Below are 144,179 nucleotides of genomic sequence, written 5' to 3' on the forward strand. Positions count from 1 at the left end.
AGGTGTGATTGAGATACGTTTGCCTTTGTATGTTACTTGGCCTTTTTTCTTTGATCCTCTGAATATTTTTTCTTTATTCTGTATGTTTGGGGTTCTTACTATTATGTGGCAAGGGGACTTCCTTTTGTGATTCACTCTATTTGGTGGTCTATAGGCTTCTTGCACTTTCATTGGCACATCTTTCTTTAGGTTGGGAAAGTTTTCTTCTATGATTTTGTTGAATCATTTCATTTAGTTGGGTTTCTTCACCTTCTATATCTATTATTCTTTGATTTGACCTTTTCATGGTGTCCCATATTTCCTGGATATTTTGTGTAAGGATTTTTTGGATTTAAGATTTTCTGTGGTTGATGAATCGATTTTTCCTAGTGAAAAATATATTGGCCTGAGATTCTCTCTTCTAAGTCCTGTATTCTGTTGGTTATGCTTGCATCTGTAGTTTCAGATAATTTCCTCACCTTTCCTAACTCCGGCATTCCTTCTGACTGTGTTTTTCTTTTAATTGTCTGTATTTCAGCTTTCAAACCTTTCCCTGTTTCATTTTTTTCTTGTAATTTTTGTTTGTCTTTGTTTCCATTTCTTTAAAAGATTTTCTCATTTCTTATTTTAAGGTCTCTGTCATCTTCATGAAGTTGTTTTTAAGTCCATTCTCTTCTGTTTCATCGGGGTTGTGATGTTCAAATCTTGCTGGTGTCAATTCCATAGACTCTGGTGGCATCATATTGTTTTTCTGTCATTGAATTTGTTCTTGTATTGTCATCTTCCAATCCCTTCTTTCAGTGGGGACAGGTGGGGTCTCCTGATTTCCTGGTGAGTATGGGTCCAAGGTTCTCTTCTGGTGGATGCTGACATGTCCAATTCACTGATGGGTGTCATGGTGGGTGCAGGTGGGTCTCAGGCACTCCCTGACCTAGTAGGTGGTAGCTCTGCCCTCTGCAGTTTGCACTCTGCCCTCCAGCCTCTACCCTCTGCCCTCTGCCCTGAGTGGGGGTAGGGGTAGGCAGGCTCTCTCATCAGGCTTCTGGTTGCTTGGTCCTCGGGGGGCAAGTCAAGCTTGCTGCAGTTCCCAGTCAGGAGATCCCAGATAGTGCTTTTATTTTTTTTATTTAATAAATGCTGTGTATGACAAACCCACAGGCAACTTTAGTATAAATGGAGAAGTCCTTGAAGCAATCCTATTAAAAACAGAAACAAGACAGAGTTGCCCACTAACTCCACTACTTTTCAGTACAGTGCTGGAAGCCTAGACAAAGTGATAAGGCAAGTAAATGAGAGGAATAAAAATAGTAAAAGAGCAAGTCAAATCATTTGAATTTGCAGTTGCTATATTATATACAAGAGATCCCCAATGGCTTGGAGAGATGATGGCTTAGTCATTAAAGGATGGCCAACTGGTCTTTATAATATAATAGATCCCCCAAATTTACCAGAAAACTTCTAGAAACCATCAATAATTTCAGCAAAGTGGAAGAATACAAAATCTGGTTTCAAAATTCAGTGACCTTTCTACACATCAACAGCAGACACACTGAGTAGATGATCATGGGCACAATAATATCAAAGATAATAACATATCTTGCAATAAACCTATCTATAATGGTGCAAAACATCTACAAAGGACACTTAAGTCTACAGAAAAAAGGGATTGAAAAAGACAATAGAAAATGGAAACACATGTGTGTTCATAGGTAAGTAGAATTAATGTTATGAAAATTGCCATTCTACAAAAATCAATTTATAGTTTCAATGCAATCCCAATAAAATACCCACAATATATTTCACAGGAAAAAAACACCTACAGAATCAGAGAGCACATTTAGTAGCCAAAGCAATCTTGTACAAGAAGAATGTGGCAGGATTGCTATTCCTAATCTAACAATATGTTATAGAACTACAATAGTGAAAGCAACATGGCATTGTCATGAACACAGCCATGTAAGCCAGTGGAACAAAACTGTGACACAAACAACAGTACTTGTAACCTCAGTAACCTGCTCAAAGAGGAAAAAAAACACTCTGGAGGGAAGACAGCCTCTTCAGCAAATGGTGCTGGGAAAACTTGATGCCCACATGCAGAAGAGTGAAATAAAACCCACATCTATCACTCTGCACAGAAATTAGATCTAAGTGGATCAAAGACCTAAATATGAAGGCTGAACACTAAATTGTTAGAAGGTAACATAGACACTACACTACAAAATATATACCAAGAAAATACTTTCTGAACAAGACTTTATTCACTCATGAGTGAAGGCCAATAACTGACAACTCGAACCATATAATTCTGAAAAGCTTCTGAAAAACTAAGGAAACAACTAAAAAGGAAAAGAAAAAAAGAGCTAAGGAATAAATGACCCAATCAAAGAGAATATTGATTCTAAAGTTAGAGCTGTTTCTTAGATACTTTGCCTCTTTATAGCTATTTTTGAAGCAATATTGATGTACAGTAAACTGGATTAATAAAAACTATAACTCTTTTTCACCTATTGACTTGCCTTGTCCAGTCTCAATTTGTGGGCTTCTGCCTTGTCTTATTGTAACTTGTTTTGTTCTGTTGTCTCTTGAAGCTCTGCACATTTCTGAAAAGAAACAGGAATGGAAGTGGATATGAGGGAGAAGAAGGCAAGTCAGGAAGGGGAGCTGAGAAGAGGAATTGAGTGATGTATCATATGAGAGAATAATGAATTTTCAATTTAAAAAAGCTAAGCACATGTGCAAAACTGGAGTTCTTTACAAAATGAAAGGTAAGAAATATATTGCTCAAATGCAGAATTCTATTGTACTTTGTATTATGGATTTCTTCCTCTTCCAACCTATTCAGCCAAGGACTTGTCATCTTTCTGATTGGCAATATTAGTACATGGGTCATACATTATCTTTTCATGTCATATTTCTCCAATGTAGCATACCTTTACAGGACAACTATACAGTTGGGTGCATCAATAGGCTGCTTATTAAAGCAATGGAGTAATAGCCTATTGTATGGATATCCCTTCATTATTCTTGCCATTCATCTGTTCATAGGCATTTGAGTTCTTCATTTGAACTGAAGGGACCAGCCCCGTTTTAGCAGCCATGACAGGGTAACATGTGCTCTCATGAACTTGCTGCTCCTGTCCTGGTCACTAGGAGGTCAAACACCCTTCTCGTGGCAAGGAACCAATCAAAAGTTAGCTGATGGTGCTGTGTTTTACATCTCTAGTTGTGTTTTAAGGGAAAGTGTACAACAGTGACATGCAGAGCATAGCAACCATCCTGGGAGAGCCTATAGGCCATAACAACCAGTTGACCAATCAGAACAGGGCAGGCCATCCAAGCCTGGAAGCACACCAATCCTGAGACTCTTGCGTAGCCCTAGACACTCCCCTTACGCTGCCCTTTAAGATCCCCACCTCGGGGCTTTTTGGGGTCTTTCTCCAGCCACCTGCTGCAGTGAATGGATGAAAGGCACTAGCTAATGGAGTTAGCTTGTTAAGTAACTACAATAAGAGACTCTTTGCTTTTGCATCAAAATTGGCCTCTTGGTGATTTTGGTGTTCATAATTTGGGCACAACAGAACCTGGAAAAAAGACATTGTTTTACTTTTTCATTTTTATACCACAATTTTTGTATGGCAAAATTTTTTGATGTCACCCAACTTATTGTTTTTGTCCTTTGTGCTCCTGTGATTATTTCAGATTTCTTTCCAAAACGAAGGTGATCCTGTACTCCTTACCAATGTAATTTTGTCATTAAGTATAGGTCTATTATTTGTTACTTGTTAATTTTTGTACATCACATGAGATAATAATTTATGTCAGTCAGAGGGTTATTTTATATAGTTTTTCACACTGTTAAAAATCTCAGGCTTTACCCATTCAATTCATTTGGTACCTTTATTATAGATCAATTCTTGTGTGTGTGTGTGAGTGTTTGTATTTTTGTGTGTGTGTACGCAGCTTAGATCTTCTTCAATTACTTCTCTACCTTTCTTTCTGAGGCAGAGTCTCTCACTAAATCTAGAACTTAACAATCATCTCTATTGATTGATTGATAAACTGAACATATCTTCCTAGCTCTGATATTCATGTACGCAATATCATGCTGGAATTTATAGAGACTCACATGAGTGCCAGAGGTCTGAAATAGGTCCTATGTGTTTAAATGTAAAATTTTCATTCCCTATGTTTGGCTACTTAAAGGATTCTGTTACTGTCTTTATTTTTTAATGATTTCCAAAAGTTAGAAAGATTCAACCTAGGGTACTAACCCCAAATGTAGAATTAATAACCTGCCTAATCATATATAGAGGGCAGCCAGACCCAGAAAACTTGAAAAATCTTTCAAACTTACACAAGTTGGGAATCTCAGAAAGTTACAGGATTTGTAATTGCCCACCAAAGTTTATGTAAGTGATGAAGTATTGCTAGGGAGAGCTGAACTTGGGTGGAATTGTCTCTTGGATCTCTTCTCTCTAGATCAGCAACATTTTGCACTACAAATCTTAGTTATAGTGTACACTAAAATTATCAAATGCCTCTCCTGAAGTATTTTCCAAGCTCCATTCTGACTTTCTTCATTTGATTTACAGCCTAGACACTCTCTGCATCATCACTGTTTCTTCCTTTTCTCCTGAGGATCCCTGTCTTAACACTCCTATGCTCTGATACCTCTCATGAAGGATTTTACCAGTTCCAATCTGGCTTGACTTCCATGATCCAATGAGATGGGTAATATTCAAGATGATATGGTAATAGATACCTTGCCTGACATTTGAAAAACATTCCCGTATTGTTCATATGTTTTTATTTATTTCATGTGGTAAATCTGGTCCTCATTTATTCCCATGACTAAAAGTATTAGCTGACTCTTTAGATGTTCTAATTCACTGCTTTCTTGACTTTATTAAGATATATGACAATGTGCCCAAATAAGGTGGCTTTTATCAGATATCTTATTGCTTAAAATTTGAACAAATCTGTTTTATAAGTTGGACAGACCATGATGAGTCGTGGTTAGTGATTCACTGTTGAAACTGATTGTAAAGTTAATAATCAAAATAACAATTATAGTATTAAAATTGGAAGCAAACAAAATTTATATTAGTTGGAATTTCTATATTACATTGTTTGGGTTGGATTACATGAATTCTCGAGGCAATGTAGCTCCAAATAGTCATGTTAGTAAGTGTTATCCCATGATTTTAAATGAGATAACTGTGAATATCTAAACAAAAATGTAAGAAAATTGCTTGCAGAAAATAAGACATCCTTTAATATTTTTTCTAGCTCTAACAATTTATAAAATTGCCACACAAGACTAATATTTCCTTAAATTTAAAAGAAACACTAAGCCAGATGTGGATACACATGCCAGTAATATCAACAACTGGGAGGTAGAGGGAGCAGGATTTCGAGGCTGTCTATAGCTTTGCAAATTCAAGGCTACCAGTGCCCTATGAGACCCAGGCTCAAAATAACAAAATAAAATAAACAAAAAATCAAGTGAAATAAAACAAATAATAATGATGTTTGGTTGCTATTGTTGCCAATTGATTCTTGTCACTCTATTACTCCTTCTTAGTTTTTGAGTGATACCTTGGATTTTACAGTCAGGAGGTTTGAGAAGCAACAACCCTCCATTTGGTGCTATAACTATGCTTTAGATTAAGTAAATGACTTCGACCCAGTGATGGGACATGAAACACATAAAATCTTTCCAGGAACACTCACTCTAGGACGGTATTTGAGTTGTTTGAGATAGAGCTTATGTCTGATTCTCCACTAGGCATAACTTATACTTATGCACTTTGGATAAGTACTGTGATAAAAAGTACAGGATTTCTTGATAAGCAAATATCGTGAGCCTACAATGATAGACAGAGTTAAAATCTACCACTTGCAATGTTTGAAGAACTCTCAATGTGTACATATCATGACCTAAATACTTCCTTGGTGAAGTCTGTCCTTACTTGCCTATATCTAATGTCACCAAATGACTTCTTGTGAGTTCTAAGCCTGGGAGACACATAATAAGCTCTGTCTCTAAAGAGACTCAAGTGCCTCCTTGTTTGAATAATTTCTTATTAGCAAATGAAAATTCAGGAACTAGAGCTGCAGAGATGGTTTCAAGAGCGAAGAGCACGTGCCGCTCCTGCTGACCAGCCTGGGTTCAGTTACCAGCACACACATGTTGACTCACAACTTCTGTAAATCCAGTTTTGGGGGACCCAAATACCTCTTTGACTTCTCCAAGAACAAGGCTCACACGTTGTGCACATACATTCAGGCAAATATTCACATCCACAAAATAAATATTTCTTTAAAGAGAATTTTGTTTTTATAAACCTGACATAGTAGCAATAGAAAAATATCCCTGTAACTCATTGATGTGGGTTGGTTCTGTCATAGGAAAAACATCCACAACCTACTTCAACAAAATGAATCCTCCCCTTCTCTAAGGTGAGGGAACTGAGAAAGTGGCCTTTGTACTTCTCTCGTTGATAAAATAATGAAGTGGAAGAGGTTATCTCAGAGGACACTTTTAGAAAGTAGGAGTTAGCACTATCCAGTTTGGAATATAAATATGACTTTGCCTAGGAAGAACATAGAACTCATTGGGTTTGGAAAGATTCTGTATAAGCTGACTTCTAATTTTAAATGTCCTTAGACTATTTGTGAGACTTTGTCTTCATGATGGCCATGTTTGGATGGAGAGTTTCACTTTTTCACTTTGCCAAACTATTCCAAAAGCTCTCTTGTTCAAGCCCACTGTGGTAGCAACACCTATTATTCAGAGTCATTTAGCTTTAAATTACTTTAGTAATTTTCTCTAGACATTGAGTAAAATAACTCTAAAAGGTAAAACAAATATTAGCTTCTCTGATTCCTAACAGAATTGGAGCTACCGATGAAGAACTTTCTAGATTTTATGTTTCTTTGCATTATTGATTTGATTGTTTGGAAATCTGTAGCCTTGTGCTCACAACATATATATCCAATTTTCATGGTCTGACTAATGTCAGGAAAAGCAAGATAAGGCAGGTATTAATATCATGACACAAATACAAAAATGTTTAAATTAGGGATTTTTTCTTAGAAATATTTAGAAATAAGAACTGTAGGTCTATCTTTCTCCAATACATTTGTACTTAGAAAGGAAATTATTTTGACTCGTAAGAATTGTCTTATTTTTATTGTTGTTTTGAACAAATACAATGTTGAGTGCTTAGCTTGAAAGAAACACAAAATTCTTTTTTCTCTTATTTTCTTTCTTGCTTAGATATTACTAGCTAGGATAATAAATGTCTTTTTTTTGTTTTTGTTTTGTTTTCAAACTGATATTGTAGAACCACCTGGCTCTTAAAAATGTAAATGGCGGGGGGGGGAGAATGAGCTGGTACAGATGTTCTTGAGTCAAGTAGATGGGCTTTTGCTATCGTAGTGTCTCTTAAAGTTCACAGGTTTTGGAGGATGTTCTCTCCCCTATAGTAAATTTAGAACCTGTTTAGAACCCATTTGGAGTCGTCTCATTGACTTCTGTATGCTGAGGAATTTATTTCAGAAAGATATTGTTGACAGCTGAAAAGCTTTTGATAAAATGGTAAAGCAAATGGTGGAGGAAATTTAGAAAAGGCTACCCATGATTTTAGAAAACTTAACTTTTTACTTCATATTTTAATTGTTTGGAAATACAAGTAGCATTTACAGTGGCACAGAATTTCAACTATTTAGCAGAAATAGGGGAAATTTGAGGTGGTGGCTGATAGGATTTGTTAGATAGAACTGTAAGATCTTGGTGACTGTGCTTGTTGATATAATCAAGGTTATTAATTCTGATTCATGTGATAGATATGTAACACACTTTGCATAAACATTTAAGTATATGAAAGAATAAATGCCAAAAATGTAAACTTAATTAAGTAAAAGTACACTGTGGAAATTTTAATTGTTTTATTGTAGAGGAATGTAAAATATTACTAGGATTTCCTATCACCCTAAGGATTTTTATGTGTTTTCATGAAATTAAAAATTTGTACTTAGAATAAATCCTACAGTTAAAGTTTGTTGTTTAATATGGTACTTTGAAATCCCCCAAGGAATTCTTTTGTTTTTCCCTTCAGCAGAGCAAAAATGTTACAAATTTTGAAGCTCATATTTTATCTCTATAAATACTACAAAATTAGGTCTTGAATGAATGATCATGAACCAAATGGATTATTTCAGTTTTTGAAAACTACTATATTACTCATAAGATTCATGATAAGATGAATCAGGAGCTCTCATTTGTTGGTTGGTTGACAGTTGTTATTTTAACTTGTTTTGTTCTTTTCATATGGGGGTCTTTTATAGTACAAGTTGGTGTTAAATTCACTATGTAGGTAAAGATGATCTTTAGATTCTGATTCTCCTTCCTCTAAATCTCAGTTGTCTTCCCCATCAGTTACTGTCCCAATTTTGCCACAGGGATTGTATTTTTGTGAGGTTTTGCATTAGGTCCAGAGATGAAGACATGTGGCATGCGTATCACAAAACAGGAAAGGGTAGAAATGATGAAGCTATAAAATTTTGAATAAAATCATAGAAAGAATGAGTTTCTCTTTGACACATTTGATACAATGCTTCCAAAGGTTTGGTATATTTAGCTAGCAAAGAATTTCTTAAAAGTCTCTAAATCTCTTCATTTTGTGTTATCAGTGACAGCACATGACTGGGATGACAGCACTCTGCACACCTACCACTTCAATTACAAGTTGGCTCTGACTATCAGTGGATTTAAAACATTCTTAGTTCCATGATGCCCTGAAAAAATAACCTTAAAGTACTAAAAGATGGCATTCAAGTCTGCTTCTCGTTTCTGGAGTTAGTGATTACAATTTATCACAGTAAAACCCTTTTCTGTTTTAATCCGCACCAACCTCTGCTTCTTTCACTGTTGGCAGAATTATGGTCTATATTCAGTACGGCTCATGAAGAGGGAATAACTGCGCTGAAGTTAAGCCAAACTGGGAAATATATTCTAATTTAACTTTGGATTAGTGTGTGCTCATACACAGAGTGCCTGGAATAAAGTTAATGGTGCAGAAAAGACAAAGTTCAGTTTATCTAAAGTATCTATAATTACAGCATAAGCTCTGTTGAGTACAAGGGGGATGTAAGGGTGTGTGTGTGTATGTGTGTAATTGTAAATATGTTTATTTGTGCTTACAAAATCATGTATCATAGAAAGAAGAAAGATAGTTATCTGTTTTAGGTTGTCTTTGAGAAAACATTATTCATAAAAATCGTAATCCATAGAATAATCTATTTTTCCCTCAATCTATGTTTTTATTTAAACTACAGACATGAATGTTTCACATGTCAGTCCCAGATCCCTCTCCCACCCCTCCTCCCTGGCCCCTACACCAGCCCTCCCCAACCCTCCCCCCAGTCCCTACATCCTTCCTCAGGGAGGGTGAGGCCCTCTTCTCCAAAATTTACGAAGAACTCAAGAAGCAAGTCTCCAAAACACCAAAAAACTGGGGGACTGAACTAAATAGGGAATAATCCATTTCTATTCATTCATTTCCTGTTTAAAAATTTGGAAGGAATCTCATATAACTCAGGCAAGTATCCCAGGATGCCCTTGAACTCTTGATTGTCTAGTCTCTATATCCAGAATGTTGGGATTACATAAGTGCACTGCTATACCGGTCCTAGGCTATTCTCACATTACCCTTATTGTTGTAAAACTAACTTCCAGTGTTTCTCAAATAAGAACTTTACCCAAAAAGCACACTGGATATACTTTTATCTGGATTCACTACTTTAACAATCTGTCAGAACGCTTTGCCATGGAACACTCACTTATAAAACTGTAGCTCCAAAAAGCAATCATTTGCCACTGGATGACTTCAGTGTGGTTGCCATAGTGCAGGTCTATAAGTTTCTATCAGCTGGTTTTGTGTGTCAACTTGACATAAGCTAGAGTCATTAGGGAAGTAAGAGCCTTAGTTGAAGAAATGCCTCCAGGAGATGCAGCTGTAGGGAATTTTCTTTATTAGTGATCAATGGGGGAGGGCCCTGCCCATGGTGGGTTGTATCATCCCTGCGTTTACGGTACTGTGTTCTATAAGACAGAAGGCTGAGCAAGTCAGGGGAAACAAGCCAGGAAGCAGTTCCCCTCCATGGCCACTCCATTAACTCTTGTTTCCAGGTTCCAGCCCTGTTTGAGTTCCTGTCCTGGCTTCATTTGACAGTGGACAGTGATGTGGAAGCATAATGAACCCTTTCCTCCCCAACTTGTTTTTGGTCATGGTATTTCATTACAGCAATAGAAACCCTAAAGAAGACAATGTTTAAAACAAACTTAAAGTTTCTAGCTCAAGCTCCAAATTGATCTTATTGTTCTGTCTTTTTGCTAAGAGTTGTGTGGAATACTCTGCCATGAGTGCCAATCATGCAGATATGCAGGGTTTCAGTGGGTTACTTGCGCTCAACCACAAATTACCTATGGAGCCTGTGCAAACCATCCCTCCTCTTTAATATTCCCACTGCTCTCACTGCAAATTGGAGTAAAAATAGCATGCTTTCATCAACTTATTAGCTATGAATAATTTATTACCTGTGATTCACCCATATCTTTTTGTGGTTTTGAGACAGGATTTCTCTGTGTACATCTGGCTATCCTAGAACTCACTCTGTAGATCAGGCTGGCCTTAAACTCAAAGGCTCACCAGTGTCTGCCTCCCGAGTGCTGGAATTAAAGGCATGCACTACAACCCCAGCTGATTCACCCATATGTTGACCTACTCAATGTAGAGAGTATGTGAATATGGTTATAACTCATGATATATGTGGATGATATTATCAAAAATAATTATTTTATTAATTAAATTTTCTCATTTATTTTATGTCCTGACCACATATTTCCTCACTCTACCTCCCCTCTGCTTCCTATATCCAATCCACCCCTCCTTCACCTCTGTTCAGAAGGGGGCAGGCTTCCAATTGGTGCCACCAAAGCATGGCTTATTAAGTTGAGATAGGACTAATCTCCCCTTATATTAAGGCTGGGCAAGGCAACTCAGGATTAGGAACAGTCTCTCAGAAGTCAGCAAAAGCATTAGGAACAGGACCTGCTCCCATTACCAGGAGTCCCACAAGTATAACAAGGCATACAACTGTTACACACATGCAGAGGGCCTAGTCATCTCTCCATAGCCTGTGAGCTCCAATGAAAAGGCCAATTGCTTTTGTGGGTTCCCTTGTAATGGCCCTGACAACTCCTGGCTTCCTCCATCTTCTCAACAGTATTGCTCAGGCTTGTCCCAGTACTTGACCATGGATCACCACATCTGTTTCTATCTGTGACTGGATAAAGGCTCTCTGATGACAATTGTAGTTTCCAACATGATTTCTGGAGATGGGCAGGCAGTTCAGGCTACCTGTTCACTGTTGCTAGGACTCAGCTGGAGCCATTCTTGCAGATTCACAGAAGTTTCCCTTGTATCAGGTTTCTACCTGACACAAAAATGCCCCCCCATCATGATATCTTTTTCAGTTCTGTTCTCCCTCCACCCACCCATCAACTCAATCCTTCATGTTACAATTCCCAGCCATTCCCAGTCTACCCAGGAGATCTCTTTTATTTTCCCTTCCCAGGGAGATCCATGTGTCCCTTCTTGGGCCCTCTTTCTTACCTGGCCTTAACTATAGAGGCATCTACGTTGTTTCCAGATTCTGCCTCTTAGAAATTACACTGCTATGAACAGTATCTTTGAGTTTCCTTTAGGTATATGCCAAAGAATGGTGTGGCTGGGTCTTGAGGCAGATGGATTCTAATTTTTCTGAGAAACTGTCATATTAATTTCCAAATTGGCTATACAAGTTTGTTCTCCCACTAGCAGCAGAGGAGTGTTTCCCTTGCTCCTCATCCTCTCCAGAATGAACTGTCACTTGTGTTTTAGATCTTAGCCATTCTGGTAGGTGTAACATGGAATCTCAGTCATTTTGATTTGCTTTTCCCTGATAACTAAGGATGTTAAATAATTCTTTAAGTGTGTCTTAAGCATTTGAGATTATTTTATTGAGAATTCTCTGTTTAGATCTGCATCCCACTTTTCAATCGGATAATTTGTTTTTTTCATGTCTAGTTTCTTGAGCTTTTTAATACATTTTGGAGATCAACCCTCTGTCAGATGTGGAGTTGAAGATTTTTTCCCATTCTGTATACTGTAAATGGCAGTTTGTCTTATCGACAATGCCATTTGCCATACAGAAGCTTTTCAGTTTCATGATGTCCCATTTATTAATTGTTGATCTCAGTGTCTGTGCTTCTGGTGTTATATTTAGGAAGTCACCTCCCATGCTAATGCATTCAAGGCTGTTTCCCACTTTCTCTTCTATCAGACTCAGTGGAACTGGGCTTATGTTTAGATATTTTATCCACATGAACTTGAGTTTTGTTCAGGGAGATAGATATAATCTATTTGTACTCTTCGTGCCAACATCCAGTTATGCCAGCACTACTTATTGAAAATGTTCTCTTTTATCCATGTATAATCTTGGTTTCTCAAAGAATAAATTTTAAAATATTATATTTAAAAGAGAATTGCACTTCTAAGAAAGCTTGAATTGTTTTTGGGAAAAATATTTTGTAGTCTCATAAGCATTTACAGTGAGTCTTCCTCTGGAGCACCAAGCAATCCCAGCCTTAGCTCCTTGCTTGGGAAAAGGGGTCAGGGCAGGTTCACCTTTGTCTCCTCGCATTGCTCCTGATTAAGGCTACCCTAGGATCTCCTTCCTTTGGTTCTTTCTTGTTTTGGGACCCAAGTTCCCAGTATGAGTTGGAACCTACTGCTTTCCCTGGTACACACTCATTGGTGTGATTCAAACTACTTAACAAATAAAGGCTTTCAAAGGTCTTGGTGGCTTACAAGTTTTAAATGTATGATGTCAGGAGATGGCCCTTATATTTCTATTTTGAGAAATCTCTACCATCCATCCTCAGGAATGTGTTCATGGGCCATTTTGTATATAAACAGGGGTGTTGTGGAAAGGAAAGCAAGAATTACCTCTGAAATATAATTAATTATGGACAACATTTTAGCCATCAAACTAAATGTCTCTTGGTTCCATTAACACTGTTTTTTCCTTAGAAATCATAGTGAAAGTGTGCCATAATGAACAGGATAATTTGAAGGAATGAAAATATCCATGAAAGGATGCTTATTTTGTAAAAAAAGAAAAAGGGGGGCACGGGAAAGTATTGGAAAATAAACCTCCCAGTCTCTAAACTTCTAATATACACAGCATACTAGTTCTTGCATTTAGGGTTTTTAACATTTAAATAGTCAAAGGATGATGGGGATGTCTTTTCTACATATATTTCTCTTATTGGTTAATGAATAAAGCACTGTTTGACTAGTGGCCAGGAAGAAAGGATAGGTGGGGCTACCAGATGAGGAGAATTCTGGGAAGTGTAGGTAGAGACTAGTTTCAATGTGAGTCTGGGAAGAGAGGACACATCAGGTGTTCTCCAGTAAGCCAAGATCATGTAGAAATACATAGATTAGCACTTATGGGTTAATAATTAAGTCAGAACCACTCAACGAGAATTCCAAGCTGCAGGCCAACAGTTTCATAACTAATATAAGTCTTTGTGTGTTTATTTGGAACTGACAGGGCTGTGGGTCCAGACTGGTGGAAAAGAGTACACATTACAAAAGGAGAAATCATCTACCAGTGAGCCAAGTTTTAATGTGTCTTTTACATATCTGTGAGATATAGTCTGTTAGTAGCTCCATGAGTCCTTGTTACAGAGAATTCACATTGAACTCTAGTAATCTAAGCACATTGGATGCTGTGGTGTTTTGAATGAGAATAGCCCCCATATATTTCAATACTTGGACTCTTGTTGGTGGGACTATTTAAGAAGGATTAGGAGGTGTATTCTATCTGTTACTGAGGAGAGCTTTATGTTTTCAAATACTTGAGGCATCCCCAATGTGTTCTGTGAAGTTCTCTCCCTTTCTATTTGATACTTATGGATCAAGATGTAAGCTCTGCATCATTTCTACCGCCATGCCATAGATCTGTTATCATGGACTATAATCCACTGAAACAATAATCCCAAATTAAGCAATTTATAAAAAATATGTTGCTTTGGTCATGCTGTTTTATCACAACAGCAGAAAAGTAACCAGGATATCTGCCATCTGTTTTAATGTTAATAACTGAAAGGTGTCACAACTGGATATGAACACACATATCAGTGTCGAAACAGTACGGGATCCAAGGTCCTCAAGTCACGTGTGGTGGTCAAGCACTGCTACCAGGAAAGCATGACAGGTTTGTGCAACCGTAGTTCCCTAGTTCTTCCTGCAAACTAAATGTTTATTTCACCCTCTTCTACTAAAATTCATTCTGGGGAAATAAAGGTGAATGAAAATAGCAATTCTTGTTGCTTTCCATTCAATCTCAATGTGTGTGTGTAAAATGGACTCAACTTCCAAGTCAGGAGTATTTATAGTTCTCAAATAAAAAAGTTCTCAGTCCGAGTATATCTGAGATTTAAAAGACAATAAAATAATTAAAATGCTCTATATCTTCATAAACTTACAATTATTCTTTGCAAGAGACAGGAACAGGATTTGTGATGCTGAAGACTTTAAAAACTCTACCTAGTGAATACCTCTAATAAAGATCTTGAAAAATATAAGTTGATTGTTCTGGTAACTCCCCCCACACACAAGAAACTTAGCTCCCTGTATTTAAAAAAATCACGATTTAAAATATAATTCCAAACCAATGGTCACACAGATGGCCCTGGTGCAACTTATGGGCCCCAAAACAAAACCAAAAGTCATGATTCTAGGGAAAAATAACCTGATAGTGATTTGGGAATGGGAATTGTTGACAAATATTAAGGAAATAAGAGAAGAGATAGCAGGGGCAATAATAAGAATGCATTGTATACATGTATAAAATTGTCAGCTAAAATATTTAATGAATAAAGAAAACAGGAAAAATCAAGGCTTGTTGAATTTCAACATCATTAAGATAAGTAAACAGAATTCTACATATTATATTTCACTGAGCTTGTCTAATTAAACTGTAAAACCACTGGCTATACTATGGTCAATTTTATTTGAATTAAATTATAAAACAATGGCTTCACTAATTATTTGAAAATGAGCAAATAAACCAATTCTATAATTGCAGTTCAGATAAGTTCCAAATAATAGCACAAGCTTAATGCAACTTAGAATAACAAAATATGGTTGTGTACTACATTTTGAAATAGTTTATTTAGAAAAGTACATTTAACTTGTAGTCAACCCTCAATTATCATAATTTTGCAGTGAGAAGATGTAATCCAGCTTGTTAAATAGATCTCTGAGTGACACTGATGAGGGAACAAGGAGAAGGAAACAAAATTTACCCCTTGAGAATCTCCACAGATTTCACAGTTTCTTGGGCTTTGATATGACTGACACATATGTATTCATTAGGTATTACAGTGTATTCTGTGTGCATAGGCTACAGAGTTCTTGGAGCAGATGTGTGTATTAGTGGCTACTGCATACTGTTAGCAAGTAGTGAACAGCCCCCAAACAAACCACTCTTTCCAAAAACATTGCATATAGTAACTGATCATTTAGAGATGCTTCAGGGTAGGTCGGAAAAAAATAGCCTCTTCACTAGCCTCAGTTTAAACACTTGCTTGATTTCACAACTCTCCATTGAATCTGTCCTCAGCTAATGCTTAGTTGTAACTTCCTTCTGATTCAGAGTCTTCTGTCTCCAGAAGCTTCTTTCAGGAGAGATGATCTCCCAGAGTTTGTTCACAGGGAAACGGATTTGTGACCAGTCCTCAGCAAAGCCTGTGACCAGTCTAAGTGGAGATGTTCTGAGAACGACTTCCAGTATTGTACACACAATGATAATTAGTACTGACAGCTACTGACATCACCTCTGCAATCCCTGAACTTCAGCGGGGCTTCTATTGCACAACTTGCTCTACTGTATATCTTATTTTCTGATCTGTACACATACATAAATAAAACTGGTGTCCTCTTTCTCCACCCCATCTCTCAGTATGCCACACAGTCACAAAAGCATCAAATACAAACTCTTTTCTGATGGATGACATGAGTCTTTCCCACAAGACTAATGAGATCCTGGTGAACATCCATGAACTCCCAGGACTCAGAGGTGGCAAATTGCCAGTGTCACTGAGATGAACTTCAGTAGCTGGTCACCATTGTTCCAAATGCTTGTTCTGAGGCGCACCTTAGCATTCATGCTTTTGGGATGCCATGTACTTAAATCCTGTCATAGGCACACTCTAGATTTCAAGTTAATGATCTCCTCCTGCAATTTTTATGGCAAATAATTATTCTTGACTGGAAATGTGGGATATGGTACCTTTGATTGCATAATTAGAAGCATTGCCCCTGAACATCTTTGTTTGTATTTCTTTCCATCTTTCTGGAGACTTTAAGAGTCGTCTGGCCTCCCTATGTGTGTCTATCAAGCCCTGTTGATTGTTATTCAGTGTGCAGCTGAGATGACTGATAAAATAAATGAGTAGAGAAAAACAGCAGAATTAGTTTTTAATTTCCTTTCTCTGCTGATTGCTCACAGTGTGTGTTTGCAAAAGCACAAAATTATGACACCCTTTTTTATCAGAAAGACCAGGGCTCCTTCAGCTCTCAGTGACAAAAGTGATTTTCAAGACTTGTCACAATGAAGGTAAATGAAAGAAAATGATTTTGAGAAGAAAAGGAAGCATGACTTCTCTCTTGATTTTTAAATGTTTTTTATTTTTAAATTTAAATTTAAATTAGATACAAGGTTGCTTCACATGTCCATTCCAGGTCCCTCTCCCTTTCCCTTCCCTCCTCCCGTGCCCTCCCACCAACCCCCTGAATATTCCCTCATTTCCCCAAGGAGGGTGAGGCCCTCCATGGGGGTGACCATAGTCTGTCATTTCATCCAGGGCAGGGCCTAGACCATCCCCCAAGAGTTCAGGGTGAGAGTGCATCTCTCATTGTTGGATGGGAGCCCGAAGTCCATTTGTATACCTGGGATAAATACTGATCTACTCCTCAAGGCTCAATAGATTAGCTAGGTCTCCTCACTGACACCCACATTCAGGGGGTCTTGATCAGGCCCATGCTGGAATCTCAGGCATCAGTCTGGGACTCAAGAGCTTACCCTTGTCAGGTCAGCTGTTTCTGGGGATTAAATCAGCAACCCTCTACCGTGCAATAGTCCTGTGTTTTCTCTAAAGAAGCATTTCTAGTGACAGGTGAGATTTGAAGTCTTCTAAGCTTGGCCATTCCTCTTTGCCCATGCATTCTTCCTCTCTTTTGGTTTGTCTTCTTCTTCAACATCCATCTTTTTTCCTTCTTAGTTTTATACAGCATTTGAGAACTAACAATTAGTCCAGATTAATATTGAAGGGATTTGTGCAGTTATATTTTCAGGAATGATGACATTGCTTTTCCAGGCTCCTTGCATTTCCAGTCCACACTTACCTCAAATCATTCACAGTATGTCAGTGCCACAATCAGTACATACTCTTTTCTAGCTCTTTGATCAGACTTTTTCCTGTTCAAATAACAGAAAATGTTATAAGCTATGCATCCTGGGAAAGCCATACACCTCCATTAAGTATCAGTGCACACTGGGAGCTAAGTGTTTTGATGAACTCTAAGAATAAGATGGTTAACAAACTGGCATCACATTGCCACAGAGATTCATGGTGGAGAGTGAACTACCCAAGAATACAATGAAGGGGGTAACATATGAGACTCCGGTGATTTCAAGGGACATTAAGGAACTCACTGTTAGTATAACCGGGAAACCTTTGAGAGGTTTTTATGCACAAGAATGGAATGGTCAGATATCCGTATTGCACAAAGATTAAATTTGAGTTAGTATACAAGTACATGGCCAGTGAGGAGGTCTGGCAAGAGATGATGTAGGATGAAGGCATTGGTGCTGTTGTAAAAAACAAAAACAAAAGGAAATTAGCAAATTGAGGTAACATCAATGAGAAGGAGAATTCAGAGTAGCCTCTGATGGGTACACTGTATTCCACTCATTGAGATGTAAAAGAACAAATGAAAACTATGCTGAATAGGAAGATGGATATAGTTCTCATCATGGTGAACTTGACAGAGGATTTCAGCATTCTGAATAAGGAAATTGGTTTAAGGTACAAAAGAAAGTTTTAGAGATAGAAACTAGGAAGCTGATGCCTGAACAGAGGCGACGCTATTGTGGAAAAGAGTCCTGCAGTAAACAGAGAAGAGCAGCACAGGAACAGGATGCAATGTCGACCTCATTTTAGAATTAATAATAACTAGTGAACATGTCAATAAAGCACTTTGAAATAAAGCAAATCTATTGAATTTAGCTAGCAAGCCATTGATTGGTATTAATTAATGGCATCTACTTATTACTTAATAAACTAATGGAATAAATGGATTGAATAACCAGATAAAAATGAATGGCATTCAAGGTTAAAGAGCTGCTGTGATCATCCATTTGAATCCAGAAGAAATAGCTAGAAAAGGAATGTGTGTGTGTGTGTGTGTGTGTGTGTGTGTGTGTGTTGGATTTCTAGAGCTATAAGATGACTGAAAGTACAATTTAAAAAAATGATAAAGCATAGAACACATATCTGTTACTTAAAAGATGAATAAAATGGACATTTTGATATTGGAATATGGAGAAGTCTAAAGAAGCATAAAAGCAGTGATTGGACACAGAGGATGTGACTCTTCCCTCTAATAAGAAGAAATGCATAGGAGACAGATGGATTAAGATGGGGAAACATTGCAGGTGGATTGGCTTGAGAGGTGGGTGCATAGAAACTTGGGGAGTTTCTAGTTAAACCATATTGTTTTGTTCTTTAAGTTTTCACCCTCTTATCTCTGTGTGAGAGAGAGGGGGGGGAAAGGTGGGAAGGGTGAAAGAGAGACAAAGGAGAGAGACAGAGACAGACAGATTTACCAACAGATATAGAGATTGTGAATTTATGTATGAATTAATTAAGAGGTTGTTCATTAAAGAGAATAGATAATGATGAGATATGAACATATTTCTAAAGAAACTCAGCGAATGTTCAACTAGGAAAAATATTAGAACATAAAAAGTTTTGGAAAACTACAAATTTTTTCTCAATATGTTTTTATTTAAATTATAAACGGGAATGTTTCACATGTCAGTCCCAGCTCCCTCTCCCATCCCTCCTCCCTTTTTCCTCCACCAGCACCCCAGCTCCCAACCCATCCCCACATCATTCCTCAGGGAGGGTGAGGCCCTCCTTGGGGGATCCCCAAAATCTGTCATTTCATTCAGGGCAGGCCCTTTCCCATGTGCTCAGACTGAGAGAGCATCCCTCTATTTGGAATAGGCTCCCAAAGCTCATTCATAAGCCATGCTACACACTGATTTACTACCCAAGGCTCCAGTGATTTCTGTGGCCTTCTCCCTGGCACTACATTCAAAACTACAAATTTTGTTGACAAAATTACAGAAAATTTAATCTATCTTGTCCTGAAGTAATATTTGACTGTCGAGATCCAAGAACAGAGAAATAAAAATCTAATAGAAGTAAGATATACCATGGATTGGCTTATTTCTAAAAGTAGTAGAGGAAAGTAAAACCTAAGTTTGATATAATTTTGGAAAAAAATGTGAGATGGAAGGTTAGGGGGGAAATGCTGGGTTCTTTGGGAGACTGGGTGAAGATGTAGATTGGAGACACAATGTGTTCCACAGGACTCTGGATGACAATAGTAAATGAGGATACCCTTGGCGGAAAGGAAAGCTTTGGGAATAGTTATGAGTATGATGTGGAAGGAGAAGTTGTTGGGCATGGAAAGACCACCAGGTAGATATTTGAGTTGACATTAAAACCACCTAAAATGATTTCTGAGTTGATTATGTGGACTGTAATTGCAAGACCTTCATAGAAGAAACTTGCAATGTTAATACTAATAAAAATCAACAGCAAAATGAAAACAATGATGTCTACTGAATGTATTTTGTCTGATAATAATTAACGGATATATATCCATTGTTGTAATTAAGCTTATAATAAAACAAAGAAAGGAGTGTTACTATCTCAGGTTCTGTACAGTACAAAGTAAAATCCCAAGGAATATCAATCAAAGGGATTTTCTGGATAGAGAATACAATTTTAGCTATTATTTTATGATACTTATTCAAAATCATGATTCATATGAATTTTATATGAAAATATGAAAAATGAGTTTATTATAATACAAGCATAACAATGTAAGACACTGTTGGTGTCTTGAGTATTTCTTAGCTTCTACAAGACAAATAGTCTCACTTGAATACTTAAGTAAGTAAACCAATGCTTGTGAAATTAAAGTTATGGCCCATTTTTAGTTTCCAAGTTAAAATATGAGCTTTGATTAATGTAGGTAGGTCACGTGCATCTATCACAGTGTCAAAAATGTCTCCTATTGGGCCTCACCCTCCCTGGGGGAATGAGGGGATAACAGGGGGGTTGGGGGAGGGCACGGGAGGAGGGGAGGGAATGGGAGAGGGACCTGGAACTGACTTGTGAAGCAACCTCGTTTCTTATCTAAATTTAAACTGGAAAAAAAATTAAAAAATAAAAATAAATAAAAAATGTCTCCTATTTCATACCATGAATATGTCCATAAGTCTCATTTATTCACTGGTCCCCTTTTTGGTGTTTCAAAGCTGATAAAAATTTAACACAGTCTGATTCTAAAAAAACATCCTCCCTTCTAATAGAACTAACTTGGAAGGCAAATAAAACTCCCACAAGAAATGCAAAACAGTGATGTACACACTACAGGCTCCCAGGCTGCAGGTGCCTTTGTGTGGAGAGAAGGTGGGGAGGGGGAGAAGAAGGAAAAGCTTCTTGGTACAATCGATCTGACACTGGGTCTTGAGTGGTGAGAAGAATTTAGATGAACCTCGAGAAGCACAAAGGCATCTTTGGGTCAGGGACATGTGGCTGTGTCTGTCTCCCGGGCATCTCAAGTATATTCTTACTGATTTCTACCACAAACACTGATATTATAGGCTTTATATATGATCTAGACCACCAGACAGGCTACACTTACTTGTATCTATCTTATCATATATGAGGGGAAATACATCTCATAATATTCCTGAATTTCTTAGAGAAAGAGAAACATGCATTCTCAGCAACTCGCTTGTGCTGTTGTAGTGAGTGAGCTGATTAAGGTGAATTTGTCACCTGGACTGTGTAAGAAGAGAGCTACTCACTGTGGCATGCCATTATTCTTTACTGAAATAGCCTTTTACTGTACGCAGAGCAAGACCACTGGTGATGCATGTTTGCGGCATTACGGCGGCAATTATGCAAGCATTTCCATTAAGGCAGTCATTTTTCAGGTTTCCACCCTGAAGTCAGAACCTACCACTGGAAAATAATGAGACAGAATCTCAGCTGAGGGGATTTGACTTTACAACGCTGATACAAATTCAGGCACCTGGTGCTTTTGTGTCCCCCACACAAAAAACACAACACACAGATACAAAACCCTTGTGGACAGCTGAGTTAATTCTTGAGGGTACCACAGCTTTAAAAAGAACATAAAGTAAAAGTGAAATCCTCAGGTTTAATGATGATAGCTGTAGAAATGATGGCAGCATTTGCAATGTAATCTTTCAGAAGTTTTATCATTTGGCTACTGTAACAGTATGCTCTCTGACCTATTATTTCATTGAAATTTGCAGCATGGCTCTCACAAGAACTGTTCCTTCTCCCATGAAGCTAGCACAACCCCAACTAGCTGCAACGGGAAGAATCACTCTTGACAATTCAGGAGACAGTAGATAAATAAGCATGCGCACACCATCCTTGATTAACCCGTGATAGATCTCCCAAAGCCTTCAGAGTCCAAGGGATCAATAATCCATTACAGCGCATACTAGTGACTAAATGACCTTGGGGGTTGGTGCTGGCATCTGAAATTTTTCGCCCTTAAGCCACGGCTTGTAATAAATTCAGAGTTGGTCTCTGGAATCAACATGTGATTGCAATAAGGGATGCTTTATTCAGCTCCTGAGGATGGAATGAGAAACCAGAGAAATCAAAAGCAATGAATGGAAGGATGAACAACAGCCTCCTAAGTTTCCTATTCTTTACCTAGTGCTCCCTCATGCCACCAAGATTCTTCATATATGGAGCCTATTTGGTTCTGATACTATGTTGTCCCCTTTGATCTCCAAATTGGACTGGTAATATTTATTTTCCTTCTTACTTAGTTCTCATTACTCCTAGGTTTACATACCTATTGTCATTGGATCTGCCAATTAAAGTGTGTGTGTGTGTGTGTGTGTGTGTGTGTGTGTGTATGTTTACAAGACTTTAAGGATGTGTTCATTTTTATTACTTTGGTGAAATCTAAAATCTGTGAAGGGTCTCAATTTAAGGGAAGACATATTATTTGTCTAATGATTTCTGAGGTTTCCAAAGTTACATGGCTGCAATGTTTTCAGCCTGAGACTAAGATGTGGCAGACATGCTGGAGTATGGTTGCTCATCTCATGTTGGGTAGAAGTAGAGAGAGAAAGGTGCTGAGATGGAATGATGCTTTCCAAGGTCATTCCACAAGAGACCTCATTCCTCCAAAAAGACCGACTTCCTAAATGCCCATTCAGTGTGATCTTACCTAATGGTTACTGTGCTGTAGTAAATCTGTTCAAGATTCCATATCCTCTTAAAAGGCCTTTAGATTTCTAGTTATTGGGTTGTTGCTCTTTCTAAAAGAAGGGACAGAGGACAGACAAGTGTCCAAGTGTCTGACATGCCTGTGCATGAACAGTTTTTATGATGCTTAATAAGTAAGTGAAAGACTAGAAACAGAAATGACAAATCTGGCAAGTTTAGAATATCTACATTAGGTACAGTCCTAAATTCCTAATTATAGTATTCACTAAACCTCTACAGGAATACTAAAATATGTGTACTGCCTCAATTTTTGAAGATAATAAAATTTATAAAAGAGTTCAGTAATATTCACTGGGCATTACCTCATACATCTATGACCTAGAAGACTACATTCTACACTGTGTCTTGCCATTGCTGCTGATCTGTTTTATGTTTGCTCTCAATGTTTTCAATTCTAAACTTGGAACAGTTCTCACTGATGGGAGGAGACCATGCTTGATCTGTAGCTGACTCTGCTCATTATTTCTGATAATATACATGAATATTAAGCTACATTGACAATGTATTTATGTTTAGAAATGCAGCTCCATCACTTTACACTTATATAGTACTATTTGCAACACTGACAATCAAATCCATGGCCTCATGCATAGTAGAGAAGTGCCACTCCCCAAAAACATGTGAGCTCCCAAAGCACTTACAAGTGTGTTTGATGATTATGACACTTTGTGTCAAAGCTATAAAGGGACAGGTTTAAACACCTGTTAAAGGGACAGGTGAGGGTACCTTATCAAATTCACATGGAATACGAGAATAGATGTTTTTCTAAGTAGGACTATTCACCAAAGAGCAGTCACTTTAGGCTCAACAGTGAGAGACCAATGTGCCTAATTTTGCATCACTGTACCATGTTCTTATTGATTCTTAATCTGATGACATTCTTAGTAGTCATGTGGCTAAGATGAATCAATTGGTGGATTTGGTTCTGGCAGAAGCTAGGGAGACTAAGTAGCAAATAGTTGATGGATCTGATGGGCCAGTATCAATGGCGAAGCTGCACATTCTCTTGGACTGGAAGTCATCAATCACACACACAGAAGATGGCCTCCAATAGTTTACTTGGGAATTGTAGTTTTCTTTGCCAGTGTCCCTGCCCATGGTATATTCACTATGCCATAAACAACAAAATAAAATCATCTAGTAGGTGCAGATTTATTACACCAAATTATGCGTGATTATAAAGCTTTTTCTTCACTTTTCCCTTGAAGCAAATTTTGAAGATTTGGTCACAGATCAGGTAGTGTCAATGCTTTGCAGGATCTAGAGCAGAAACACAATATGCTGAAGCACTCTCAAATGTACCTGTTTCTCTCAAATCCCAAGTATAAGGATCTAGGAAACAAGACTAAACAATGGGAAAGATTATTTTCCTAACCATTCATCAACTATCCAGTGAGTATTTTATTTTTGTTTCCCTGTTGTCAGAAGGTATATTATGAATAGAATCATTACACCCTAGGGCAAAAAAACCCACAACATTTTCTTAATTTAAATTATAAACAAGCTTGTTTTACATGTCAATTCCAGTTCCCTCTTCTACCCCATCTTCCCCGCACCCCACCACTCCCTGTCCCATGCCCTTTCTGTTCCCCAGGGAGGATGAGGCCTTCCATGGCAGATAGTCGAAGTCTGTCATATTATTTGGACCAGGGCTTAGGCCCTCCCCATTGTGTCTAAACTGAGCAAGTATCCCTCTATGTGGAATGGGCTCTCAAAGTCCATTCATATACAAGGGATAAATACTGATCCACTGCCAGAGGCCCCGTTGATTGCCCAGGCCTCCTAACTGACACCCACGTTCAGGGTGTCAGCGTAGGTCCTATGCTGATTTTCCAGCTATAAATCTGGGGTTCATGAGCTGCCTCTTGTTCAGGCCAGCTAATTCTGTGGTTTCTTCAGCCTGGTCTTGACTCCTTTGCTCATCACTCCTTCCTGTCAAATCTGCATTCCAGGAGTTCAGTTCAGTGTTTAGCTGTGGGTGTCTGTTTATGCTTCCATCAGCTACTGGATGAAGGCTCTAGGATTGCATATAAGGAAGTCATCAATCTCATTATCAGGGAACAGCATAAAGTAGCCTCTCCACTATTGCTTAGATGGTTAGGAGGGGTCATCCTTGTAGATCTCTGGACATTTTCCTAGTGGTAGATTTGTCTTTAAACCTATAATGGCTCCCTTTATTATGGTATCTCTTTTTTTGCTCTCCTCTATTTTTCCACTTACTCAACCTTTCTGCTCCCTCATGTACTCCTCTCCCCTACTTGTCTCCCTTTCTCTTTCTCCTAACTCACTCTTCCCTAGCCCCATACTCCCAGTTAGCTCAGGAGATCTTGTCCCCTTCCCCTTCTCTGGGGGACCATGAATGAGGGTCCTCCTTGTATCATAGCTTCTCTGGTGGTGTGGATTGCAGACTGGTAATCCTTTGCTCTATGTAGAAAATCCATATATAAGTGAGTAAATACAATGTTTGTCTTTTTGTGATTGGGTTACTTTGTTCAAGATGGCTTCATCTAGTTCCATCTATTATCCTGTGAATTTCTAGATTCCACTGTTTTTTTTTCCACTGAGTAGTACTCTATTGTGTAAATATATCACATTTTCTTTATCTATTCTTCAGTTGAGGTGCATCTAGGTGGCTTCCAGGTTCTGGCTGGATGCTACTATGAATATAGATGTCCTTGTATGAATGCGCATCTATTGGATATATGCCTAAGAGTGGAATTTCTGGATTTGTGGTAGACTGATTCCCATTTTCCTGAGGAAACTTGGTACCTATTTCCAAAGTTTGCACTCCCATCAGCAGTGGAGGAGTGTTCCCCTTTCTCCATATCTTCTCCAGCATAAACTGTCCTTGTTGTTTTGATTTTAACCATTCTGACAGGAGTAGGATGGTATCTCAGAGTTGTTTTGACTTCCTTTTCCATGATGGCTAAGGATGTTGAGCATTTTCTTAATTGCCTTTCAGCATTTTTAGTATCCTCTATTGAGAATTTCTAATTAGTTCTGTACCTCAGTTTTTATTTCAATTATTTGGTGTTTTGGTGACTACATTCATGAGTTCTTTGTATATATTGGAAATCAGCCCACTATCTGATGTGTGGTTGGTGAATATCTTTTCCCATTCTGTGGACTCCCGTTTTGTCTTATTGACTGTGTCAAATGCCTTACAGAAGCTTCTCAATTTTAGGATGACCCATTTATTAATTGTCGATATCAGTGTCTGTACTACTAGTGTTATGTTCATGAATTGGTCTCCTGTACCAATTCATTCAATGGTACTTCCCACTTTCTCTTCTAAGAGGTTCAGTGTGGCTGGATTTATATTGAGGTTTTTGATCCATTTGGACTTAAGTTTTGTGCATGGAAATAAATATGATCTATCTGCAGTCCTCTACATGCCAGCATCCAGTTATTCCAGCATCATTTTTGTGAAGATGCTTTCCTTTTTCCATTGTATAATTTTAGCCTCTTTGTCAAAAATTATGTGTTCATATGTGTGTGGGCTAATATTAGGGTCTCCAATTTGGTTCCTTTGGTCTACCTGTCTATTTTTGTGCCAATACCAAGCTTTTGTAATTACTATTGCTCTATAATAGAGCTTGAAGTCAGGGATGGTGTTGCCTCCAGAAGTTGCTTTATTGTATATGGTTGTTTAAGCTATCCTGGGTCTTTTGTTTTTCCATATATATTTAGAAACAGCTTTTTGTATTTTTTTCAGTAGCTTCTCTGCCAAGATCCCTTCAATTATTGGTTTTGTAGATTGTGGACCACTGATGGCTGCTTCCTAGGGACTCTTAATGTCTGCATTGCCTTTGTTGACAACATTTTGGAACATTCCAGTTTCCTACTAAGAGATAAAAATCCATGGAGATGCTTGTGACTTTCTTCCTCAGCATTTTACTGACCCTGCAAGTCCCCAATTTACCACATTAGACACTTCCTAATAAAATACATAGAATACCTTCCATTTTCTGCCTAAGTCTATATTTGGAATTTATATTATGAACACATTCCTAGCAAGAGAACAAAGTATAGTGATACTCGATACTCTATAGGGAAAACAATATATTTATTTACCAGAGAGAGAGAGAGAGTCGCACAAGCTGGGAGTCAGAAGCGTGGCTGGCTTCCAGCAGAAAAAAGGGAAGCCTCTTTTCCTTTCATTTCCTTTTATCTCTACCTTGACCCCGCCCTGTTGGGCGGGTAGCTTTGTGGCATTGACTCCTACAACAAAGGAGGATAGTAATCTATGGAAACTGTTGTGAGATGGTATAGTTAATGTCTTAGGAGAAGGAACACATGCTTAAGTCATAAAAAGAAGCCTTGTCTAGTAAATGAAAGTGTAAACAAATGTCTATATCTTGGGCACGGCAAAGTCTTTGGTTATATAAAAGTCTTCAGCTATACTAAATCTTGATCATAGACAGGTGTAAGCACTCTTATTTCTTGGGATTGGCACATAATATCACGATGGGAAACTGAAATGTAGATGGTCTTTCATGTGACATGTAGTTACATACTAGTAAAGCCCTTGGGAGAGGAAACCATCAGCACTTAATATTTATGTCCTCTCGAAGTCAGAGCATAGTCATATACTGTGGTGTAACCTGTGATCTACTCCACTCATCATATGGCCAACTTGGTGTTGAATCATAGACCAGAATCACAGGAAAATCATGTCACACATCACAGGATACAAGATAGTCAATGTTCACATATCGAAGCCTTATTTCTATTCAGTTATAATTCAGGGACATTGTAGAAATCCTGTATCTCACTCAAGTCTACTAAACTGTGATATTTCTGTCTTTCAGCATTCTACAAGCATCCTTGGCATTGGCTATATGTCCTTTACTAATGAGGAAGATGGTGATTGTATCTACTAGTGGGATTTGTTTACTCACTGAACAAAAGTATGCTGGGCATTTAGTGTATGTCAGTCCCAGGAAAGAACAAATCATAAAAATATGCATAACAGATTTCCATGCATTCATTCTTACTCTTGGGTCATGGACACAGGCAATAATGGATTCTTCCTTATAAAAAGGAAGAACAAGGAGTGTTATGAAATCTCAGCCCTAGGAATACTTGGGGAAGACCTAGGAGCTACTGTTCAAAACCCATGGAACAAAGGGCCAAAATCTTATGGAGGTATGAGGACTGAGTAAGCACCATCAATGTCTGGCTCGCGCAGACACAATAGGACCAGATCATAGTGTCATCTCTTCCCATGACTCATCTCAGATATTCTCCTCCTACTGCATTATCTGCTGTGTGTACTCAGGGAGGCAGTATCGGCAGTGCTGCTCTCAAGCTGAAATAAACTGTGTAGTTTGCCTGCTTCCTTGTATAGAGCTTAAGTTTATACAGAATACTTAAGATCTTTGTGGAAGAGCTTGGGCAGCCCTCATCTTTATAAATACTCAGTCCTATTCTAGAATGTGTAAAGAAAATTAAACCATAAGATTGAATTATGTGAAATTACTGATATTTAATTATTTCAACTTTGGAAATGACATTCTACACCATCATTACCTAATACAGAGATGATTCAATTCTGGCTTCTTATTTATTTTAGCTCCTTTTGCAAACACAAGAAGAATCTCAACAAAAATAAAAATAATTTCCATTTAAACAAAGTACCAGCCCTGTATAACCACCAACTTTGGATTCACACACGAGAGTTTGAAGGCTACATTATCACCATGGATAGAAAGTACTTTAAAAGTTGTCTAATTACAAATTGACTTGACCAGGTCAATAAACTGAGAAATAAAGAAGTTCTGCAGGAAATAATTGACCGTTCTGGTTGAATCAATACCATATTGACTTAAAAGTCTAAATTATACTGAGGACCATGGTGACACTCAGAAACAAACTTTATAAATGTAAATTGCTTGAAAGTTTAAAATGAGCCATTGCCATTGTAATAGTGGAAAAATACCTGAAACAAGTAAATATTTCCATTCCTAGTGTTTGGCACTAAGGGGTATTTACAAACAAACTACTAAAAGTTTAAGGTTACATGGAAAAACTATGTAACTGCTTCCAAATATCATGTGTGGTGGTGTATGGGCAACCTGGTCTCTGCTTGCATCATCTGGTTAAGCTTGAGAGGATTTAAGTAACACACAAATCAAAGATGCTTGCAATCTATTATCAATAGGGTAACAGCTCATGAAAAAGGGGTGACAGATTGGTGGGCTGGGGGACAATAATTACCTTATTGTGTAAAGCTCAGATGTAGATAACATATGAATGAGTGGGTGGGGATGTGTTGGAGGTGTCAGTGGGGGGGGAATGGGGGGAGAGAGAATGGGGGGATTGATATGTAAAATAAGATTGTTTCTAAATAAAAGAAACTAAAAACAACAACAACAACAAAAAGAATCAATGAATGAGACCCACTGTGCCACTACCATGAGCAAATATGTGTTAGAAAAATGGGAGAGAAGGAAAAGCAGAACTGTCCAGGTACTGTGGAGAGAAACATAGCCAACTGACAATGCGTTGGTGGTGGTGAGGGCCAGGCTGATGGGAGTGGCCTGTGCTGGCATTTGAGAATGTCTGGCCCTACTCCAGCCAGAGGTCTGTGGCCTGTTTTACCACTGAAGGCCTTGTGAATGTTCTATAGCCGTGCTGCAGAGAGCATCTGAGAGGACTGTACTGCCACCTAAGGTCATAATAATGTCTGAGCCTGAGCTACAGCCAGGGTCCATATCTGGGTCTGTGGTCCTATAACAGCCAGGGTCTGTGTTGAAGTTTGTGGACCATACTACCACCAAAGGCCATGCAGATGTCTATAGTCTAGTCTGCTGCCTAAAGCCATGTTGATGTTCAAGGACCTTGCTAAGCAAGCCCCACCCCTCATTGGACCTTAGGGTTTAGGCCCCACCATTCATGGGAGAGTTGGCCCCAGGCACCAAACAAGTGCAAGCCCAGGCCTGGGAGAATTGGTCCTGCTACTCACCTGCGGTGGGGGATTCTGCCAGAGTCCTGGGCTGATCAACTTAGCTGCCACTAATGTATGTACATATACTAGATTGTCTATAGCAGTGTTGTAATTAGAATGAATAATTAAAATAAGCTCAACTTTCAAGTAATTATGATTAAATTAAATATAATACATATATAAAATTAAAAAATATAAAACACAACAAATATTGAAGGAATTTGTCTGCATGCAATGTATTCATTAAGTCTACAACCTTAAAAGTTAACTGCTCTTAACACTTTTTGAAAAATATATACTGACATCTATGCCCAGATGAAGATTGACCACAAGGACTTAAAATTTGCTTGGGTATAATCATTGCATTAGAACCTCCTCAACACAGGACTATTTACAGTAGCCTACTTAAGGAGTCAATTGAGGAATATGAGAACAGATGAATGGAAGAAGAAACTATATATACGCTGAAGAATAAACCCAGACCCTATGCAAGAACATGTGTAGAAAGGAGATGCTTATACTACCTAAATAAAAAGGACATAAAAAGTACTTCATGCTTTTTCCTCAAATGTGGAATCTAGATTAAAAACAAAAGTTGGCATATGCCTTTAATCCTGGCACTTGGAAGGCAGAGGCAGGAGGATCTCTGTGAGTTCCAGGACAGCCTGGTCTACAAAACTACACTGAGAAAGCCTGTCTAGAAAAAAAATCAATCAATCAATCAATCAATTAAACAAACAAAAAAGGTACACAGAAATGGAAGGATGACTGTTAGGGAAGATGAAGAGAACCAGAAGAGAAATGTACATAAAATGATGAAAGCATGTAATGGATGTGTGTGAAAATACAAGGATAAAGTCTTGGAGACCTGGTGACTGAACAAACCATCCAGTCTCTACCATCATTAGAGTCTTGGTCCCGCACCCACAGGAAAAGGTGAGTACTAGGCATTCTCCTGCCCACCTTCCCCCATTGGAGTTCCCTGACTTGGGAACATGGCAGCTGATCAAATCGTTTGGAATCTGCCCACAGAGCCTTGGACCAACACCCACCAGGAGAGGGAGATACCCCAACTACAGTCACTGGAAGAAGGGATAGGAAGGTGAAAGTATAGGAACACATTTAACAACATAAAGACTAATATGATTCTACCAGAGTCTAGGGATTCTACATCAGCAAGATCTGAAAATGCCAATGCAGATTAAGCAAAAGAGATGACCTTAAAAACAACTTTATGACGATGATAAAGGTCTTCAACGAGGAAATGAGAAGGTTGCTTAAAGAAATGGAAAAAATACAAACAAAAAGGAAGAAATGGAGGAAAAGACAAACAAAAAATGCAAGAAATAAATCTCTCTTGAAGAAAGCAAGGGAAGCCAAGACAAAAAAAAAGGTGACGGAAGAAATTCAAACAGTTCAAGACTTGAAGAGACAATAAAGAAAACACAAACTGAGGGAATGTGAACTCCAAAATCAGACACTACAGATGCAAGCATAACCAACAGACTACAAGAGATGGATGAGAGACTGTCAGATATTGAAGATACATTAGAGGAAATAGATTCATCAACCAAAGAAATCTTAAGTTCAAAAAATCCTTAAGACAAAATATCCAGGAAATATGGGACACCATGAAAAGACGAAACCTAAGAATAATAGGTATAGTAGAAAGTGAAGAAACACAGCTTAAAGGTGAACAAACCACATTCAACAAAATCATAAAAGTAAACTTTCCCAACCTAAAAAGGACAGGCCTATGAAAGTACAAGAAGTTATAGAGCACAAAATAGACTGGACCAAAAAAAATTCCCCTCCCTACTTAATCAAAATACCAAACATACAGAATAAAGAAAGAATATTAAAAACAGCAAAGGAAAAAATCCAAGTAACATATAAAGGCAGACCTATCAGAATTACACCTGACTTCTCAATGGAAACTGAAAGCCAGAAGGTCCTGGATAGGTGTTCTACCAACACTAAGAGACCACGGATGCCAGCCCAGGCTACGATACTCAGCAAAGGTTTCAATCACAATAAATGGAGAAGACAAGATATTCCATGACAAAACCAGATGTAAACAATACATATCCACCAAAAAAAAAGCACAGGGTCAAATGGTTTCAGTGCAGACTTCAACCAGAAATTCAAAGAAGAACTAATCCCAATACTCCTCAAAGTGTTCCACACAATAGAAGCACAAGGATAATTGCCAAAAACTTTTTACTAGGCAATAATTACCAACTAAGCAAGAGAATTACAGACCAATCTCCCTCATGAACACTAATGCAAAAATACTCAATAACTTACTGGCAAACTGAATCCAAGAACATATCAGAAAAATTATCCACCCATGATCAAGAAGGCTTCATCCCAGAGGTGCCGGGAAGCTTCAACGTACAAAAATCTGTCAATGCAACCCATCATATAAACAAACTCAAAAGGCACATGATCATCTCACTAGATAACGAGAAAGCCTTTCAGAAAATCCAACAACCCTTCATAATAAAGGTCATGGAGAGATCAGAGGTAACAGCACACGCCTAACACACAACATTGGAACAGCCAACATCAACCTAAAGGGAGAGAAACTCAATGCAGTTCCTCTAAAATCAAGAACAAGACAAGGTTGTCCACTTTATCCAGATCTCTTCAATATTACACTTGAAGTTCCAGCTAGAGCAATAGGACAACAAAAGGAGATCAAGAGAATATAAATAGGAAAGAAAGAAGTCAAACTATCCCATTCACACATGATTTGATAGTTTAGATCAGTGACTGAAGATTTTGTCAGGGAACTCCTATAGATGATAATATCTTCAGCAAAGTGGCAGGATACAAGATTATCACATACACAGAAATAGTAGCCCTTCTATATATAGACAATAAATGGGCTGAGAAATAAATCAGGGAAACATAACCCTTCCTGATAACCACAAAGTACATAAATTATCTTGGGGTAAGTCTAACCAAACAAGTGAAAGACCTGTATGACAAGAATTTCAAGACTTTAAAGAAAAATTAAAGAAGATATCAGAAAATGGAAAGATCTCCCATTTTCTTGGATAGGTGGAATCAACATAGTAAAAATGACAATCATACCAAAAGCAATCTACAGATTCAGTGCAATCCCCATCAAAATCCCAGAACAATTCTTCACAGACCTTGAAAAAACAACTTAATATGTAAAAGTAACAACAACAACAAATAATCCAGGATAGTCAAAATCACCCTGTACAGTAAAGGAACTTCCGGAAGCATCACCACCCCTGACTTCAAGCTCTACTGTAGAGCTATAGTAATGAAAACAGCTTGGTATTGGCACAAAAACAGACAGGTAGACCTATGGAATTGAATTGAAGACCCGGATATTAACCCCCACACATATGAACACCTGATTTTTGACAAAGAGGCTAAAATTATGCAATGGAAAAAGAAAGCTTCTTCAAAAAATGGTTCTGGCATAACTGGATGCTGCTATGTAGAAGACTGCAGATAGATTCAATTCAATCACCATGCACAAAACTTAAATTCAAATGGATCAAAGACCTCAACATAAATCCAGCCACACTGAAACCCTTAGGAGATAAAATGGAAAGCACCATTGAATGGATTGGTACAGGAGACCACTTCCTGAACATAACACCAGTAGCACAGACACTGAGATAGACAAATAATAAATGGGACCTCATGAAATTGAGAAGCTTCTGTAAGGCAAAAGCACAGTCAACAAGACAAACTAGCAGTCCACAGAATGGGAAAATATCTTCACCATCCCCACGTCTGACAGAGGGCTGATCTCAAAAATATACAAAGAATTCAAGAAACTAGTCACCAAAACACCAAATAGTCCAATTAAAATTTGAGGTAGAGAACTAAATAGTAATTCTCAATAGAGGAGTCTAAAATGACTTAACGACACTTAAGAAATTGCTCAACATCCTTAGCCATCAGAGAAATTCAAATCAAAACAACTCTGAGGTAACATCTTACACCTGTTAGAATGGCTAAAATAAAAAACACCGAGAAGTCTATTCTGGAGAGGATGTTGCTTCCAAGAGTGTAAAATTTTACAGCTACTTTGGAAATCAGTATGGAGACTCCTCAGGAGAATGGGAATCAGTCTACTACAAGATCCAGCAATTTCACTCTTAGACATATACCCAAAGGATGTACACTCACAACACAAGGACATCTGTTCAACTATGTTTTTAACAGCGTTATTTGTAATAGCCAGAACCTGGAAGTAACATAGATGCCCCTATCTAAAAAATGAATAAAGAAAACGTGGTACATTTACACAATGGAGTACTACTCAGTGCAATAAAACAATGAAATCTTGAAATTTGGAGGCAAATGGATGGAACTAGAGGAAAACATCCTGAATGAAATAACCCACAGACAAAAAAAATGGTATTCACTCACTCATAAGTGGATATTCCACATAGAGCAAAGGATACCCAGCCTACAATCTACAACCCCAGAGAAGCTAGACAACAAGAGAACCCTAAGAGAGACATACATATGCCTCTGGAGAAAGGGAAAGGGCAAAGATCTCCTGAGCAGATTCGGAGCATAAGGGTTGGGGGGAGGGAGGTAGGAGAAAATGAAGGAAAGAAGGGGAAGAGGGAGGAGAACATGAAGGATCAGGAAGTTCAAGTTGTGGGTAGAACAGAGGAGAGCAAGAAAAGAAATATCGTAATAGAGGGAGCCATTATAGGTTTAAAGAGAAATCTGGCACTAGGGAATAGTGGAGAGGATATCTTAAACGCCCTCCCCTATAAGAAGATTGATGACTACCTTAAATGCCATCATAGAGCCTTCATCCAGTAGTTGATAGAAGCAGAGATTTACAGTCAAGAACTGAGCTGATCTGGAATGCAGTTTTGAGAGTGAGGAGTGAAGAGCAAAGGACTCAAGACTATGCTGGGGAAACCCACAGATACAGCTTACCTGAGTAAGTGGGAGTTCATGGATGCCAATCTGACAGCTGGGGAACCAGCATACCACCAAACCAGGCCCCTCTGAAAGTGGATGTCAGTTGGGACGCCTGTGCAGTCTATGGGGACTCTGTCAGTGGAACCAGTATTTGTCCCTAGCACAGGAAACGGCTTTGGGAGCCCATTCCCTATGGAGGCATTCTTTCTCAGCCTAGATATGTGGTGGAGGATCTAGGTCCCGCCCCAAATTACATGACAGAGTTTGATGATATCCTATGGGAGGCCTCATCCTTCTTGGGAGTGGACGAGTGGTGGAATAGGGAGTTGGTTGGGTGCATAGAAGAATGGCAAGGAGAGGGATGTGTGATTGGTATGTAATATAATTTTTTAATTTTAAATAATAATTTATTTAAAAATAAAGTTCTAATTTTGTACATATTCCTATACAATAATGAAAATAAAAAGCAGATGTGTGAAGCACTTTGCAATTCACTTGGCACTGAAATGAATAAATACAGATTCACTTTTCTCTTTTTTTATATGGACTGTAGAGCAACTTTGCCAGATGCAACTACCTCCACGAGACTTACCTAGTTTACTCTTTTTAAACCTTTCTGGGAAGGATTTCAGAGCTGCATTTGACATCTAACTAGAGGTCAGTACTATATTCAGGTTTGACTGTTGTATATTTTGTCTCAAATCCAAACATTTTCCTCATCCAGAAACCCACCAACTTGTATATGTTGTGATACAGATATATATAGTATATATATATATATATCACAAGATTTAAATTCTCAATATTCATTTCCTTTGTTATAAATAATAATTACTGAGTTGTACTGTCCTCATTATTTACCTTCTCACTCATGTATTTTATTGAGGTGAACAATAATGTCTTGACCTTAACCCTTTAGTAGTCCAATTTCTTTTTTTTATATATATATATTTTATTTTCCAGTTTAAATTTAGATAAGAAACGAGGTTGCTTCACAAGTCAGTTCCAGGTCCCTCTCCCATTCCCTCCCCTCCTCCCGTGCCCTCCCCCAAACCCTCCCCCCCATTATCCCCTCATTCCCCCAGGGAGGGTGAGGCCCTCCATGGGGGTGTCCATAGTCTGTCATTTCATATAGGGCAGGGCCTAGAACCTTCCCCAAGAGTTCAGGGTGAGAGTGCACCTCACATGGTTCTATGGGAGTCCAAAGTCCGTGTGTATACTTGGGATGGGTACTGATCTGCTGCCCAAGGCTCAATAGATTCCCTAGGCCTCCTCACTGACACCCAGATTCAGGGGGTCTTGATCAGTCCCATGCTGGATTCCCAGGCTGATGCCTGGGATTCAAGAGTTAACCTTTGTCTGGTCAGCTGTTTCTGGGGGTTAAACCAGCCCGGTCTTAATCCCTTTGATCATCAGTCCTCCCTCTCTGTTACTGGCTTTCTTGAGTTCAGCTCAGAACTTAAGCAAGTGAGTCTGACTCTTCTTCGATCAGCCACTAAATGAAGTTTCTGTTTCCCAGACTCTCTGGCCATAGGATTGTAGGCTGGCACTCCCCAGATCTATGTCTAAAATCCATATATGAGAGAGTACATGCCATGTTTCTCTTTTTGTGACTGGGTTACCTCACTCAGGATGGTTTCTTCTAGTGTCATCCAATTGCCTGCGAATCTCATGATTCCATTATTTTTTTCTGCTGAATAATACACCATTGTGTAGATTTACCACATTTTCTCTATCCACTCTTCGGGTGAGGGACATCTAGGTTGCTTCCAAGTTCTGGCTATTACAAATAAAGCTGCTATGAACATAGTGGAAGAGCCATCTTTGTTGTATGAATGGGCATCTTTTGGATATATGCCTAAGAGTGGAGCTGCTGGGTCTTGTGGTAGGTTTATTCCCATTTTTCTGAGGAATCTCCATACTGATTTCCAAAGTGGCTGAACCAGTTGACACTCCCACCAGCAATGGAGGAGTGTCCACCTTTCACCACATCCTCTCCAGCATAAATTGTCATTGGTGTTTTTGATTTTAGCCATTCTGACAGGAGTGAGATGGTATCTCAGAGTTGTTTTGATTTGCATTTCCCGGATGGCTAAGGATGTTGAGCACTTTCTCAAGTGCCTTTCAGCCATTTTAGAATCCTCTATTGAAAAGTCTCTATTTAGTTTGGCAGCCCACTTTTTAATAGGGTCCTTTGGTGTTTTGGAGACTTGCTTCTTGAGTTCTTTGTAAATTTTGGAGATCAACCCTCTGTCAGATGTGGGATTAGTGAATATTTTTTCCCATTCTGTGGGCTGCCTTTTTGTCTTGCTGACTGTGTCCTTTGCCTTACAGAAGCTTCTCAGTTTCAGGAGGTCCCATTTATTAATTGTTGATCTCACTGTCTGTGCTAGAGATGTTATGTTCAGGAAACTGTCTCCTGTACCAATTCGATCAATGGTACCACCCACTTTCTCTTCTAAGAAGTTCAGTGTGGCTGGATTTATGTTGAGGTCTTTGATCCATTTGGACTTAAGTTTTGTGCATGGTGATAAACATGGACCGATCTGCATTCTTCTACATGACAGGAATTGCATTGAGTTTCTGTCCATTTAGTTTGATGTTGGCTGTTGGGTTACTGTATATAGCTTTTATTATGTTTAAGTATGTCCCTGTTATCCCAGATCTCTCCAAGACCTTTATCATGAAGGGGTGTTGGATTTTGTCAAAGACTTTTTCAGCATCTAGTGAGATGATCATGTGATTTTTGTTTTTCAGCTTGTTTATATGGTGGATTACGTTGATAGATATTCGTATGTTGAACCATCCCTGCATCCCTGGGATGCAACCTACTTGATCGTGGTGAATGATTGTTTTGATGTGTTCTTGGATCCGATTTGCCAGTATTTTATTGAGTATTTTTGCATCAATGTCCATGAGGGATATTGGTCTGAAGTTCTCTTTCTTAGTATCTTTGTGTGGCTTGGGGATCAAGGTTATTGAAGCCTCATAGAAGGAGTTTGGCAAAGACCCTTCTGCTTCTATTGTGTGGAACACTTTGAGAAGAATTGGTATAAGCTGTTCTTTGAATTTCTGGTAGAATTCTGCACTGAGGCCATCTGGACCTGGACTTTTTTTGGTTGGGAGACTTTTGACGACAGTTTCTATTTCCATAGGGGTTATAGGTCTATTTAAATTGCTTATCTGTTCTTGATTTAGTTTTGACAAATGATAGCTGTCCAGGAAGTCATCCATTTCCTGTAAATTTTTGAATTTTGTGGAGTACAGGTTTTCAAAGTATGACCTAATGATTCTCTGGATTTCCTCAGAGTCTGTTGTTATGTCCCCCTTTTCATTTCTGATATTGTTAATTTGCGTGTTCACTCTCCGCTGTTTGGTAAGTTAGGACAAAGGTTTGTCTATCTTGTTGATTTTCTCAAAGAACCAACTCTTCGTTGCATTGATTCTTTGAATTGTTTTCCTGGTTTCTACTTTATTGATTTCAGCCCTCAATTTGATTATTTCCTGGCGTCTACTCCTCCTGGGGGAGTTTGCTTCTTTGTATTCTAGAGCTTTCAGTTCTGATGTTAATTCTCTGGTATAACTGTTCTCCTGTTTCTTCATGTGAGCACTTAGTGCTATGAAAGTCCCCCGTAGCACTGCTTTCAAAGTGTCCCATAGGTTTGGGTATGCTGTGTCTTCATTCTCATTGAATTCGAGGAAGTCTTTAATTTCTTTTTTTATTTCCTCTTTGACCCAGGGATGGTGCAGTTGAGCATTATTCAATTTCCATGAGTTTGTAGGTTTTCTGCAATTTGTGTTGTTGTTGAATTCTAATTTTAAAGCATGGTGGTCTGATAAGATGCATGGAGTTATTCCAATTTTTTTGTAGCTGCTGAGGTTTGATATGTTGCCAAGTATGTGGTCGATTTTTGAGAAGGTTCCATGTGGTGGTGAGAAGAAGGTATATTCTTTTTTATGTGGATGAAATGTTCTATAGATATCTGTTAATCCCAGGTGGGTCATTACTTCTATTAGACCCTTTGCTTCTTTGTTGAGTTTCTGTCTGGTATTCCTGTCTAGTGGTGAGAGTGGTGTGTTGAAATCTCCCACTATAACTGTGTGGGGCTTTAGATGAGATTTAAGTTCTAATAATGTTTCTTTAACGAATGTGGATGCCTTTGTATTTGGGGCATAGATGTTCAGGATAGACACTTCATCTTGGTGGGTTTCACCTGTGATGAGTATGTAATGACCTCCTTCATCTCTTTTGATTGATTTTATTTTAAAGTCTAATTTGTTAGATATTAGGATTGCTACCCCTGCTTGTTTCTTGGGTCCATTTGATTGAAAAATTTTTTCCCAACCTTTAACTCTCAGGTAATGTCTGTCTTTGAGGGTGAGGTGTGTTTCTTGTATGCAGCAGAAGGAAGGGTTCTGTCTTCGAATCCATTCTGCTAGTCTGTGTCTTTTTATGGGTGAGTTAAGGCCATTAATATTGAGGGATTTTAATGACCATTGATTTCTCATCCTTCTTTGATTTGCGATGGTTGTTGTTGGTGGAATTACGTGTGGAATTTCACCCCTTTGTTCTTTTGGCTATTGGTAGAGAGGGATTCTCTAATGCTTATGTTTTTCTGGTTGTAGTTAGCTTCCTTGGGTTGGAGTTTTCCTTCCAAAATTTTCTGTAGGGCTGGGTTAGTGGACAAATATTGCTTGAATCTAGTTTTGTCATGGAATATCTTGTTTTCTCCATCTATAGTGATTGAGAGCTTTGCCGGGTATAGTAGTCTGGGCTAGCATCCATGGTCTCTTAGTGTAGGTAGAATATCTATCCAGGACCTTCTGGCTTTCAGAGTTTCCATGGAGAAATCAGGTGTAATTCTGATAGGTCTGCCTTTATATGTTACTTGACCTTTTTCCTTAGCTGCTCTTAATATTCTTTGTTTATTCTGTATGTTTGGGGTCTTGATTATTATGTGGCGAGGTGATTTTTTTTTTGTGGTCCACTCTATTTGGTGTTCTGTAGGCTTCTTGTACCTTCATTGGCATGTCTTTCTTAAGGTTGGGAAAGTTTTCTTCTATGATTTTGTTGAATATGCCTTCTGCCCCTTTGAGTTGGATTTCTTCTCCTTCTTCTATACCTATTATTCTTAGGTTTGGTCTTTTCATGTTGTCCCATATTTCCTGGATGTTTTGTGTTAAGGATTTGTTGGATTTAAGATTTTCTTTGGTTGATAAATCCATTTCTCCTAGTGTATCTTCAACACTTGAGATTCTCTCTTCCATCTCTTCTATTCTGTTGGTAATGCTTGTATTGGTAGTGCCTGTGTGTCCAGCTTTTCTATTTTCTGCCTTTCTTCAGATTATGTTTTTTTAATGTCTCTATTTCAGTTTTCAACCCTTGCAGTGTTTGCATTGCTTCTTTCAATTTTCTGTTCATCTTTTCGTCTGTTTGTTGCCTTTTATGAATTTTTTGGTTTGTTCTTTCTTCCATTTCTTGCATTTTTTGGTTTGCTTTTTGTTCCATTTCTAGCATTTTGTGCGTTGTTTCTTCTTCCATTTCCTGCCTTTTTTGGTTTGTTTCTTCTTCCATTTTTTTCATTTTTTGCTTTGTTTTTTCTACCATTTCTTGCATTTTTTGCTTTGTTTCTTCTTCCATTTCCTGCCTTTTTTGGTATGTTTCTTCTTCCAATTCTTGCATTTTTTGCTTCATTTCTTCTTCCATTTCTTGCATTTTTTTGCTTCATTTCTTCTTCCATTTCCTGCCTTTTTTGGTTTGTTTTTTCTTCCAATTTTTGCATTTTTTGGTTTGTTTTTTCTCCCATTTCTTGCATTTTTTGGTTTGTTTTTTCTTCCATTTCTTTGAGGGATTTTCCTATATCCTCTTTTAGGGCCTCTATCATTTTCATGAAAGTGCTTTTAAGGTCGTTCTCTTCTGCTTCGTTCACATTGGAATGTTGGGGTCTTGCTGGTGTGGAGTCTGTAGAATCTGGTCTTGTCATATTTGTTTTTCTGTTGCTGACTGTGTTTTTGTATTGTCTCTTTCCCATCTCTTCTTCTAGTGGGTGCAGAAAGAGCCCCTTACTGGTCTGGGGACCAGAGTTCCCTTTTGGTGGGTGCTAGCAAGTCCAATAATCTGGTGGTTCTTCTATTCCTTATCCAAATGCTGGTCCCGTGGGTGGAGAAGAAGAACAGGAATCTGGGGCACTTAGCCTCCTACCTGGTCCCCTGGACCCTATGCTGGGTCCTGTTGTACCTGATCTGGAACAGCTACTCCCCTGGTCTCCCTGGCTCCTCTGGGTTCCTGGTCTCGTTGGTGGGAGAGAAGATCTGGAGTCTGTGGTGCTTTGCTCCCGCCGGGATTGGGAGCTCTGTGCAGTTCCCAGGTGATCTGCAGTCACTGGAATGCAGGCCATGATGCCGGCCTGTTTTCCTGATGCTGCCGGAGGGACAGCTGCTTCCCTGGACTCCCAGCCTCCCAATACTTATAGATAGAAAATTTGTCAGTAAATGAACACATATGATTATAATGCAAGTTTTTTCTTTTATTTTTACTTTACTTTTAATGGGAAATAGATTTTTCCTCTGTTCCTCTCTGCTGTCTCTCACTCTCTATCTTCTAGTTTGTTATGTTGTTTTAGTATCAATACCTTTTATAGCATTATAATATAAGATTGAGTATTGTCTTTATTCCTACTTTAAATGGATAGTAATTCCCCTTCTTTCTCTTAGAAATTTTCTAGTTTGCTATGCTGTTTTATTAACCCATATATGTTATTATCTTCATGTCAGAGAATCTTAAAGAGACACAGCTGTTAAAATAGTATATGTCTGGTGTCTGATCTTGTTGGTATTCTCATCTGATAGAGCATTCCCTTAAGCATAGACATTTAAATAGGTTTTAACCTAATAATTTGTAATGAAATGCAAGTCACTAATTTAAACAGAAAAAATTCCAAAATCAAGCATCAAAATACAATTTAATTCAAACATTTGTTAAATTGATATTTACATGTAGAGAGATGTTGATTAGGAAATTATTAAAGAGCTTTATTTTCCTAATAGAACTACTCTGTCATCATTACAAATTATGATGATAATTGTCTAGTATGCCTCATATTTCTCTCTTTGAGTTAAAAGACGGTGTGACATGGTAATCATTAATATACAGTGTAGGTTTTTGAGGTGCTGTTTCAAAACTTGGTTAGACTTATATCCATATTTGAAAATTTCTCAGCGATGTGGTTTTCTGTATTTCATCAGTCATATCGGGTAAACAGTCTGGGAAAATAGGTCTCAGTAAGAGATATATTTTAGAAATTACTTAAATCTTATTTCAGTTGCAAAGTGAAACTGTTTAGTTTCTTTCACCAGCAACTTCCATTACAGTTTTCTGTATGCTTTTCTTGTAAAATGTATCACTCTTTGGGTTGTTTTCTTTTTTTTTCAATTTAAAATCCTCTTCCCATTCTCCTCCTCCCCCTTCTCATCTTCCTCCCTCCTCCCCAGCTCCTCCTCCTTTTAGAGACAGAGTTTCTTTGTCTTGGAACTCAGTCTGTTGACAAGGCTGGCCTCAAACTCAGATCTGCCTTACTCAGCTTCCTGAGCACTGGAACTAAAGGCCTATGTCTGGCTTAAGAGGCTTTTTTTGTACTTGTGTTTACCTTCAGTTTTTCTTTCCCGGGGACGGGATGATTATTCTTTTTCCAGAGTTTTTTCCTCCCTGAAAACTTACATTTTGATTTGTCACCAATTTTCCGTTTGCTGTTTCATCTTCATTCCTTTCCCTTTATTTCAGATAACATTCTACAAATTATAAATATTTCTGAAGTGATTAGGAAAGAATTCTACAGAACTGAATCAGTAAAGGTTTCCAGCTGGAACTTGACAGATCCTCAGGCATTGACAAGAACTCTTGACTTTACCTTCATAGCAAACAATCATGTGTAAACTGCTATCTGCTCAAATCATTTCTAAGTAAACCATAAAGCACATTTCATTGGCAGGGTGCACTGCTAGTTTCCTCCACAGAGGAAGAAATGCCCGAGGTTATCAGACTGAGAACTAAGGCTGGAGTGGGGGAGGGTGCTGGGTCATTGCTATTATTCAGTTTCAATTAATCTCATCTTCAAGGAGATACTGACTTTTCTGTCCATAGTGATGCCTGGTACTGATGAATTATCACATCTAGTTACTTTCCTGGAGAGAATAGACAGCATTTTCCTTTAGGGTGACAGGAAGAATCTATACTTTACCATCTTTTTTTGTTTATCCTTCAAATGTATTTACTTGTGAAACAAAGCAACTGTTCCTTCTAGTTCTGCATCTTTGTCATTTTTGCAGAAGTAGCACACATACACACACACACACACACACATATACACAATGTAAAAACGCTAGTTTTTTTTGCTTGTTTCCCTATCTTCATGCACATAGCAGATGAAAGACAGTGAGAAGCAAATTGTGCACTAGTCTCTCTATTTACACTGAATATAATGTTGCCAGCATGGGTCTTCTTCTGTCCCCAGCATTACAGACTACACCACTTGAGGATTTGATTTAATTATGGTCTCTTTAGATAGAAACAGACATAGTACTGGCTTAGCTTTATCATAGTTATCCCTTAGTACTTCCCAAAAGTTTTCTTCCTTCTCTCCTTCCCTTCCTTCTTCAACCCTTCCCTCATTTCCTTCCTCCCTCCCTACTTACCTGCTTCCTTACACTCTCCCTCCTTCCTTCTTACCTTTTCTTTCAATGGGACAAAACATTGCTTTGATGATCATGACAATACACAGTTTAAAAGATAATACTGTTACACTTCCTATAACAACTCCTGCCACCTCAACATTAAGAAGGTTGTTTGCAAGGCTGATCTTCTAACTTGGGCTTTGCAGTGGCCGGCAATTGCCTACCATGAATGGCCTGATCTTCCTTAGTTAACTATTGACCCCGATGACACACTTTCACCATTTTGCTGATGACATTTCACGGTTGGTTACCATTCTTTTCTAGAGCTCTCAGTTATCTTTGAGGTTCTGAAAAGGTCTAGATGAGTCAGTCTTAAGTGTCTGTCTCTGCCCACTGCTGTTATCACTCTATGCTGTGTACTTCTTCTGTCCTTCATATTCTCCTGATCTCAGACATCTTCCCATTTCCCACTATTCTTTTGATAGATTTACACTAAAGTGGATCTCATATTTTAGTATAAATACTTCAGTGAAGTATCTCTCAACTCAGATTTATAGCAGGGTAATGGACTTAGAATTAACATGAAAAATACAAATTTTGCTCCATATCATGAGGTTTCTCAGGAACTACTAAACAGTTGGTGTTTTGAAGAAAAAGTTACATACCATAGAGACTCTAGTCATTCTTGTTTCTTTCTATTCTATTCACAATAGCTAGGACATTGAAACAGCCTCGAGGTCATTCAACAGATTAATAGTTAAAGAAAATGTGTCTATATACTTAATGAAACTTTTGTCAAACATAAACAAGGACATAGATAAAACTGTGGAGCATAATATTAAGCGAAGTAAGGGACTCAGAATGATCAGAGTTTGTGTGAAAGTAGAAGTACAATGCCACATACTTGAATTAAAATGTAAAACCCGTGTGTCATAATTAAAGAAAAGTAACTCTATTTGTACCATATACGTTATATTACATTTCAGAAATGCTACTTGTGATTTTATACGTATGAGCGTGACGATTAAGGAAACTATTCACTCACCTGTTTTTCATAAGATACAGATTTGTTAGAAGCAACCATGAACTGTGTCTTACTAATTAATTTATTTGCTCAGTACTGAAATAAAATTTCATTCAGTGAGCTGGGATCAAAATGTTTTTGCTATGTTTTAAAGATTCCAAATATAGGAACATCATTGTAATAGCTTAAATTGTGTCAGCTAAATATAATCCTCTCCAGGTGCTGGAAGTATAAACTGGCCAAAATAAAAAATAAAAAAACAAGCCCGAGGAGTTTTTTTCAGGGGATGTGGCAACAATTAATGGGAAAAAAGACTATGAATTTTAAAGAGACCAAGAGAAGTTTTATAAGAGGGCTAAGAAGGAAGAACATCAAGTGGGAAATGATGTAATTATAGTATAATCTCAAAATCAAAATAATTTCTTCAAAAGTAAGACAAAGTCACAGTTGCCTAGGAAACTCTAGCTTTTGTTTAAACTTCCTATAATCTTGAAGATGGTGAAAGCTGCTAGCACAGCTGAGGTTGCGGGGAGGGTGTCAGAGCAAGCATTGGTAGCAGTGGCCTGTCCTCAGGTAAGTTTAATCAAGGCTGGGATTAACACCTCCAACCTATGACTTGCTCCTTTTCAAGGACTCCCCCTGCCCAGAAATTGGGGCATCAGGATTTGTATTCAAAAACATGTTAATAACTGTGATATAGAGGTGGTTCCCCTCTAGGATGGCCGCTTGTGAGACTGATGCTCTCAGGGGACTGCTGGATCAATCACAATGACCAGCTTATATTTCATAGCTGACTGAACTGCACAAGGGAATAGGTAATAGGGCCCGCTCATTCTGTTCAGAACTCTCAATGTGCAAGTTACTAGGGAGGCTCCATTATCACACAGCTGTGGGCCGAGCATGAAATCAACACCGGAAGTTAATTATAGGATTTGAATGTTTAATGGCAGGAGCCGTGATGACCTGATGTGTCTATCATAACTGGATGCACGTATGAGATTTTCAGATAGATTCAATAATGAGAGTGCGCTTGCCTGTAAGAAACCCTAGCAACTCATCTCACAGAATACTTAAAATGTCATCAGGCCTCTTTATGACTGTATTTTTTTTCTTATCTTAGCCTAGAGACGTGGGAAAATGTCAGGTTTTTCAGGCCATCAAGTGTTTTGTAAAGGATGCAGTAATTTTACTCTTTGGTGTAGTCATCATTTTATTTTTACTTATTTCCTTTTGTATTAAAGCTGAGAATATTTTCATGACTTAATTAAAAACATACAGAGAATCAAGTTTTCTGTCTCAACTTCTGTGCAAACAGTATGCTTAGGTTTGGTGGAATATTGTTTATTGATAGGCCTCCCTGAAATTGACTGAATATTTTGACAAGGACAACTAAATCCTATTTTCATTAGCACACTCATGTGTTGACAGACATGACTGACAGAATGAGTGGGTGGATGAGTGATACCCAACATAAGCAATGGCCAATGGCTATTCTACTCATATGTTCTCTTGTTTGTGACTTTATTCAAGAATGATTGACTGACCCTTTGCCACAAATGACATGGGGCTAACTCCAATGTGTGTGTTTATGTTTAAGTTTGTGACTATTCTCAAAGTTCTCAATTGCATTAAAATCTAAAATTTATTTAGAAAACTGAAGGGCTAGCAGAAGAAGGCAATGTAGGGAATGCCAGGGAAAAGAGAAGGCAGACAGCACTGCTCTTGGATTATTGTCTGTGTCTGAAGAGCCACGAGGCCAGAAACAATCTTATATATAGTACTCAACCCTGCATTTCTTAAAAAGTCATTGGGCCCTTTCCCACTGTCTTTCCTTACTCTGTTCAGAAAGGAACTAATTGGCTAGTATCATCAACTTCCTTTTGATAAGAATTTGCAGTATTATGACAAAATTATGAATTGTAAGTAAACCACAGGTTAGCACTAGACTTCACAATCAGAATCCACGTTATAAACTATAAAAATATCGCAGATGCAAAGCCATAACTTTAGTTACAAAATAAAAGTAATATTTTGAATAAATAATCTAAGCATTATCATGAAAACCTTGAAAAAGAAAACCTGAAACTTAAATTAAGTAACCAAAAAGTGAAGCAGCCAAGATAATTATTACATTCTCAACAACACCATGGTGGTATTATGTACTGGCTAGTTTTGTGGGTTAACTTGATACAAGTTAGAGTCATTAGAAAGGGAGGAGCCTCAGTTAAGGACATGCCCCTATGATATCCAGTTGTAAGGCATTTTCTCAATTAGTGATCAGTAGGAGAGGGTTCTGTTCATGGGGTAGTTGCATCCTTGGGCTGGTGGTCCTGGGTTTTGTAAGAAAGCAGGTTGAGTAAGCCAGTAAGCAGCAACACTCCCTGGCCTCTGTGTCAGCTCTTGTTTCCAGGTTCCAGCCCTTGAGTTTTTGACCTGAGAATCTGTACTTAGCATCAATGTGGAAGTGTAAGATAAATAAGCCTTTTCCACCCTGACTTGGTTTTTCATCATGGTGTTTTGCTACAGTGAGGGAAACCCTAACTAAGACACATTAATTAAATGCATTTTATCTAGATGATCAAAGATGAATTAAGAAACAAAAACAGTGTTAGGAAAAAACAAAGAAGCACCACTCTAAAAAGAGAACCAATAACTTTGTAGGAAATACTTTTAAAGGTTATATAAATGAGCAAATTCCTTAAGATGCTATAGTTACCAAAGCCCATTAAAAAAGACTCAGATAAACTATTCTAATAATTTAGTTCCATATGAAGATGAGTTCATCTAAATATTTTTTAAATTCTTGTTGTAAACAAGCTATTGTAGCAAATAGTAAAAAGGAAATGCACTCTAATTAATTTTATAAATCTAACCTTTTAAAATATTGAAACATATTTAAAGAAAAAAAGTATTAGAAGAAAGTTGCAGAGTATCTCCATGAATGTCCTCGGGAATGACATTACACATGTTAGTGAACTGAACTCAAAACTCACTGTCACCAAATTTAAAATTTAAGAATATAAACGTTGTCTTCAGATTTATTATCTCTATCAATCTATTAACCTAACAATCTATTAACCTGTCTTTCTATCATTCACCTCTTTATTATATATTATTATTTTTTGTCTTACATCCTCTATTAGTTATCATCTGTCACCTATCAATCTGTATTATATTTCTATCTCCATATAAAATATGATCTATATAGTTCTGTCTATTCATATAATTATTTATCTATCATGTCTATGTCATCTATACATTATCTATTGTCTATCACCCATCATCTACCATTTGTCTACAAGCTACTGGTCATTTGTCCTTTACCTATGTATCATCTATACATCTATCCACTGATTCTATGACCCCATATCATCCCTTCTGTCACCTGCTTTGTCAAGTGTTCAAGCTAGGAATCTATGTGCCTAAACTAGCAACTCCTTTTGGTCCTAAGTGGCTTTTGTTATTTTCTTCCCTTCCCATCTAGTGTAGCTTGAGGGCATGTGGTTGATACAAATCCATAGTTTGAAATTCTAGTTTGCCAAATGATAATGGGGTGTGAACCCATGGGAAGGATGAGATCAAGAATGGAGCTTTCATAGAATTAACAACTTCATATGAAAGAAGAGACACCATATTATCCCCACTTTGATAGATAATTATTATGAAATCACAATCACAAAAGGATCTCTGCCCACAGGTGGACCAGGAGTCTTAGACAAATACAGGATTAAACTTATAAATTTGTAAATCCATTCCAATTCTACTGAAAATTTGCTATTACTGAGGTAATTTGAGATAATTCAGCGACTTCTCCAAGTCTCTGTCCTTTAGAATTTATAGGACATATTTTCATAATTGGCTGGACTGTGTAAAGAATTTGTCCAGTCGGTGACTCTCCTGAACATCTTAATTCACTTCCAATTTTGTCTTAGGCAATCTTCAAGAGACAACATTAAACAGGGAGTTAAAACCTGTGAGTTAAAATCTATTCTTGATGATTGATAGATTATTTTTCTCTTCTAAATTCATGATTATGCAACCTTGGAAGACGTATAACCCTATCTCTTTATTGAATAGATAAGAACTAATAAGTAAGGAAATGCCTTGCACATGATTCTATAACTATTGAATTTTAGTATTTGTTTTGAGCTTGTAAAAGCAACTAATAATGCTCTAGATATTCACTGAATACTAACCAGTCTGTCTTAGAGAGAGAGAAAAGTAAGAAAATATTGAGTTAACAGCTGATCTCCAGCTTTCATGGACTTAAAATAGCAGATTTGTTTTGTTTTTGTGTTTCCAAGACATGGCTCCACTGTGAGTTCCTGGCTCTTCTGGAACATTTTGTGTAGACCAAACTGGACTTGAACTCAGAGATTTGCCAGCCTATGCCTTCCCAGTGCTAGGATTAGTGGCATGCTTCACCACCACCTGGCTAAAATAAAGGATATTTTTATCTTGTTCCTCCTACAGACCCAACAAGCTCAGTAAGGTCTCTCTTCACCACTTTCATGGAGACCAAGGTAATGTAACAGTGCCTCAGGCACTCCCAGTCATAGTTCATGGAATCTAATGCCATCTGTTTCAGGTCACAGATCAAGGCAGCATGCATGACCATATATAACTCTGGCAGTGTTTAGCGACATCCATTTACAAATGAAAGAAGATAAGTCTCATCTTGAGGCTGCTGAGAAAGCCAGAGAGTCCTGTAGTTTCCCACAGTTGTCTCTTACTCTCCAATCTTGGGAAACAGCCCTTACCTAAAGGAAGGATACCAAAGCAGTGTCTTTGGAGGAGTACCTCTTTATTTGGTGATCTGAGCTTGAAATTGGTTAATTAATTAAGAGCAACTTATTAAGGTTTAATTTCTCTAGAATAATTAAGAAATAGTTAATTAATAATTAAATATTCATTCTCTCATTAAGAAGTTTAAATCTTTCTTAACAACCAGCTAACAGCTCATGATGGACTGGGCGTAGGATCACACTACGGACCATTCAGCTCAGAGTTAATGATGAGTGTGAGTGTTCCCTAGTCTTTATTAGCTTAAAAGAACCATTGACTTCCATTTAAAAGTTAATCTATATATGCTTGTGTGTGTTTGCGTGCATATGTGTGAATGTCACAGCATGTGCATGCATGTACTTAGAAAGGTTAGAGGACAAACTCTGATTTGGTGTTTTCCTCCTGCCTTGTTGAGACAGGGTCACTTTGTGGCTGTCTGTGTCAGTCCAGCTGTCTCACAAGCATAGGGTGAGGGTGTCCTTTGGTGTGTAGTAGAACCTTTTGCCTACATGTAGACATTAGCTATGCTCAACAATACAGGATTCAGCAGTAACAGCAAAGAGTCTAGAACTAAATCAGTGTGAATTTGTCTTTCCTCATTCTTGAGGTGGGATCACTGTCAGAGAATATGAAGTGCAGGGCAAATGTGAACTGAGCTACAAACATCCTGTCTGGAGTGACATGGAGATTGCTTAATTAAGCAGAAGAGAGCCATTAAGCAAATCTATGAGGGAGATGATCATGCTCCAAATGTTGAGAGAGCCTGAAAATGGTTCAAGAAGTTTTTTTCTCTAGAAATTTATTTATTTTTTAGTTTGAAACTGACTTCCTCTTCCTTGTGGTGATCCCTGCAGTTGAGGAATGCCTTTAACTATGTACCAAAATCCTAGGTTGAGTCTCTTTAAAGGCAATTTATTCTTTTTCTTTTCACTAAGGTGTGTCTTGCTTTTTGTAGTATGACTGGATGCTTAAGAACAGCAAGGATAACCTTGACTAATGCCATTAAATACACACAGCTATTTAGACAAGATCAGGTACATTAAGGGTGGTTTGGTCAATGTCATCTTTGGGAGATTCATCTACAGTGTGGGCACTGGTGCGCCAGCTCCAGCAGCTGGCAGTCCTGCTTCCTCCACAGCTGTTGCCTGAGCTGAGGAGAAGGTGGTCAAGGGAAAGAAGGAAGAATTTGAGGAGTCTGATGGTGACATGGGCTTTGATATTTTTGACTAAACGTCTTCGTTCTACATGCTCAACAAAAAGCTAAACTTTGTTTTGTTTTAAACTAAGGCTGGAGAGATGGCTCAGTGGTTAAGAGCACTGGCTGCTCTCGCAAAGGACCTGGGTTTGGTTCTTGGCACCCATATGGTGGCTCACAGCCTCTGTAACTCTACTTCCAGAGTGGAGTTCTTCAGCCCTCTGCAGACACAGCAATGCAGGTGGTGAACAGACGTGCATGCAGGCACAACTTCCATGTACATATACATAATAAACAAATCCTTAAAATGCAATAGATATGAGGACCCCATAGGACAGTAAACATATATTAAGCCTGAGTTGCTTATATTAATATAAAATTCAGCAAATCTATCAATTTTCCTGCAAATTTTCTATTTTTATATATTTTTTAAGAAATAAGAAATGTAATTCACATGCCTCAGAATTTTTTGGGCTTCTAGGGTTTCAGACACAGATTATTTTAGTTGACTCTATTCCCTACACCATTTCCCACATTTACCTCTTGCCTTCTACCCTCCCCATTTCCTCGTCCTGTCATAGATGTCCTTTAGGGTTATCAACTTCAAGTTTCATCCATTTTTTCCTGAATGTTTCAGTTTCCTTTACAGCTGACTAAAATTCCACTGTATGCCTGAACCACGTTTCCATTATGTATTCATCAGTTGATGAATATCTTCATGGGTTCCAGTTGCAAGGCAGAGTGGTGAGCAAAGGCTCAAGAAGTTTTTTTTAAAAGAAGAATGCACACTATAGGGAGAGGCCAGCAGGATTCAAATTAGGAAGAGCAAGGACGTCGGAATGCTCAGAAATCATTTGAGATTTTGAGATATATTGCAACAGATAATGGACTAATTTAAGAGGATCTGAGGGGATTCTGAGGAAGAGATGGTGGACTATGAACCTCAGGTTGGAATTCTGGTGTTGAAACAGCAGCTGTGAGACCCTAAGTTGATAAACCTCAGCCAATGTCATTGTGGTCTTCTGTAATTTGTAAACAACCATGTTTTCTTCAAGGGATCTTGTCAGAGAACAAGGTTATATGGAAATATCAAATATAATCTAACTATCACCACTTTCATCTCTCTCTACTGTCATTTTTACCTCCAAAGCATAAGAAGTCAAGTCTTGAGATAGTCTGAAAGATTGTAGCTACTTTGGATGGGAAGAGTAGCTGTGAGCCCACTTATGGGGACTGTCCCCTCCTTTGGCTTTCCGTCTTCTCTCTCTGAAGCTGCTGCTTCATTGTTGCTAATTCCTGCCAACATGTCCTCCTCCCTGAACCCCATGTTTCCTTTCTTATTCTTTACACATTACCTTTCTGCAAATGGCTGTTTTTGTTTTAGATTATTTCCTATCAGGTACATCAACTCACACCTTTATTCCTTTAAGTTTAAATATTATTAGTAAAAAGCATGTTGGATATGGAATTATTTTCTGTCCTTTCTTAGATAAATGGTCTTATTTTTCTTACAAGACAGTATTTGGACCCAAATAGTATTTTAAATAAACCACATCTTATGAATACGAATAAAAACCAAATGAACAACTTTGGCATTAAACTACCATGTAACTAACATCATACCTGGAGCTTGACTCAATTCTTTGGCAGTCGCTACTGCATCTGTGAACTGTGGTGGGTCTGGCAGAACAGCAAAATCTTCAACCACTATTATAATGAGAGTCAGGACAGTGGGTTATTTGCAGTCTGATATTAATTTAGTAATCAAATGATTATTGTTTGTAAAGAAAATAATTTATATTTATAATCATGTTGGGATGCAAGGGAATACCTCCTCACTGTACATTTACCAAGTTTAGAGATATGCATATTGAAGCAACTGAAAATTTCAACATTTATGGACAGGTTCAGCAAATACATCAGTGTTTCCTTTTCAACAATTTACTGTACACTAACTCAAAAACATTTCTTCCACCACTTTGGAATAAAGCCATTGGGTTGTTTTGGTCCTTCTTTCTTTTATGCTATTCCTTTAATTTTTTCCCTTAAATTAGAAACAAGTTTGCTTAACATGTCAATCCCAGCTCCCTCTCCCCCCTTTCTTCCCAGACCCCCATCAGCCTCTCAGCCCCCTCCCAATCTCCACTAACATCTATTCCTTTAATTTTTAAAGAATGTCTCTGATGAGGAGGAGATCTGTCTTTTCTACCTTGCCTTTTTATCTTATATTCAACAAATTACATACAAATCTCTCATAGTTTTTATTCTCTAAAGTACATAAGCACTTATTTTCCAGGTATTGAAACATATTGAGATCTGGCATCATACAGATATTAAACATCCAATTCTCTATTACTACACCATAAGAACAGCTTTGCAACTACAAATATCATGGAAATTATTCATCTGCTGTTTTCTTAGGCAAAGGAAAATTTTACCTTAGGAGGCCATGTGTGAGTTAAAGTCTCATGAGTGGATACAGTATTGGGAGGTGAAGAATGTCACATTCATAGACTATTTAAGGTATACTTCTGAGGGAATTGAGGAACACTTGGGGAAGATATCAGAGAAGAGATCTAAGAACGATGCAACCCAGGAAAACAACTGAGTCACCTGTTATTTTGTTGTTCATTCTACTTCTACCAACTTTTTTACTATTTGCAAAATATTTTTACAAACAAATGTCACCTGGTTGACCTAGATTGTAATTCTGAGTTGAATCCTCAATGGACTTCCATGTTTGTGCAAGAAAAGTCAGCTTTAAAAACTTATTATATTGTAACTACAAAAAAAGTCATGGACTTCTGCCCTTCATTTTTATTTTGGGCTGTTGAATTGCTTGGAATATAAGGATATTTGTTTTATATCATGAGTTGGACAACTTAAAGCAATAGAGACTTGAAAGCTGTGTGATGCTAAGAAGAAAACTTGAAGGTCACAGAGTATAAGATTGTCATATGTATTCATTGACATCAGTCACAGTCCCCACAACGTAAGTGGGAGCTGAAGCTCATCAAAGCTTATGTGTCTAAAACTATAATGATGTGTTTTATTAGGTTATGTTACCTCACCTGATAGTCTAAGGAGTAGTACTCATACCCTTAAATACTTAAGTTTTCTGTACTCCAAAGAATAATGATGAAGCTTAATTATTGCTAGGGCAATATGCCTTAAAACAATTTACTGAGTGCATATTTCATCAAGAAGGAGCTTTGCCATTTAGTAATATGGGGCAAATAATTTATTTCCAAATTTTATAAGTAAACATTTATGCATTACTCACATTTTAGTCCTATAAAATAAATTTTTATAGCCCATAGTTTTGGTCATGGTCACTGGACTGTTGATTCTGGATCTGTGAGGAGGAAAGTGGGCACATGACAGGGGTATTGTTAGACAGAGCTTTAAACTTATGTGTCTGGAAGTCACTGAGAGAATTAAATTCTGAACACAAACCAAGTAGACTATGAGCTATCAATAGGTTAATCCATCAATGATGCCAGAACTCCCATGACCCAGTCTTTTCCTAAAGACATCACCTCTGTGCAGAACTGCTTCAACACAGGTGCTTGAGGAGTCACACATGAGCAGGCCCAGCACACATGGAAAGAATGACAATTTTCCAGTCATCACAGAGGTTTAAGTATACCTCTGAAAAATAAAGAAAATGAGTTCATGAAATTATTAGAAAGAGCAAAGCAAAAGCCAGCAGCAAAATAACTTCAGACCACATAAATTGTGAATATCACTCAAATACAGTTCACTGTGTTTCTTGAGTGTAATGTAAAGCTACGAAGTCATTTTTATTCTGTGAAGCAATACTCCCCAAATACTGAAAACATTTTTATCTGACCATAAAGCAAAATAAAATAAATACTAAAAATGACACCCATAGGTAAATATTTAGATATTTTGAAAACATACTTCCAGAGTTCAGACACTTAGAAATATCTTATATTAAGATTAAAATCTTATCAATTAATATCAATATAACACAAATAGTTCTAGAGAATAAGAAACATAGAGAAACTCATTATTATTTTGTAAGCTTATAAAAATTTCAAAACAGAACAAAAGTAACAACTGCATAGTCCAATATCACATAAAAATGCAGGTGTAAAAGCTTTTCAAGGTAAAATGTGAATATCAAGGTGCCACTCTTCTTAACATGGTTTTTTCAAGGATTGTGTAATGATATGAATGTATGTATGCCTCTAAGACTCATATGTTGTAAACCCAATCCCCAACGTGGTAGCTTAAAAAACTGTAGGTTTTGTAGATTATTATATCAGTAGGGTCCTAGTTTCCTTCTTTAATGAGATCATAAAAGCAACCTGAAAACTCTTTTACTCAGTTTCTTCCCTGTGACCCAAGACATAGCAGAAAATCTGCAGCCCAGAAGAAATCACAGAGGCATTAATGAAAACAGGGAAAAAACCACAAACAATGCCCATGAATTCAACTGTTTAGTATGCCAGAAGATAACAATTATTCAGTCTAATGTAGAAATGTTATAAAGACCACAGGTTTTGTTTTTGTAGGCCTAAACAAAGGTTTTTCAAAACTGGCAAAAAAATTTCCTGATTAGTATCTTACTCAAGCGTGTCTTCTCTACTTCAATACTTGTTAAGTTTTTAAGATTTTGGGCTGATACGATGAGAGGGGCATCCACTTCCAAACCTGAAGGCTTTTCAGTTTGATTCCTAGAACCTCCATGATGGAAGGAGAATACCAGCTTAAGTAAGTTTTCCCATGACTTCATGTCTATTCTGTGGTATGCTGGTGTCCAAACACTTACATAGAAATTTACAACCACACACAAATAAATAAAGTTAAGAGAAACCATGCTGTCTGTTCAGATGTGTTAATAGAATATGGATTTGTCAGCAGGGCAGAGAGATAATTTCACAAATAAGAATGTGGAGGAAGAGGGACTGGAAATGCTACTCGGGCAGAGAGCTGTAGCTTCGTTACTATACTTTAAAATTCCTAATAAAGGGTGATAATAACAGCAGGGCAGGTAGTAGCATGTCTGGAGTCATTTTAACATTCTATACAAGTTTGAGTCCCTTTGTGCTTCCACCCAAGAAAGTCTTCCTCCTCAGGGTATTGATGGCATTGTGTATACAGCGATGGAAGTGTGCTGAAAACCACAGTAATAATAATTAGACATGGACAAGGAAAATAGGTTAGTCTGAAATGTTATGAAATGTGCAAAGGCAATCTTGGCATGTGGAAAAATCCAGCTCAGTTCTAAATAATATATTCAAGATAGGAAATTATTTTCCACATGACAAAAGTACAAGTAATTCAGAAAAACATACATTGAACTTTTACAAATGAATGGAAATGTATAATGATAGGAAAAATAGAGAAGACACATTATTGGTAAATATCCACATTTAGAATATATTAGAGACCCCAATAACAAACTTGAACTCTCTCTTGGGAAGCTTATTTCTACTGTAGAGTACTATTGTCCTTTACACATCTCTCTTTCAAGCTGAGCACAAATATATATTGAAATATAGTCTTAATAAACTCCAATTTTTCTTTATTAAAAAAGAAATAATTCTGAAAAAAAACAAATTTTATACATAGAAAAGTAGGTTCATCCCTATTATTATTCTGTTAAATAACCACACTATCAACTACTCCCTAACGTCATTTCTCGATGCTTATAGACCTGCACAGCTCTTAACCTCATCAGAGAAGTTTCTTCATGCTATGGGGTGCTTAACATTGAAAGTCACAACTGGTCAAAGGCAGAGAATAACTGAGCCAGTGGAGTGCAGAACTATAAATGCAACATGTAAATAAACCCTCCAGCCACACCCAAGGCTGTAGCACTATCACAGAAGACAGGGAGGAAACACTGTCAGTTCCAGAGGTCAGGGTCATTCTGCAGCAGTACATTCTGGACATGACAGACACACTGTACTTATGAGTTCACAGATGATATGGTTGGCTTCAAAAGACCTGTATAAGATAAAGAAATAGCATTTTAGCAAAATGGGGGAGTGGTTAGGTTGGCACAATTCAGGGATATGTTTCACACTTGTGAACACTTGAGAAGCACAAATTGGACTTGAATAATTAACAAAACAAACAAAGATGGATTGCTGCTGGGTTTGGGGATGGGTGTATCTGGGAGGATTTGTATGGATGGGAGCAACTATGAACAAAATACATTGTAAGAAATTCTCAAAAACATAATAAAAATGTTATACTAAAATATAATTAGACATAAAAAGACAAATCATAGAAAATTATAGCTGATACATGGCTCATTACTACTTAAGCGTGTTAAGGGTATACAAATAAATTGTAAAATCGGAATATTACTTGATTGTCTAAAATAGAAATTTAGCAACAAACATTTTTGTTGATTCTAAGGATATGATAATCCTGAGAGTTCTGATTCAAGTGGATGCACTGCAAAACTCAGTGTAATTTAATAAAAACCAAGGAAACGGAAAAATGCACTTTCTGTATCAACCAGCATCAATCTTAGTGGAATGAAAAAAATACCTTAGAGATATTTTCCTTTTTGTACTTAAGAAATGTCACAACTCTTAAGATTAAAGTGTTATGTTAAAGTAGACATTCCAGGAAGAGCATAGTTTATCAAGTTTTGCTGGCTTCTTGCCGTCTTTCCACATGGCAGAATTCAATTTACTCTTCAAATTAACTTTGAGTGTGTCATGAGACAACTTTTGTCCAATAGATTGCGTGCAGAAGGGATGAGCTCAACTTCTCTGATACTTCATTTAATTGCAATGCAAGTTTTTATGCGTTTTTTCCTCTCTGCTATAGCAACTATAAGAATTTGAGATGGTTTTGTTCTCTCAATCTATATCTTTCAGTTTGTATTAGCTGCTTGTCTTGTTGCTGGGATAAAATACTTTCCCCATTAAAAGAAAACAACTTTAGGAAGAAAGAGTTTATTTTGATTTATAGACAAACCAGCCCAAGATTTTATTAGATGCTAGGAAACCTGCACAGAGGGGCATAAGCATAGGGAGATTACATGTCCATTAAGGTTTGAGTATCTTAAATGTCCACAAGGAGAGAAGTGAATATGCCATAATACACATGACAGAGGTATAGAAAAATTCTGGATTGGCTTAAAATAAACCAATGGATCATGTACATATGGCTAAGTAACACATGAAGTTAGTAAGATAATGATGACATATTTATGATACAATGAGTATTTAAATACCACATTTTAGGTAAATTATCAACATGAAAGTATTTGTTTACAAACAGGGCAGCTTCATGCCATTTGTAAAGATACTGTTTCAGAATGTTCATATAAATATACAAATACTAAGTTATCAAATTAATAAGAGCAATTACTTTATGGTATAAGAAGAGGAATGACAATAAGTAGGGTAAAGTGGCAAGTTTAAGTTTCCCCTCTTATGCCTCTTTTAAAAGTTAGAAACACATTGATTGTTACAACACTGAGTATTCTGGTGCCTTGAGTGGAACTTTAGGTAAAAGAGAATAAAAGAAAGAACCTCATTTCTTCAGTGTCCACAATCACAGAACCTGACATTTTATAAAGGCAATCTAAATTATCAGTTGAATTGACTAACTACCAGCTTAGTAATAGTTACAAATATTGACATTATTTCTATTGTGTTCATCATGCAATGGTCTACCAGGGACCATTTAAGAAGGATCTACCAAACTTTCTGTTCTGGGAATCAGTAAAAAAAAATCATCATTCTTCTGTTTCCAAATCCCAGTGGCTCCTTTCCTATACTGACCTGGGTCAGAGGTTATTAGATTAACAGTTTCAGCTCATGTGAATAGCTTCAATATGCATCTATTGAAACATTTATATCATGGAAAGTACAATGCTCAGTTTACTGACAAGCAGCAGACATTACACTTTAATATTTGTGCAACAGAAAGTCTTTACTTCCCTCATCATCTGAAGGAGGGATCTCCCCCCCCCTTTTTTAGCAACCCCAGCATGTGTTCAGTTCCTTGTAAGCCTGAAGCTTAGCAACATCCAGAGTCTGTACCCCAATGTACTGTCAGGTCAAGTCCTCTATTTAAATTGAACCTTTCTTGTGAATGGTCTCGTAGTAGGTTTTTCAGTTCCCAAACCAGCTGTGAGAGATCTGTGGTTGAATCTGAACTCTGTGGATCCAGTACATGCAGGTGTCTGCTCTGCATTTGCCAAGCAAAATGCTGAGAGGATACCCATTTTTACCCACAGTTTTGGGGTGAAGGAAAAAGAAATAAAATCCTTGGTTTATTTAGGTCTCAGAATGGGTACTTTAGGAGAACTTCTGATCCAGGCCTACAGCTTTTTGAATGCAGAAGCCTTGAAACACAGTCCCTCATCAGTACTTTGAAGCGATCAACAATTCCTAGGGAAGGATTCTGAACCAATCACAACCTTGAGACTATATAGCTTCTGGTTCAGATAATGTCTACTCTAGAATCCCTCTCAAATACTTAGGAATGTAAGGACAAATGAAGGGGAAAGAATTAAAAATAATAAAGATGATAACAAAGTAAGTAAGATTATAAAAATCCAGATTAGAAAATGTCAACAAAATAAATTTCAGCCTCTTGGGTAAAGACACAGAAAAGTAAAATCAGAGGATAAAAGTAAATATTTCCATTCATAATTCAGAAATGTAAAAGAATACAAAAACCGCTGTGAAGAATTATATGCTAAATATTTGGAAAATCTAGACAGATAAATGAATTCTTAAATATGTACCACCAAAAATAGTGAACCAAACAAAAATAGAAAATTTAAATAAAGAATGATGCATAAGTAGATGGACATTAAAAATCATTTTTGTGTGAAAAATCTTTAGACCTGATGGTTTGCATTTGAATTGTATAAATTATTTAAGAAGAATTAATATTAGTTTTTTCTGAAATGCATTCAAATTTTTAAATGAGTAACAAAGTTGCTAAATTGTTTTTTGAGACCATTGGAGTTCTACTGTTGAGTCTAGAAAACGTCTAACAAGATAAACAAAAAAAGGAAATACCTATTACACTGGTAAATGAAAATTTAAAATTCTGAATAAAAATAATAGGAATCCAAAGTCACAACAGTACAGAAATTTGATGTATTAAGATTAGATTGGGATTCAGCCTAGAAATGCAAGGTTTATTCAATGCACATAAGTTGGTAGATTTACTTCAATAAATCAACATGAAAGACAAAGTCATAATATAATTGAGGTCCATATCTCCTTAAAATGTATTGGAAAAAACTCTCAAATAGCTAGAATAGACAGGAAAGATATAAAACAAGAAGAGTATTAAATGAGGAACCAACACCCAGTATTACACTGAATGCCAAAATAATGACAGTGTTTTCTCTAACTTTTGGTGGAAGATAAGAATAGTCACTTAGAGCATTCAGATTTAATATAGTCCTCTTTCATAGCAAAGGAAGAAGAAATTGAAAAGAATAAAGTGGAATTATCCCTGTTGATTCTGTCTTTGAAAACCATATAAACACCAACCATAGATGTCAGATAAATACTAATACATCAATCCAAGAAGTTTCTCTGCAATGAAGCAAAAAGCAAACAGGCTTAAGAGCTGGCTTTCAGAATGGGGGAAATTTTGCCAATGATACAATGAGGACTTGACATCCACTATATATATATGGATCTCAAAAGGATGAGCAAAAAAGAAATTCAATTAAGTAGCACCAATAAAGCTTTTCTCAGCAGAAGACATTCAAATGGTCGATGAATACAGGAAAAATGTTCAGTTTTACTGATCACCAGGGTGAGGCTAATCAAAACCACAATGAAATTTCCTATCACCCACTGTTGGAATAGCCATCAGCAAAAAGACAAATACAGCAATTTCTGTAAAGGATTCAGAAACATAGAAGCTCTAACACCCTGCTGCTTGGAATATAAATCTACTGAGTCATTTTAGACAATAGTCTAGAGAGTTTTCAAAAACTAAATGTAGAACAAACATTTGAGACAGCAATTCCATGACTGGGCATATTTCCAAATGAAATTTTTATACACAAAATACTTGTAAACCCATGTTCATTACAACACTCTTCAAAATAGCCAAATGTTGAAGCCAAACCAGCTGTCCAGCTAATGAGTGGATAAAGAAAATGTGGTGTATGTATGCAGTAGGATACTACTTAGCCATGAAAAGATCCTGTTATTCATAGCATCATGATTGGAACTGGAGGTCACTGCATTGAGTGAAACAAGGCAGATACACACAGATAAATTCCATATGTGCAGAACTAAGTCAACATTGTGAGAGTAAGAAAATAGTGGTTAGTAGACCTAAGAGAGGGCAAGAGTAGGGAAGGACAGGAAGAAATGTGGGAAATCTTTGGGGGCCTAGTTGGATGCTGGAGGAAAAGTGAAGAATTTGAAGAAAGAACAGAGAAACATGAACAGATGTGCTTTCTGTATACAAGAATGTGATGAGACTCATTGGTTGTATAATTAATATATAGGAACATGAAATAAAAAGAATCAAAGGAAAACTACAAAATAGAATAGTGACCTTAACACCAAGGAAGTTTATCTGGGCACTTATAAGATGATTTCACAAGGCTCTTTTTCCCTGACTACTGCCTTCTTTTATGTTCAGAAAATTATCCTCAATGAAAGGGATAAGAACCCCTAAGACCAAGTTCTCAACACAAAGGAGATGTATTTTCCCCAGAGGGACAGAAGAAGGCAAGGAATAGTAGTTAAAGACAAGAGACAGAGGGCAAAAGATAATGATAAGGGCACAGGGAGCTGGGGTAGAATATTTGTTCAGATGCAGCGTGCAAAGGACTGTCTCTGGACAGACAGGGGCCAGATAAAGGTAAAAGAGAACTCCTCATGTTATGATGAGTTGTTTAATTTTAACTGGGCATGTTGATTAGGTGAACCAAGGAGCCTTTTGATAGTTAAACTTCAGTACTTTGATAGCTAGACCATGGTAGTCAGCCTCAAGGGGAGGAAGTGGCCAATTATAGGAATAAACCCCCATGGAATATAATGTAATAGTGTTTAGCAAGGCAGACAGAATGGGGGAGAAGGGAAGGCCTGTCAGAACCATGTTTACCATGCTTGGGCTGGTTAGAGTTTGTTCACCTAGGTTCTCTCTCTCTCTCTGACTAACAAAATCAGTGCTTACAACATCTATTTCTTGCTTCTTTGCCATAAAATGGGTATCAAATGTGTTTGAGGCATTAATAAATTAATATAATTATATTCCTCACTTCCAGTCTTCCTTGTACTCAGTAAAGCAGTCCTGGGACCCAGTTGCACACAGTAGGACATCAATGGTAGTACTCGGTAGTTCCCTGAGAAACAGTATTTTCCCCTGGTATGTCAAGAAGCCTTGGTAGTCCAATCTGTAGCAGTAATTTGTGAATTTGGGGCCAAAAGCCAAGTGAATCAGACACAATTCCTCTAATTTACTGAGATGTTAATCCAACACAAGCCGTTGCTTACTTCTATATGTTAGTATCATGAGAAAAACAAACTCATATTTGTTTCTACAAATGTATGCAGGATTTGTGCAGCTTGCTGTCAGTCCTGGCTTGCTAATATTAAATATCCTAAGGAAATTATGTGTTTCTCCAATGGAAAGGGCTCTCACCTCAGCAGTAATTTGGAAAACATTCTCAAAAGAAGTTTGAGTACGATTATGAAATGTGAGGAGAAATATAAAATGTATCTAAGTCATAAAATATCAGGCTACTTCTGAAAAGTATACATGCCAATCATGATGTGCACAAAAGCCTCTGAACCTCAGTTCCTTCAACAGAGTCCATAGTTTTGTCTCAAATCAAAGAATTCGGGGTCTCCATAAAATTGAGGAGCTGGGGTTTAGCAGGGTGACTCATACCGGTAATTCCAACACCCCAGAGGCTAATGTGGGAAGAGAGTTGTGAGTTTGGGGCTAGCCTGGACTAACCACTGGAGTCAAATAATGAGTTCAAGCCCATTTTTTTCTGTGGTGATTTTTACACCCCACCCACCACACACACATACCTTAAGGCTCACCACAGTACTTTCTGGTATATAACACGGGAAACAATTGTACATTCTTCCTGGTAAACCTATAGAGATAGCATCTACCGTCTCCTTCCGAACTTTCAACATAGCACTGAGAATTACATTTATTTCTGTGTTATCACAGCTATTTCTTGCAACAGTCCTGTGCAGTAGAACTGGTTTTCTTCAATCAGTAAGTGAGGATTGAAGAATTTTTTAAAAAAATCTTCATAAAAGCTCAAACTACACAAGTTTGACCACCTGATATATTTTAACATCTAGAATGGCACTTAGTAATCATTAACATAAGTAAATGTTTTGAAAGATAACAACACATATTTCTATGCTATTTAAGTGAATCAGTATCACTCTTTGGCCTCACTCTAAATTGTCACTTCTCTGGTGGATAACGTAAAGAGACAGCAATCTAATTATTAAACATACAAATATAATTTAAATGCTATGAACATTTTCGCCCCTAAGATAATCAAGGACAAATGCATAGACGTGTTGGATTTTAAGGTATAGCAAGGAAATGGGTAATTGCACAAACTCGAGTCTATTAAAAGGCAAAACAAGGGCAAATGTGATTGTTAGGGTGACAAGTGAAAGGTTTGGAGGTCTGGCTTTGCATTAGCATGTTACAGACAATGCTCAGAGGTTTGGCCTTTAGATCTTCACTCTAAGGTCAATGAGGAACACAGGAGCAAATCTTCGCAATGAAGAGGCATGACCTTTAACTCCAGGACCAGCGTGGAAGGATTAACTGAGAAGAGTGGAGAAACAGATGATGGCTGCAGTTTTCCAGGCATAAAAGCTGAGGTGAGTGTCTTGGAACCCACAGATGCTGTTAATACACAAATGCTGAGGCGGGATCATGTGATATTGTTCATGCAGATAGGATTGTTAGAACATCACAATTTATACACAGACTTTTCTTAGCAAATTTAGATCTTCAGTAAGTTTAACGCAACCCCAAGCCAAAACTCATATCAAGGTTCTTTTATTCATAAATTCTCACATGCTGACAAAATTGAGTCTCGTAGTTTGAAACATCCGCAGCTCAAAGGCAACAAGAAAATGTGCCAGTTTTGTGTTTCAGCTCCTGCTAGGTAAACATGTGCATTTCAGTCTAGTGGTGCTCTGCTTCTCATGTGTTTGTGGATTGTTTATTACTATTGTCTGTGATTTCACTGCTTTAGGGTGGGGCCGAAGTCCCGAAGTGTTTTCCAGCATTCCCCATACACAGAGGTTGTGCCATTCCTTTCAGAGGGAACACTTACAGATCATCTTTGTTCAGGCTTGAATTTGAGAGCTATTGGCCCTGAACTCGTGGTAATAAATTAATGCTATCCATTATTTACATCATGTTTAAGCAGAGATACCCGTGAGGCAGAGTTATTTGTTACAAAATTGACAGAAATGTAACTTGTGGCTCATAAGAACCTTCCACTTTTGCCCTCCTTTGGGGCAATGGCTCAGTGTTTTCTAATTCGGTGTTCACAACAACCTTGTAGTAAATAACAACTGAGAACAATAAAAATATACTGTGTATACTCTAGAAATCTAGACCTTTGGTGTGCATTAGAGGAATCAGATCTGATGTTACTGCCATAGAGAATAAATTGAAGTCCAAATATATACAGTGAAGAGACTAAAGTTGTGTTAATTATTTTTCAGATATTGAATTAGAGTTTGGATTCTTAATTTTTTTAGCTGTTCCTTTTTTACTTCTTAAACCCACAAACCTTTCACCACAGTATTGGTGACCATATACTTAAGATAGAATATTAGGTAACTAGAATTCCTTGATTTAATTGGAAGGGAAGTCCTACATGTGTACACAGGAGGAATCACCTATGTAACATGTGGTCTTTCTTCAGCTTCTCTGCCCTCATTATGGCCAAGCCTAAGATCATGCAATGCTAGCCTATTTCCAGATAGACATAGAACCCAATAGCCTTTTTAAGGTGCTGAGAGGGCTTTCTTGCTGCCACAGGCTCTCCTCTCAGAAATCAGTGGGCTTGAGAAGTATTGCTGCAGCAAAGGTTCTACAAATCCCATCTCCCCCTACCCTGTAGATGCCAATTGTCCCAGTATCTGACTGACCGTAGAATGAATGTCAGCAGCAATTCAGCCACACTATCTCAGCTGTGTGCTGATGATGTCTATCCCTGCAAAGCTGAGTAGTTCTGATGGAGATTGAGGCCCTTTCTGTTTCCTCTCATACTCTTTGTAAGAAAAGTCCTCTGACTCCTGATGTAGCATACAAGATGAGACTTTCCAGACATGCATGTCAATGGGTCAGTGATGATAGTTACTGGGAACATTTTGGAAATGGATTGCTGACCTGCAGTTTAGGATATTACATTGAAGAGCTTCATCTAAGTACCTGGATGATATGCAAGGGTTGTCATTTGCTATTTGGTGTCATCTAAAAGTACGAATCAATTTCCCAGAAATGGATCATAACTCATTTTTGCACTTCTTAGTGAAATATCAGTCACTTGTTCTTTTTGAATAGAGAATACAGTGGTGAGAGTCTGAATCTTCAGTTCACTGCCTGTGCTAGCCTGTCATCAGCAGCTGTCAACACCACCTGAACCAATTGTTATCATGGCTGTCAGAGCTGACATTAGAAATCAGCAACAGGACAGAATTAACTTCCCAGTCTCCTTCCCATTGCACAAGCATATGTAAGAGATGCTTTTATTTAGCTTAGTGACATTTGCCACAGAGTACTGACAAAACACCATGTCTAAACAAATGTTGATTGCACAGATTCATCTCCCCCATGATAATGAATGCTAAATATGTAGAGGTAATTATACAATAATCTCAAAACCACACACAGTGACTTTTGCTTAATAGGATTACTTGAGAAAGGGTGTTTTAATTTTGCACCTGACACTTGCATGGAAAGAAGACTGGCAAACATTTTAGCAGAGCTGTTTCTGTATTCCTTTGGTTGACATGAGCATTGTCTGCATGGAGGCTTGCTGAATTTAAAAAAATGTCTTCTAATTAGTGAACTACAGTGAATTATGAGTCTATGAACATATCACTCCGGTTTCTTATTGTTCTCATAGGAATCTTTATAAAGAAGATTTAGAACCGAAAATGGGTATTTTTATGAGAATAAAGAACTTTATAGTCTCTACTTCAAGTATGCAGGGTATGGAGGTAGAATAAAGGGTGGGGGCTGGAGGATAATGAGGTGTTTTGAGAGTGAAGGCTGAGATACAATGAGGGATTATCTGATTGGGGACTGGAGTAGGATGAGATGTTAGAGTGTGAGGGCTAGGGTAGTACAGAGGACTGAAGTGTAAAAGCTGGAGTAAGATGAAGGGTTGGCAAAATGAGGATGAGGAGAGGATGCGCTGGCATTTTAGCACTTGGGAAGGGTAGGAGTTAGCATGGTGTGGGATATGTAGGAGGACATATTGGAGGGTTGAGGATAGCTGGATAAGGGCATGAGATAAAACTCCATGTAGAGGAAAGCTATGGATTGCTAATTAGAATCACATTACAGATGTGACTACCTTAAAAATGATTTACACACTATGCTAAATGTCATTGTCTAAGGATAATACATATATATTCATAAGTATATAAGTACTATGTGCTATGTCCATGTACTGTTCCTTTAATATGTTTTTTAGTCTTTGTGTGTTTTGTTTTCAACATAAAACATTCCTATTTTACATACCAATCCCAGTTGACTATTACTCCCATCCTCCCATGGCACCCACCAATACCCCACCCCCTACACTATTCCCCAGGGAGGGTGAGGCCTCCTATGGGTGATCATCAAAGTCTGTCACATCATTTGGGCCAGGACCTAGTTGCTCCCCCATGTATCTGGGCTGAGAGAGTATCCTCCATAAGGAATGGGCTCTTAAAGCCCATTCATGCACTAGGGATAAATACTAGTTCCACTGCCAGATGGCCCACAGGCTGCCCAGGCCTCCCAATGGTCACCCACATTCAGGGAGGCTGGTTTGGTCCTATGCTGGTTCCTCCGCTGTCAGACTGGGCTCTGTGCACTCTCACCTGCTCAGGTCAGCTGTTTCTGTGGGTTTCTTCAGCATGGTCTTGACCTCTTTGCTCATCACTCCTCCCTCTCTTCAACTGGATTTCAGGTTTTTGGCTCAGTGTTTAGCTGTAGATCTCTGCTTCTACTTCCATCAGCTAATGAATGAAGGCTCTATGATGGCTTTCAAGGTAGCCACCAGTCTCATTATAGAGGAAGGACATTTAAGGCTGCCTCTCCACTATTGCTTAGATTCTTATTTGGGGACATCCTTGTAGATCTCTGGATATTTCCCTTGTTCCTGACATCTATTTAAACCTATAATGGGTCCTTCTATTAAGGTATCTCTTTTTTTGTTCTCCTCTATTCTTCCCCAACTCCGTCTTCCTGATCCCTCATGTTCTCCTTTCCCCTTCCATTCCTCCTACCCTTCCCCACTACCCACCATGCTCCCAATTTGCTCATGAGATCTTGTCCCTTTTTTCTTCTCTGGGTGTCCATGTATGTCTCTTTTAGGGTCTTCCAGGCTTCCTAGCTTCTCTGGTATTATAGACTGGTTGTCTAATATCCACTTATGAGTGAGTAAATTTCATGTTCTTTCTAGGTCTGTATTACCTCACTCAGGATGGTTTCTTCTAGTTCCATTCATTTACCTGTGAATTTTAAGTTTTCATTTCCCCCAGTGATTAGTACTACATTGTGTAAACCTAACACATTTTCTTTATTCATTTTTTGGGTGAGGGGCATTTAGGTTGCTTCCAGGTTTTGGCGATTACAAAAAATTCTGCTATGAATGTAGTTGCACAGGTATATGTACTTGAGGTATGGATGATGGGGTAAGTCCTTCTGTGTATATGTTGTCTTACTGGTTGATGAATAAACCACTGTGGGCCAATAGGGAAACAAGATAGGTGGGACTAGGAGTAGAGGAGGATCCTGAGAAATGTATTCAAGAGTGTGGAGGAGAGGACACAAGTCTGTATTCTCGGTAAGATAAGACCTTATAGAAATATATATTAGTAATTATGGGTTAATAACAAAGTCAGAGTTAGCCATTAAGAAACCATAACAAATGGCCAACATCTTCATAATTAACATAGCATCTCATGTGTTATTTGGGGCTGAGACAGTGGCAGGACCCAGGCAGCTGGTGGGGAAGAATGCATGTTCCAGTATGAATGTGCATCCTTTGCATGTATATCTAAGAATAGAATTGTTGGATCTTGAGGTAGACTAATTCCCATATTTCCTGAGAAAGTGCATATTTATTTCCAAAGTGGCTGTACAGATTTGCACTTCCACCAGGAATGGAGGAGTATATAAATATGTATAACAGCAATAATTAATAAAAAAGGCCATAAATCTGAAAGACAGTAGGCAAAGATATAGAGGAGGGCTTGGAGGAAGGGAAAAATGAAAGATTAAATGACATAGTTAAATTATAATATCAAAAAATGAAATAATTAACAATTAAAAGGAAATGCAATGTATATCAGTAACAAGAGAGTCTGAGAAGAGTTATGGAGATGCCTGGGGAGAATGAGACATTGAAAGAAAATCTAGGACTCTAGATGAGAATACCTCCTATGTAGCTTTTATCTTTCAAGAGAAAATCATTGGAATGAAGATTATAGCTGAAATCTCAACACTACATACAACTGCCACATATGTGAAAACTGGTGTCATGGTGATTAGAAAGCATTCTATACTCCGAGTGGTTTATAGTCACAGCTGTCTTTGCTCTCTCTCTCTCTGTCTCTCTCTGTCTCTGTCTCTGTCTCTCTCTCTCTCTCTCTCTCTCTCTCTGTGTGCGTGTGTGTGTACACATACATATACACTATATATATTTTTTTTTCACAGTTGGAACTATATCCCTGTACACTTAGTAGGTTCTGAAGTAGAAACTGTTTTACATTATTCATTCTCATGAAATATCTACCAGGGGCTCTAAATATTCATTGAAATGATACCTATGAGGCTAACAAGAAACTAAAAGAATGCATTAATTCAGTCTCTCTTTCAATAGATATCTATCTGACTGATGACTTATTTCAACTTGAAGCATTTTGCAGTAAGAATTCATTCATGCTCTCCGGGATCTCCTGGACTGGGAACTTCATCAAGCTTGACTGGTCCCCTGAGGACCAAGCTACCAGGAGCCTGATGAGAGAGCCTGCATAAGCCCGTTCCCATTCAGGGCAGAGGGCAGAGGGCAGAGGCCAGAGGGCAGAGGGCAGAGGGCAGAGGCCAGAGGGCAGAAGGCAGACAGCAGAAGGCAGAGGGCAGAGGTGAGCCCCAGGCCCCCTTCCTGGTCCCCACTTCCTTCTGCTCACCCTCTCTGGGATCTCCTGGACTGGCAAATGCAGCAAGCTCAACTCACCCCCTGAGGACCTACCTACCAGGAGCCTGCTGAGAGACCCTGCCAACACCCGTACCTACTGAGGGCAGAAGGCAGAGTGCAGAGGGAAGAGCTCCCACCTTCCAGGAAAGAGAGTGTCTGAGACCCATCTGCACCCACCGTGAGAACTGCTTCACCCACCAGAAAAAACCATGGCCCATCACAAGGAAAGGAAGAGACCATACCTGGATGCACTGAAAGAAGGAATGGGAAGAGGACAATAAAAGAACAAATTAAATGACAGAAAAAAATAGTATTATGCCACCACAATCGAGGAACTCTACACCAGCAAGATCTGAACATCACAACACAGATGAAATAGGATAGAATGACCTAAAAAACAACTGTATGAAGATGATAGAGACCCTAAAGAAGAAATGAGAAAATCTTTCAAAGAAATGGAAGCAAAGACAAACCAAAAATTACAAAAAACAATTCAAACAATGCAAGGTTTGAAAGCTGAAATAGAGACAAAAAAAAATCCACAGTCTGAAGGAATGCTGGAGCTATAAAAGGTGAGTAAACTATTTAGAGCTACAGATGGAAGCATAACCAACAGAATACAGGTGGTAGAAGAGAGAATTTCAGGCATTGAAGATTCACTAGGAGTGAAGATTCATCGATCAAAGAAAATCTTAAGTTCAACAAATCCCTAACACAAAATATCCAGGAAATATGGGACACTGTGAAAAGGCCAAATCTAAGAATAATAGGTATAGAAGAAGGTGAAGAAATCCATCTCAAAGGGGCAGAAAACATATTCAACAAAATCATAGAAGAAAAGTTTCCCAAGTTAAATAAAGACATGCCAAAGAAAGTGCAAGAAGCCCATAGAACACCAAATAGAGTGGACCACAAAAAGAAGTCCCCTTTCCACATAATAGTAAACATATAGAATAAAGAAAGAATATTAAGAGTAGCAAAGGAAAAAGGCCAAGTAACATATAAAGGCAAATCTATCAGAATCACACCTGACATCTCCATGGAAACTCTGAAAGCCAGAAAGTCCTGGAAAGATATTCTGCCAACATTAAGAGATCATGGATGCCAGCCTAGGCTATTATACCAAGCAAAGCTTTCAATTGCTATAGATGGAGAAAACAAGATATTCCATGACAAAACCAGATTTAAGCAATACATATCCACAAATCCAGCCCTACAAAAAGTACTAGAAGGAAAACTTCAATCTAAGGAAGGTAACTACATACACAATAGATAATCCAACTTTACCAAAAGACAAAAGAAAAAGGGGGTAAATCCATAATTATAAAATGGATCCAAGAAAAAAAGCTGGTGTAGTTTTCCTAGTATCAAACAAAATTACACCTGAAGCTAAAATCAATCAAAAGAGATGAAGAAGAACATTTAATATTCATCACAGGAAAAATCTATCAAGATGAAGTCTCAATTCTGAACATCTATGCTCCAAATAAAAAGACACCCATGTTCGTAAAAGAAACGTTACTAAAACTCAAATCATGCATAAGACCTCACATAGTTATAGTTGGAAACTTCAATAATCTACTCTCACCACTAGACAGGACCACCAGACAGAAACTCAACAAAGACACAAAGGAACTAACAGAATTTATGACCCGATTGGTTTTAATAGACATCTATAGAACATTCCACCCAAACACAAAAGAATATAACTTCTTCTCAACACCACATGGGACCTTCTCAAAAATTGACCACATACTTGGCAACATAGCAAATCTCAACATTTACAAAAAAAATTGGAATAACCCTCTGTATCTTATCGAACCACCATGCTCTAACGTTAGAATTCAACAGCAACACAAATTGCAGAAACCCTACAAACTCATGGAAATTGAACAACTCACAATTGCACCATTCCTAGCTCAAGGAAGAAATAAGGAATGAAATTAAACACTTCCTAAAATTCAATAAAAATGAAGAAACAACAAACCCAAATATATGGGACACTTTGAAGGCAGTACTAAGAGGAAAGTTCATAGCACTAAGTGCACATATGAAATAACTGGAGAATTGTCACACTACAGAATTAACAGCACAATTGAAAACTCTAGAACAAAAAAAGCAAAGTCACCCAGGAGGAGTAGATGCCAGGAAATAATCAAAATGAGGGCTGAAATCAATAAAGTCCAAACAAAGAAAACATTACAAAGAATCAATTTACAAAGAGTTGGTTCTTCAAGAAAATCAACAAGATAGACAAACCTCTATCCAAACTAACTAAAAGGCAGAGAGATAACATGCAAATCAACAAAATCAGGAATGAAAAGGGGGACATAACAACATACAATGAGGAAATCTAGAGAATCTTCAGGTCATGCTTTGAAAACCTGTACTCCATAAAAACAAAAAATTAAAGGAAATGACAATTTTCTGGATAGATATCACTTACCAAAATTAAATCAAGAGCAGATGAGAAATCTAAACAGACCTATAACCCCTAAGGAAATAGAAGCAGTCATCAAAAATCTCCCAACCAAAAAAAAAGCCTAGGCCCAGATGGCTTCAGTGTAGAATTCTATCAGAAATTTAAAGAAGAGCTAATTCCAATACTCCTCAAAGTGTTCCACACAATAGAAGCAGGAGGTACATTGCCAAACTCTTTTTTATGAGGCTACAATTACTTTGATACCCAAGCCACACAAAGACACAACTAAGAGAGAGAACTACAGAACAATCTCCCTCATGGACATTGATGCAAAAATACTCAAAAATAATATTAGCAAATCGAATCCAAGAACACATCAGAAAAATCATCAAACATGATCAAGTAGGCTTCATTCCAGGGATGCAGGTATTGTTCAAATATGAAAATCTATCAATGTGAATTTACCACATAAACAAACTGCAAAAGAAAAACCATGTGATAATCTCACTTAATGCAGAAAAAGCCTTTAACATAATCCAACACCCCTTCTTGATAAAGGTTCTAGAGAGATCAGGGATAACAGGAACACACATGAATAAAAGCAATATATAATAGACCAATAGCTAACATCAAACTAAATGGAGAGAAACTAAATGCTATTCCTCTAAAATAAGGAACAAGACAAGGCTGTCCTCTCTCTCCATATCTCTTCAATATTGATGTTCTAGCTAGACATTTAGACAAGAAAAGTAGATCAAGGGGATACAAATTGGAAATGAAGAAATCAAACTTTCACTATTTGTAGATGATATGATAGCTTACATAAGTGACCAGAAACTCTCTACAAGGGAACTCCTTCAGAGGATAAACACCTTCAGCAATGTAGCAGGATACAAGGTTAACTCAAAGTCAGTAGCCATGTTATATACAGAAGATAAATGGGCTGAAAAATAAATCAGAGAAACATTCCCCTATACAATTGCCACAAACAACATAAAATATTGGGGATAACACTAACCAAACAAGTGAAAGACCTGAACAGCAAGAACTTTGAGTCTTTAAAGAAAGAAATTAAAGAATATACAAGAAAATATAAAGATCTCCCATGCTCTTGGATTCGTAGGATTAACATACTAAAAATAGCAATCTTGCCAAAAAGCAATTTACAGATTCAATACAATAGCCATCAAAATACTGGCACAATTCTTCACAGACCTTGGAAGGAAAATACTTAACTTTATATGGAAAAGGAAGAGACATAGAATACCCAAAACAATCCTGTACAATAAAGGAACTTCCGGAGGCATCACCATCCTTGAATTCAAGCTCTATTATAGAGCTATAGTCCTGAAAACAGCTTAATATGGGCACAAAAATAAACAGCTAGACAAATGAAATTGATTTGAAAACCCTGATACTAATGCACACACCTACAAACATGTGATTTTTGATAAGGAACCTAAATTATATATTGGTAAATACGCATCTTCAACAAATGGTGATCACATAACTGGATACTGATATGTAGAAGACTGCAGACAGATCCGTGTCTTTCGCCATGCACAAAATTTAAGTCCAAATGGATCAAAGACCTCAAAATAAATCCAACCATACTGAACCTCTTAGAAGAGAAAGTGAGAAGAGCTTCCAATCCCGATGGGAGCCAAGCACCCCAGACTCCAGGTCTTCTCTCCCACCAACGAGACCAGGAAACCAGAGGAGGCAGGGAATCCAGGGAAGCAGCTGTTCCTGTGGCAGTATCATGTAAACAGGCCAGCATCCTGGCCTGAGTTCCAGTGCCTGCGGATCACCTGGGAACTGCACAGAGCTCCCAATCCCGACGGGAGCTAAGCACCCCAGACTCCAGGTCTTCTCTCCCACCAATGAGACCAGGAAACCAGAGGAGCCAGGGAGACCAGGGGAGCAGCTGTTCTAGATCAGGTACAACAGGACACAGCATAGGTTCCAGGGGACCAGATAGGAGGCTAAGCGCCCCAGATTCCTGTTCTTCTTCCCCAATAATGGGACCAGCATTTGGACAAGGAATAGAAGAACCACCAGATTATTGGACTTGCAAGCACCCACCAAAAGGGAACTCTGGTCCCCAGACTAGTAAGGGGCTCTTTCTGCACCCACTAGAAGATGAGATGGGAAAGAGACAATACAAAAACACGCTCAGCAACAGAAAAACAAATATGACACCGCCAGATTCTAGAGACTCCACACCAGCAAGACTCCAACATTCCAATGCGAACGAGCAGAACAAAACGACCTTAAAACCACTTTCATGAAAATGATAGAGGCCCTATAAGAGGATATAGGAAAATCCCTCAAAGAAATGGAAGAAAAAACAAACAAAAAATGCAAGAAATGAAAGAAAAAACAAACCAAAAATGTAAGAATTGGAAGAAAAAACAAACCAAAAAAGGCAGGAAATGGAAGAAGAAACAAAGCAAAAAATGCAAGAAATGGTAGAAAAATCAAAGCAAAAAATGAAAGAAATGGAAGAAGAAACAAACCAAAAAAGGCAGGAAATGGAAGAAGAAACAAAGCAAAAAATGCAAGAAATGAAACAAAAAGCAAACCAAAAAATGCAAGAAATGGAAGAAAGAACAAACCAAAAAAGTCATAAAAGGCAACAAACGGATAAAAAGATAAACAGAAAATTGCAAGAAGCAATGCAAACACTGCAAGGGTTGAAAACTGAGACAGACAATAAAAAAACACAATCTGAAGAAAGGCAAAAAATAGAAAAGCTGGACAAACAGTCAGGTACTACCGACACAAGCATTACCAACAGAATGGAAGAGATGGAAGAGAGAATCTCAAGTGTTGAAGATACACTAGGAGAAATGGATTCATCAACAAAAGAAAACCTTAAGTCCAACAAATTCTTAACACAAAACATCTAGGAATAATAGGAATAGAAGAAGGAGAAGAAAACCACCTCAAAGGGGCAGAAGACATATTCAACAAAATCATAGAAGAAAACTTTCCCAACCTTAAGAAAGACATGCCAATGAAGGTACAAGAAGCCTACAGAACACCAAATAGAGTGGACCCCCAAAAAAATCCCCTCGCCACATAATAATCAAGACCCCAAACATACAGAATAAAGAAAGAATATTAAGAGCAGCTAAGGAAAAAGGTCAAGTAACATATAAAGGCAGACCTATCAGAATTACACCTGATTTCTCTATGGAAACTCTGAAAGCCAGAAGGTCCTGGATACATATTCTACCTACATTAAGAGACCATGGATGCCAGCCGAGACTACTATACCCGGCAAAGCTCTCAATCACTATAGATGGAGAAAACAAGATATTCCATGACAAAACTAGATTCAAGCAATATGTATCCACTAACCCAGCCCTACAGAAAATTTTGGAAGGAAAACTCCAACCCAAGGAAGCTAACTACAACCAGAAAAATATAAGCATTAGAGAATCTTTCTCTACCAACAGCCAAAAGAACAAAGGGGTGAAATTCCACACATAATTCCACTACCAACAATCATCGCAAATCGAAGAAGGATGAGCAATCAATGGTCATTAATATCCCTCAATATTAATGGCCTTAACTCACCCATAAAAAGACACAGACTAGCAGAATGGATTCGAAGACAGAACCCTTCCTTCTGCTGCATACAAGAAACACACCTCACCCTCAAAGACAGACATTACCTGAGAGTTAAAGGTTGGGAAAAAATTTTTCAATCAAATGGACCCAAGAAACAAGCAGGGGTAGCAATCCTAATATCTAACAAACTAGACTTTAAAATAAAATCAATCAAAAGAGATAAGGAGGTCATTACATACTCATCACAGGTGAAACCCTCCAAGATGAAGTGTCTATCCTGAACATCTATGCCCCAAATACAAAGGCATCTACATTCGTAAAAGAAACATCATTAGAACTTAAATCACATCTAAAGCCCCACACAGTTATAGTGAGAGATTTCAACACACCACTCTCACCACTATACAGGAATACCAGACAGAAACTCAACAAAGAAGCAAAGAGTCTAATAGAAGTAATGACCCAGCTGGGATTAACAGACATCTATAGAACATTTCATCCACATAAAAAAGAATATACCTTCTTCTCACCACCACATGGAACGTTCTCAAAAATCAACCACATGCTTGGCAAGATATCAAACCTCAGCAGCTACAAAAAATTGGAATGACTCCATGCATCTTATCACACTACCATGCTTTAAAATTAGAATTCAACAACAACACAAATTGCAGAAAACCTACAAACTCATGGAAATTGAATAATGCTCAACTGCACCATCCCTGGGTCAAAGAGGAAATAAAAAAAGAAATTAAAGACTTCCTCGAATTCAATGAGAATGAAGACACAATATACCCAAACCTATGGGACACTTTGAAAGCAGTGCTATGGGGAAAGTTCATAGCACTAAGTGCCCACATGAAGAAACTGGAGAACAGTTATACCTGAGAATTAACAGCACAGTTGAAAGCTCTAGAACACAAAGAAACAAGCTCCCCCAGGAGGAGTAGTTTCCAGGAAATAAACAAATTGAGGGCTGAAATCAATAAAGTAGAAACTAGGAAAACAATACAAAGAATCAATGCAACGAAGAGTTGGTTCTTTGAGAAAATCAACAAGATAGACAAACCTTTGTCCAAACTTATCAAAGAGCAGAGAGTGAACATGCAAATTAACAAAATCAGAAATGAAAAGGGGGACATAACAACAGACTCTGAGGAAATCCAGAGAATCATTAGGTCATACTTTGAAAACCTGTACTCCACAAAATTCGAAAATTTAAAGGAAATGGATGACTTCCTGGATAGCTATCATTTGCCAAAACTAAATCAAGAACAGATAAGCAATTTTAATAGACCTATAACCCCTATGGAAATAGAAGCAGTCATCAAAAGTCTCCCAACCAAAAAAAGTCCAGGTACAGATGGCCTCAAGGCAGAATTCTACCAGAAATTCAAAGAACAGCTTATACTAATTCTTCTCAAAGTATTCCACACAATAGAAGCAGAAGTGTCTTTGCCAAACTTATTGTATGAGGCTTCAATAACCTTGATCCCCAAGCCACACAAAGATACAACTAAGAAAGAGAACTTCAGACCAATATCCCTCATGAACATTGATGCAAAAATACTCAATAAAATACTGGTAAATCGGATCCAAGAACACATCAAAACAATCATTCACCATGATCAAGTATATTGCATCCCAGGGATGCAGGGATGGTTCAATATACGAAAATCTATCAACGTAATCCACCATATAAACAAGCTGAAAAACAAAAATCACATGATCATCTCACTAGATGCTGAAAAAGCCTTTGACAAAATCCAACACCCCTTCATGATAAAGGTCTTGGAGAGATCTGGGATAACGGGGACATATTTAAACATAATAAAAGCTATATACACTAAACCAACAGCCAACATCAAACTAAATGGACAGAAACTCAATGCAATTCCTCTAAAATCAAGGCTGTCCACTCTCTCTCTACCTTTTCAACATGGTACGTGAAGATCTAGCTATTGCCATACGACAACAAAGGGGTATTAAGGGGATACAAATTGGAAAGGAAGAGGTCAAACTTTCACTGTTTGCAGATGATATGATAGTTTACAACAATGACCCAAAGAACTCTACCAGGGAACACTTACAGCTGATTAACACCTTCAGCAAAGTGGCAGGCTACAAGATCAACTCAAGAAAATCAGTAGCCCTACTATGTACAGATGATAAAAGGGCTGAAGAAGAAATCAGAGAAACATCAACCTTTACAATTGCCACAAACATAAAATACCTTGGGGCAACGCTAACCAAACAAGTAAAAGACCTGTATTGCAAGAACTTTGCATCTTTAAAGAAAGAAATTAAAGAAGCCCTCAGAAAATGGAAAGATCTCCCATGCTCTTGGATAGGTAGGATCAATGTAGTAAAAATGGCAATCCTGCCAAAAGCAATCTGCAGATTCAATGCAATCCCCATTAAAATCCCAACACAATTCTTCACAGACCTTGAAAGAACAATATTCAATTTTGTATGGAAAAACAAAAGACCCAGGATAGCCAAAACAACCCTGTTCAACAAGGCAACGTCCGGAGGCATCACCATCCCTGACCTCAAGCTCTATTACAGAGCTATAGTCCTGAAAACAGCTTGGTATTGGCACAAAAATAGACAGGTAGACCAATGGAATCTAATTGAAAACCCGGATATTAACCCACACACGTACAAACATCTGATCTTTGACAAAGAAGCTAAAAATATACAATGGAATAAAGAAAGCATCTTCAACAAATGGTGCTGGCATAATTGGAGACTGGCATGTAGAAGAATGCGGATCGATCCATGTTTATCGCCATGCACAAAACTTAAGTCCAAATGGATCAAAGACCTCAACATAAATCCAGCCACACTGGACCTCTTAGAAGAGAAAGTGGGTGGTACCCTTGAACAAATTGGTACAGGAGACAGCTACCAGAACATAACACCTCTCGCACCGACAGTGAGATCAACAATTAATAAATGGGACCTCCTGAAACTGAGAAGCTTCTGTAAGGCAAAGGACACAGTCAGCAAGACAAAAAGGCAGCCCACAGAATGGGAAAAAATATTCACTAATCCCACATCTTACAGAGGGTTGATCTCCAAAATTTACAAAGAACTCAAGAAGCAAGTCTCCAAAACATCAAAGGACCCAATTAAAAAGTGGGCTGCAGAACTAAATAGAGAGTTTTCAATAGAGGAGTCTAAAATGGCTGAGAGGCACTTGAGAAAGTGCTCAACATCCTTAGCCATCCGGGAAATGCAAATGAAAACAATTCTGAGATACCATCTCACTCCTGTCAGAATGGCTAAAATCAAAAACACCAATGACAATTTATGCTGGAGAGGATGTGGTGAAAGGGGAACACTCCTCCATTGCTGCTGGGAGGGCCAACTGGTTCAGCCACTTTGGAAATCAGTATGGAGATTCCTCAGAAAAATGGGAATAAATCTACCACAAGACCCAGCAACTCCACTCTTAGGCATGTAACCAAACGATGCCCAATCTTACATCAAAGATGTCTGTTCCACTATGTTCATAGCAGGATTATTTGTAATAGCCAGAACTTGGAAGCAACCTAGATGTCCCTCAACCAAAGAGTGGATAGAGAAAATGTGGTACATTTACACAATGGAGTACTATTCAGCAGAAAAAAACAATGGAATCCTGAGATTCGCAGGCAAATGGATGACACTAGAAGAAACCATCCTGAGTGAGGTAACCCAGTCACAAAAAGAGAAACATGGCATGTGCTCTCTCATATATGGATTTTAGACATAGATCTGGGGAGTGCCAGCCTACAATCCCATGGCCAGAGAGTCTGGGAAACAGAAACTTCATTTAGTGGCTGATCGAAGAAGAGGCATACTCCCTCGGTTAAGTACTGAGCTGAACTCAAGAAAGCCAGTAACAGAGAGGAAGGACTAATGACCAAAGCGATTAAGACTGGGCTGGTTTAACCCCCAGAAACAGCTGACTTGACAAAGGTTAACACTTGAATCCCAGGCATCAGCCTGGGAATCCAGCATAGGACTGATCAAAACCCCCTGAATGTGAGTGTCATTGAGGAGGCGTAGGTAATCTATTGAGCCTTGGGCAGCAGATCAGTACCCATCCCGAGTATACACAAGGACTTTGGACTCCCCTCCAACAATGTGAGGTGCACTCTCACCCTGAACTCTTGGGGAAGGGTCTAGGCCCTGCCCCATAAGAAATGACAGACTATGGACACCCCCATGGAGGGCTTCACCCTCCCTGAGGAAATAAGGGGATAAAGGGGGGTTGGAATGAGAGCACGGGAGGAGGGGAGGGAAAGGGAGAGGACCTGGACTTGACTTGTGAAGCAACATTGTTTCTTATCTAAATTTAAACTGAAAACTAAATAAATAAATTAAATAAATAAATAAATAAAGAATAGAAAGTGAGAGGTACCCTTGAACAAATTGATACAGGAGATTGCTTCCTTAACATAATGCCAGTAGACAGACACTGGGATCAACAATTAATAAATGGGACCTGCTGAAACTGAGAAGCTTCTGTAAAGCAAAGGACACAATCAACAAGACAAAAAGACAAGCCACAGAATGAGAAAAGCTGTTCACTAACTCCACATCTGACAGAGGGATGATCTCCAAGATTTATAAAAACTCAAGAAGCAAGTCTCCAAAACACCAAAGGATTCAATTAAAAGGTTGGGTACAGAACTAAATAGAGAATTCTCAACAGAGGAGTTTAAAATGGCTGACAGACACTTGAGAAAGTGTCTTAGCCATCAGGGGAATGCAAATCAAAAGAACTCTGAGATATCATCTTACTCCTGTCAGAATGGCTAAAATAAAAAATACCAATGTCAATTCATGCTAGAGAGGATGTAGAGAGAGGGGAACACTCCTCCACTGCTGGTGGGAGTGCCAACTTGTAGAGCCACTATGGAAATCAGTGTGGAGATTCCTCAGAAACTTGTGAATCAGTCTACCACAAGACCGAGAAATTCACTCTTAAGCATATACCGGAAGGATGCACAATCATACAATAAGGACATCTCTTCCATTATGTTCCTAGCAGCACTATTTGTAATAGCCCTAACCAAGAAGCAACCTAGATGCCCATCAAATGAAGAGTGGATAGAGAAAATATGGTATGTTTACAAAATGGATTACCACTCAGCACAAAAAGAAAACAATGGTGTCTTGACATTTGCAGGCAAATGGATGGCACTAGAAGAAACCATCCTGAGTGAGGTAACCCAGTCACAAAAAGACAAGCATGGTATGTGCTCACTCATAAAAATATTTTAGGCCTGAAACAGGGGAGTGCCAGCCTACAATCCCCAGCCAGATGGTCTGGGAATCAGGGAGGACCCTAAGAGACATATGCATGGTACCCCAGAGAAGTGGAATGGGACAGAATCTTCTGAGTGGATTAGGACTTTGGGGAGAGGGGTGTGGAATCTGGGAGAAAGAAATGGGATGAAGAGGAGTAGAGAGGTAGACATGGGGGAGCAGATAAGTTGAATCAGGGGAAGAATAGATGAGAGAAGGATGAGAAATACCATAATAGAAAGAGCCAGTATAGATTGGTGCCCAGCCAATTGTCAGCAGAAAAGATTTCCTTCAATATCTGATGGAAACAGATGCAGAGAGAGCCACAGCCAAATATTAGGTAGACATTGGGGAATCTGCTGAAGAGAAAAAGGAAGGATGATAGAATCAACACCATCAAGGACCTCATGAGAAAACCCACAGAATCAACTAACCTGGGCTCATAGAGGCTCATAGAGATTGAAGCTACAAACAGGGAGCCTATATGAGATGTTCATAGACCTACAAGGATGACAACAACTAGCAATCCAACCAATACTGGAGAGGCTACCTTAAAAGCCCTTCCCTGATAACAGGATTGATGACTTCCTTGTATGCCATCCTAGAACCTTCATCCAGTGGCTGAAGGAAGCAGAGGCAGAAACCTACAGCTAAACACTGAACTAAAGTCCGGGGATTCAGTTGCAGAGAGGGAGCAGTGATGAGCAAAGGGGTTATGACCTGGTGGGTGAAACTCACCGAAACAGCTGACATGAATAAATGGGAGCTCATATACCTCAGACCCCTAGCTTAGAGGCCAGCATGGGACTGATCCAGAACCCCTGAATGTGGATGTCATTGAGGAGGCCTCAGCACCCTTTGAGGCCTCAGGCAATGAATCAGCATTTATCCCTGTCAACCAGACAGACTTTTGTTGGGGAAGTCCTGTTATTTGCCTGTTATTTGTCAATAAAGTACTGTTGAGCCTATAGGAATCTAGATAGGTGGGGCTAGGAGTCCAGGAGGATTCTGGGAAGAGAAACACAAGAGAGTCAACATGTAACGCCATGGGGGTAGGAAGCCTGGAACTATTCTCTGGTAAGAAACATACTTAGATTAACAATTATGGGGTAATTACTTAAGTCAGAGCTAGCTAGTAAGAAACAAGCAAGGCCAACAGCTTCATAATTAATATAGCCTCCTGTGTGTTTATTTGGGACTGATGCGGATCTGGAACCAGGCGGGCGAGAAGGCTCCTCTCAAGGAAAGCTTCTCTTAACAGAATGGTTGTCAGAAGCGGGATTGAATTTCCACACAAAACAACAAAAGCTTTAAAGGAATTTTAGAAACAGAAGAACAGAGAGAAGCACAGATTTTGGTAGCAGCATTTTCTCAGGTGTGCTCTGTTTTGCTATTGACAAGCCGAGATTCACGCAGCTCGCTTACCGGAGTCTTCCTGACTCGGCATTAAAAGAAAAAAAGAAAAAAAAAAACAGCCAGGTTGTTTTAAGAGACTCTGCTAACGATTTAAAGGTGTGTACGTACAGTTGGAAGTGGCAGCATTTGCTGGATGTCAGCATGGACTGAGGCAGTAAGCTGCAATCACGCTTATGCCCGCCATCTTGAAACAGCATTTAAAACAGCGGCGGTTTTACAGATAAAGACACGTGTCCAGAAAAACATAAAGATTTACAGTTAAGTCAGACTTGGATGAACGAAACCTCTAAAGGTTTACAGTGTGTTTAAAAATATACGTGAGATTGAGAGAGAAAATGAAACGACAAAGTGGTAAATAAATACAAAAGCCAGCTGTGGTGGCGCACGCCGGTAGGATTTACTTCAGAGGCAGAGGCAGGCGGATTTCCAAAGAGAAACCCTGTCTCAGAGAAAAAGAAATAAAAGTGAAAGAAATAAAGTATTAATAGATAAATAAATAAGCCACGCAAAGATGAAAAATACACAGAAAGTCTGGATACTGTATACTATTGTGTTTTTCAGTTTTTTCATTGCTAAGGAAGGAACAAATGCTAAAGTACACTTGATTATAAATGCTTCTGAATTAATTCAACTTATATCTTTTGAAAATTCCTTGACTTCAAAATTTAAGTATAAGGATATGTTACTCGGAAAAGGAGTTTTAGTTTATGTTTCCACAGAAAATGAAAAGCTGAGGATTCCTTCCAGTCTTCTGTGGTTTGACGAACCAAGACCCCTGGAAGCAGTGGATCAGATGTTCCAACAATTGAAACAGCTAAGATGATGCAGTTTTACAGACCCGAAAATACGGACTTATAAAGGCTTCTGAGTTTTGTCATGATCCCCATGGTATGAACAGCACCCCCTTCCAGCAGGAAGCAGTTTGGAATGAGCGACGTCCCAATTCCCATCTTGTTTATAAATCTTTGTTTTCATTTAAATGGGATTGTTTATAATTGGTTAATGATCACAACCAATCTCCTTTTAATGTAAAAAGGGGAATTATGGTATGGGTATTGTTTTTCATTTATTGATACAAATTCAAGGTCAATTTTGTGATATGTATATTTCTCCTCTTGATTAAGTATTGTGCTTATACTGATCTTTTAAAACGTAATGCATAATTGAATACAGACTATAGATAGTTACTTTTAATAGTCAGAACTTATAGTTAGGTTAGTTAGGTTTTCTAGATAAACAGAAATATATTTGAAATAGATAAACAGTCTTCAAACCTCTCAAAGACCTTCAGAAAATGCCATTTAAAATGGTTTAGGGTTTTTCTGGACAATGGGAAATGTCTGCTCCTGGCAGCACCAATTATGTCTGAGAGGAAAATGGGCATCGAAGAAACTCGTTATGGAGTTTGCTTTCAACATGGCAAGATTAGTCATTTGGGCAAGAAACTGCTCTTGCCTGTACTGCTTGACTGTTCTTGTATAAACTGAACATGCAGGACCCACAGGAAAGTGACTGCTGAACTCAGTCTTACAGGGTTCCTGCTTCATGAAAGAGTCTAAGAGACTTTCTGCAGGACAAAGAAAAATGACTGACAGACTGCCAACGCAGATGGACAGTTTGAAATTTCCTGCTTTGCTGAGAAGTGTTCCAGACACATTGTGGCCTATGGGCTGAAGATGGATGCCCCAAAGTTACAGAGGAACTTCGGGTGACTGTCCAGGCAGTAAGATGTCTCTGTCAATCCTAGCGTTTATATATTATCCTTCTGTGGTCTTTGATGGAGTTGAAGACAGATAGTTATAGTTTTCCTTAGTTATGATAAAAGATAAGCTACATATAGGACTTTGGACTCACAAGAATGAGATAGATGATATTTTCTTTAAATCTTGCTGAATGTTGATAGACAAAATATTGTAACTGTATTCTTACTTGATAACTGTTCTGTTGTATATAATTTGACTATGTTAAAGTTAAGACCTTTCTTTTGTTTAAACAGAAAAGAGGAGATGTTGGGGAAGTCCTGTTATTTGCCTGTTATTTGTCAATAAAGTACTGTTGAGCCTATAGGAATCTAGATAGGTGGGGCTAGGAGTCTAGGAGGATTCTGGGAAGGAGAAACACAAGAGAGTCAACATGTAACGCCATGGGGGTAGGAAGCCTGGAACTATTCTCCGGTAAGAAGCATACTTAGATTAACAATTATGGGGTAATTACTTAAGTCAGAGCTAGCTAGTAAGAAACAAGCAAGGCCAACAGCTTCATAATTAATATAGCCTCCTGTGTGTTTATTTGGGACTGATGCGGATCTGGAACCAGGCGGGCGAGAAGGCTCCTCTCAAGGAAAGCTTCTCTTAACAGACTTTGGGAGCCCACTCCACATGAAGGATTGCTGTCTCTTCCTGGACAAATGGGGGAGGATCTAGGCCCTGCCCCAAATCATATGACAGACTTTTGAGATTCCCTGTGAAGGGCCTCACCCTCCTTGGAGAGTGGAGTGGGGTTTGGATGAGGGATTGGGGGAGGGTTGAAGGGGGTGGGAGAGGAGGGGAGGGAGAGTGAGCTGGGATTGACATGTGAAGCAAATTTGTTTCTAATTTAAATTAAATTAAAAAGAAAACAAAAAAGTGTAGGAGTGAGCTATCCACCCAACAGGGCATGGTCAAGGTAGAGATAAAAGGAAGCGAAAGGAAAAGGCCCTCCCCTTTTTTCTCCTGGAAGCCAGCTAAGCTTCTGACTCCTGGTCAGTGCGACTTTCTCTCTCTCTCTCTCTGATAAATAAATATATTGTTTTCCCTATATAGCCTCGATATCTGGTGTCAGAATTCATCCATTTACTTGTGCCCTCATGTACAATTTTAAGCCTGCTGATATAAATTTGTTTACCTTGTGACAAACACTTCTTTTTTCTTTAATTCTTAAAAATTTTACATCCCAACCTATTTTACCCTCCATTCCCTTCTCCTGGTCTCTCCCACTACCTCTCCTCTGTCCACCCCATCTATTTTTCCTCCTAATAGGAGGAATAGGTTTCCACAAGCAAGCAAAACAATAAAGGATAGCCCTCAACCCACTGTTTGGACCAAATTACACAACTGTCTCATACATGACAAGGATCTAGGTCAGTCTCATACAGGCAACTGCTTATAGCTTCTGTCTCTATGAGCCTCTATGAGCCCAGGTTAGTTGATTCTGTGGGTTTTCTCATGAGGTCCTTGACACTGTTGATTCTACCATCCTTCCTTGTTCTCTTCAGCAGATTCCCCAATGTCTACCTAATATTTGGCTGTGGGTCTCTCTGCATCTGTTTCCATCAGTTATTGGAGGAAATCTTTTCTGCTGACAATTGGGCTGGGCAACAATCTAAGAGTATAGTAGAATAGCATTAAGCATCATTAAATTGACATTTTTTTCTCCAGTCATGTTTGGTTCTAAACTATGTCTCTGGGTCATCCATCCTCTGAGTACGGGTGCTCCAGACAATGTCAAGAGTGTCCTCATTGGTTGGACACTCCCACAATCTCTGTGCCACCATTACCCTAGTACATTCCATAATCAGGACAGACTGCAAGACAAAAGTAATGAGGTTGAATTGGTGCTTCAGTCTTTCCACTAGAAATCTTTCCTTGTCAAAGTAGTAATAATCCATTGTGTAAATGTTTCCCATTTCTTTGTCAATTCTTTCATTGAGGAACAACTAGGTTGATTAGAAGTTCCGGCTATTACAAATAAAGCTGCTAGGAACATACTTGAGGAAATGTCCCTGTGGTATGATTGAGGATCCTTTGGGACATGTCCAAGAGTGATATAGCTGGGTGTTGAGATAGATTCCCAGTTTTCTAAGAAGCCTCCATAATGATTTCCAGAAGTAGCTGTGCAAGTTTGTTTGCAGTGTCACCAGCAATGGAGAAGTGTTCTCCTTGCTCCACACCCACTCCAGTATGATCTGTCACTTGAGTTTTTGATCTTAGATATTCTGATAGATTTAAGATGGAATTCAGAGTCATTTTAATTTGCATTTCTCTTTATGGCTGAGGATATTGAACCTTTCTTTGTTACATATTTGAAAATCTTATTTTGGAATTCTGGGTTAAAATCTATACTACATTTCTTTCCATTTTGTAATTTTTTTATTTCATTTTACATTCCAACCACAGTTCTCCCTCTCACTCAACTTGCTTCCTCCCATCCCCCTCCTCACATGTTGCCTGTCCCTAGACCAGTCATCATTGATAAGGGCTCCCTTGAGGAGTCTGCATAGTCTAGTACAAGAGGTTTGGGCAGGGCCAAGTCCCTCTCCCATGTATTAAGACTGAGCACCCAAAGGAAAGGGATCTAATATGTTAATTAATGTACCAGGTTTGTGGCATGGTCTTACTGCCAGGGGTCCTTCAGCTAGTCCAAGATTCACAACTGTCTCCCACATACAGAAGGTCTAGTTCTGTCCACTGTGGATTTCTTCATCATGATCTTGACTCACCCCTTGCTCAATTATCCCTTCCCCCCACACCCTTTCACTGGATTCCTGGAGCTCAGTCTGGTTCTTGGTTGTAGATCTCTGTGTCTGGTTCTATCAATTACTGGGATAGATCCCTATGATGCAAATTGTGATATTCATCAATCTGATTACAGGGTCATCCCAGTTCAGGCATCCTCTCTACTATTGCTAGGAGTGTTAGTTGATGTCCTTCTTGTGGATTCTTGGGAGTTACCCTAGCACCAAGTTTCTTCCTAAGCCCATAGTGTCTCTCTCTATTAATATATCTCTTTCATTCCTCTTCCATTACATCTCTCCCCTCCTAAACCATCCGGTTCCCTCCTGTTCTCATCCTCCCTTCCCTCCACATTACGGTCACCCTGCCTCCCCAGTTTACCCATTATATCTCGTCTAATTTCCCTACTGAAGGTGATCCATGTGTCACTCTTAGGGTCCTCCTTATTACCAAGCTTCTCTGGAGATGTGGATTGTAGTCTGGCTATCTTTTGCTTTTCATCTAACATCCACTTATGAGTGAATACATACGGTTTTTTTTCTTTCTGATTCTGGATTACCTCACTCAGGATGTCTTTTTCTAGTTCCATCCATTTGCCTGCAAATTTCATGAGGTCATCAGTTTTTACAACTGACTAATATTACGTTGTGTAAATGTACCATATTATCCTTATCTATTTTTGGTTGAGGGGCATCTAGGCTGTTTTCACATTTAGGCTATTACAAATGATGCTGCTATGAACATTGTTGAACAAATGTTCTTGTGGTATGATTGAATGTCCTTTGGGTAAATGCCCAAGAGTGGTATCACTGGTTCTTGAGGTAGATTGATTCCCAATTTTCTTAGAAACTGACCTACTGATTTCCAAAGTAGCTGTACAAGGTTTCACTCCCACCAACAGTGTAGGAGTGTTCCCCTGAAATCACATACTCTCCAACAAGCTGTTCTCAGTATTTTTGATCTTAGCCATTCTGGCAGGCATTAGATGGCATCTCAGAATCACTTTGATTTTCATTTCCCTGATGATTAAGGATGTTGAGCACTTCCTTAAATGTCCTTCAGCCATTTGAAATTCTTCTGTTGAGAATTCTCTCTTTAGCTCTGTATCCCATTTTCAATTGGGTTATTTTGTATCTTGGCTTCTCATTTCTTGAGTTCTTTATAAATTCTGGGTATCAACCCTCTGTCAGATGTGGAGCTGGTGAAGATGTTTTTCCATTCTGTAGGGTGCTGTTTTGTCTTATGAACAGTAACATTTACCTTAAAGGAACATTTCAGTTTGAGGAGGACCCATTTATTGATTGTTGCTTTCAGTGTCTTGCTAATGGTGTTATATTTGGAAAGTGGTCTCCTGTGTCAATATGTTGCAGGTTACTTCCCATTTTTTCTTCTGTTGGGTTCAGTGTACTTGGAATTATGTTGAGGACCTTATCCAGTTGGATTTGAGTTTTACGCATGACAATACATATGGATGTATTTGCAATCTTCTACATGTTAACATCCAGTTATTCCAGCCCCATATGTTAAAGACGTTTTCCTTTTTCCATTGTACCATTTTGGCTTCTTTGAAAAAAATATCAAGTGTGTGCCCATAAGTGTGTGAATTTATGTCAGGGTCTTTGATTTGATTCCATTGATTCATCTGTTTGTTTTTATGAGAACACCAGCCTGTTTATATTACTAAACTCTACAGTAGAGTTTGAAGTCAAAGACGGTGACACCTCCAGAAGTTCCTTTTTTGTACAGGATTGTTTCAGTTATTCTGTTTTGTTGTTGTTGTTTGTTTGTTTGTTTATCCATAAGAACTTGAACATTGTTCTTTCAAGGTCTGTAAAGAATTCTGTTCAGGTTTTGATGGGGATTGCATTGAATATGTAGATTCCTTTTGATATGATTGCCCTTTTTATTATGTTGACCCTACCTGTTTAAGAACAAGGGAGATCTTTCCATTTTCCAATATCCTCTTCAATTTCTCTCTCTTGGAACTTAAAGTTTTTGTCTTACAGGCCTTTCACTTTTGTTACCCCAAGATATTTTATATTTCTGGCTGTTTTAAAGGCTGATGTTTCTCTGATTTCTTTCTCAGCCATTTTATCATTTGTAAATTGGAAGGCTACTGATTTTCCTGAGTTAATCTTATATCCTGCCACATTACTGAAGGTGTTTGTCATCTATAGGAGTTCCTAGCTAGAGTTTTGGGCTCACTTATGCATACTATCATATCATCTGTGAATAGTGAGAGTTTGTCTTTTTTAATTTCCAATTTGTCTTATAGCTGTAGCTAGAACTTCCAATGCTATATCGAATAGATAAAGAGAGAGTAGACAGCCTTGTCTTGTTTCAGATTTTAGTGGAATTGCTTTGAGTTTCTCTCCATTTAGTTTGATGTTGTCTGTTGGCTTATTGTATATTGCCTTTATTATATTTAGGTATGTTTCTGTCATCCATGATCTCTCCAAGGCTTTTATTATGAGGGGGTACTGGATTTTGTCACAGTCTTTTCAGCATCTAGTGAGATTATCATGTGTTTGTTATTTTCTTTCAGTTTGTTTATATGGTGGATTACATTGACAGATTATCTTACATTTAAGTATCCATGCATGTCTGGAATGAAGCCTACTCAGTCATGATGTACAATTTTTTTTATGAGTTCTTGGATTTGGTTTCATAGTATTTTATTGAATATTTTTGCATTAATATTCATAAGGGAGATTGGTCTGTAGTTCTCTTTCTTTGCATAGTTTGGGTATCAGGGTTACTATAGCCTCACAAAAGGAGTTATGCTCCTGCTGTTTCCATTGTGTTAAAAAAATGAGGTGTATAGGTGTTAGTTCTTCTTTGATGCTCTGGTAGAATTCTGCACTGAAACCCTGGCACTGTGCTTTTTTTTTTTTTTTTTTTGGTTGGGAGACTTTTGATGACTACTTCTATTTCCTTAGGGACTTACATGTCTAATTAATTAGTTTATCTCTTCTTGACTTAATTTTGGTATTTGGTACCTCTCCTGAAAATTGTTCACTTATTTTAGATTTCACAATTTTGTGTAGTACAGGTTTTCAAAGTATGACTTGATGATCCTCTGCATTTCCTCAGTGGCTGTTGCTTTTTTCCTCTTTTCATATTTGCCTTTTAGTTTGGATATGGATATGTCTATCTTGTTGATTTTCCTTGAACAAGAAACTCTTTGTGTTATAGTTCTCTTTGTTTCTGTTTTATTGATGTCAGCCCTCAATTTGATTATTTCATGTTGTCTGCTTCTCCTGGGTGAGTTTGCTTCCTTTTGTTATAGAACTTTCAGGTGTTTTGTTAACTTGCTAGTGTGGGATTGCTCTAACATCTTTATGATTGGGGATGTCCTTCTGTATATGTTTCTCTTGTCGGTTGATGAAATAAAACACTGTTCAATAAAGGCAGGAAGATAGGTGGAACTAGGAGATGAGGGGGATTCTGGGAAAGGTAGGCAGAGAAAGACTGTAAGGTGATGCCATGAAGCCACCAAAGGCATACAGGTTCAGACATTCTCTGGTAAGCCTAGACTATGTAGAAATATACAGATTAATAGAAATAGGTTAATAATTAAGAGAGAGCTAGCCAGTAAGAAGCCATAGTTACATCTTTATGCAGGTGTTTCTTTTCCTTTTAATACTGCTTTCATGTTGTCCCATAAGTTTGGGTATGTTGTACATTCATTTTATTGAATTCTATGAAATGTTTAATTCCTTCCTTCCTTTCTTTCTTCCTTCCTTTGTTCCTTTCCTCACTCCTTCCTTCCTTCCTCCCATCCTTCCTTCCTTTCTTCCGTCCCTCCTTCCTTCCTTCCTCTCTTTCCTTTTATCTTTCTTTCTTCCCTCCTTCCTTCCTTCTTTCCTTTCCTCCTTCCTTCCTTAATCCAGTGGTGATTAAGCTGGACCTTATTCAGTTTCCATGAATATGCAGACTTTCTAGAATTTGTGTTGCTGTTGAATTCTAACTTTGAGCTATGGTGATTCAATAAGATGCAGGGAAATATTCCAATTTTTTGTATCTATTGAGATTTGCTGTGCAAATGAGTATGTGGTGGGTTTTACAGATGTTCCATGGGGTGTTGAGAGGGAGGTGTATTTTTCTGTATGTAGTTGGAATGTTCTATAGATGTTTGTTAAGCCCATTTGAGTCATAACATCTGTTAGATCCATTATTTCTTTTAATTTTTTATTATTTTTTTATTTTTCATGTCAATCCCAGTTCCCTCTCCCTCCCCTCCTCCCGCACTCCCCTTCCCCCTCAGCCTCCCACCCTATTGCCAATTCCTTCCACATAGGGGATATCTAGAGTCTGACGCAATGTGATTTCTGCCCAGTGCTCTGAATGTCAAAGTGAAGAAATTCTCTTTTAATTTTTGTCTGACATATCTGTCCGCTGAAAAGAGTGGGATGTTAAAATCTCCCACTATTAGTGTGTGGGATTTGATATGAGATTTAAGATTTGCTAACGTTTCTTTTATGAATATGTGTATCATTTATTTTGGGTATATATGTTCAGGATTGAGACTTCTTGATGGATTTTTCCTGTGATGAATGTAAAATATCTTCCATCATCTCTTTTAATTACCTTTAGTCTGAAGTATATTTTTATTATATATTAGATAGATACACCAGCTTATTTCTTAAGTTCATTTGATTGCATAGTATTTTCCCAACCCTTTACTCTGAGTAAATGTCTGTCTTTGAAATTGTCTTGAGTTTCTTGTATCCAGTAGAAGGATGGATCCTGTTTTGTATCCTTTCTGTTAGCCTGTGTATTTTTGTACGTGAGTTGAGTCCATTAAGGGATATCAGTGATCAGCTTTTGTTGATTCCTGTTTTTTGTTGTTGTTGGGGTTTTTTTGTGGTAATGGTGTGTGTGTGTGTTTTTTTTTTTTAGTATTTGCTGGTGTGGGATTATTTGTTGCCTGTGCATTCCAGGTTCCTCTAATGTCCTTGGGTAGGGGTTTTCATTCTATTGCTTTTTGTAGGCGTGTATTTGTGGATAGGTATTGTTTGAATCTATTTTTTTGTCATGGAATATCTTGTTTTCTCCATATATGGCAATTGAAAGTTTTGCTGGATATAATAGTCTGGGTTGGCATCCATGGTCTCTTAGAGTCTGCATAATATCTGTTGAGTATCTTCTGGCTTTAAGGGTCTCCATTGAAAAGTTGTATATTATTCTGATATACCTGCCTTTATATGTTATTTGACCTTTTACCTTTGAAGCCCTTAATATTCCTTCTTTGTTCTGCATATTTTGTGTTTTGATTGGTATGTGGCAGGAAGCCTTTTTGTTTTGTTTTGTTCTGTTTTTGGTCCAGTCTATTTGCTAGTCTGTAAAGCTTCTTGTATCTTCATAGGCATTTCCTTCTATAGGTTGGAAGAGTTTTCTTCTTGATGGAATATATTTTCTGTGCCTTTCAGCTGGATTTCTTCTCCTCCTTTTATCCCTATTATCCTTAGGTTTGTTTTTTTCATGGTGTTCCAGATTTTCTGGAAATTTTGTGTTACGACTTTGTTGGCTTTAATGCTTTCTTTGGTCGATGAATCTGTTTCCCCTTTTGTATCTTCAGCACCTGAGACTCTCTTTCTCTCTTTTCCATCTCCTGTATTCTGTTGGTTGGCTTTGCTTGTATCTGCAGTTCCTGTTCCTTTACCCAGATTTTGCATTTCTGGAATTCCCTCCATTTGTGTTTTCTTTATTGCCTCTATTTCAGTTTTCAATCTTAGACTTGGTTGATTGGTTTTTTTTTCTTGTTTTTCTTGGCTTTCTTTAAGGAATTTATTTATTAACTCCATTATTTTGTTTGTCTTTTCTTCCATTTCTTTAAGCGAAATCTTTGTTTCTTCTTTAATGGCCTCCATCATCTTGATCCAGTTATTTTTGAGGTCATTTTCTTATGCATCTTCTGAGTTAGTATGTTCAGGTCTTCCTGATGAATTACGACTTGTTTCTGGTATTGACATATTACTCTTTTGGTTTTTGAATGTATTCTTGTATGACTCCTACCCATCTCTTCTTCCTGTTGGTGCAGGCAGTGACTTTGCCTCTATATTCAATCCCCTCAGGCCTGTCTCTTACTCCTCTCTATACAGTAGATGTCTGTGTCCCAGTGCTCTATTGAGATGACTGGAGATCCCCATTTATTTAAATTGGATTATCTGGTTTGTTGTTGTGTCCTTTCTTGAGCTCTTTATATATTCTGGAAATCAGTCTCTGTTAGATACAGGGTTGGTAAAGATCTTTCCCCATTATGTAAGCAGCCATTCTGTCATATTGATGGTGTCCTTGACGTTACATAAGATTTTTAGTTTCATGAATCCCAGTTATAAATTGTTAATCCTATTATCTGTTCAGTAAGGTGTCCCCTGTGCCAATGCTTTCAAGATTACTTCCCACTTCCTCTTCTATCAGGTTCAGTGTATCTAATTTTTGTGTTGAAGTCTTTTATTCACTTAACTTGAGTTTTTGCAGGGTGATAGACATGGATCTACTTGCATTTTTCTACACGTCAACATACAGTTATGCTGGCCCCATTTGCTGAATATGCATTCTGTTTTCCACTGTATAATTTTGGATTCTTTGTTGAAAATCACCTGTCTGTAGTTGTGTGGATTTATGTCTGGTTCTTTGATTCTGTTCCATAAAAACCTGTCTGTTTTTATGTGAATTCCATTTTTTAAACTATAGCTCTGTAGTAAAGCTTGAAATCAGGGATGGTGATAACTCCAGAAGTCGTTTTTTGTTCAGGATTGTTTTAGCTGTCCTGGATTTTATGCTTGTTTTGTTTTGTCATGAGAAGTTGGGTGTTGTTCTTTCAAGTTGTCAAATGCCAATTGTGTTGGCATTTAATGGGGATTGCATTTAATCTGGAGATAGCTTTAGGTAAGATGCAATTTTTATTATGTTACTCTTACCAATCTAAGAGCATGACAGATTTTCATCTCCTAACAAATTCTCCAATTTCTTCAAAGACTTGAAATTCTTATCATGCAACTTCTTTCACTTGGTTGTTTAGAGTTGCCCCAAGATATTTCATACTATTGTTACTACTGTGAAGGGTGTTTTTTCAATATTTATTTCTCAGCATGTTTGTCATTTGTATATAAGAGGGCTACTGATTATTTTTTTAGTTAATCTTGTATGCAGCCACTTCCCTAAGTTTGTCATCTGTAGGAGTTATTTCCCTGATAGAATTTGGGGGCTGCTTATGTATACTATCATGTCATCTGAAACTAGTGGTACTTTTTAAATTTAATTTAAATTAGAAACAAGTTTGCTTCACATGTCAAAGCCATCTACCAAGAAAGTTGTCCATTTCCTTTAGGTTTTCTAATTTTGTAGAATGACCTAATGATTGAATTTCCTAGGTGCTTGTTGTTATGTCTCCCCTTTTGTTTTTGATTTTGTTGATTTAGATATTCTCTCTCAGTCTTTTAGTTAGTTTGGTTAAAGGTTTATCTACATTGTTTATTTTCTGTAAGAATCAATACTGTGTTTCATTGATTCTTTATATTTTTCTCTTTATTTCATTTATTGATTTCAGCCCTCAGTTTGATTATTTCCTGACATTTACTCCTCTTAGATGTGTTTGCTTCATTTTTTTCCTAGAGCTTTCATATATGTGTTAAGTTGCTAGTATAACATTTCTCCACATTCTTTATGTAGGTACTTAGTGCTATGAACTTCCTATTATCACTGCTTTCATTGTGTCCCATACATTTTGGTGCAGTGTTCATTCATTTTCAATGAATTCTAGGAATTATTTCATTTCTTTCTATATTTTTTCCTTGACCCACTGGTATCTCAGTAGAGTTGTTCAGTTTCCATGAGTTTACAAGGTTTCTGTTGTTGAAATCCAACTTTTATTCACGGTGTTCTGATAGGATTCAGGGGCTTATTTCAGTTTTTCTTGTATCTGTCAAGACTTGTTTGTGATAAAATATGTGGTTGATTTTAGATAATGTTCCAGGAGGAAGTAAGAGTAAAGTGTCTTCTTTTGTGTCTGGGTAACATATTCTGTAGATAGCTGGAGGTCCATTTGAGTCATAATATCTGTTAGCACCAATATTGCTCTGATTACTTTTTGTCTGGATGATTTGTCAATTGGCTAGAGTGGGTTACTGAAGCTTCCCACTACTAGTGTGTGAGGTTTGATATGTGTTTTACATATATTTCTTTTACAAATATTGGTACCATTCCTTTGAGGCATAGATATTAAGAACTGAGACATCATCTTGGTGTATTTTTTCCTTTGATGAGTATGAAATGTACTTCTCCATATTTTCTGATTAATTTTGGCTTGAAGTCTATTTTGTTAGATATTAGAGTAGCTTGCTTCTTGGGTCCATTTTCTTGAAGACTCTTTTTCTTATTCTTTACTCTGAAGTAATATATGTCTTAGATGTTGGGCTGTGTTTCTTTTATGCAGAAGAAGAATGGACCCTGTTCTCTTACCCATTCAGTTGCCTGTGTCATTTTATAAGGGAGATGAGTCCATTTATATGAAGATATCTTAAAGGCAAATGACTGTTAATTCCTGTTATTTTGTTGGTGGTGGTAATATGTGAGTGGTGTATGTGTGTGTGTGTGTGTTTGTGTCTGTGTGTGTGTGTGTGTGTGTATACTCTATTTGTGAGTCTCTGTCCTTGTGTGTGTGTGTTTCTCTTCTTTGAGTTTTGCTGATGTGAGGTTATGTATTGACTATGTTTTTGTGGGTATAGTTAAGCTCCTTGGTTTGAAACGTTTTTTGCCTAGTGCCTTCTGTATGCCTCAATTTTTGGATAGATATTGTTTAATTTGACTTTGTCATGACAGAGCTTATTTAATCCATCTATTTTGATTGAAAGTTTTACTAGGTTAAGAAATCTGGGCTGACATCCGTGGTCTCTTAGAGTTTGTAAGACATCTGTCCAACTCCTTTTGGCTTTGAGAATCTCTGTTGAGAAATTGGTATAATTCTGTATGTTACTTGTCATTTTCCCTTACAGCTTTTAATATTCTTTCTTTATTCTGTATGTTTAGGGTTTTATTATGCAGTGATAGATTCTGGTCTAGTCTATTTAGTGTTCTGTACTTCTTGTACCTTTATAGTCATGTCCTTCTTTAGGTTAAGAAAATTTTCTTCTATGGTTTTGTTAAAATTGTTTTCTGGGCCTTTGAGCTGGGAATTTTGTTATTCTTCTATTCCTATCCATGCATGATTATTATAGATATTATGTATACATATATATGAAAATGAACCCATTCATACACAGGACCTCATACATGCTAGAAAATACTTGTACATTGATTTATATTCCCATCCTTCCTCATTCTTGTTTTGCAACAACTCTTTAAATTATCCATGGTATTTTCAAACTCACTCCATGTACCAAGCTGGCCTGAAACTTAGATCCTCCTGCCTCAATCTCTTTAAAAGTTAGCTTTAGAGATGTACGCTGCCAAGTCTGGCTACCATCACATGTATTGATTCATCAAACTAATCTGCTTGGACTGCAAAGGCCACGGAATGCTGATCTTCTAAAAACTTCTCAATCCAAGAAGCAGAGATTTTAGCATCAAGATGACATAAAATGAGAATTCACCTCTACATTGATTATGTTTGTGACTTTGAGCAATGTGTTTAATAAGATTCATATGAAAACATTTTAACTTTACTAGTATGGAAATAATAATTTACATTTAGTACTTTGATAAAATAAAAATTAATACAGTTTCTGATAATGTCTGATTTAAATAGTCTGTTATATTATAGAATAACTCCATAATACAATGTGATCCTAGGTTGTTTCAAGGTTGAAAATGTGCTTGTGTTACACATAAATAGTTGAGACAAAGAACAGTTAGATATCAGTGTGGAGACATTTAAAGTTGCTGTTCATTAGCTACTAAAAGAGAACACACTAATACTCAGTGCAATGGGGGTCTGTCTGTGACTTTGAGCAATGTGCTTAATAAGATTCATATGAAAACATTTTAACTTTACTAGTATGGAAATAATAATTTACATTTAGTACTTTGATAAAATAAAAATTAGTACAGTTTCTGATAATGTCTGATTTAAATAGTCTGTTATATTATAGAATAACTCCATAATACAATGTGATCCTAGGTTGTTTCAAGGTTGAAAATGTGCTTGTGTTACACATAAATAGTTGAGACAAAGAACAGTTAGATATCAGTGTGGAGACATTTAAAGTTGCTGTTCATTAGCTACTAAAAGAGAACACACTAATACTCAGTGCAATGGGGGTCTGTCTGTCATGACACCCATCAATGTCCAAAGTGCCATTTTTTGCCAGGAATGAACAAAATTTTTATCTCTGGGGCAATAATATTAATTTGTCTGGCTTTGACAAAGACACATTGTTCATACAGCATAGAGTTTCACTAGACACTTTGTAAATCTGTGGAAGTGTCCTGCTGATGATTTTGCAAGATGTAGATGCCTGTAGAATTCCTAAATGTACTCTGTGTAGCTCTTTGCAAACAAAACAAGGCATCAGCATGAGAGAGTGTTTTACCAAAGTGATCCTAAAACTATCTTCTTACCTCCTTCTAGATGAGTACTGTCTCATATATTAGTGAGCAAATTGCATGATGGCTCCATTGGGGAAACAAAATGTATAAACTAAACTTTACAATAGTGACTCATACTGTACTTAAGAATAAGTAAAATATAGTGACATATAGTTATTAGATTTGTGGGTTATTATGGTTGTACACAGATTTTGATGTGTTCTTTAGAGTATCTGATTACCACAACAAGTAAGAAACAATTTTTGAATTGTCATTTTGTTTCCACTAATTTCTATAGTTTTGTAGTACAATTCATTTCTTTTGGTACCTTAAAATATCTTCCACCATCCTTCATTGTTTGGCAAAATAATGGTACTGAGAAGCAAACTCCAGTTCTCTTCCAGAATAGCAGATGCTCATAACTGCTGAGCCATCTCTCCACCCCTAATATCTTTTTAAATAAGAATTTTAGAGTTTTTGAAGTCAACTTTGTAAGTCCTCTCCTATAGCAGGTTCTATGTTAGTTGGTTGATGTGAGGCCAGATATTGTAACTTGTGCTGTTAGAGGACCAGACTTGTGATATTTATGATTTATTAAAGTTTGCCTGAGGATTCAGGAACCAAAGGTAACCTCACACTGCAAGGATCAGTTAGTGGTGGTATCTTTCCCTGGCTCAGTTTGAGACTTGCCGCTTTCCTACTTCTCACTCAGGCTCTCTGAAATCTGGCTTTATGGTCCAATCTTTGTGTCACATGTGTATTCTTGACACTATCATATGCATTTAGATCTTTTATAAACACAAATGAAGGACTGGAGCCCAAATTGTGGAATTTCTAGAAATTTGAGTCATTCTTTTTTTTAATCATTTTTTATTTTAATTTTAGATAGCTTCTTTTACATGTCAATCCCAGTTCCCTCTCCCTCCCCTCCTCCCGCACTCCCCTTCCCCTCCACCCTCCCACCCTATTGCCAAATCCTTCCACATAGTGGATATCTAGAGTCTGTCATTTCACTCTGGGTAGGGTCCAGGCACTCCCCTAAGAGTCCAGGCTGAGAGCATCCCTCTTTGTGCTATAGGCACACGATGACTGTTTGTATTCCAGGGATAGACACTGATCCACAGCTCAGGGCCCCATAGGATGCCCAGGCCTTCTCGCTGACACTCACATTTGGGGGGTCCAGGAGTCATTCTTATTGTACAAAACCTCTAACTGACCAAATCAGGACTTTTGCATGTAGTACAAGCTGACCTTTGGCCTCCATGCTTTGTCCTCCTCACTCTTAATTTTAAGACACATCCCACTATGCTCAAAAGAATTTGGTACATCCTGCCTTGACAGTAAAAGACAGCAGGAGACAGGGAATGATCACTTGTTGGTTAGATATAGAATAGATGTACATTTTGCCTTCACATTTTCAGGTGATTGGTGTGATGAAATGGTGTGAAGAAATAAATTCTTCTTGCCACACACCTTGATATATTTCAACACCTCAAAGGCTACTGTTTCTGTCCCATGTATGTGTTGCTACACTGCCTTCAGGAATGTTCTAACTTTTCAAAGGGTAATGGTATACTTTCTGAGACATTCTCACATCAGGGATGATTCAGGAGCATTTGCAATTCAAAGCTGTTTCCCTGACTATTTCAACATGTCTTCTCTCAGAATGCTTCCTTTCATAGATATATTCCTTCTTTCTTTAGTAATCTGTATTTAACTTTAAGTTGTTTCACTTGCTTGTAAGGTTGAAGTTTTTCTTCTCTCTCTGTCGTTCTGTCTCTGTCTCTGTCTCTGTCTCTGTCTCTTTCTCTCTCTCTCTCTGTGTGTGTGTGTGTGTGTGTGTGTGTGTGTTTATGTGTGGAGTCATCCACTTTGTTTCTTAGCACAAGATTTCTCAATGGTCTGGAATTTGCTGAATAGGGTAGGCTGCCTGGCCAGTGAACCTTGTCTAACTTCCAAACTCTGGAATTACAAGCACACCTCACTATTCATTTTTTTTGAATATGTGATTTGGGAAATGAACTCTGCTCCTCATTCCTGCACAGTGAACATGTTACTGATATAGCTATTTCCCCACCCCTAGTTATCTCTTTAAATACGCTCTTTCCATTCTAATAAGAGCAGAATAGGAACTCTAGTTTTTACCATTATTCTCCCAGAGCCCAGCCCACATCAGACTCAGTAAGCAATATTCAATGAGACAAGAACAGCTACAAGTCTTTTGCAAGTATGAATTTAACTCTCAAATCAACCCCATTTGTATAATTCAAACTAAGACAGACTTGAGACAGACAAACATCAAATAACCCTTTCAAGGTTATAAAGCAAATATGTGAATAAATAGGATAAACATTCTAGGAAATCTGAGTAAAAATCCATTGTTTTACTGAAAATATTAAAAAAGATGAAAAACTAAGTTAAATGGGAGAGATGTCAACTCACATATGTACAATACACTGAAATAATTATGATGTGTTCCTCAGATTACTTTGAAAGACAGCAAGACTATCTATGTCCTTGTCACCTCTAACAGAGTGGAGTGATATCAAGGCCAGCTTCAATATGTATGTACTAGCATATATAAAGGAGGCTGGATCACTCATAAAAGAGATTGCTCTGGAATGCTGATAATCAACAAGTGAAGGTGTTAATAGCCTCAGGAAACGAGCATCTTACAAGAATGTGTGGGTTCTTCTTAATTATGGTGAAATGTGCATGACCTAGATCCTACCATTTTAACCATTGTCAGTATTCATTTGTAATCCTCTGCTGAGTTTTTCTATAACTAATTCAACAGCTACTGAGGCATATATGCACCAGAGATATGTAGTTTATTTTTTAAAATATTTTTAGCAAATAGCATTTGAACAGTGGAATTGAAGAAAAAACTAGATGGAGAGGTAGTAGAAAAAAATGAAAACAAAAAGCATGAAGGGTGTGTGTGTGGGACTCTGTATACCTGTACATAAATATATATACTTTCCAGTAAATCAGAGAACAATATTAGGTCTATGGGTATTTTCCACCTTGATTTTTGAGACAGAGTCTCTCACTAGGATCTGGTGCTTACTGTTTGGGCTAGGCTGGATGGCTAGTAAGCTAGAGGACTCTACCTAGCTGTCTTTCCAGTGCTGGGTTTACAACTATGTGCTATCACATCTGCCTTCTTTTACATGGGTGCTGGCAATTGAACTCATGTTTCATGTTGTGCAATGAATATTTTATTGAATACGCCATCTCTTCAGTACATATCACACCCCTTGTGCATTTGTTTCTGAAGAACTACCTACAATGACAACTAACTCTTCTTGGAAATCAGAATTAGGCAAAATATGTATCTCAATGAATGACTAATTTTCTCTAGATGTCACATGTATATATCCTGTTGTCTTGGTTAAAATTCCATACCTTTTCTAAGAAATACCCAAGCATGTCTTTAAAGACCCATTACAGTCTACAGTGTGTTCTTGTTCTACATATATCTATGTAATTCAATTTATCTTTGGATACAGCCTCAGCACTTCCTGTTCCAAATATCTGCTATTATCTCTTATCATCATGTTCCTGATTTATATTTCTACTGTAGGCTTTGTGTCATGTGGTCATCTTCAAAGCACAGTTCTCTCACTCTTTGTCTTTGTACCACATGTATTTAGAAAGGATGACAAAATTCAGGCTATACCACAATTAAATAGACTTATGTAAGTATATAAAAATCCTGCAAGTTATTCATAGATAGAATATCAAATGTTGATTATTATATAGGAAGACAAAAGTCTCAGGAAATGTTTTGCTGTGTTAGCCTTAGAAAATTAATTCAGTTTTGCATTGTGTATTCAATAATATCTCAATACTCTCTGACAATGTAATACTATTTTTCAAAAATACTGTTCCCAAATAAATGCATATGGTGTTCAAAGAGACATTGGTAATAAAGAATGGAGATGGTGTTTACAACAACCACAAAATAAGGACCAAGATAGGGTAGCTGAACCAAGTGATTCTCTTTAGGATTTTGTGGATTGAACTTAAATCTAGGAAAAGAAAAAAAAAGTTATTTTCAATGAAGTCAATAGGCGGAGAGTTTTGTGACTGGGTTGGTGGCCAGGTATCTCTTTTCATGGGTTTCAGAGTACCTTCTTGTGTCAGAGAGACTAGAATGTAGGGGTAAAGGAGAATGTGGAAGGGAATGTTTTAAAGGGTTGTATTGTTCTTGAGAAAAGGATTAGGCTAGCAAGAAATTAACAGCTATAAATTTAGCCTCAAGTTTCATATTAGAAATTTCTACATGAACCCAAATTCATCGGGGTCTCAGTGGAATGTCACCAGTAGCCTCCCTTCCAGGTAGCACCCTGGAAATCTTCTGCGGTGCACTAGCCTCCAGTTGCTCTGACACAAAAATCTGAAAACAACTGGAAAGGGAAGGAATTCATTCTATTTTACAGCTTCAGAGTTTCAGTGATTATCTTATGTCACTGCTGTCTGTCTGTTGTGAGGTGGAGCATCATGGTGACAGAAAGACAATACAGGGAAAAGTTTCTCATCTCTTGTAAGCCAGGAGACATAAGTCTAGACAGGGGGGCAAGAGATGTACTTCAAAGCATGCCCTTCAACATTCTCCTTCACACCTACATTTTAATCTCTTTGGCATGAGAAGGGACTCTGCAGGCTGTGGAAAGAGATATCTGGACACCAACTGAGTCACAAATCTCTCTACATGGAATCTGTCCTGCCTACAAGATATGCTGAGTAAATGGTGGCACAGAAATTGTGGGAGTGGCCAATCAATGTTTTGTTCAACTTGAGACCCCCCCATGCCTTACACTGTCTGGAAGGTCAGGAACTGGAGGCTGGATGCCACAGAGCCCTAGGCTAGAACCAAACACAAGTAGCAAATAAATAAATAAATAAATAGCTTCAAAATTACAAAGTAATGTTTCCTAATGATAGTCTTCTATACTCATAAAATGGTACCTTGTTCAGTTGTCTTCATAGATGCATATGGAAGCTAGTGTAGGGACCCACCGTCAGACATTATGCCCAGAGAGAATCTGAATTGAAGGTCACATTGGCTCACCTCTCAGAGATGGGGAACCCTGCTGGAACAGAGGAGCTGTAGGACTCAGAGGTAATAGAAGATACCAGCAGGACATGGCCCACCAAATCAAGTAAGCATGGCTCATATGAGTTCACAGAGACTGAAGTTGCAAGCATGAAGCCTGCACAGGTCTGCTCCAGGTCTTCTGCATATAATATGGAGGCTAGCTTGGTGTTCTTATGAGACTCCTAACAGTTGGAGTGAGTGTGTCTCTGACTCTTTTGCCTGCTCTTCAGTCTCTTTTCCCTCTCTTGGGTTGTTTTGTCCAGCCTTAATATGAGGATTTGGGCTTATGCTGTTGTATTTCATTTTATCCTATCTACCTGCCTCTCTTGGAGATGTGCTCTTTTCTGAAGAGAAAGCAGAAGGGGAGTACATCTAGGGGACAGGGAAGATAGGGGAGAGCTAGGAGGAGTGGAGTGAGGGGAAACTGGTTGGGATGTATTGTATGAGAGACGAATCTATTTTCAAATAAAAACATTCCATTTCCATAACAACCCCATCTTACACAGATTCCTCTTTATCTCAGTAATCCATTCAGTTATGAAATTGTCACTGAATGAATCACTCATGGCCCACTCATTCCTTGTGAAGCCCAGCATCTGGAAAATCAGGCTTTGTCAATACCTGAGCCTTAGAGTATGGGCCTAATGCTTCCTATTCAAACCCTACTCAAACATTGGCTAATGGTGAGTTTGAGCTGAGCCAAGACATTTTTACAAGAAACTGTTTCGTCTTGAGGTTCTTTGATGCAGATTAAGTTATATTTTTACTCAGGAGAATATTTCCTTGTCATTGAAGCCAATCCTAATCATTACTCCCATTTTCCTTCTTTATTTAGCACATAAGGGATATAATTCACATTTTAAAATTTTTTGTTTAAATTAAAAACAATCTTGTTTTACATACCAATCCTAGTTCCCTCTCCCTCCTTTTGTTCCATTCCTCAATCCCCAACCCATCCCATCCCCCATCTACTCCTCAGGGAGGGTGAGGCCTCCCATTAGAGATCATCAAAGTGTGTCACATCATTTGGTACAGAACCTAGGCCCTCCTTTGTATCTAGACTGAGAGAATATCCTTCCATAGGGAATGGGCTCCCAAAACCCATTCGTGAACTATGGATAAATTCTGGTTCCACTGCCAGAGTTCTCATAGACTGTCCAAGCTCTGCAACTGACACCTATATTCAGGGTCCCTGGATTGGTCTTATGCTGGTTCCCCAGCTTTCAGATTGGAGTCTGTGAGCTCCCATTTGCTCAGGTCAGCTGTTTCTATGGGTTTCCCCAGCATGGTCTTAAGTCCTTAACTCATCACTCCTCCCTCTCAAAACTGGATTCCATGAGTTTGGATCAGTACTTAGCTGGGAATCTCTGCTTCTGCTTCTATTGGCTACTGGATGAAGGCTCCCTGATGGCATTTAAGGTAGTCATCAATCTTATTATAGGAGAAGAGCATTTAATGTATTCTCACCATATTGTTTTTATCTGAGACTAATATATCTCTAGATCTATTGAAATAAACTGTTTCTCATTTGTTATTATTTGGATTTTTGTGCATGAGGAAACTGAGGTAAAGGTAAGTCAAGGATATTGATTGCCTGGATCACAGGGTTTGTGCTGCAGAAGTTTGGTAACAAATACAGGGAAATTCTTAGGGCCTGCAGCACAGTGTTGTTAAAGTGTGAACCCATATGTGGACTACAGAAACATTACAAGTAAATAAACAAGCTGACTTTAGAAATTGGACCTTGTGAAGAGAGGGCATTATTTCAGAATAGATTTATTGACTTCTAAACTCTTTCCTTCCCATGAAACCTCCAAATTCTCCACTATGTTTTGCCTGCTTCACTAAGTGGTGCTGACTACTTAATTGCTCAGGTCAAATCCATTACCGACTTGGAGGGTTTCTGTTTCGTTTTTGTTATTTTTTTCTTTGGTTTCATCCTCTTCATAAACTTTTCTTTTTTTTTTACAATTTTTTATTTAAATTATAAGCAAGCTTGCTTGACATATCAATCCCAGCTCCCTCTCCCTCCTCTCATCCCCACATCCCCCAACTCCCCCAAACCCCCATCTTCCCCATGTTTCACTCCCCAGGGGGTGTGGCCTTCTATGGGGGAATCTCCAAAGTCTCTCATATTACCCCAGGTAGGGCCTAGGCCCTTCTCCATGTGTCCAGGCTGACAGAGCATCCCACCATGTGGAATGGGCTCCCTAAGTCCATTTGTATGCCAGGGATCAATACTGATCTACTATATGAGGCCCCATAGATTACTGAAGCCTTCTCACTGACACCTTCATTCAGGGGGTCAGGATAAGTCCCTTGCTGGCCTCTCAGTCACCTGTCTGGGATCCATGAGTTCCCCTTTGCTAAGGTCAGCTGCCTCTGTGGGTTTCACCAGCCGGTTCTTGATTCCTTTGCTCATCACTCCTCCCTCTCTGCAAGTGGTTTCCTGGAGTTCAGGTCAGTGTTTAGCTGTGGGTATCTGGCTTTGCTTCCATCAGTCTCTGGATGAAGACTCTAGGATGGCATATAAGGTAGTCATCAATGTCATTATCGGGGGAGGGCATTTAAGGTACCCTCTCCACTGTTGCTTAGATTGTTAGTTGGTATGATTCTTGTAGATCTCTGAAAAACTCACTAGTGCAAGATGGGGGAGCAGAAAGGTTGAGTAAGGGGAAGAATAGAGGAGAGCAGGATAAGAGATACCATAATAGAAGAAGAAATTATAGGTTTGAGAAAAGATCCTCAAATACTTTTCATTGAGGCTTTCCTTCTCTACTTCCAAAATATGCTAGGCACTGCAATCTTTTCTTTATTGGGGTCAGAAGAGTTTTCTTTAAAGAACCAGGAGGAAAATATTTTTGAGTTCAAGACTATTTATTGTCTGGTGTAGTCATTTCATTGGGACATAGAAGCAAGTATAGATACTGTAGGGACACAGAGGTGTGATCCAATAAAAAGATATAGACAGAGCTTGTAGTGGTCCTCTGGTATCTGGTAATTCAACATGGTGGGTGTCTAATGCAGCATCCCTGATTGATTAGCTTAAATTGCTATGTCACTTTGATTTCAGTCAGTCTTCTTAGTTCTAAGGAGAAGCAGGTATTCCAGGTTAAATATCTAAATGATGGGCCTCAGGGTTTGCCTTGATGTTTTCTTTTTCTCTATTTTATAGTGAATATTTACTCATATTCACTGTGAAAATGAAAACTCCTAGACTATCTGTGAAATATAAATGATACTTAATTTTGCTCTCTATCATTAGTTATAGATGTATCTATTTTCAAGATTGGGTAATAGGATGCTAACTAACATTGATTCCTGTCGTTTGTCCATAAACAAGAAGTTATTTAGTCTCTGTATTTGAACCATTCTATAAAAATTTAAATACTAATGTATTTGGTGTGTTTGTGTATGTGCATATAAATATGTATGTGTGTGAATAAGTAGATATGTGTTCTTCTAAGAGGTTGGATCTCCTTTCATTTCTATGCTCCACTTGTCCAATCACCAGCAATGATCTAATTTTCCTTTTGACCTACAGCTTCCTTGCTCAGTGCCTGAAAATGTATTCTATGGCTTCTCCGTTTTGTCACTAATTCCTTTTTCTTACTACTGTGACTGATTTGCAATCTCCCAGGGATTTGCTCCTAGTCTCTGGAGGATTTCAGTGCTGATTTCCCCAGGAGAATTTTATGCCTAATTATACATAATTACACATTAATCTGGTCACAGATCATATGTACTCACTGCATCTCAGATTCTTGCCAGATCCAAGAGATTCTTACAAGTTGTGAAAACCATGATTCAAGGATGAAGAAATTTGAAATGTATAATTTTAAAGGTGTTTTAACTTTTTTATTCTTTGAAATTTTCTTTGTTGAGTTTATTTTAATTTGGTCCAAGACTTGGGAGATGCTGTAGGGCAGTTACAAAGCAGCTTATTGGCTTGAGAAGTTCAGGTGGAGGTCACAGGCTGACTGGTGCAGAGCTAAAGCTGGAGCTCCTCAGAAGATGAGGAGACTTCTTAATTTGCTTGAGAATGAGCGGCTCAAAGAGATACTTACCGAAAGATGGATGGCGAACCTAGTTGCATTGACTGCGTACCACCTTACCTATGGTGCTTGATCAGGTGACTGTCCATCTTCTTGATGAGCTTCACTTCCTCATCAAGGAAGTGGTTTTCTAAGAAGTCACAGTGATAAGGGTCTGTGCAGGCAAACCCAGAGAATGAAGATCCAAGACGGCCTGTTCATATCCTTTTCCAAGGCCAAGGCAGCTTCCACGGCTTCTTGGGTTTAACCCTACTCATTTTGAGATGGTTTCTCTTCATCCTGGAAGAATGCAGGGAGGGGTATAGAGCAGTGGGGAGGCAATCATTCTGTAACTCTGAGATGGTCAGAGCCCCCTCACTTCTCCTTGGCAGATTTGAAGAAGTGGCCTACATCCTCCAGATCTACATCATTCTGATTAAAATATTAGCCCAGAGAGAGGTAGTTATAGGAGGCCTGCAGAAGCAAGTAATGCATGGAAGCTTCTGTAATTTTGATGTGTCTAGGAAGTCATTGCTGATCTATAGTATGGAGCTAACACAAAGAGATAATGTTAGTTGGTTCTAGGAGCCAAAGCTGGTGAGGAGACATTCCTAGACGCTATGACTGTAGAGATTGTAAGAAGACTGGAAGCTGAATTCATACATATATGCATGCAATGTGTCTTGATTATATCTATGCCTTCCTCCTTCCTCCAACACCTCAAGACAACCCAAAACTCAACTCTGTTCCAACTTCATGACCTCAATTTTTTATATTTCTGAAAGGTTTGTATGACTTTGTATTATGCTACCTTTTAATAATTTCCTTCTGAATTCTTCAGGGCAGAGTATGGTGGAAAGAATAATATTTGAAGTATCGTGAATTTGAATGAATTCTAGGTCTTGTCTATATTGAATAACTTATCCTTTGTATCTGTTCTTGTGTATGTGTGGGCATTTACCTGCATGCTACTATGGATTTAGACCAGGGTATTATTCATGCTAGGTAAGTATTTCATCATTGTAGTTATAGCCCCAGCTCATCATTTTCTGTCTCATTTATTTTATGAGTAAAACGTGAATGTTGCTTCTATTTACTGAATAATATGAAGGTGGGGGTGATAATGAGTTCACTAGACCCAAGATAAATGGCAAATGGGTGTTTCATTGAGGAACAACTTACACAGATAATAGTAAAGAGCCACTGTGGTGTTCCTGCTCCAGATGATGCAGTTTTTGCCCTCCTGATGCATGTGATCTCTACTTTCAAGTCAAATCTACACATGAAGTCATGCCCAAAGTGGTGTGGCCACTAACACAAATTCACTAACAAGGTGAGATGCTACTACAATAATATAACTAATTTATACAAATCATATAATCTGGGCCCTACATGGTCTCTGTGTGAATAAAAAGCAATAGTAGACCATTTTATCTCTACACTAGGCAGTCTCTTTCATCTAACTGTTCACAACTCTTCATATATTTTAATACAATCTTTACTTTCATTACATTATAAGAAAGTAATCTTCAGGAAAAAAGAAGGGCTTATATTTTAGCAAATACTGTCAGTGCAGAAAGCATGACAGAATACTATCACAGTAAATAATAATGAATACCTAATTTTATATTCTGTAACTCATAAAAGCAAGTCAAAATGTATAGGAAGGAAATGTGTGCATTAGAGTTCCCTCTGAAATTCCATGCTTAAGAACATTGTGCCTTAACACCAACTAGATTCACCTCATTGCTTTTAATGCCATCCAGCCACTTGGGATTTTATTAGCTAAAAATAAGACAAAAAGTGATGATTTCAACAAAAATTATTTTCCTGAGTTTTATTACAGTGTTATTTAAATATCTAGTAAGAGTAATGTCTTATTACACAGAGGACTCCATGTTAAAAAATACTGTGTTATAGGAATCTGGTATTCCTTTGCTTAATGTTCTTTAAGATCCATTGTTAATAAGGAACTACTATATATTTCAGGGTTCTACCTTTTCTAGAACTCTATATATCTTCAAATAACCCATAAGTACACTCCTTTTCTTTCTTCCTCTCTAAGACCTGGTCTTGCCTGGAAATAATTGGAGTTGCTGAAAAGCACCAACACAGTAGTCAGTGATGTAGCGTCCTTTGCTCTACTACCATGAGGAGGAAGGAAGGAGACCTGTGCCAATTTCCTAGTCAGAAGTTGCCTTTGTCATATATCAAGCTCTTTTATGCTTATTAATATTTTCAAAATGATCAACATAACTTAAAGGTTTTTTATTTTTATGTTAACATGCTCCTACTAGTATGACCCATTAAGCAGTGCTTAAAGCATTTCACTACTTTTATAACCCAAAATATCAAAGTCCAAATTCCTCAAAAAAAATAGCATGGCTAGATCTATCAGGCAATAGCACACTCCCTAGTACCAACTTCTGTCTTGGTTAGGGATTTTATTGCTGTGAAGAGAGACCATGATCAAGGCAACTCTAATGAAGAAAACTTATTTTTTGTAATGTTTTTATTTAAATTAGAAACATGAATGTTTCAAATGTCAATCCCAGCTCCCTCTCCTACCCCTCCTCCCTTGTCCCTCCACCAGACCACCAGCCCCCCACCCAATCCCCACATCATTCCCCAGGGAGGGTGAGGCCCTCTTTGGAGGATCTCTAAAGTCTGTCATATTATCCAGGGCAAGACATAGGCCCTACCCCATGTGTCCAGACTGATAGAGCCTCCCTCTATTTAGAATGGGCTCCCAAAGATCATTCATAAACCATAATAAACACTGATCTATTACCCAAGGTATCTGTGATTTCTCTGACCTCCTCACTGAGACTACATTCATGGAGTCTGGATCAGTCCCCTGTTGGCCTCTCAGGCATCAGTCTGGGATTCAAGTGCTGCCCCTTATCCGGTCAGCTGTCTTTGTGGGTTTCACCATCATGTTCTTGACCCCTTTACTCATCAGCCCTCCATCTCTGTCACTAGGTTCCACGAGTTCAGTTCAGTGTTTAGCTGTGGGTATCTGTCTCTGCTTCTGTCAGTCACTAGATAAAGTTTCTAGGATGGCACATAAGGTAGTTATCAACCTTATCATCAAGGAAGCTATTAATATAGTCTCTCCACTATTGCTTAGTTTGCCAGTTGGTCTTATGTTTGTAGATCTCTGGTGTCAGCTCTCTCCTCAAGCCTATAATGACTTATAGTACCTCTCATCCTCCTCTCCTCTATTCTTACCTCGACTCAACCTTCCTGCTCTCCCATATCTTCTTCTCCCCTCCTCTTATCCCCCTCTCTTTTTCTTGGCTCCCTCTCCCCTCCCCCGATGCTCCCAATCTGTTCAGGTGATCTTGCCTCATTCCAATTCTCTGGGGTATCATGCATCTCTCTTGGGAACGTCCCTGTATCCCAGACTCACTGGCACTGGGATTGTAGGATGAGACTCCCCTGATCCATATCTAAAATCCATATATGAGTGAATACATACCATATTTGTCTTTTTGTGTCTGAGTTACCTCACTCAGGAAGGTTTCCTCTAGTGCCATCCATTGGCCTGAAAATTTCAAGATTCCATTGTTTTTTTTCACTGAGTAGTACTCCATTGTGTAAATGTACCACATTTTCTCTCTCAACTCTTCAGTTGTGGGGCATTTAGGTTGCTTCCAGGATCTAGCTATTACATATAATGCTGCTATCAACATAGTGGAACAGACATCCTTGATGTGTGAATGGGAGTCTTTTGGGTATACGCCTAAGAGTGGAATTGCTGGGTCTTGCGGTAGACTGAGTTCCATTTTCCTGAAGAATCTCCATACTGATTTCCAAAGTGGCTGTACAAGTTGGCACTCCCACAAGCAGTGGAGGAGTGGGCCCCTTTCTCCACATCTTCTCCAGCACAAACTGTCACTGGTGTTTTTGATTTTAGTCATTTTGACAGGAGTAAGATGATATCTCAGAGTTGCTTTGATTTGCATTTCCCTAATGGCTAATGATGTTGAACACTTTCTCAAGTTTATCTGACATTTTATACTCTTCTATTGAGAATTCTCTATTTAGTTCTGTAGCCTACTTTTTAACTGGATCCTTTGGTGTTTTGGAGACTTGCTTCTTGAGTTCTTTGGAAATTTTGGAGATCAGCTCTCTGTCAGATGTGGGGTTAGTGAATAACTTTTCTCATTCTGTGGGCTGCCTTTTGGTCTTTCTGACAGTATCCTTTGCCTTACAGAAGCATCTCAGTTTCAGGAGGTCCCATTTATTAGTTGTCGATCTCAGTGTTTGTGTTACTTGTGTTATGTTCAGGAAGCAGTCTCCTGTACCAATTCATTCAAGGATACCTCCCACTTTCTCTTATAACATGTTCAGTGTGGTTGGATTTATGTTGAGGTTCTTGATCCATTTAGACTTAAGTTTTGTGCCTGGCAATAGACATGGATCTATCTGCAGTCTTCTGCATGCCAATATCCAGTTATGCCAGCACCATTTGTTGAAGATGCTATCTTTTATCCATTGTAAAATTTTAGCTTCTTTGTCAAAAACCAGTTGTTCATAGGTTTGTGGATTAATCTCGGGGCTTTCAATTCGATTCCATTGGTCTACCTGTCTATTTTTGTGCCAATACCTGCTGTTTTCAGGACTATAGCTCTATAATAGAGCTTCAAGTCAGGTATGGTGATGCCTCCTGACGTTGCTTTCTTGAGCATGGTTGTCTTGGCTAATCCAGGTTTTTTGTTTTTGTATATAAAGTTGAGAATTGTTCTTTCAAGGTCTGTAAAGAATTGTGCTGGGATTTTTTTGTTATTTTAATTTTAAATAGCTTGTTTAACACATGTCAATCCCAGTTCCCTCTCCCTCCCCTCCTCCTACAACCCCCTAGCCCCGCCAGCCTCCCACCCTATTGCCAATTCCTACCACATAGGGGATATCTAGAGTCTGTCATTTCACTCAGAGTAGGGTCCAGGCACTCCCCTAAGAGTCCAGGCTGAGAGAGCATCCCTCTTTGTGCTATGGACACACGATGTATGTTTGTATTCCAGGGATAAACACTGATCCACTGCTCAGGGCCCCATAGGTAGCCCAGGCCTCCTAACTGACTCTCACATTCGGGGAGTCTGGATCAGTCCCATGCTGGCCTCCTAGCTGTCTGTCTGGGGTCCAAGAGTTCTCCCCTGTTCAGATCAGCTGTCTCTGCTGGTTTTCCCAGCCCATTCTTTGCCAATTTGGTCATTGCTCCTCTCTCTCTCTGTCACTGGGTTCCTTGGGTTCAGTTCAGTGTTTAACTGTGGGTGTTTGCCTCTGCTTCCATCAGTCACTGGATGAAGGCTCCCAGGTGGTTATAGACATCAAGTTCATTATCAGGAATGGGCACTTGAGGTAGTCTCTCCACTATTGCTTAGCATGCCAATTGGTGTCATCTCTTTAGATCACTAGAGGTCACATTGGTGCCTGATCTGTCTTCTAACCTATGATTGCCTCTTCCCCTTATTCTATTCCCCCCACTCAACCTTCCTGTTCCCCCATGACCAACTCTCTTCCTCTTCACCCCCTCTCTTCTTGCTAGGTCCCACTCCCCCCAACCCCTCGCCGTGTTCCCCATCCATTCAGAGGATCTTGTCTCAATCCTCTTCTCTTGGGTACTATGCATATCTTTTAGGTTCTTTCCTGTTTCCCAGACTCTCTATCAGTGGAAGTGCAGACTGGCACTATCCTGATCCATGTCTAAAATCCATATATGAGTGAGTACATACCATGTTTTTCTTTTTGCGACTGGGTTATCTCACTCAGGATGGTTTCTTCCAGTGCTATCCATTAACCTTCGAATTTCAAGATTCCATTGTTTTTTCCTGCTGAGTAATACTCCATTGTGTAAATGTGCCACATTTTATATATCCACTCTACAGTAGAGGGGCATCTAGGTTGCTTCCAGGTTCTGGCTATTACAAATAATGCTGCTCTCAACATAGTGGAGCAGATGCCCTTGTTGTATGAATTTGCCTCATTTGGATATATGCCTAAGAGTGGAATTGCTGGGTCTTGTGGTTGATTGATTCCCATTTTCCTGAGAAATCTCCATACTGGTTTTCAAAGTGGCTGTATGAGTTGGCACTCCCACCAGCAATTGAGGAGTGTTCCCTTCTCTCCACATCCTCTCCAGCATAAATTGTCTTTGGTGTTTTTGGTTTTAGCCATTCTGACAGGAGTAAGATGGTATCTCAGAGTTGTTTTGATTTCCATTTCCCTGATAGCTAAGGATGTTGAGAACTTTCTTTAGTGTCTCTTGGCCATTTTTGCCTCCTCTGTTGAAAATTCTCTATTTAGTTTTGTAGCCCACTTTTTAATTGGATCCTTTAGTGTTTTGGAGACTTGCTTCTTGAGTTCTTGCTAAATTTTGGAGATTAGCCCTCTATCATATGTGGGAATAGTGAATATCTTTTCCCATTCTGTGTGCTGCCTTTTTGTTTTGTTGACTGTGTCCTTTGCCTTACAGAATCTTCTTAGTTTGAGGAGGTCCCATTTGTTAATTGTCAATCTCAGTGTTTGTGCCACTGGTGTTATGTTCAGGAAGTGGTCTCCTGTAACAACTCGTTGAAGAGTATCTCCCACTTTCTCTTCTAAAAGTTTCAGTGTGGCTGAATTTATGTTGAGATCTTTGTTCCATTTGGACTTAAGTTTTGTACAAGGCGATAAACATGGATCTATCTGCGGTCTTCTGCATACCAGTACCCAGTTATGCCAGCACCATTTGTTGAAGATGCCTTCTTTTTTCCATTGTATAGCTTTAGCTTCTTTGTCAAAATTCAAGTGTTCATAGGTGTGTTGGTTAAAATTAAGGCTTTTGATTCGGTTCCATTGGTCTACCTGCCTATTTTTGTGCCAATACCAAGTTGTTTTCAGGACTACAGCTCTATAATAGAGCTTGAAGTCAGGTATGGTGATGCCTCCTGAAGTTCCTTTATTGTATAGGGTTGTTTTGGCTATCCTAGGCCTTTTGTTTTTCTATATAAAGTTGATTGTTGTTCTTTTCAGGTCCTTGAAGAATTGTGCCAGAATTTTGAGAGGGGTTGCATTGACTCTGTAGACTGCTTTTGGCAAGATTGCCATTTTTATTATGTTGATCCTACCAATCCAAGAGCATGGGAGATCTATCCATTTTCTGGTATCCTCTTTGATTTCTTTCTTTAAAGACTTAAAGTTCTTAATATACAGGTCTTTCACTTCCTTGGTTTACATTATCTCCAGATATTTGATGCTGTTTATGGCTATTGTAAAGGGTGATGTTTCTGTGATTTCTTTCCCAGTCACTTCATCATTTGTATATATTAGAGCCACTGATTTTTTGGGTTTACCTTGTATCCTGCCAGTTTGCTGAAGGTGTTTATCAGCTCTAGGAGTTCCCTTGTGGAGTTTTTCGGGTCACTTATGTAAACTATCATATCATCTGCAAACAGTTAAAGTTTGATTTCTTCTTTTCCTATTTGTATCCCCTTGATCTCCTTTTGTTGTCTTAGTGCTGTAGCTAGAACTTCAAGTACAATATTGAAGAGATATGGAGTGTTCCTGATTTTAGAGGAATTGCTTTGAGTTTCTCTCCATTTAGTTTGATGTTAGCTGTTGGTTTACTGTATATTTCTTTTATTATATTCAGGTGTGTTCCTGTTATCCTGATCTCTCTAGGACCTTTATAATGACGGGGTGCTGGATTTTGTCAAAAGCTTTTTCAGCATCTAGTGAGATGATCATGTGGTTTTTCTTTTGTAGTTTGTTTATATGTTGGATTAAATTGATAGATTTTCTAATGTTGAACCATCCCTATATACCTGGGATGAAGCCTACTTGATCATGTTGGATGATTTTTCTGATGTGTTCTTAAATCCGGTTTGCTAGTATTTTATTGAGTATTTTTACATTGATGTTCATGAGGGAAATTGGTCTATAGTTCTCTTTCTTAGTTGTGTCTTTGTGTGGCTTGGGTATCAATGTAATTGTATCCTCGTAAAAAGTTTGGCAGTGAGCCTCCTGCTTCTATTGTGTGGAATACTTTGAGGAGTATTGGAACTAGTTCTTCTTTGAAATTCTGGTAGAATTCTGCAGTGAAGCCATCTGGGCCTGAGCTTTTTTTTTTTTTGTTTGGGAGACTTTTGATGACTGCTTCTATTTCATTAGGGGTTATAGGTCTGTTTAGATTGTTTATCTGCTCTTGATTTAGTTTTGGCAAGCATTATCTCTCCAGGAAACTGTCCATTTCCTTTAAAGTTTCGAATTTTGTGGAATACAGATTTTCAATGTATGCCCTGATGATTCTCTTGATTTCTTCAGAGTCCATTGTTATGTCCCCTTTTTCATTTCTGATTTTGTTAATTAGCATGCTCTCTCTCTGTCTTCTGATTAGTTTGGACAGAGGTTTGTCTATTTTGTTGATTTTTTCTCAAAGAACCAACTCTTTGTTTCATTGATTCTTCTCAATGTTTTCCTGGTTTCTACTTGATTGATTTCAGCCCTTAATTTGATTATTTCCTGGGGTCTGCTCCTCCTGGGTGAGTTTGCTTCTTTTTGTTCTAGAAAATTCAGCTGTGCTATTAATTCTCTAGTATGACTGTTTTCCAGTTTCTTCATGTGGGCACTTAGTGCTGTAAACTTTCCTCTCAGCACTGCTTTCAAAGTGTCCCATAAGTTTGTGTGTGTTGTGTCTTCATTCTCCTTCAATTCCAGGAAGTCTTTAATTTAAATTTTAATTCTTGTTTTACCCAAGGATGGTGCAATTGTGCATTGTTCAATTTCCATGAGTTTGTAGGGTGTCTGCGATTTGTGTTATTGTTGAATTCTAATTTTAATGCATGGTGGTCTGATAAGATACAGGGGGTTATTCCAATTTTGTTTTGTATCTGTGGAGATTTGCTATGTTTCCTATTATGTGGTCAATTATAGAGAAGGTTCCATGTGGCGCTGAGAAGAAGGTATATCCTTTTGTGTTTGGGTGGAATGTTCTATAGATGTCTGTTAAACCCAGTTGGGTCATAACTTCTATTAGTTCTTTTGTTTCTTTGTTAAGTTTCTGTCTGGAGGTCCTGTTTAGTGGTGAGAGCAGAGTGTTGAAGTTTCCTACTATTAGTGCGTGAGATTTTATGTGCAATTTGAGCTTTAGTAATGTTTCTTTCACGAATGTAGGTGCCTTTGTATTTGGGGCATAGATGTTTAAAATTGAAACTTCATCTTGATGGACTTTTCCTTTGATGAATATGAAATGTCCTTCTTCATATCTTTTGATTGATTTTAATTTGAAGTCTAGTTTGTTAGATATTAGGATTGCTACACCCGCTTGTTTCTTGGGTCCATTTGATTGGAAAATCTTTTCCCAACCCTTTACTCTGAGATAACGTCTGTCTTTGATGTTGAGATATGTTTCTTGTATGCAGCAGTAGGATGGGTTCTGTCTTTGTATCCATTCTGCTAGTCTGTGTCTTTTTATAGACAAGTTGAGGCTGTTGATATTGAGGGATATTAATGTCAATTGATTGATGATTCTTGTTTGTGCTTGATTTATTGTTAGTGAAGTTGTTTTGTGTAATTTCTCCTCCCTTTTTCTTTTGGTGTTTAGTAAAGTGGGATTATATATTGCCTGTGTCTTTGTGAGTGTAGTTATCTTTCTTGGATCTAGGTTTTCCTTCTAGCACTTTCTGTAGTGCTGGATTCATGGATACGTATTGTTTAAATCTGGCTTTGTCATGGAATATTTTGTTTTCTCCATCTATGGTAACTGAAAATTTTGCTGGATATAGTAGTCTGGGCTGGCATCCTTGTTCCCTTAGTGTTTGTATGACATCTATCCAGGATCTTCTGGCTTTCATCATTTCCATTGAGAAGTCAGATGTAATTCGGATAGGTCTGCCTTTATATGTTATTTGATCTTTTTCTTTAGCTGCTCTTAATATATTCTCTTTATTCTGTAGGGTTGATGTTTTGATTCTTATATGGCGAGGTGACTTCTTTTTCTGGTCCAGCCTATTTGGTGATCTGTAAGATTCTTGTATTTTCAAAGGCATATCCTTCTTTAGGTTAGGGAAGTTTTCTTCTATGATTTTGTTGAATATGTTTTCTGTACCTTTGAGTTGTATTTCTTCACCTTCTTTTATACCTATTATTCTCAGGTTTGGCTTCTTCACGGTGTCCCATATTTCCTGGATATTTTGTGTTAGGGATTTGTTGGATTTGAGATTTTCTTTGGTTGACGACTGTATATCCTCTAATGAGTCTTCAACACCTGAGATTATCCCTTCTATCTCTTGTATTCTATTGGTGATACCTGCATTTTTAGTTCCTGATCATTTACCCAGCTTTTCTATATCAAGCATCCCCTCATTCTGTGTTTTCTTTATCGTTTCTATTTTAGCTTTCAATCCTTCAACTGTTTGAGTTGTTTCCTTCATTTGTTTGGTTGTTTTTTCTTGGTGCTTTTTAGATTCTTTGAGAGATTTGTTTATTTCTTGAACTTTTTCCCCCATTTCATGGATTTTTTTTGTTTTTTTTTTCTTCTATTTCTTTAAGGGATTTCCTCGTTTCTTCTTTGAGGGTCTCGATCATCTTCATAAAATAATTTTTAAGGTCTGTCTCCTCTGCTTCGGTTATGTCGTGCTTTTCAGGTCTGATTCTGGTGGAGTCATGTTTGTCTTCCTATTGCTGAGTGAGCTATTATTCTGTCTTCTTCCCATCTCTTCTTCCAGTGGGTGCTGGTTGGATCTTTCTGTCTCCACTGGTCTCCTTCCTTCCTGAAGCTGAAGATGGGGATGCTGACACTGAATCTTAAGCTGAAGTTCGGGTTGCCGGAGGTTGGGGCCTGGAAGGGCTGATGTCTTTCCTGTGTGGGAGGGTCTTCTGGATGCCAGGAGCAACCCTGGAAGATTGAGGGGATGGGTGTTGGGCAGGGGATGGAGAGTGCCTCCCCCAGAAACCCAATCTCACCTGAAGCTTGGCTCGCAGCTGTGCTGGCTTTTTGATGGAGTGTGCATTGAGTCTGTAGATTGCTTTTGGTAGGATTGCCATTTTTACGTCATTGATCCTACCTATCCAAGAGCATGGGAAAGCTTTCCATTTCCTGGTGTCTTCTTTAATTTCTTTCTTTAAAGTTGCAAAGTTCTTGCGATACAGGTCTTTCACTTGTTTGGTTAGGGTTACCTCCAGCTATTTTAGGTTGTTTGTGGCTTTTGTAAAGGGTGATGTTTCTCTGATTTCTTTCTCAGCCCTTTTATCATCTGTATATAGTAGGGATACTGATTTTCTTGAGTTGATCTTGTATCCTGCCACTTTACTGAATGTGTTTATCTGTTGTAGGAGTTCCCTGGTAGAGTTTTTTGGTCACTTATGTAAACTATCCTATCATCTGCAAATAGTGATAGTTTTACTTCTTTATTTCCATTTTGTATCCCCTTGATCTCCTTTTGTTGTCTTATTGCCCTAGTTAGAACTTCCAGCACAATATTGAAGAGGTATGGGGAGAGAGGACCACCTTGCCTTGTTCCTGATCTTAGAAGAATTGCCTTGTATTTCTTTTCATTCAGTTTGATGTTGGATGTTGCTTTGCTGTATATAGCTTTTATGATGTTTAGGTATGTTCCTGTTATCCTGGATCTCTCCAAGACCTTTATCATGAAGGGGTGCTGGATTTTTAATTGAGGTGGCTCACTTACACTTAAAGAGGTTCGCTCAACTATCATCATGACAGGGAGCATGGCAGCATGCTGACAAACATGGAGCTGGCATAGCCAATTTTCCTATGTCTTACAGGAAAGACGGAGCTGATTGAGACAGTAAGCAGTATCCTGAGTATAGGAAACCTCAAGTCCTGCCCCCCACAGTGATATGCTTCCTCCAATAAGACCATACCAACTCTTTTAAACAACACCACTTAATAGTGCCATTCCCTCTGTAATAGAGACCAATTACATTAAAGTTATGACAGGTGAGTAGATATAGATTGGAAATAGATAGATATGTGATAAAAATTTAATATGTGATTCCAGATCAAGGGACATTCTTCTCTTTGGTGATAGCAAACAAAAAAGCCAGATACATTATTGGTTTTATTCACTCTAAGATAAAGGCCTATGTACTATAGATTGGACTTCTGGGCAGATTTATTGAGAATGACAGACTGTAATGACTCACAGTAGAGAGAAGAGGTGTTCTAGTTCAAAAAGATAATTTAGCCTTTCTTTTTATATTAGGGAAATGATTCTCTTTACTAGACCTATTTTCTCAGATGCTGATGTCTCTATGAATATCCTTCTTCTAGAAGGAATCCTTAACCCACTATCTAGGCATCTACTGGTACAAGCCACTTGAAAACAAATGTTTATGATAGCATATACACTCTTGTAATTTTGTCCAGGTTAATATTATTCAATATGTGATAAAGTTCTGAAATGATTGTGAATTATTTGACTGTAGCAATGTGTCTAGGAGGAGAGTCTCATTATTTATGATCATATTGTTGCCATTTAAAGGTAAGCATAAAATAGTAGTGAATGATGCCCAGTAGTTTTGGGCATTGGAATAAATAGAATATGGAAACTTCTGTCTGCCACCTCTGACTTTGGCAGGTAAACCTTTTCTCACATAGATAATTCTTGTCTTCCATCAGATTGATATATTGTCTTAACTCGGGCAATATCCTACAGTTTGAGAACTTTTTAAAGTGCAGACCTCTGATGTAAAGCATGGATGTGTGAATATGTTTTTTTAAGATTTATCAGAAATCTTCCTGCACTTATCTATTAGTGATTTTGTAACAATCTCCTTATGCATATTATATTTTAGAAATGAGTAACATAATATTTCATTAGGTACTCTGTAGCCTATGAGGTCAGAACATTTTAGTTATTTTTGAATACTGGGAACAACTGCAATATTAAGGAACATTCTAGATTCAGTGATATGTATCCAAGGCGTTGTGTGGTCTAGGGAACACACCTGTAATGATAGATCTAACTTGGGGTTTATCGGTGCTTTGCCTTATAAGAAGGTCATATACCTGACAAATTACTAAGTAAAGTATGCTAAAGGGCAGTATTCAACATTACTTTAAATTGAAAGCAGAACCTAGAAATTCTCACTGGTTCAGAGCAATCATTGCCCATGCAGAGAATAGACTCATATTCAAATCACAACATAAACACTGATTGGTTCACAACAGCATCCAATTACTCCACTTTCACACACACACACACACACACACACACACACACACACACTTTCACTAAGATGTTTATATATTTTTTCAGTGTTCAGTTATACCCTGGTTGCTATTTTCATTTTCTGACATCCTCTGTAGTCTAGTTTTCAGAGCTATCCTCGTAGTAAAGGAAGAGGAGCAGTTTCCTATAGATTGTTGTGACTTTTTGCTGTGTGTGTGTGTGTGTCTTTTACTTCTCAAGGACTTTGGAATTGGCTTGCATACATTACAGAATCTTTAGATAATCCAGTCAAGACTGTGGCTTATCAGGGACTCATTGAATACAGCTTTATAGCTACTGAATGAAATAAGAGAGATATGAAGCTGCTTTCTCTTCAGATGAAGAGGTAATTTCATATAGGGCTTTAGAGTGCAGTTCTACATAATATTGATTAATTGTCTTTTAGTGAAGCATTGTGTGCCATGAAATGGATAAAGTAATAGGTATAGTGGCCATGCAAGGAAAATAATTTTCTAAAGAAGACATACACATATTTATTCACTGCCTTAGACATTCATTTAGTTTATTCTTCAACCATCTATTGAGCTCAAATGAAAGCAAAGGTGATCTTACTCACTGGTAATAAAACCGTAAATAAGTTTGGATCCTAGGCTCTGAATACATGCTAGTTTCACAAGAACAGAAAGAGAAATAAAGGAAATGTCTTAAGAACTGTGATTGTTTGCAAGTACTGACATAGGAGATATATGTGACCACATGATCCATCTAAATAAGGCTTCGTAAACAATGGATTTTGTGGGAGCATTATAAACTGTGATCTGACTATTTTTTAAAACCTTTGAACATCTGTTTTACCCTTGGTGTTATAAGACTGTACATGATGCTTCACAAAGAAATCCAGTGTTTCATTCCCAGCACTATCAGAATAAATAATCAGAAGAGCTATTATTGTGTCAATGGATAACAATATTTTAAGACTTGTGATGTGCTGCATGACCTGACAAGAATTCTCTTCTTGAATTCTTAATGAATACAGGAAGGTTCAGCAGACTTTGGAAAGTACCATCCTTTAAATAGTTATCATTGGGCTTCATGAAAAGCTAAACATGAGCCAGGCATTGTTGGCACACTCGGGAGGCAGAGGCAGGCGGATGTCTGTGAAATAGCATTAACCAACAAGAATCTCCCCTTGATGCTTTCAGCGTTGATCTCTTGGTTGAGGTCCTTCCTTGTCTTCCTTTGGTGATGGAAAGTAACCTGGTAGACTGTGATCTGGAAGGGTAAGCACCATGATCTCCTTCAGTGGTAGACTGTGTCCTGGTAGATTGTGGCATGGAAGGGTAAGCCAAGTAAACTCTTTCCTCTTCTAAGTTTCTTTGGTCAGTGTTTCGCCATTGTAACAAAATGAAACTAGAGTACAATGTTTAGTATAAATCATCCATATGTTAGGAAACTGTCTTTCTAGAAGCAATAAAACTCCTTATTCCAGAGCCTTCTTACTAAAGACTGAATTATAGGTATAGTCTGCTTGTATTAGGGTTTGGGTAAAGCTTTCTATATATTTAGAAATAAGAGTGCTATTTCACGTTAAATTATATCATTTTTTATGAGACAGGGTTTCTTTGTATTGTTTTGGAGGCTATTGGTCCAGCCTGGCCTAAATTATATCATTTTTATCATTGCCATTTTCCCATTTTTTTATATTGTGTATCCCATATGGTGAATGGTACTTTCTTTTCCTGAGCTATTTTTTGGGGGTACTTGCCATTACCTCCATTGCTGAATGACACCATCATAATTTAAAGTAAACTTTGACTTCATATGTTTTATTTTCTAGGACCCCCTCCATTACAAAACTAACAATGTTAAATATATACTTTTTACTTTATTCAATTTCCTTCTTTGTACCATGACTAAACATGGGAAGAAACCCTGTACCAGCAATGACATTTGTTTAACTAAGTGTGAGGCATTAAAGATGGATTGCACATGTTTCAATGAGGCTAGGTTTTACGTACCCAGCACAGTGACTTCCTCTGTGATTTGAGAATCTTCTACCTCTAATAGTTAGTGAAGAAGAAAATGTGCACTCTTCACTGCAACACCTTCCCACCTTTTTTGTATCTGGACTGATGTATCTGATGCCGCTCAAGCTCGTGCATCTACCCCATAGCACGTAGAACTTGTTTGTTAGTGATCTGCAGGGACACGCTTGAAAGAGAGTCTGCACATTGTCTTCCCAAGAAATCATATACCTATGTGCAATATAAAATGACAGACCAAGAATGGCAGCCAGACTTCTACAATATTTGGCCTACAGTTTTGGATTTACAGCTTTCATTATTTTTATCCATTTTTTCTTCCCCTGGTTGTCTAGTCCTCTCAGTGATTCTATAATTTTCCTAAATATTTGAATTAAAATCTTGTTGTTGTTGATTATTTTACTAATAGTAGATTTTTTAACTTTCAACTTAGCATTCTGGCCAGGACATATTTTTACCAATGAAACACAAGTGTGTAACATATCTGTTTCCAAAGACTTGAGAAGTTTGGGGGTTCTTCAGCTGCTTTGACATGCTTTGTATGGAGGAACCAAGCTCTCCTACATCCAAACAAGGGTAGAACCTGCTGGAGGCTGAATCTCTTGAAAGTTGCTTCTATCTGTACCATTCCAGGTCCTGAAGCCTTGGTGTCTCTGGTACCATCTGTAACATCCTAGGGTCTTCAGTGGTTGTGTGTCTGGTTCTCTGCTTTACTTGTGTTCTCCAGGGCCATTTCAGTCACATGCTTAATCCTTTGGCATTCATTTTCTTTTTTCCCTGCTTTTTTTTTACTGTGACCTTGTTAGTTAGATTAAATATGCATGCATTAGTTAAAAAATAACAATTAATTAAATGTAAGGTTTGCATGGCAAGTGTATCCATAAGGGAATGAAAAGTCTCCTCCACAAAAAAAAGATTAAGCCTGAATGTCTTTATGGAGAATGGAATATTGTATACAAAGCAATAGAAGAAGAAAAATCCAAACTGTGCAAACTCAGCCATGGGACTGTAGCAGGGTTGTGCATTCAGACTCCTCTTACCATTTCTCTGCTGTCCTTGGAGTAAAGAGCTCTCTGGAATACAGGAGTCACCATTCACAAGAGGGAGTTATGACTTTCTCTGAAGAGGCTGCCATAGAGTCCTTTCTAAATCCATGAGTTTTCAAGTTCTCTCTCTCTCTCTCTGGAAAAGTCAGCAGGCCCGCACTTAATTTTGGCATAGTGTGGTTTGATCTTGCTCACTATGTTTTTCTGCTTCCAACATGGTTCAAGCAGAGTCAGAAAGGGAACAGAGAGGGACTTTCTCAGTCACCCATGAGACTAAAGGGAAACTTGCAGGAGTGACAGAAATTGACATATTCAAAGTCAACCAAGCTAATTTAGTTATTCAATTGTATAATATCACACTTGACTTTTGCATACAGGTTAATAAATGTGTACCCACAGTTGAAATAATTGACAGATGACTGATAGATGAGTAGATAGACAGACAGACAGATAGATAGATGTCCATGGAACCCTTTTCTGTGCTTTAAGAAGGTCCTATTTTAGGTGTAGGGGTGACATGTAAAAGGAAACACATGCTCTGCATTCTGTTATATTCATTATTCTATGTTATAATTTGTTATTGTTGTTGAGTTATATACTATTCAATATGTGTGATCTTAATGTTACTCATCATGTCTATTTAAATGGATTTATTATAATCTAGTAATAAAATTTCAGGCATGTCTTTGAGAGAGTTTATAGTATAGGTTAACTGAGATGGGAAGACCTACCATAAATATGGTTGGAATCTATGACCTGGGGTTCTGGATTGAATGAAGAGGAGAAAGTGAGATCATCAATAGCATTCATTATTTTCTGCTTTCTGAGTGGGGATACTAAGTGTCTCCATGCCTCCCCCAGAGTGATGGTCTCTCCTCTTGAACAGTAAACCCAAATAACCCATTCTTAAATTTTGGTCCAGAAATGTAGAAAGTGACAACTGTACATCTATCCGTAGTAACATCTATCAGTAGATGTATGTTCATTTCTTGCTCTTTGTATATCTTTGTAGAGATGACACATCTGAGTATGCTGTACATATGTAGACAGAGATATGACCCTCTGTCATAATCTATTTAGGGTTCTGTACCAAATGTATTTGGTGCAGCAGCTGTACTGGACCCCCCCTCATTCGGTGGTCCCGGCATCTACCACCTGCCTGCCTTAGTGCATATGACACCTTCCTAGTGTGTCCTCAGCTGACTGAATGATGTCACTAGTTATCTGGGATTCACTTTATGAGGAATTTATCACTTCCCAGGAGCCTTAACTCCTAATTCAATCACCTTGTTAGGTGAAATTTCAATCTAGAAATGGAAGCAACCATTCAAGCCAGAGATGAATAAGTTTTATATATAAAACATATGCTAAGGCATTTGACTAGTTTCCTGGTTGAATGATCTTCAGCATATGTAGTTCACTAGAAAGGGATGTCTGTAAAATTTATTATGTCCTTTTAAATGATATTAAGGAATGACTGTTATTCTTTTAAGAAAAATAAAGTGAATCTGAGTTTTAGCAGTGCCATAGAAGTCTATACATTCCGCATTCTGATTTGAGTACATTAAAACAATCCAGATAACCATATAGTTGACAACTTAGATGAGGGGACTATCAAAGCAACAGCACCTTCTCACTTATGAATGGCTTCACTCTTTGATTTGATTAGCTCTGAACTCTCAGAATACTTTGGGTAAATTTAAACTCATGGACTATTTGGAAAATGCTTTCCTAAGTTACCCAAACTCCAGAGGCACCTTATCCATTAGAGACTTTTCCTATACTAAATATGTGAGTAAGCTGAGTTACTTCTCACACAGGCCCATTGTATGTTGATGTGTGTGTTACCATTATGTCACCTCAGATTTCAGCATCCTGTTAGATAAAAACATCTGTTTCAAAGCCTGGTGGTTGATTTGGGGTGTATGTATGTTTTCTTACTAGAAATGTACAATATTTTTTTATTTTTACATTTTGTGACTTTAATATGTTGAGCACATTTGCACAGATTCTAATGAATCCAGGACTGAAATTTTTCATATATTTATACTGAGATCTACAGTCTAAATATTGATTGGTCTGCATTGTGCCCATTAGGAAGTTGTTTGAAGGAGCTGAAGGTTGCTTCCTGGTATGAAATTTCAATGTACAAAATACTGAAGAAGGCGATTTATTAATGGCTGCTAATGGTTCCTAAGTGCACATCTCCACAGGAGCAATTACCGCCTTGTTCTGGTGTCAAAACAGCATTATACTTCTAAATGTAAATTGGTATATTCTGCTTGGACAAGGGTGGTTTTCACTTATGCATTTTGTTTTCATTTTCCCCAGGTCATCTTGCGATATCTCAGCAAGCTGCCGGGCAGTACACAAAGGGAGGGGTTAGTAGGCAGTGTGCAGATGAAGGGACTGCCCAGCAGTGTGCAAATAAGTTGGCTTCATGCCTGCGACTTCTAGGGCCGTTCAAAGCTCACCCCTACCTTCTATTGAATTTGCTTTACTCGCAAATGAATCTCAACAGCAGTAGTTGATGGTCATCATGCTATAATTTCTCCTGTTACAAGAGGGCTTGCCAGGCCAAAGATGCTCCCGTAACATTCGCCATCTAGTCTGAGTAAAGAAGACTCTGTGAATTAGTGGAGGAGAAAAGGGGACCAGGTAACCCGTGCTCAAATCGTCATTGAATTAAAAACCCTGTGCACAACCTGGTGACAGCAGTCAATAAATGCTCTTAAGTATTTGCCTGAATAATTATTCAGATTTATACCCCATTTTTAATTCGATTATTTGATGTCATCCTTTCCCATTCTTTTTTTTTTTACGAGACAGGATTTCTCTGTATTGTTTTGGAGGCTGTCGGTCCAACCCGGCCTCGAACTCACAGCAATCCACCTGCCTCTGCCTCCCGAGTGCTGGGATTAAAGGCGTGCGCCACCACCGCCCAGCTCATTCTTTCCCATTCTGTGGGCTGTCGTTTTGTCCTTTTGACAGTGTCCTTTGCCTTACAGAAGCTTTTCAGTTTCATGAGATCCCATTTGTGAATTGTCCGTCTTAGTGCCTGTGCAATTGGTGTTCTGTTCAGAAGTTTGTCTCCTGTGCCAACGCCTTCAAGGCTATTTCCCACTTTCTCTTCTATCAGGTTCAGAGAATCTGGTTTCATGTTGAGGTTTTTGATCCACTTGAACTTGAGTCTAGTCCAGAGTGATAGAAATAAAGAAAGCAAATGAAGAGAAGGAAGGCTCCCAGACTGAAGGGAGTTTTGTGGTACTGTGCTTTCTTTCCTTCACATGATGCTGTGGAGACCACTTGAAAGGAATCAGATCCTCTCTTTGCTGCTTACTTCACCTGGCATCTCTGCTAAGTTCCTCGCCTTAGATTTCCTTTCTGTCCTACTCTTCTCAGACTGTGGTATGCAGTCTGACCAAGGCACCAGACACAGAAAAGAAAACCTGTTCATTTTTTCCTGTGGATATAAATTAACACAATGTCCATTCAGTTAGACACAAAGATACTAAAGTTCTGTACCTTTAAACATTCACCTGTATGAGCATATGGAAGTGCTTGGAGCTGGACATGCTTCTCACTGTTAGGGACATTGTCTAGCACGCTTATCAGAAAAGCTTGGTTACATTCTATTACAACAAATGACAAGAAGTGTAAAGATGCAGAAACTACCTAAATTCTGCACTTTAGAAATTAATACTTTCTGCATATGTCTGTCTCCAGGTATAACTACATGGTTACAAATAAACTGGAATGTGAATGTGTACATTTGTTAATTTCAATTCTTGTTCCTCATGAATACCTTTCGAAGTTAGTCATATAGCCCTGCATCAGTATTTTTTAATCAGTGGTGTTATTCTTCTCTTTTAAAGAATTTTTGGAGGGATGGGTTGGAGGCAGGGTTTCTCTGTGGCTTTGGAGGCTGTCCTGGAACTAGCTCTTGCAAATCAGGCTGGTCCAGAACTCACAGAGAAAAGCCTGCCTCTGCTTCTCGAGTGCTATGATTAAAGGTGTGTACCACAAACGTCCAGTTCTTTTAAAGAATTTAAAGATTAATTTTTGTTTCACATGGATGAATGCTTTGCTTGTGCATATTTTTTGTGCACCATGTGTGTTCAGTGTCCTCAGAAGCCAGAAGAGAGCATCAAGTCTACGGAAAAATAGATGTAGAAGGCTAGGAGTGTCCATATGGTTGCTGGGAACCCAACCTAAGTAATCTGCAAAAGCAGAAAATACTTTCTGTGTGTGTTATTCATCTCTCCAAGTCCAGTTGTGTAGCATTTTGTGGTGTGAAAATTATCACCATCTTCATTACCATTATCATCATTTGAGACAGTCTCAAGATGTAAATCTTGCTGGTCTAGAATTTACCATGTAGAACAGTTGACCTTGAACTCAGAGAGAATCCTCTGTCTCTGCCTCCCCAGTGCTGTGATTAAAGGGAATATATATATATATATATACATACATATAAACATATGTATGTATATATACATATATATGTATATACATATGTATATATAAGTAATATATATGTGCATAATTATATATGTGTATTATGTGCAGTCACATTATACATCCATAATATATATTATTAAATATATATATTACCTTTGATATACATTATTTTATGTATATATATGTATGTGTGTATGTATATATATGTATATATATAAAATTTCTTTTAGTTTTCCACATTGTGTTTATTTATTTATTTTAATTTCTTTTACATTCCAATTAGAGTTCTCCCTCCTAGCCCCCTCCCTTGTCCCCAACCTACCCCCATCAGCTCCTTCCAAAAGTAAGGGCTCCTATGTTTTGTCACCAAAACCTGTCATATTAAGTTGAGGCAGGACAAAGCCCTTCCTGTCTGCATTAACGCTGAGGATGGCATCCCATCATAGGGAATGCACTCCCACAAGTTAGCTCATGTCAGGGGGTCCTCAGATAGACCAAGGTACACAACTTATTTCTTTTTTTATTTTTTATTTTATTTTCCAGTTTAAATTTAGATAAGAGACAAGGTTGCTTCACAAGTCAGTTCCAGGTCCCTCTCCCTTTCCCTCCCTTCCTCCAGTGCCCTCCCCCCAACCCCCCCCCCCGTTATCCCCTCATTCCCCCAGGGAGGGTGAGGCCCTCCATGGGGGTGTCCATAGTCTGTCATTTCATATAGGGCAGGGCCTAGACCCTTCCCCAAGAGTTCAGGGTGAGAATGCACCTCACACTTAAGTACTTAGTGAATTAACAACTTCTGGCACGTCAGTCCGGAAATGGCATGGACTCACTTAAACTCAGTTTTATAATTTCATATTCTAAGTTCTTGTTTGATGGATGGATTCTGGGAGTAATTATCGCATCTGTGGATTGACTTTCCATCCCCTTCCTTGCCCAGATCAGGATAACAAACAGAACTTTAACTCACAGCTACTGATCTTCCATTAATAAACCCTACTTAATTAATTGTGTCTTGTGTGATGTTACTTATATTTATTAGTTTATTAAAGCTTTTGTTTCAAGGGAGTAGCTAAGATGATTAGTTATGAAATGGGGCTGCAGAGATCTTATACAAAAGTGACCCATTTCTGAATCATGTTTCCATGTCTCCCCAGAAATTATTGACAATTACTTTGCCCCATTTTCCTATCTTACTACGTATGTTATAGAAATGACATCTGTGACATGTTATGTGTCTATAGCTATTTGTATATCTATATGTATAAATGGATGTGTGTATATACATGTCTACATGTATAGGTGAGTATATGTAGTGTTTGCATGTGTGTATATGAGTATGTATATGTGTCTATTTGCATAAATGAAACTGCATATGTATAGTATATGTAGCCCATTGTTTGCTGATCTGAGTGTGCATATATTTCTTTATTCACACAAGTATATAAACTGAGGGAAATGTGGGATAGCATTGAAGAGAATAACCCCTGTATCACATTCCATTAAGACATACTGGGCCTGGTCCATCTAGGCTTAAGCAGGAAAGGGACACAGATCAGATATTTAGTCCAGAGCCTGAGTTTCTTTGATTAAACAGGCATCTTTTTCTCTCTTTAAGCATTAAAATTTTGGTATAGCATGTTCACCTTTACAAAGAATCTACAGTTTGTTTAGAATTGGATTACTAAAGTATATTTAAAATAAAATTCTATAAGAAATCTGAAAATGACTTTGGCCTATACACAGAGGGTACTGTCAGATCTCTAACTCTGGACATTCTGGTATTTCTTTTGATTTTGTGGCACCGTCCATTGCTGAGACTTGACAGGGTTGCTGGTAGGACAGAGTCACATTCCAGACACTGGGATACAATGTGGTCCCCAAGACTGCTCACATTGCCTTCTTTTCAGCCTCCTTATACCTGCAGAGTGCCAAAGCACCATCAGAGATGCATTCTCACTTGATGCAGTGAGCAGGTTTCTTTCCACCATATGGTCATCAAATTTTTTTCTATGAAAATCACCAAGAGGCTGTGTACCACGGGGAGGAGATGTCATTGTCCAGTTCAGATTCTAGAAAATTCTTTATTTATCCCAAGACATTATGGAAGTTTCTACAGAGAAGGTCTGTCAAGGCCACTGTGGCACAGACAGTTGCTGTAGCTGTGTAATATCTGGGAACAGTGACAGGTTAGGGAACACTCACAGCAGTGCTCTTTCCGTGTGTCATTAGAAACAGAATTTCTAATGGTAGACACAATTGTAGCCATCTGTGAGTTCTTTGAAACCTTATGAAGGACCACAAGGGTCCAGTTTTACTGAGATAAATGACAAGAAACTGGCATTCTCTTTAGGTGACCTCACAAAGCTCTTGGATTTAACTGCTGTTCCTTGGGCTCTTTTCCCCAAACCAGTGATTCCTGCAAAAGATGAAGTGACTCCTCTGTGGGAAAAGCTGGGCCTCCATTGTGAGTCCTTGGCAAAGTTTGCCAGGTCTTCGTGGCACCCAGCAATTGGGGCGCTACACAGTGACTCCACTGACTTTGGCCTGTACCTCCTGTAACCCTGTTCACACTAGTGCCTTCAGAGAGACTCTCTATGTCTCCTCTTGTGGGAATTTCTGGGAAAGTCAATGAGTGAACTGTTTTCAACTGAGGAAAGGGAAGTTTACCAGGCTATTAGGCATACCTGATCACTCCATAATGGTATTGGCTTGGTGCTTCAGGTTGAGCAGCTTTTTTCTATGCCAGAAAGCAGAAGCAAGCAAACAAGAAGTACAAGTATGAGAACGTGTACCTGCCAGTAAATGACCATGTCCAAGAAGGATTAAAATTCCTTTACCCCACCTTCTCAGTACCTTGTGTTCCTGGAGGAACCTAGTGTGGAGCAGAACACATTAATTGAACCGTTGAAGCATGGGGAAATTCCTTTATTTAAACATGTGATATTTGGGGGAAATTTCCATCTCATTGCCTGCAGGTCACTGACTTCATTGCTAAAATCCAATTGTGTTAACTTTTCCTGGGGGGATGGGTAAACATCCATTCTTCCTGGATAGGACACAATGACAAACCAAAGAAAGAATTCCTCACAAATCTAGCATAGTGAACCAATGAGTCTAATTGTTGTTACTCACTGGAATATGGGTGAGGGGTTACTTAGAAAAGCATGGTCAATGTATGGACTGCTGCATCTTGGAAGAAATATTGTCACTCTCAGTGATCAACCATCTATATATACTCAGGGAGGATTGGGACCTCATGAGCCCTCACCTCCTCTATGAGTAAATATTAGTGAGCTTGACTTTGTGAGGATCTCATGTGGATAATCACAGATTCTCAGATTTCAAGACCACAATGACTATGGCATGTCCAGAGGAAATCTGATAGCAAGTTAAGCCTCATTTAGACCTGAGTTGGGGTTGGCAGCACTGCTGGGAGAATATACAGTCTGAACACATGTCTCCTTCCAAAATTCGTATGGAAATCTCCTGACATATGGTAATGTGTGATCATACAAGACCCTGCCTTTTGTTTCAGATGAGATTATTGCCCTTTTACAGGAGTCTCGGAGACTCATCTTGTCTCATTTATGTGGTAACATGTCCCGCGCTACCGTCTCGCCAGCAAGAACGACGCGGCACACTTAGGATCCTTCTGCAGAACAGCTTTAATGCGTCTTGAGAGGGAGAGCATAAGCTTACAAAGCGGAGACCCGGGGAGCGAAAAGCCCAACCCTTATATAGCTCAGCAGTCCCCGCCTCGGACGTGTCATCTCCTGACTGGCTCCTGCTCGTCAGCCCATATGACACCACGGGAGAGGCAGAGAGTAAGGGATGGAAAAGTAGCAGGCACATGCGCACCAAGGTTGTTTACTCCAACTGACAAGGGGTGTCAGCGCCATCTTGTAACAGAGAATGTGGGGGCAGCTCCCCACAGTAACACAGCCAAAAGTCTTTGCTTATCGAAGACAGAGCTGGCCTTCACCTGGCCCCAGATTGCCCTATGGCTAGATTGTGAAATTCTTGGTATGCAAGACCGTGAGATGAATGTGTTTTGCCTATAAGAGACATATTCTGTTCTATTTCATTACATTAACTTGCCTGACTAAGACAGGAAAATGGCAGCAGTCATAGATTGAGTACATAGTTTTGGGAAGCTTGCTGTGGAATGCCGTCACACATGTGGATGTTACTCAATGAGAAGGAGGACTAAAGACTATATTCATATGTCAGGCTATTACATTTACTGAGTGATAGAAAGGGATTGAGTTAACAAAAATTTCCATTCCTGTCATCTGCTGAACCCTTCTTTTTTTTTATCAGATGAAAGAGTTCCAATGGTAACACTCCTTTTGTTCTTCAAAAGAACTTTCGCAACATTTTGCATGTATTTGTGTGTTAACCTAAGGTCTCTATTAAACAGTCCCACAGGCACACTGTGTGTCTGCTTGCTCTTTGGTCCTTACCAGTCAGAGTTTCCAAGTTTCTGCAGCACTGACATAGTCAGTCAGATCAGGTTAGCTGTATATGTACACGTGTAGAATGTAGAAGGTGTCCCAGAAACATGAGCTTGCATACAAGATATCTGGGACAACATTCTCCTGCCCCCTAAGTGCAATGATTTCTCCAGATCTTTCCAAATATCACTGAGGTTTGCTCAGCAGAGCAGGTACACAATTCTATGTATTGGAAAGACAGATCTTTCCACATAGTTCAAACACTGAGCTATCGCTCACTCTATTTTCTCGGCCTTATACCCCAGCAGAGGTGAAAAAGGAAAGGAGTTGTAGCAGAACAAAAATCCTGCTAGCTCCCACAAAAATTAACATATCACTGGGTCACTTATTCATTTATTTTGTTAATAGTATTTTCTTTCATTTACTATTATAATTTATTATGGGGATAGTCAAGATATATTTGACAGTTTTTGTTTTACCTATAACATCTTAAGCTATTATTTTTTATTTTATGTTTTTAAAACAGGTTATCACCATATATCTCAGGCTACCTTATAACACATCTTTCTCTTTCCTCTCTGTCCCAAGCACTAGAATTAAAGATGGTACCAGCACACTCAGGCAAAGATTTTATTTTATCTAAAAAAATCTAAATTTTTGGTATTTTATCTTCTGTAGCTTAGTAGGTATTTACTCTTAACTTTTTGACTGATAAGGGCCGCTTAGCTACAAAAATTTCAAGGCAAGAAAATGAACTGCTTCAAACCACCATAGCAATTTCATATTTTATGTTTAAGGATAGATGGACAGCTACAGTCAGTGTTCTGGTGCTGGCATCTGTATGACTCCATTAAGATTCTCACAACCATTTGTAGATGAAGATTCTTGGGTTTCAGTCTTAGAGATTCATGTTCAACATCTTAAAGTTCCACCAGGATATTCATACTTAAAGCCTGTGTCCAGTAGTCATATAGAATGGAATGACTCACATGTATGTCCTGGTCCTGTGAGTTTCTCACTTATTATATTTATTTTTTTGTGTGTGTTTTTTAGGAGAGGGTGGTAACTGTGCCACTGTCCATGTGTGGAGATCAGAGGACAACTTGTGGAAGTCAATTCTATCCTTACAAAATATGAGTCCCAGGAATCAAATTCAGATGGTCTGGCTTGACACTAAGTGCCTATGCCCAGTGAGCTATCTCATTAGTCCAAGTTCCCACTTAGTGGCCACTATGTGACTTTTAACCAGCCAGTGTCCAATTTGTACTGCGTTCGTTGCCCACTAGATTACAGTTAGTGCTGAAATACACTTGTGCTCTAGTCATCAGTCAGTCATTTCCTGTTTATAGTTACCTTGCATGTTTTATTGTGCTCTTAGGATAACAGCTATGGTGGTGATGTCTGTCAAAGGCTGCAGAGAGAGGGTTTTAGAGCTTTTGGTTTTAATTATTGTTGTTTTGGTTTGTTGTGATCCTGACTGAATCATGATCTAAACACAGCTACTAGCTGCTTTAGTCTCCCAGTGCCCTTTGTGACTATGTTCACAGAAGCTTCTGGCTTCAGAGTCACTAATACTTGCGGGTGCTAACTGCTAGTGCACAGGGGTAAAAACCTATCCAAGTTTACCTTCATGTATGGTCACTTTAGTGTCTAGCCTGAATTACAGAGACAAGAGTTAATCCTCCTACTTAAAACCTACTGAAAATCACATTGTATTTATCAGGATTTACATAAAGTTTTATTTCTGACATCTCCATGTGAGAATCCTGAGCCAGTATTATTAGAGGTTCTTGATTTCTGAGCACAGCTAGAAATGCCTTGGTGTTCACTTTCACACTGTGAGTGACCTCTCAAGACTTTCTCACCAACAGTAATTTTATATTAGAAAAACTTTTATGAGTAATCTGTCTGAAGTGTTTATTTTTTCTTCTCCAGAAAAACCCCATGGAAGAAAGATAATACGTTTTTCCAACCTCACCCTGAATCTATTTTCCTTCTGTTTAGTCTGTTGAAATGCAATATCCAGTTACTTTGAAGTCAATACACCTGGTGATGTCTATCTGGAATGTTCTAGGAATAACAGCTGATGTAACCACCCTTTCTTTCTCAAATACACACTGTTAATTCAGCAGAGTGATGTTTGCTGGGGCAGGTTTGGTCATGTCTCCCTTTCTTCATTGAGCAGGAAATTTATAGTCATAGTTCCTTGTTCATGATTGTGAAAACAATTTCAGAGCAACTATAGTTAACACTTTGGTCCAATCATTCAAGATTCCTCTCTCAATGTATTTAATATGTGCATATATCTATCTCATGTCATAAAAATTTCATCTAGAAAGCCTTACCTTAGGCTTGCTATAACTAATATGCACATCTATATGCTTTTCCAGTTTTGTGAGATAGAGTATTGAGATCCTGTCACTGCAAGCTCCCCTTTATTATATTAATGAAGCAATTAACATGCAGAGAATGTCAAAAATATTAAGTCCTATTTCCTGAAGACCAAGCCCCAAGTACTCTGCTAACTTCTGTTACAATTTCCTTGGGCAAGTCATTGACCTTGCATCAGCTTTTGTGTATGGTAGACTGTGAACTGCTGAATTCCATTCTGGGGCCTGATGATTATGATACTTGTCTTTCTCTGGTGATGCACAAACTTTACCATTAGATTTATGGCTCATGTAGTTGTAATTTGACCTACACAATTTCAACTCCTCTTTTAGGAATATTATTGAATTATAGTTTATAAAAATGTACTATTGTACACCAGAAGTTTCAGGGAGTGAAGTATATAGGTAAAAAGTCCTGAATGTGTGACTGATTCAGTGTGATCTGCAGATATGCAAAGGAGAATTAGCCACTGCTTATGAAACAAAATTAATTTGACATCATTTGGAGGGTACATAATACTAAGGGTAAGATGTGAAATTGAATCTTGTGGTGTATAATGAATGAACACATGCACCTGCCGGTTTGATCATACTGGCTCTGCAGAGAAAATTGGACAGTTCAGAGACCTGGATCAACACAAGTGGAATAAATGGAGTTTGGAACCTGGCTCTTCCTTGAAGTCAGACTATCCACGGCTACCTGTTCCCCCAGGGTGTTACAGTGCAGAGCTGAACACAAGCTGAAAATTGAACAATATATATTAGATGAAGAAAATGTCATTTCCTACTAAGACTCCAGATTTAAAGAGGCAAGGAAGCCATTTTTCCTAGATTGGCTTTTAAATAAAGATGGAGATCTTCAATTAGAAGAGTAAAGGAACGTTTAGTAGCAAATAAACAAATCCATTCACTGTGGAAAAACAGTTTTTAATCCAGAATATCAGGCCAAGTAAACAAAGGTTGTGCCAAATTAGGAAATGTACTACCCAATAAAGCTAAAATAAGGTTAACTAAGAACATTCAATAAAAGCCAGTAAACTACCGCATAATTAGACTCAACAGTGAACAAATGCCAGTAGGCATGCTACCAAAGCTCACGAATTAACTGTTGATAAATGAAGACTTCTGGGGACAAAGTGCTTCTACTTGCTATATTAATAATGAGAGAGTGCAATTGCTGTTTGGTTGGAGACCCAGAGCAGCCTGGACAGGAGGAGGGAAAGTACCACAGCAAATAGATATATTAAATAGGTTAGCACTAGAACTAGGTGTTTGTCAGACTTAATTGACAATACAAACCAGGAATAGACAGTGAAGGACTTTGATTACTGAGTACTGTTCAAAATAATGGATCTGAATTATATCTCTTGCCTTGTGTAGACATGTGACATGCTAAACTGTATAAAATATCATGACACCAAAGTCTAACCCAGGACTTTCTGGTAAAGAAATCAGATACTGTATATTTCTTAAAGAGTTACCCAAATTGGGCTGTCAATAACATGGAAAAGAAAACACTGCTGGAAGCTGCCTGTCCCAGAAACTTTAAGAAATGGTATAAAGTGTATCTAAATATGTAGGTCAGCGCAATGTCCTATATATTGTCCACTGTTGACCCTCACTCTTTAAGAGTGCCCTGTTTTACTCCAAAATCTCACTCCTCTTGGAAATTATATCTTAAGGATATTGTGTATATTCTTTCCAATAATACCACGAGGGTCAGGAAGCCATGGGATGGTCAAAGAAATATACTCATACCAGAAAAAGGTTTTTCAATAATATACCAACATTGAGGATCCAAGGAAGATACAGTGTCAGCAATGGTTACAATTCCCTTTAGCAATGGTTCTCAACATTCCTAATGCTGCTACCCTTTAATATAGTTCCTCGTGTTGTGGAGACCCCAACCATAAAATTATTTCATATATATATCATAAATATAACATTGTACTTTTATGATCATAATGTGAGTATCTGATATATAGGACATCTGATATGCCACCCAAAGGGGCCATGACCCACAGGTTCAGAACCACTGCCCTAAAGGGAAAATGTAGGACTTTGGTTACTTGTCAGAATAGAATTTGAATTGTTCTCACATCCTTGAGAAATAACCTGCTGTGTTCAAGTAAGCAGATGGTCTTCTTTGAATGGGTTAAAGTGACAGAGTGGAGATTTTAAAAAAACTTCCAGGAAGTAGTCTCCACATAGTATTTAAGGATTTTTCCTATGATCTTTGGAATGGTTGTTGACTAGAAAACAAATAGTTATTTATAAGACACATTCCATATTACAGTCACTGGCATGCCATTTCTTTTACAGCATAAAGCACACATCATGCAGCGTCAAGGAAGACTATGAAAGGTCACTGGGAGGCATGTAGACCCCCATTACTGAGAAGAACTTCATGGCTACTTAAACATTACCGTGATTGTTTACTCAGGGGCCTTCAACATTTTCCCAAAAGCTTCCTGTTTGGAGTTTTCAACTTAAAGTCCTTTGAGTCATACAGACAGAACCTGAATGAAAGCTCCAGAGAGATCTCTCTCCCGTGCTGAATAGAAGCTATCTGAAAACCTGGCAGACAGAAGTAGCCATTAAATTATGGTAGAGTTACAGATTCTACTAAGGTATTCTCCTGTTTCAAGCCCCAGAGGAACACCAAATAAAGCAAACAGAAAAGCTCCTGAATGTTTTGTTTTCATTTATTTTTATGAATTAACTTTGATAGATTATTTCATTGCTGATCCAGGTCACTTTGTTTTGACCCTCAGTCACTGCAGTGGAAAAAACTGTTAGCTTCTCAGGCTACTAGTCCTGACAGATTGTGTTATTTAAGGCAGATATTTTAACCCCTGTGTCTTAGCATGGAGTAGCTTCAGCATAAGATGTTCTCATTCAAATACAGAAGATTTCTCTGGGTTTTATATCCATGGATAATATCAGGGGTTCACGGTGGAAAACAGTCTGGACAGAAGTCTCACTATACACTCTTTGGTCAAGAAAGAACAGTAAGATAACTTGAGTAATTCTGATATTTTAACAAGATACAGATTTACAAATAAGGTCTGTCAAATCCAACAAGGATATTCCGTGTATAATGTCTCACTATAAATCTGAATCCCAATACCTATTTAAAATGTCCTGGTTTCTTTTACCATATAGAATTCCAACACAATTATGCAGTAGTTTAGCTATGGTATATTTTAGAAGATTTACAATTTTACAGAGGAGTGTTCAGAAGAAAACCATTAACACATTTGCCTTCAAGTAGACATGTTTATTTGATGCCAAGAATAGTACCTGCCTTAAGATAAGAATGTTAAGTAGGAACTTATTCTTTTGTCACCATTTAATAGGAGATGAATCAAACCAACCCACGTTTAAATACATTTGTAGGAGCAAAATCTTGCACCTTTGTAATTTTAGAATTTATGGGCTAAGTAATGGAAAATCTGAAAAAGGTGTATTTAGACTCTACAGGACTTAAGTTTCCATTTGGTTCCCATTAGAAACCAGTCATAAGACATAGATGCTTTCAGTGGTAAATAGAGTTCACTAAATGAGAAAGATAGTAACATTTTATTAACAAATTAAATAATTCAGTATAATGAATGGAATTCCTTATGTGTGCCAGAATCTGTTAAAATGGAGGTGTGTATTTCTAGAAAGGCAGAAAATATTCAAATAGTATATGTTTCCCCCCTCTCTGTCTCATTCGATTGCTCTCTCTCTCTCTCTGTCTCATTCAATTGCTCTCTCTCTCTTTGTGTGTGTGTGTGTGTGTGTGTGTGTGTAAGGCTTAGGGTACAACAAAGAATAAGAAAGACTGAACCTATAGTGATAATGCACAGAGTAGTATAAGCCTGCAGTAACCAGCACTGGTGAGACTGGGGCGGGAAAATTGCCACAAATTAGAGGACAAACTGAGCTCATGGGTTAATCAGTAAGAAATGAACAGTAAGACTCTGACTCAAAAAGCAGAGAGAAAGAAAATGAGACAAATGGGTCGGGGAGATACACAGAGGGAGATAAGAAAAAGATAGATGCAGAGAGAGACACATAGACAGACAGAAAATACAAAAGAGATGAGAACCCTGTACCCTCAAAAGAAATTTAGCCTGATGTTGAAAATAATAGTTTTAATATACAAATAATCTTGAGAGTAGGTTCACAAGAAAGTCAATGTGGTAATGGAGAGCACCTCAGGGTTATCTGCTTTGACTTTAAGAATGTCACGTAGATTTCCTAGGGAACAAGGCCCAAGACTTTTCAAATTAAAGCGTTCTGTACTAAATGCTCTTGGATAATGGCACACAACTACTAAGCTTTCCCAGACTGATCTTCATTGACAAAGACCTTGAACTAAAACATCACACAAAGAAATGTGTATTTCCTTGTCCTTAATAGATGAACCACATAATCATAGTTAACTCTTCCATGAAGACTCTTCTCAGGGAAACAGGGCCTATATCAGTAGCAAGGTCTCTGAAGTTCTTGGTCTGATTTAGACCAAAAGATAAGGAAATGTGTTGAAATGTTGTACATATATGTGTATATTGGTTTCTACCTGCTGAGACAGGATTAAATTCAGTAATTTAAATTAATGTGAAGTGAATGTTTGGCATCTGCATGGTGTCTTCAGCGTGACAAAAATGGTTAGAAGAGATGAGGCTCCTGGAGAAGATGCATTATTAGAAGAGTACTGTTGGTCTCTGAGTGGCATGTTTATGTTTGTAAGTAATCATTATTAAGCCAATTTAAATCTTATCCACTCCATATCTTTTGTTATAGTTCCTGAGGCATCAATATCAAGAAGATGGAATGCTATAGTTACATCTTTTGTGAGTGTCTGGAATGTCAATTAGAGCGGCCCCAAATACGGGCAGTTTGCATGGACCCTTGGTGTCCTCCCAAGGAGTCACATAACACTCATTATACTGAAAGTGTTGACATCCTTGCTCTACTCAATTGTGATAAAGAGAAAATGTGACACATTGCTGTGTCAAGTATTAGTGTTATTTTTACATTTATTTCTCATAATATTCAATGATTCATTTCACAGACAAGTTAACCGTGACACGGGAAATTGGAATCCTGTACCCAATTAATACTGCTGAAGCATTGAGGAGACTACATATGATGTCAGGAACCCAAAAGTCAATGTTCATCCTTTGCCTGACTTTGACATAAAGGCCCTCGTTGATTTTGATGATGATGCTTGTATAGGAGAACACAGCACCACTGGTGAGATTTATATTATAATATGTTAGATATTTATATGCTGACAAGAACTGTGATTATGAAACATACTCTCATCTTATATGTTAGATATGACTGGGAGCTCAATCAATTCAAGTCACTGGTGTAAATTTTAGTTTATTGAGAACTACAAATCCTTAATGCATGCAAAATAAATCATCATCTTTAATAACATGTGACTAAATGGTGGACAATTGAGAATTCAGACTCGTCAGTGCTGCTGACATAAATGGTGGTTGGGTGTGAACAGACCTTCCTGCAGGTTTACATATTTAGTCATTTTCTTCTAATTACATTCAGATAGTTGTTCATTGTTTATGTTTAAAAGTTAGTATGATACTGTAAAATAATTCTTTAATCATGACAAAGAAGTGACAGAAACACTGATATGTAGTCACATATTCTTATTGTGCTTTTTTGGATACCTATAATTTGATTATGAACTTACTCCGTTGATGGTATTTTTAAGGCACATGATTACACGTTTTGTCAAACTAGATAGTCTTGACAGAAAGTTGTAATTATGAGTATTCTCATGAATACTAGCAGCATCATTTGGAAGCTGTGTTTCAGGAGACTATGCCCTTGAATATACAGTTAATAACCTACAGTATTTCTGTATCTCCTTTTAGCTGCTGGTTTGAGGTATGGTTCTCCGTAGATTCTCCTCCATAGCATTATTGTCTCTAAATGTATGATTATGAAAGAACAATTGGAAACAAGAAAATGATGTTGGATTAGCTGAAATTAAATCTCCTTTTGAAGTCGGCCCATTTCTCTGCTATGCAAACTTGGTAAGTTAAGTATCAGTTTTTAGAAACTCATCGTAACTGGCTAAGGCTTGTCCCATGAAAACCACATGTGTGTGGAAACCAATAATATTCCCAAGAGGAGACTGATTTATAGAAAAAACTTTGAGCCTAGTAGGAGTGAAAGAGTCACTTTTAAAAAATGTTTCAGAGTAAGTTATAAATGCCTCTTTTTTAAAATGCTGTTTGCATGACTGAGGAACACATTTGGCAGAGTGTTTTAAGCCTAATTTCAGCTAGAATGGATCCATGCTTATGATACTTTATATCATGGTAAAAGAATGCATTTTGAACAGAGAGTTGATATATGGCACTTTGTCCCTGTAACTTTATTTTTAATTCAATTGAAAACAAAGAAACCCTTTTGTATTTTGTTTTGAGTGAACAAAATAATTTAGAGTATTTTAAATGCTTTGCTTCTCTTTCCATTCTTGTAAGAAAATATTTTCAAAGTTTATATTTGTAAGATGGCACTATAATGACATAATGACTTTCTTTGCTTTCCTGTACATATACCCAACTCTAAAGGAAGATGGCTGTTACATCCACTGACTGTACTTAAGTCATGGTAGTTTGGTAAATGCTGAGAAGTTGCAATGCATCTGGACTCTGGAATTTGCAACACTAAGCTTATCCCAATAAAGATGGACAGAGCTGAGAGAATTATCACATGTGCCTTTGTGATAATTACTGTGGTATCAGCCTTTTAGGCTTTCCACAGGACAGTTTAGTGTTTTCAGCAGGCATCTGTGGGAGCTTCAGCACAGAGGCTTCAGAGCAGAGAGGCTTTTGATTGGCTTCCTTGCTACTTAGTGGTGTCAGATGGACACATTATGGTGGGCCAAAAATATGTGCTCATTCATCCACTAATGCCATTTGGTGATTTTTTAAAAACATTTTTATTTCTATACAGATATGAAAAATTTTCTCTGGCATTATCAATCTCAGTCTACTAGTTCAATATGTAATAAAACAAGAAAAGACATAAAACATAATAATCTATTCATCCCACAAGAGATTCTTAGAAAGTCCTAATAATACAGATGTGTCAACACCGGATAGTCCTTTATGAACTGTTCTCCACTTACTCCATGTCGTACCAAGAGCTTGAAGAGATAAGCATGGGTAGTCTCTCCATATTCATTCTCATAACTTACTAAATATATTGTATTAACTGTTCAATCATTCTTCTCAAAGAGAGACTACTGGATGTGTCATGGGGCCAGTATCTAAAAAATCAAAGGAAAATGGAACTCTCATAAAACCACAAAACTGTTACAGCAGCAATTATTAGAACTGTGGCTAACTATTTTAGACAACGTCTCTTGTTGGGTTCTCAGTTGGCACACACAATATTATCCACAATTCGATGACAAAGAAATAACATATTCAAAGTTTGAGTAACCAGTTCTCTGTAACACAATCAACAGGAAATAGGATTCCTAAGCATAGACAATTAGACCCAAAACCGCCAAGTTACACTTTATCCCAACTCTAACTACAGATGTTGAATTATAATCCATTCATAATCATCTCCACTGGTAGAATAAATACTTCAGGGTCTCCCAATGTTAAATGGAAGAGTCCCTGTTATCACGAAGGGAGATTATGTTAGGAAAGACGGTTAATAAAATTATAGTTGACCACAAAGGGAAATACGCAAAGGAAAACAATTTCTGAACTAGAATAAATAGTAGGAAAAATAGAAATATCTGAGCAAAGAGATAACATACAAGGGGACAAGAGAGGATGCCTCTCCTTTCATTTAAGATGATGCCTGTGGTGATTAGTTTTTAACTGTCACCTTGATACATCCTAGAAGCATCTGTGAAGAGTCTCAGTAAGGGACATCTATCTTGGGTTGACTTGGGTGTGTCTGTAGGTGATGACTTAATTGGTTGAGAAGTCCCAGATCACTGTGGGTAGTACTGTTCCCTAAGCAAGGGGTTCTGAACTATATAAGAGCAGTCAAACTGAGTGGAAATGAGCAAGCATGTATGCATTTATTTACTTCTGCTCTTGATTATAGATATAATATTATGAGCCATTTCAATTTCTTGCTGCTGTGATAACCCTCCAGTTATTAGTTATAATATGGGGTAATAAACTAAAAACAAATCTTCCTCTCCTAAGTTGCTTTCTGTCAAGGAGATTTTTTAGCACAGAAACAGAAGTGAAACTAGAACAATACTGGCCTAATTGGGAAAAGGTGGTAAGAGCTTGCACATTTTTAAGAATTTCTCTATTGTGTGAAGACAATAGACAGAAGGAAAAGAAAGGAAAGGAGATCATGATTGTACTCCAAGAAAAAGCGTTGCCATGTGGCCTGATATGGCAATGATAGCAATTAGCTAGAGTTTCCTTTCATTGACACAGCCAGTTGAAGTTGCCTGAAGACTAGCACCGGATTGAGCAAAAGTTGAGAGCTAAATATAATATCCTGACTTCTTCTAGTCCAGTGGTGGGCTGCTTACCAAAATGCAAACAAATATGTTAGACAGGAATGATAAGCAGAATGACGCTTCTCTGGGGCCTGTCATCTGATTCAGGTGAAAGTATTGACCACCAGTGTGAGCACCTCAAGAACATGTTCGCTGGAATAAGACAAATGGAAAGCACTGCAGGAGGTATTCAGTGTGCAGAGGCAACAGCAGGTCCTGGGGATGTAGCAGAGGCCAGAAATAGTGACTCGTGGAAGAGCTCAGGGTTCAGTGTAGACCCAGACAAGGAGACAGCAAAGACACACACACACTCACACACACAAACAAGTCACAGTGGCCACATTGCTGCTAATAAAAAGTTACAAAGTCCTTGTTTGCAAAGATTCATGGCGATTGTATGCAAGCACAGAAGTCTGGTTTTGCTTTACAAAGGGCTCAGTCTTCAGAAACACTAGGATTTGTGAGGAAACTGGATGAGGAAGCATGCAGCAGGGGAATAGATTCAGAAATTATAGGGCAAGGAGAGAGTAAGCATGGGGATTATTTGTGTCACTGAAGCAGTGGTTCTGGGAGACACGGACATTGGGCCAACGCAGTTGAAGAGATTGGCCTACATAAAGTATTGTGTACAGACTGGAAGCCAAGTACCCTGCTCATCCAGGAATTTAAATCTTACTGAGATTGATTTATAAACTGGCAAAATTTACCATTAAAATCAAGGAGTAACATGTGTAACTATTTACTACAGTGTCCCTTATATAATGAAAATAATTTAGCTTGCGTTTTGAGCATCTACTAATTTAATACATGCTTCTGTTTTCTCTTATGTCTGTTCCAAAGCCAATCAAAGCTATTTTCACCAATATGACAGGGAGATGACTGGACGGGGCAGGGCTGTGTATTGTTTCCCAGTTTGTTTTTTAGCGTTGTATAGAGTTAACTCAAACTCCTCTTGGAAACAGGTGTGCATTTGTTAGGTTTCTATTCCCATCCATAGACAATTGGTTGTCCTTCCTCTAATATCCTTTCTATCTTGAATTGGAGCCTGAGAATCAGTAGATTTAAAAGAAAAAAGCACTGCCGAGGGAACCAAGACTAGAGTATATTTTGTGAATGTGTCAGTTTTGAGATTTTTAAAAATGGCCTATATTTTGTTTCAACTTATGAGATTTCAAGAGTTGCGCCATAAAATTTGATCACTAGCACATTTTGAATGAATATTAATAGTTACCAGATAATATATATATATTCAAGCAGTGCTAATGAATTAGGATTTTAAAATTAAACATTTCACTACCAACAAATTAAATGTTAATAATTAAACATTAATAAAAATGGGATAAAGAGAGCAAACTATCCTAGTAATTTTTTTAACTAAAAGGAAATTGAAGAAACTAAAACCAATACAATGAACATCATCAGTATGACTGGGTTGCTTCCTGTTTTCAATCTGTGTTCCAGATGGAGTCCCTGCTAGGCATCCAATGCCTTTTGTGTGTGTCACATTCGTTCTTGACTCTAGTGTCAATTCCCCAGGAAGGGCTCCACCTCTCACTGCTGTGGAATATTAAACTACATAAAGATGTGTTACATATGTCTATGCTGTAGAATATTAGTTTAACAGTATATAATTGTGTTACATTTGTTTATGTTGATTTGTTTAATGATGTAAGGATGTGTTTTTAGTGATGAAAAGGATATGTTGCATTTGTTTTACCTTGCCTATCTAAGACACCTGATTGATCTAAAAAAAAAGGTGAACTGCCAATAATTAGGAAGAGAAAGGATAGGTAGGGCCAGCAGGCAGAAAGAATAAATAGAAGAAGGAATCTGGGCTCAAGGAAGGAGACAAGAAAGAAGAGAGATGAGAGGCATGCCTGGGTCAAGAAGCCATGCAGCCACAAGAACAGTAAAAATGGCATTCAGAAAGAATGAGAAGTAAAAAGAGCTAGCCAGAAATGAGCCTAAGATAGGCTGAGCATTCATAACTAAAAAAAGTCTCCATGTCATGATTTGGGAGCTGGTTGGTGGGCCAAAAGAAAAGCCTGTTACATCTGTCAGAGGTTCTCAGCATTCACTTTGATTTCACCTATCCTCATAGAGAAGGAAAATCAAGCCAAGATTTTCCACACATGAACTGGGACACTATTCATCTTGCACTCACTGGGCAAAGATGCAGCATTTAGGGGTTTCCCTCTGCTACAAATTCACTGCACTAAATTAAGTATAAGAAATCTCATATTGCATCTCTGATTTCTTCTGTGAGGGATTGTATAAAAAATGACCTCATGACCTTAACTATCAAATGAAACATATGTCTTCACTTCAGTGTTTGCTTCTCCAGGTAAATGTAGGCTGGCACCAGCTTTGTTATGCATTCAGAAAAGTTCTTTTCAGCCAACTGAGGTAAATAAAGAGACATAAGATTTCACAATGCCCTTCACCACTCAACAGATCTCTCTTCAGCCACCCAAACATCTCATCTCTTCACACGAATAAATACACATCAATAGGGTTGTAT

At 38.1% G+C, this 144,179-nt stretch overlaps 2 long non-coding RNA genes across 2 annotated transcripts; both read right to left on the reverse strand.

Moving 5' to 3' along the window:
• Positions 1–51,922: 51,922 nt before the first annotated feature.
• Positions 51,923–53,937, reverse strand: LOC121135886. The gene is made up of 3 exons (XR_005872993.1): positions 53,839–53,937; positions 53,583–53,654; positions 51,923–52,006 (listed from the first exon to the last, which is right to left on the reverse strand). It is a non-coding gene; the product is annotated as an uncharacterized LOC121135886 (long non-coding RNA).
• Positions 53,938–55,857: 1,920 nt separating this feature from the next.
• LOC121135860 lies at positions 55,858–101,969 on the reverse strand. The gene is made up of 3 exons (XR_005872980.1): positions 101,862–101,969; positions 101,415–101,536; positions 55,858–56,278 (listed from the first exon to the last, which is right to left on the reverse strand). It is a non-coding gene; the product is annotated as an uncharacterized LOC121135860 (long non-coding RNA).
• Between the last annotated feature and the right edge of the window lie 42,210 nt (positions 101,970–144,179).

Source organism: Mesocricetus auratus, unplaced genomic scaffold (genome assembly GCF_017639785.1).
Source record: "Mesocricetus auratus isolate SY011 unplaced genomic scaffold, BCM_Maur_2.0 Super-Scaffold_100044, whole genome shotgun sequence".
NCBI lineage: Eukaryota > Metazoa > Chordata > Mammalia > Rodentia > Cricetidae > Mesocricetus > Mesocricetus auratus.